This window comes from Fistularia commersonii, chromosome 23, assembly GCF_037954325.1.
Source record: "Fistularia commersonii isolate RoL2024-O1a breed Wild chromosome 23, RoL_Fcom_v1.0, whole genome shotgun sequence".
NCBI lineage: Eukaryota > Metazoa > Chordata > Actinopteri > Syngnathiformes > Fistulariidae > Fistularia > Fistularia commersonii.
The window spans coordinates 5771627-5915805 of record NC_141306.1 but is presented as its reverse complement, the minus strand read 5'-3'; the positions used below and the strand labels follow the sequence as shown (position 1 = coordinate 5915805).

At 43.1% G+C, this 144179-nt stretch overlaps 7 protein-coding genes across 11 annotated transcripts in view; 3 read left to right on the top strand and 4 right to left on the bottom strand.

The window, feature by feature from the left end:
- Window positions 1–52124, bottom strand: part of LOC147220767 (thyroid hormone receptor alpha) — a 64566-nt gene extending 12442 nt beyond the window's left edge. Inside the window, exons 1-4 of one of the 4 annotated variants that reach the window (XM_086170293.1) lie at window positions 51893–52124; window positions 26161–27307; window positions 16003–16230; window positions 205–266 (exon numbers count right to left, since the gene is read on the bottom strand). In XM_086170293.1, coding sequence (XP_086026419.1) covers window positions 205–266; window positions 16003–16058 — 118 coding nt within the window. In that variant the 5' untranslated portion in view covers window positions 16059–16230; window positions 26161–27307; window positions 51893–52124. Of the gene's footprint in view, window positions 1–204; window positions 267–4263; window positions 4623–16002; window positions 16231–26160; window positions 27308–51892 lie in introns of those variants that run through there. The other 3 variants (XM_086170292.1, XM_086170294.1, XM_086170295.1) reach the window with 3 other exon arrangements.
- Window positions 52125–53065: 941 nt separating this feature from the next.
- LOC147220766 (vesicle-fusing ATPase) lies at window positions 53066–76499 on the bottom strand. 2 transcript variants are annotated; one of them, XM_086170175.1, is made up of 21 exons: window positions 76358–76499; window positions 65933–66018; window positions 65300–65399; window positions 64864–64903; window positions 63542–63708; window positions 63311–63421; window positions 63065–63140; window positions 61989–62144; window positions 61357–61556; window positions 61118–61283; window positions 60630–60704; window positions 60298–60485; window positions 59954–60049; window positions 59708–59864; window positions 58723–58856; window positions 58492–58638; window positions 57267–57401; window positions 57005–57118; window positions 56578–56633; window positions 55805–55881; window positions 54398–54535 (listed from the first exon to the last, which is right to left on the bottom strand). In XM_086170175.1, exons 1-20 carry the CDS (start codon window positions 76367–76369, stop codon window positions 55851–55853), a joined length of 2247 nt encoding a protein of 748 aa, XP_086026301.1. In that variant the 5' UTR covers window positions 76370–76499; the 3' UTR covers window positions 54398–54535; window positions 55805–55850. The 2 variants fall into 2 exon arrangements, with proteins under 2 accessions (XP_086026302.1, XP_086026301.1); XM_086170176.1 differs by lacking the exon at window positions 55805–55881 and having other exon boundaries at window positions 53066–54535.
- Window positions 76500–80489: 3990 nt separating this feature from the next.
- LOC147220765 (cyclin-dependent kinase 5 activator 1-like) lies at window positions 80490–87411 on the bottom strand. Its single transcript, XM_086170328.1, has 3 exons — window positions 86753–87411; window positions 84551–85167; window positions 80490–83662 (listed from the first exon to the last, which is right to left on the bottom strand). Exons 2-3 carry the CDS (start codon window positions 85061–85063, stop codon window positions 83171–83173), a joined length of 1005 nt encoding a protein of 334 aa, XP_086026454.1. The 5' UTR covers window positions 85064–85167; window positions 86753–87411; the 3' UTR covers window positions 80490–83170.
- A 3281-nt stretch (window positions 87412–90692) lies between these two features.
- rpain (RPA interacting protein) lies at window positions 90693–94298 on the top strand. The gene is made up of 7 exons (XM_086170532.1): window positions 90693–90885; window positions 91017–91208; window positions 91656–91728; window positions 91823–91934; window positions 92281–92344; window positions 93009–93149; window positions 94156–94298. The coding sequence occupies exons 1-7, from the start codon at window positions 90814–90816 to the stop codon at window positions 94183–94185; spliced, it is 684 nt and encodes a 227-aa protein (XP_086026658.1). The 5' UTR covers window positions 90693–90813; the 3' UTR covers window positions 94186–94298.
- A 370-nt stretch (window positions 94299–94668) lies between these two features.
- LOC147220763 (26S proteasome non-ATPase regulatory subunit 11A) lies at window positions 94669–103726 on the top strand. Its single transcript, XM_086170531.1, has 13 exons — window positions 94669–94819; window positions 95416–95517; window positions 96924–97120; window positions 97606–97663; window positions 97766–97960; window positions 98107–98251; window positions 98818–98878; window positions 99775–99837; window positions 99999–100124; window positions 101687–101722; window positions 101855–101906; window positions 102010–102153; window positions 102600–103726. Exons 1-12 carry the CDS (start codon window positions 94729–94731, stop codon window positions 102150–102152), a joined length of 1269 nt encoding a protein of 422 aa, XP_086026657.1. The 5' UTR covers window positions 94669–94728; the 3' UTR covers window position 102153; window positions 102600–103726.
- A 2451-nt stretch (window positions 103727–106177) lies between these two features.
- LOC147220762 (homeobox protein Dlx3b-like) lies at window positions 106178–111752 on the top strand. Its single transcript, XM_086170523.1, has 3 exons — window positions 106178–106607; window positions 109354–109538; window positions 110561–111752. Exons 1-3 carry the CDS (start codon window positions 106283–106285, stop codon window positions 110993–110995), a joined length of 945 nt encoding a protein of 314 aa, XP_086026649.1. The 5' UTR covers window positions 106178–106282; the 3' UTR covers window positions 110996–111752.
- A 12457-nt stretch (window positions 111753–124209) lies between these two features.
- Window positions 124210–134747, bottom strand: LOC147220761 (homeobox protein Dlx4a-like). Its single transcript, XM_086170522.1, has 3 exons — window positions 134048–134747; window positions 131063–131259; window positions 124210–124968 (listed from the first exon to the last, which is right to left on the bottom strand). The coding sequence occupies exons 1-3, from the start codon at window positions 134364–134366 to the stop codon at window positions 124726–124728; spliced, it is 759 nt and encodes a 252-aa protein (XP_086026648.1). The 5' UTR covers window positions 134367–134747; the 3' UTR covers window positions 124210–124725.
- Between the last annotated feature and the right edge of the window lie 9432 nt (window positions 134748–144179).

Here is a 144179-nt window from a genome sequence, read left to right as displayed (position 1 = left end):
CATCTACTACATATTTAGACACACACTTCTGGCTACGGCCACTAGGAGGTTCCATGAGCCTCTTGAACTAATGCGAACCGTGCCACCGGGACGAACTTTATACAAAGAAGATGTACCAGACATGAAATCACCCAGTGCGTCCCATTTAGAGGCAAAACTTTTGATCTATCTCTTCATTCACAGGCACAAATGATTTATCCTTACCAGACATGCTCTTCAGTGAGGACTGGCTGTTCTTCCTTTTTCTCTTTGGCACGTCTGGCCACCTGTGAGGGGACGAGATGGAGAACGGGAGGAAATGAGCGAGACCGAATATGAAAAAGAAGATTAAGGTTAAAACACGTAAGTGATTTAATGAGAACGGCGACTGAATTTGCAGTAATCCTGGCATATGAGTGGGTGGAATTAGAACAGATTTAGGTTAGTTTTTCAACCAAGCTGAAAGGTCATTATTTAAGCCATTAAATTGGATTCGTAATGAAATATATCAGCTAATCATCAAGAGTCACAACATCAAATCCCAATCTCATCATTGCTTCCCTCATGACAGCAGTGATTTCATGTGGGATAAAACCTGTCTTTTCATAAGCAGTCAATTTTCATCAGCGTCTAGGTAAGATTTGATTATTTCCAGACACGAATGCACGAGGGAACGGATTCAATTACTTCCCCAATTACTTCTGTTTTCATTTTGATCGATTTATTTTGAAGGATAAATAATTGCAGGGCTGCCGATCAATGTCGATATCCGTGAAAAACCAAGGTACACGAGAGTGCGATGTGCCCGAGTTTCCTTGTATGAATGAATGAGTGGATGGATGAATAAATACGTGGATGGATTAAAGAATAATTTTCAAAATAAGACTGTTTTTTTTTTTTGTTTTTGTTTTTTTTCTGTCCTGTTTTCAATTATTGAAGATGTGCGACCACAGTGGGCGTGAGAGCCGACTTGGAAAGATGTGGAGGATGTGGTGGGGGATACAGGGCTTCAAACCCGGCCTTGGACGGGGAGACCGGAGAACCTTCCTCTGGACCATCTGAGTGCCGCTGTCCTGGAGTTTCACACCCTGGATGAGGGGGACTCTGTCTTAAAGCTGAACTTTCTTGCCTCCACGAGGGGCGATTTGTTTCACGGCCAGCAGGGAAACGACGGAGCGACAAAATACAACAACGCTGACAGAAACGCATGACCAGATACTTCCTATACTCATCGCTATAACAACGAGTCCAACGGCCCGTCAGAGTACCGGGACTTGTTAGACTCGCTGCGTCCGGCCTGGAAGTGGCGGGATGTTACTTTGCCTACACGGGCGAAGATGAGGGAAAGCAGGAGGGGCAGTCGGGACTCCAACGCCGATTGCATGTTGACATTGGACGTTATTGGACATCATAAAAACAATGTTCCAACATAAATTCTTAGACATCTTGGTCTTTCTGCCATACTTGGGTGTTCACCAAGACGATTCAAAGAAGGAAAAACGGAACCCCAGCTACACTTTCGACACGTGAGGAGACCTGGTGACCTCAACCGGGGACACTGTTGGCGTGGCCGAGAGGACACTTGGAGGAGCTCCTGATCCCGACCGACATGCTATTAGCGGAGAGCCGGGAGACTCTGGCCGGCCTTTTGTCGATATCTGTGAAAGGAAGTGAAAGGGGGCGGGGGTAGGCTGAGTGTGTGTTTGCGTGTGTGTGTGTGGGGGGGGGGGGGTTGGTTTGGTGAACTGAGAGAAAGATGGGGTGTGAAGTGGCCGGGCAGCGAAGTGGCCGCGGTATCTGCCAGTTGGGGTAAAGAAGGGGCCGAGCCCTGAGGAGCGGCGAGGCTCTCGAACGTCCAATCAGCTACCGCCTCGGCGGGCGAGAAGCTTCGGGCGCCGACTGGAAAACAAGACGACGGACGCAAAAAGTAAATATGATTTCGGAGGATGGCCGTGGAGAGAGACGGACTGCCATCATTTTTTCATCTTCCCTCACAAGACTCTGAGTCCATCAGCGAAAGTATAATCAGTTTTGTATGTTCATTTGAAACTTTCAAGGCATTTAAATAACTTCATACGTTGTGTGATTTTGGGGACTTCGTATAAACATAACTGGTTTGTGTGAATATAGTTTTTAAGGAAAAAAGAAATAATATAGCTATGACAATAATTATAATGAGTGTAGTATAATAGTGTATCATGATGGCGCTTCCTTCCTTCTCCAAATCCTAATTCCTCCTTCTCTTTCCTCCCCGGAGCATCAAATGTGTATCTGTTTCTGCTGGCAGATTTGGATTACCTCCCTCCATCTCTCTCTCTCTCTCCTTCCATCCTTTCAGCACATCCTTGTGTTCTGGTTTTTTTCTTAATACCCCTCCCAATAAATGTTTCCTCTTTCTTCTATAAAATCCCCCTCACTCTTTGTTGGCACCGCCATTTCACTATTTCCCCTCCTGTTTTTTGTTTTTTTTTTCATTTCTCTCCCTCTGTCAAACATTCCCTCTTTTCTCACAGCTATTCCTGTTTCAACCCTGCCTCCTCTCCACCCCTCTCCTCTCCCAAAAGCAGTATTAGGTAATGCCAGACCCCCCCCCCCCCACCCCTTTTTTTTTCTGGCTGTCAGATCCAGGATCCTCTTCCAAAAAAACCAAAACAAACGTCTCTCTCGGTTCTCGCCGCTCTTCACAGTCCAGCGGATCCGTTAATTTTATTGCCGTCAGCGTGGTCAGGTAGCAACACTGAGGGAGGCCATCAGGTCTGGTTACTGATCGCTGGGAGATGTGCTAGAAAACGACGACGTCGCTCAGCGAGATACTTTGGGCGTCCGTTAAAAACAAACGCTTATTGTGCTCCTTTCGGTATTTCATGAAAAAAAAAAAAAAAGGTTACCGCAATACAATACGCTCTCGAAAAAAAGAACGTCGAGCCGCCGGAATTTATTTATTTCTCAAGCATCTGAACTAGTCTCACACACTTTGATCTGTGTATTCAGATGTCGTCTCTGAGGATTTCACAGTAAAAGTCAAACCTCTCAGACCCGTCCGGAGAGACCGACTGGTTTACAGCGATACACCTTTCAACTTAACTGACAAGTGTATCCCGCCGGCAGGCAGGTATGTGCTAAACAGATAAAGATTATTCTTTGAGTCATGACTCAAAGAGCCCGCACACACACACATGCACACACGCGTGCACCCACCCACACACACACACACGCAGAGTCCAATAAATACCACAGTGTATAGTGACAGCATGTACACTTCTCAGTGAAACTACAGTTAGCCCTCCCACCCCGTGGGACTTCGGCCAGCAACCGCCGTCTGGGTGCACAGCAAAGGAACAGAGTGACAAGGCGACGTGTGAAACGCTATCAGCTTCTAAGTCCGTTATGTAATTGATATTGTGCTTTGTATTTTCTCCTCTGGACAGAGGGGAGAAATTGCGTCGCGAATGTAAATGTTTCTACATCCGAGTGAGCGAGTGGATAGAAGTCATCGAAGGTTGAATTTGCAGATCAAAATTAAAAGCGTGAGAACCGACTCAACTTTTGCAACAAGAGTGAAAAACTGGAAATGACAATGGAAGAAATGACTTTCTTATTAATGGAATACAGCTGGGCAATAATATAATGTATACATTTTAATGGACAACCCTCAGCAAATGCCGGTAGGGATGTCTAAATAGTAGTGTTCGTCACATCCCAGTATCATTAACCCTCTCCACCGGCGTCACCAAAATGTGATATTGTGGGGCAAACCACCCTTTACTGAGCTGCAAAGCTCGCCGTGCAATTTAATGTAACAAACAGCGGGAAGCCATAGGACAACAAGTCACTCGTTTCAACTATTTGGAGGCACGGCTGACTGACCCCACCGTGACAAACAGAATTAGGAGGGCGATCATCCGTCAGCTGACAGTCAGCCTTCGGACCCTCGTTCTCCACAAATAAGAGCATTCTGTTTTCCCCAGATTTGTGCAGCGACTTGACTAATTCATTCATCCAAAAAGTCTAAGGAAAGCAGTCTGAGAATCGCCCACGTCCCGTCCCCCCCCCATGCGTGATTTCTTTACCGTTTCTGACATTTTCATTTGATCCAGGGGGATTTAATATGTGAATTATAGGAGAAAGTGGAGACGAATAACAGACGTGCTTTTATCTGCTGTAAACATATTGAGCAATCGCTCAGGGGGGATACACACGCGCATGAAACATCAAAAAACATGTGCAAGAGCGCACACACACACACACACACACCCACCCACACACACACACAAATTCACCAACCTGTTGATGCAGTATGGCTGTAAGATATGCATGTTGCTCCCTTTGCAGTAACTTTGGAAACCCAGCAGATATTTAGTTCAGAGTGTGTGTGTGCGCGTGTGTCCAGTGAAGCCGGGTCTACTGGAACTGCTCATCGGAGAAACCCCGAGTTCCTCAGGAGGATTCTGTGGCCGGCAGCTCGAGTTGATCAGCAAAGCTCTGGGAGGTCCTGAGAGAAACTTCCCAGTGGCATGAGCGCCGGGGTCTCTGGCTCAGACGCACCAAGTCTCAGGCACAACTTTTTGCTCTCTGCTCCGACAGCCCGCACAATGGCTGCTGGCAGGCAGGAAAGGCTACTCTGTTGATTTCCCTCTCTCCCTTCCCTCTTTCACGCACTCTCTACCCCCTTCCAGTGGCTCTAGTCCAGCCTCCCGACACCCCGCCCCCCCCCCGTCTACCTCCCTCCCTCCACGTACGTCTGTGTGTGTGTGTGTGTTTCAGCATGTGTAATCCCTCCCCGTCATCACAATATGCCTCGTCACTCTCCGATCCGCCTCGCACAACCTCTTAAGGTCCAGCCCTCATCTGCATCTCAACCGTGCATCTCTCTTCTCCTCCAGACAGTCAGACTTTCTCCTATAGTATCTTCTCCAGCTCTTCCTCCTCCTCCTCCTCCGCTGGATTCAATACCTGTCATCCCAACTGCTGTCACTTTCTCCATTATGTCTATCACCCTCCCTGACCGGCTTTTTTTTTTTTTTTTAAATTTGGTCCCAAACACACACGCTGAAAATATATATTTTTTTGTACAATTAAAAAATAAATACATACATTAAAAAAAAAAAAACATGTAAAAAAAAAAAACAACATTTTTACTATTATATTATGCATTATATAATATACATGTTACATATCTTTTTTATTTGATTTTTTTATGCATGAACACTCCCTTCAGCTCCAACGCTCACTCCTGTTACGTAATAGCGGGCTGCAGCAGCCTCCCCAGTGAGGTCACAGAGCCGCTTTGCGCCTTGCCGTTTGAATTACATTGATGTCTTTCCCTCCACTCACTGCGTCAGCCCAGTTAGTGGACGGGCCTTCACTGTTCTAAAAAGAGTCTGCGGCAGGTTTGTAAAATATCAGAAGCAAACCCGCTGCACAGCATCCTGAGGGTCTGCTAAATTAAGTCTTCCGGGATTTTCCGGGACATGAAAGGACTAATTTACTAATATTAACTTGTGTTCAAGTAAAAAATATCACCCGGACAAAAGTGTGAGCTGAAACGCAAAGAGTCCCGCTGTAGTCGAACGACGTGAATCGCCGCGTGCGTGTGCCGCACGTGCGCTTGCGTTTCTACCCCGGTGTGCATTGTGCTGCTAGGTGAGAATCCACCGGGTTAAATTAGAGCAGATATTGCTGTTTATGGAGTCTTAAAGTATTTGTGGTGATCCACATTGAATTGTAATGTAATATGTGTGACGGGGGAGGCGGTCTAATTAGGCTCGTGTTGCAAACAGATTGCTATTGCTGTTATTATGGTGGAGGGGGATAAAGCTTTGACATAATGAACCACTACGTAAGAGAGTACTTTTTTCCAGAAGTGTATCTGATTGGTATTGGCTGGATATATTGTTTTTCTGTTATAAAAATACAGATTTATTCGTTCTAGCTTAATAAGATTTTTTTGTTTTTCATTGCGTCGCATTTATCCTCACCGTGTGAAAACACACAGTAAAAGGAAAGGGGCGGCACGGTTCACTGCACTGTCTGCGGAGTGTAAATTGACTCGGAAAAATGAAAGAAACGCTATTTTTTTTTTTTTGCTTCTATCAAGTATTGTGAAGTGTATGCTTTCACTTCAAGGGAAGAGGACTTTCCATCCCCATTAAAAAGAAAATACTGGGCTGCCTGACACGCTCGCGGCGGCGATGTAAAGAGACGCATGCCTACAGCTGACATGCTTTCCGTCTCGGACATCAAGTCAACAGCAGCTGTAACGCTGGCGAGCTTCACCATGACACCTAAGGCATGTGTGACCTTGCCTGCGTCCGTGGGTCTCGGTGGAGGGCGACCAATGAGTTGAAAGAAAAGGCATGACGGCGAGGGTTTGATATAAAGGCATCGTGCTACGGCTCGGGATGGAGGCGACCGCTTGGGCGTATGAGTTTACCGGCATTTTGAGGGGGGAGGGGGGGGGGGGGGGGGGGATGATGTGGCAAGTCAGGTGTTGAATGTGGCACTTGAGCACACGCGACCGGTGGTATAGGTCTCGGATCAAACTACAGTGAGTTAGCTTGGCATAAGGGTTCGGTTTTCCAGAGCGCTCCGAGCGATGGGAATGCGTCCATGACCTTTACTAAACCACAAGAAACAGGCATTCACACTAAAAATAGGGCTCTCTGTGTTTCAGCCAAGGCCCTTTTCCCCCTTCATGTCCACATGGAGCCACTCTGTGTTTGCACACACATTTGCCTTTATCCGTACAGAAATCGATAATAAAGTTGGAGTAGTTCGTGCCTCTGCACGGACACTGCAAAGTTAAAAAAATTAAAACAACTTAACTATTGAGCCATTCATTATCTATACCACTAATCCTTCACTGGTTGGGTAGAGGTGAGGGAGTGGAGTTTCCCAGCTGTCATTGGGTCGAGAGGTCGGGTAAACGCCCGTCGATATAGATATATAGCAAGCCGCGTGTACGGACATACAACCAGCCACTCTCTTATGCTGGCCTGCTTAAAAGATTTGGAAAAGACTCGTTTAAAAATCATCTCATACCAGCTCACATCTAAAGACGAGATGAAGGAAAAAAGTTTTTCGAGTTTTAAGTCTCAGCCTCGTCTCAGATGAGGCTGAGACTGTGGATCTTACATCGAATGACTTTGAAGAGAGTTGGAAAAGACTCGAGGAAAACTCCGATCCGATTTTTTTCATCAATTATTTTCCATCATGCAATGTTTTCGGCGGGTATTTGCAGTCCGTCACTTCTCCTTCTCCACTCGGTCATGATGGATTGGAGAGTTGACATGCTACCAGCTCAGCTGTTTTGCCCAAAGCGCCACCATCCACCCCTCTTTCTGGACGCTCCCTACCGATCGGGACGTCTTTCACAGTGTACATCAATACCGCTGTGGGGGTTGTTTGTCTACCAGGTTTCCCCTTACGCATTTATTGGAGCTCATCAATTGGTTGTTGATTCAGTCTTTAGTGACATAACACAAAGATTTGCAAGTTTGATATGGTAATAAGCCCCAAGATAAGGCAAAGACTGAGCGACAACTGTGCTTGACTACCAACTTATGCTTGACGACCGAGTTGATAGGACTGCACTGCGACTCAAGTAAGACTCAAAAGAAGTTTTAAGTCTGTCACTGCAAAAATCACGGCATTATTTTCGTGTCATGTAACAACATAGGACCATTCACTCTCTCATTTGCTTTTTTGTTCCAATAAATGACACCCCAATGAGCATAGCAACCCTATTAGACCTAGTTTCTGACGATCAACTCTAACATTTACACAACAAGCCACCACAACCTAGACCCGCACAAAACCCTGGCAGTTCTATTCGGAAACTTCGCACAGGTCAATAGAATCGAAGAAGCCCCTCGGAAGAAGGGTGAAACGTCTTCAAGGGGGGAAATTCACGTCCATTGCCAAGACAAGAAAATTTCGATAAGAATCATACATAGAGAAATAGTGACCGATTCACTTCCAATATTAAGAGATTTTCCGTAGGGATTTCTAGTGTTTTTAACCATTTTTCTGCAGTTGTAAAAAGATTCAATAATCACTAGATGCTAGATTTTCCAAGGCCCGGTTGGGGTTTCCAGGAAGCGCTCTCACTTTTCCAGGAAGCCCTCTCATGTCGAGTCTTCGCCCGACACACAAGCAGGAAGCGGCCGACGAAAAGGAAAACACGTCTATGCAAGTAGGACACACTCGTTCCGGCAATGTGACTGGATGAATATTTCATTCCTCTGGCTCCTTCTTTGATTTCATTCAACTGAACTTCAGACGATTCAAGAGGCAAATCAAAGGATCCAGATTTGGTGTGGGATTTTTAACCAATTAAAAGACATCATAATATAATGATGACCTCACTAATTAGATTATTCATGAATGAGGTAATTTTTATTTTTTAAAAACAAAAAAAAACGTATTTTAGGTTGGCGCGACCTGTGACATCCATCATCTCCAAAGGTTATAACAGCATTTCAAATTAATACTAAATCAGTATCAATTATATCTGACCTGAAATGTTCTGTGAAACCCGCTCTCCACAAATCCACTATGTGTCTAGCAATCACCTTTTAAAAACAGCCAACCTTTGTTTAGTATGCTGGCAGCAAAAAGACATACATTTTTCAAGAACACAGCTGGTTGCCATGGAGCTCCATGTACGTCCAGGTACTGAGGAGCTTTCAGGGAAGAATGACAGATTGTGGAAGCCTTTCCAAAGTAGCAAAGAGTAAGATATGAAAAAAAAAAAAAAAAAAAGAAATATTTAAAAAATCTGGGAAAAAAAAATTAAATTTAAGTACCAGATAAGTCACTGGTATTTTTGTGATGTTGTGTGTATTTGTTTGTGTGTGTATTTGTACACAGCTCTGAGTGGAATAAAACAGTTCCTGCGTTTTGCAAAGTCGCAGATCTTCATGACATTAGGGGTAAAAATTGTGTTCAGTCTTTTATACAATGTACAAAAAAAACTATGTGGTGGATATTTGCAGAAATTCAGACACATAGTAAAGAAAATATAATACGGTTATGGCTATGCAGTCATAATTAGTTTTATGAAAGCATTATGTCTAAAAGTATTTGTAATATTTAAAGAATATATGAAGTTAGTTTAAGTTAAAAATGAAAGGTAATTTATAAGCGGTTGTGTTCATTTTCCTTGCATGTTCCCCATGACAAGCCAGTATAGGCTTTTATTTTTATTTTTTATTTTTTTGATAGATTCCCCCCCTGGAATAACAACTGTTATTGTCATGGTACCAGAACTTTATTTATTTTTTCTTTTTAGATCAGAATTTGATTCCTTTATTCGTGTTTTTAATCCTATTAATGTATTTCAAACGGTCACATTACATAACCAAGGCCCTTCTTTACCAGAGGCATATTCTTTTTCAATGTTCCAATGTGGAATGAAAAAAAAATTTAAAAAAATCGAAAAGCCAGACACTGGAACCCATAATCCGTCGAGTCTTTTTTGTTTAATTCAGTGTGAAAATAAACACTGTTGTTTTTTTGCAACTTTTATCTATCTTATTTATTTATTTATTTTGCTCCATCCGACACAAAAAAAATGAAATTCCATTTCAGTTTTTCAGCCTCAGGCAGCTTCTAATGTGTTGTTGTTATTGTTGTGTGAGTGCGTGCATATGTGTGTGTGAGAGAGAGAGAGAGAGAGAGAGAGAGAGAGAGAGAGTGAGAGAGACTCTCCGGCATGCTCTAAGACTCTGAAATCAGACAGGGGAGGAGTCAAGGCATGAGGTAGCTCTCGAATAAACACGTGCAGGATCGCCGACGCTGTGAGAAACACATCCGCTCACGCATGCGCTCACAGCAACAATCCCCTGTTGATGCCACAGACTGAGCTGTCCTGAGCTGTCCTCTGCTTCTGTGGATCCATCTGCCCTCGACCGCTCCTAATCCTCACCGCAAATGAATAGTTAGGTGCAGAAGTGAAAAGCACACGCGCGTGAACACACACACACACACACACTGGACATTACTTAATGGGCTTCCTAATTGAAACTGGTGACGTATAATTCTAAGTTACATGTGGTCTGATCGCTATCGTGTCATAATCATTTTTTAGCACTGTTACAACACTGCTTTTTGTTCTTTTTTTATCCTAAAAAAAAAAAAAAAAAAGCTAAATTAAATGTACAATTTTCTGTGTTAAAAATCTCTTGCATTAGCAGCCGCAAGAGTGGCTGTGCGATCGCACACAGGCTGTGTGACGTCGTAAAGGTCGACCTCAATACCGCAATGAGGGGCTGGCGGATGGAGGTAATGGTGCGAACCCATCTGCTGATGTCGGGAAGGAGACGCATGCTCATTAACAACGGTGAACTTCATCGTGCCTAATTAACTCCCGAGGTACGTTTACATTGAACTGACGACATGACGCGCTGGTTGAACCAGCGTATCCACGGCGACGGGTATAGGTAAGGTCATGGAATCGCATACGCCGATGGTTCTTTAACATTGCATGCTCAGACTGGTCTTAGAGAGATAAATTAGTGAGCGTGTCGGCTACAGAGTTCAATTTTTAGAGAAAAAAAACACAGTTGATTCTCAGCGGCAAAGAAAAGAGAAGGTACGAGGCTCCTCTCTAACTGATTATTTAAACTATTTAAGTAAATTGCTTAAGAGCTAAAAACAGAGCTCGACACAGTTGTCTCACAGTTGGGTTCAACCCAGGCTAACACGTCTATGAACACAATAGGGGAATAGAACAGCCTTTTATTGTCGCTGCATTTCAAAACACAATGAACTGGTGTCCTAAATTGCGTCCTCAGTCTTCCAGACCCTGGTTTATCGTTGTTAAATCTTGTCATTGCAGCTAGACCTGTTTTTTTGTCTCTTGAAGAATCAAGCACAGTTGCCTTGAGAAGATTTGGCCAGAGCGAACTGGAGCCCCTTAAGCACTGTGGGAACTGTTTGCAGTTTCCAGAACCTTTTCAAGAGTTAGCCTGTTTTTCGAACATTCGGACAGCAAGTGGAACAACCGTGGACTCGGCAACTAGATCTCTCCTTCTCCAAGGCAGGGTGTTTTTATGGTTCCATAGAAACCCTGACTTAGGTGCTTTGTGATTGACAGAACTCATAGGCCATGCCCATTATCAGATACTTCTTCCTGCTGCCATTTTTAAAAACTGTCTTGGCACTGGTCAGCTGATAGACAGAACCAGTAGAAAATTGACTGACGAAGAGGTCCGAGCTCCTTTGGCCGGCTACGCCAGAGAGACTTTGAGCGATCGCTGCCGAATAACATTTTGGTCAAAATAGCGATAGCTAACGGCGGGGTTCTTCACACGCCCAACACTTCTGATAGTTGCAATGAAATGTATTTGAATGTGTGGCTGAAGTCCGTTGTTCCCAAAGCCCCCGGTCAGCAGATCATTTGGTACTGGTCTGCAAAGAAAATCTGTCTGGGTACAAATTAAAGTTTTTTTCATTAAACCTTCCGGATCTTGTTTTGAAAAATAACTATTTCTGTCTTTACGCTACTGCTGCGCTTACTATTGAAATTGCCTAGTATAAAGTGTAATTGTTGTACTCAGATTAAATACTTTGAACCAACGAAAGTTCACAATTATTTGAACCCCCTGCTCTTTTAAGTAGTCTGAAGAAACATATTTATGCATAAAACCAGTCCCTGTACAAAAAAAGTTGGGGATCACTGGCTTAAGGTACACGTGCTTGAGTCACAGGGGTTCTTTTCAAAAAGCAGCAGCGATCTATTTCTTCCTAACACTTTATTACCTATTATTATGTGAGTGATACAAAATCAGTTCCGTTTTAATAAAGGCAGCGAAATCTTAGCGTCGAGTGAAGCGAGGGGTAAAGATCAACATAACAAGACCGCCAATCGATTCGCATCCTGTACAAGGATGGCGGTCAGAATAAATGGTGCAGAAAAGAACGGTATAGAAAACACCATCTGGGTATGTCTGTAGAGAATCTCAGTCATTCAGGTCACGGTTAGTGCTTATCAAAATCCTCTTCTCGTGGAAATTGGACTTGATTTTCAAGCCTCTCGGATTGTCCTCAAGGGAAGACCAAGTCCAGTTGCCACAAGAAGAAGATTTTGACAAGAATTCACCATCCGGGTGGTTCCTCGACCAAGTTGGAGTTGGGGTTCGATAAGTCAGATGTGCTCATTGCCATTAAAAAACGCATACAAAAGGATGGACTGTTGTATCGTATGAGCAGTGAGTGAACCTCACATAAGCCGGCTCATCTCGACGTGTATCACCCTTTCAGAAAAAGAGAAAAAGCAACAGGGAATTCACTGTGACAAGCAAATGAATTATTATTCAGCACCCTCAAACAGGAACGCTTTACAAGAACTTCCAAGACTTTCAAAAGTCCCCGATGCAAACACATCAACCTGTCGACTGACAGGTGAAGTAAACAACGAGAATTCGGTTACAATGGACGCCGTAAGCTGGGGGGGGGGGGGGGGGGGGGGGGGGGGGGGGGGGGTGAGGCTGCTGCCAAACATCCTGTCCTCAAAATTAATGAGTTGGGAGCATGAAAAAAAGTCAAAGCGTAAAGAGTTTTGGGGATGACAACCGCTGAAACTGACAGCTCCTGTGGGGTTCTACAGAAAAACACATGGCGATGCTCTTGGAAAAGTATCTCCTCAACGCAGCGGTCTGCAGGCCCTGCTGAGAGCCAACGTGTTACCACGATGTATTCAAGCGATTAGGGGTGAATATAACGCCAATGCTCCAGACCCCATTTCCGCAGGAGATGCAGAGGTGGCGGCTGCAGCAAAAGGTAAGCGCATCCCATCACAACATCTTTCATGTTTCCTCCTCCGTGGATGAAGCACACCTTTTAGTGCTCTTTCAACACCAGCGTGAGAGCCCGAGGTCAAAAATGGCCCGAGTCCCTTTTTTTGAAATTGTTTCTGCTCGACACCCACACCCACACACACGGTCACACGCGCACACACCAACGGGGCCAATTAAAATGGGAAGATATAATGTTTAGATATTATGCAAATTTCAGAACAACTCATTCATCCTTGAGTTCGAGTCCTTTCACAGACAGCTTAGGGTCACCCCGCCCCCATCGCGCTCTCCTCTCCCATTCGCACAAAAGACCACAACAGACAACAACCGGTCCAAGGTTGCTGCAAGGTCCTCTTCATCACCCGGGCTGCTGTAACATTAATGCACAGAGACCCCAGATCCAGGCTTAGTCACTGCAAACGCAAATTTCAACTGCTGGTCAGATATTCGCGGGAGCCTTAAATTTAAAGGTGCGGGTGAAATGCTATCAGAAATTAGCATGCCGTGCTGCTAGCACACTCTACAGCCGCTGATGTGTCAATTTAATTGTGAACGTTTTTTGGGGGTAATTTTGTCCAAAACGTCAAAAAGGATCCCATTTGATAGTGGTTCTCCAGGCACAGCGCACACCGGAATGTTTGATTGGAGCTCTTCCGCCCCTGATCGAGCACATCGCGCGAGCAACAGCCTGACGGGAAGTGTTGTGGCCGTCCCGTCTTAGCCTGAACCCCACTACGTCCAACCAACGTGCGACCTCTTTATGAGGTGTCAGACCATGTTGTCAAATTCCGTGCGGAGGTTTCGCCCTTCCCGCTGAAATAGGTTTGCCTCTTAACTGTTGAGTAAACTCATAGAAACACACGAAATTCTTTGCCAATTTTACGCCATTTTTATTTTTTTTTTGAAATTTCCACAACAACCTGGGAGTCTGCAGGACAAATATTGCGTGACGGCAGAGAAGAGCAACACCAGCCGGAATAATTTCGCGCGGGGCTGAACCGACCCGTCGATGTTTTCACGGGAGTCGGAGAACTGATTCGTCAGCGTGCATTCACCGAGTCGCGTTAAGTACACACAGATGAAACTGCCTGTAATGCTGTTGTGACACTCGCTTTGGCTCACTTGCGTGTCATGTGTTCGCTGTACAAGTGGCTTGCAGCCTAATCTGAGGGCGTCAGTCTGTTCCGGTTTATATATATATCTATATATAGAACTATACATAAGATCTAAGCGTAATTTTAAACTACCGGATACCATGATTGCATTCTGCTGGAGGAGCAGTATGAGCCACACCCTTACTTCCTGCAACACACTCCGTGCCCGACAACAGGTGTCTGCGAAGGAGACTTGCATTTGGACACGGCAGCAAATGCACGCATAATAATCATCAGTGCTTGCTGGCACCGCTGAAGTGACGCAGAGCCAAAACCCGCATTCGGATAATCATGCCGTTAACTTTACACAGTATTCCTAACCCTGCACCCCCTCCCCACTCTTAAGAAACAGATGGGATTGCATGAAAAACTATTATAGATAGGGAGGTTGTGTTTGTCGCAAAAAAATTTCCGCGTCCCGCCACAGATGGCCTGCACGGAGCACCCCGAGAAATCCGATGCACAAACATGAATCAGCTGGTCTACATTTCCCTCTAGATCACGGGCGATGACTAAAGGAAGGCGACGGGAGAGAAAATGTTAATCCTGTTATCACCATAATATCTATAAATAATGTGTTAATGGGTTTCGCCCATCTGTGACACCCTGATTTGGTGTATAAATGATTTTTAGGCTTTGGGGTGTCCAGATTTGTTGCCCTTTTATGGGGACTGAGAAGACATCTATTAATCTAAGCGAAGGAGGCGAGAGAAGAATGCTAATCCACTTATAGCCCTGGTTGTTGAGACTTTTTCACATCAGCGAGGCTTGTTTTGAGTTTGTGGCCGCACACAGGACACGCCACTTTTACCCGAAGAATTAACCCACAGCGTCCCCTCATGGACAGATCTCCGAAAATACTCGCCGTGCGCTGTGGAGGTCTGCCTTTTCACATCTGCGTTTTTACATCAAGACATTTACTTCGCCCCGTTTTTGTTTGAAATCGCGTTTGGCTTAAAATGAAATGTTTGCCTCAACAACGTATATAATGATTGGGCCCTATAAAATGAGTTTCATTATAAAAGATAAGCCTCCTGACTTTATGTGATGCAGTGTTAATAGAGTGAACTATTAAAACAAATGTTTATGTTTGGTCATTTTCAATGCATTTACATGTTTGTTTGCTGGATCGTATAAATGGGCTATTATCGCCCAAAAAAAAAAAAAAATGTAAATATGAAACCCTGTGGGTGGAAAAGAATGCTTGATTTATTTGTACAAATGCTGAGTGCAATTTCCACGTCTTTTTGATGCTATTTTTATTTTATTGTGTGTGCGTGTCTGTTTGGGAAACCCTAGAGGGGGGTACAGCTTCAGAGGGAGATCCCAATACGCCATTTAACTATAAATAGTTCAAAATCAGCCCGTTTCTTGTTTGTTTCTCTTTCTTGCCTGCACGCTTACAGAGATTAGCCTATATGAAGCCCCAAGGAAGACGAGGGTGAGGAGTGACGGCTGGGAGTCGCTTCACACTCCTCGTGCTGCGCCGAGTCGTTTGATCGCGGCTCGGCTGAGGTACGAGCCATAATGACGAGAAGGCACGTGCGCGGTGAAACGACGTCAACCGAAAGGCTTCCCTCCACTCGATATTCCGGATGACAACGTGGGACTCGGCTCGTGTTTACGCTCATGACTGATCGCTTCTGAACTCTGGGAATTTGTCAAATGAAGCGGGAGAGCTGCGCGTATGCGTGCGTGCGTGCGTGCACGAGCAAGAGACTGGATATGCCAGAGGTAGAGAAAGAGCACAGATGGCACCAGGACAGAGTGTCTGCCCATTAGTTTACCAGCCATAAAAGTGAAACACCCCTCTATCCATCCCTTTGTATCCCTGATATCTGAAGGTCAAACTGTATGTTGTGATTAAATGTTCGGGAGATCGGTGAGGTGTAACACAAGCTTGAGAAGATGGAGCTCTGCGGCCAGCGTTTGCTGCCGGCATTGCAGAATCCATAGCTTTCCACCTTTATTTTACTCACACACATACGCACGTGATCGGTCAACCAAGTTTTAGCCGAAGCCCACACACACCCACAACCACACACACACAGACAGACAGTATGTCTCACCCTTTCTCATCCTTTTCTGATGAGTTGATATCCTGCTTGTTGGTTACTGGCTCCATTCAGCCTCACTCCCATCCAGCAGCCAATCACAGGAAACGGAGGCAGACCCCGACTTGCCAGCCTGTTCAGCATTCGTCAGAGGACCTTGGAACAGGGAGCCATCTCTGAACAGGAGCCGCCATTGGCTGGGAGGACTGGGGTGGGCACGGCATCACTGGGCAGGCCGCAAAGCTGGAGGGGCAGGGAGAGGGAGTCAGACATGTTCAACTTTAGAAATTATTTTTGTTAGTTGACATTGTTAAAAGTAGATGAGAAAGGGAAATCTAGCTGCGGCAAACTCGCAGAGGTCTTCACACACACACACACACACACACACACACACACACACACACACACACACACACACACACACACACACACACACACACACACACACACACACACACACACACTTGCATGCACTGGTAGCACCCATTTTACAAACATTTGAAAACAATAAAATCCTTTCCTGCTGGGGTAAAAAATTGCTACTGATTTCTAGTAAATCTTTGTTATTCATTCCTAATTCTTAAAGTTATTTCATAATGTTATGCATATAAGCGCTTATGAATGATTTCTCAGGATAAAATTAAAAAACTACTTTTTTGTAGATGATAATGATAGCTATTATTATAATGATAGCTATTATTATAATAACAATATTAATATTACCAATAATCATAATAATAATAAAAATTGATAATAATTATTATTATTGTTATTATTAATATTGTTGTTATTAATATTGTGATGATTGCTATAAGAGGAATGAGAAAACCATTATGAATATAACAGTAAAAATATTACAATATAGCCTCTCTTGCAAAACGAAATAGAGAAATTCCAGATAAAACAAGGTCCTCGGCATCGAGACAATTTTACCGTCAGCCACAAAATGGGGGATAAACGTAGGAAAAGAAATAAAAAACAGTCAGCTATGGGAATTCATGATCACTAGTTCTCCTAAATTCATTTCAGAGGACGTCTAAGTAGCTTATAGTAAATTAGATTTAGCTGCAGTCTGAGTCCCCTATTAGATCCTGGACCACAGAGGTAAACACAGAAAGTGGGCCATGAACACAGAGAACATATTGTGAAGGCCGGCGAGTTCTTGCCACGATCGTATAAATATAAAGATGGAGCAAAGGGCCTTTAAGCTGCACCGTAAAGTCACAAGTATTTAACCTTGGGAGAACCTGGGTTGTCGATTAAGGGTTTTCTGGCCTCGGAAGAAAGAAGGATGCAAACAGAAGAGGTTTTTGTTCCTTTCGTCATGAGGAAATGTGGAAATAAAATGGAAAAAATACATATGTAAAATCCTACATTTGATTGTGAATTGACAATATCTAATAATGTTATATATTTATGTTTTTATACATATTGATTTTACCGTTACCAATCCTAAATGAGAAAGTTCATAAAATATGATTATCATACATATTATACAATGAAGTCAAGCATGAAAAAAGTTAAACAAATCATACAGCTAATAACTTTCAAAGACTCCAGTAGATTAAATTCATGGATCTGTTGAGAGGATCCAATCAGCTGATGATCAACTGATAACAGCAGCTCCAGAGAACTTTCGACCCTGTCATTTCCTGGGGGTGGAGACGTTCTCCTGTGTAGGTCCGTTGCAATGTTCCTCTGAGGGCGGAGCGTTTATCACCCCAGATAACAGAGTCTCCCCTCCCTCCCCGCAACACTCCACTCTTTCACATCAACAAAGAAACAACCCCATTGTCCATTTCTTATGAAAAATCCGAAATCTTGCATAACCCCCTTCCCCCCTTTTTATGATCATCACGAGGCGTATCATTGACCCAGTGCGATCGGGTCAAGCGCATTGCGTTCGTGGAGCACAAATTTGACACGGAGAGCCATAACTGTGGGTTTCGTCTCCCAGACGATATTAATTCCTGTCTGGTTTGTTTTTCTTTATCGCCCCTCCTCCCCCCGCGTCCCTCTGTAACTTGTTCACCGAGATAACCTGAGCTCTTACAGTACAAACCGTTCCCTCATATTAAAGTTGCCTCATTTGAACGGCTTTCGCCGAACGCTTGCTTCCTCCGTCTCAAATCCCCCCCTACTTTCCTTTTCATTACTGCTGACCCTGTTCTCCACCTGAGGGAGGGTCTCTGCCCCCCTCCCACCCTGACCTTCTGTTTTAATAACACACTTGCCGGTGGAAAACTAGAGGTGTAAGACACACAACAGGCTTTTCAGAAAAAAATAATTCACGCAAAAGTTTGCGGCCTTCAAACCGGCCTTTACGAATTGTTCGCTTCAAAATAAAACTGCGCCGAAAAACAGGTTGAGCATGTTTCAATAGAAAAGAATCAATTCGTGAGCTTTACAAACAACAACATCATTTATTGATTTTCAATCGTCTAATGTTTTTTTTTTCTAAGGGTACTTTTCATCGTGGACAATTCCTTGTAGATTTTTCTTTTCCTTTTGGCTTTTCCCTTCACAGTCGCCACAGAGAATCAAACTTCTCTGTATCCTCGTCTCTCACACCAACACACTTCATATCCTCTCTCGCTGCGTCCATAAATCTTCTCCTGCCTGGCAGCCCCCGACTCCAATTCATTGTGGATTAGCAAGATAATAAGATCATATAAACATTGCTGGAAGCAGAGTGGAAGTTAAACATTTTTTTTAGAAACTTAATAAATGAGGAATAAATAATTAATCAAGCTTCTAAGTCTAAAACATAAATAAAATTCAATTCTCTGACAGTTTAACAAAGTGCAAAATGGGATGTTTTGAAATTGTGTTGGTTGAACAATCCAAACTGATCATTCACGAAAAATACGCGGAAGGATTGAACCAGAATTTAATTTTCCTTAATGTATTTATTACTTGCTTCAGAGAATGATTGTCAAATGAGTTTGTAGTTTTCAAGGCAAAAAGGACAGAGTTAAGAAGGAGACGGGGTTGCACGGATGACGGACAGCCGTAAGACGAGGTGAGGTGTAGCCGTTGGACATTTTAAATAGTTTTGCACATGACAAAAAAAAAGACGTGTTGATAATTATAAACGAGAGAACGCGTCAAAATTCCCTAAATAGAACAGGGCAATTCAAAATATGTCAAATTCCATTTCTGCCCATCTGCCAGTAGATGGCATTAGAGGGCGAAAGATTAGACAAACCTCCCAGCCCGGTGAGCAGTCATTAAGCAGTAATGCCAACCTTTACAGGAGTTGAGCTGAACTCTTCTATCTCTTATTTTTACTTAGAAAAGTAAATTATTGGAATAGTCTTTATGTTTGGTTTGAAACCCAATGGTGTGCGGAAATGCAAATTAACCCAAGAACAAATTGTGTGTTTCTTGACGCCTCGGAATGAGGTCAATAAAAAAATGTAACTTTAAGTACTTGTTTCAGAAAAAAAAAAAAGTATTGTAAGGGTTATTATGTCAAATTCCCTGCAAGTTGATCAACATTTCCTCCCTTCCCTTCCTTCCTTCTGCCCTTGTCTTCTCAGCGAGCGCCGGCAGGTCTGATTGGCTCCTGCTCGGCCGAAACGGACGGGTCTCCCACCGGGTTTCTCGGCGTTGCAGACAGCTAACTGACACAAAAAAAAAACAAAAAAAAAACTGGAAAAATAAAAAGATACCTGGAGAGCTCATTTTCCCCCCTGCTCCTCCTGCTCTGGCCCTTGATATGAAAGTCTGACCCTCGGTTGTTCACTTTGGCTAATCAATAAATAGCCGCCGCGGAGAGGCTGCTGTGTTAAAGTGTACACAGAGCTTTTACTGCGCCACGACAATGATTTGTTGTTGCGAGACGTAGCGCGGTGTTCTGGAGAACATTTAGAAAACACGCACTTCCTGTCAAAATACCATCGAAGTAAATACGAACTGACAAACTCGACTGTAAAACAGATTCTCGTTAAGGACCAGTGGATGTAAAGACAGCTAAGATCTGGCAGTGGGAATATTATTGCAGCTGACATCTGAGGTTGACTGAGTGCGCCGGTGGCCCCGGGACGCCCAGCGAGGGCTGCTGCAAGTGTACGCGTACGATTTATCGAAATCTTCTGGAATAGGATCTCATTAGGGTGATATCTGCAGCGCCGATCTGCCTGATCAAGAGGCGGCGTCACACTGAAAGCAGGTCCTGGTGCCAATTAGGATTTTCCAGGGCGAAGATGGATTTATAGGAGTAAACAAGTTTGCGAAAGTGGGGCTTTAGATAAAGTTTGAGTTCCTTTGCTTTTTTTATATAAACTCTATAAATACCGATTCGATTCTTCAGCTGTTGTCAGATGCAATATTTATGACAGGTTTCCATGACAATGTAGATCAGTGTATGGGTTTTGCAAGAGCATTTGAGGACATGTTGCGTGTTACAGTGAATTAAACATTTAAAGCTCAGTGGCACAGCGGCTAGCGCTTCTGCCTCGCAGCAAGAAGGTCCCTAGTTCAATTCCGAAAGACGGCTTTTCGCTGTGGTCGTTCCCTGGTTCTCCAGTTTCCTCCCACAGTCCAAAAATATGCAGGAGCTCCATTGGAGACACTAAATTTCACATTGAGAGGGGGAATGTTGAATGTTTCCGGATCAACAGGCAACCCATCCATGGTGAACACCACTTCTCGCCCAATCACAGCCGGGATTGGCTCCGGGAGAGTTAATAAATGCATTGCAAGTCTACTGTTTTCGTACTCTTTAGAGCAATTCCTCCTACTGGCACATACTGCATTGACAACCTGTCCAAAACATCTATCACATGATGAACCACCTGGATTCATCTCATCTAGACTTTGCTTCGCAATAGCGAGAATGGTACATACACCCACGGTGAAGGATCTGCAGATGCTCTTGAGAGGGAGAGCCTGAAGTGCTCAGCTCAGTCTGGACACCAAGATCTTCGTCAATAATAAAATAAAGTGCAGCGGGATCGATCACATAGCAGAAAAACATCACGAAAGTGCAAAAAGGCAGAGTGCGTAGTGTGGTGGCCGCATGTCCTTGGATCACAGCGGTGCAACGGCGCCGTCCAAAAGGACGTAAAGCTATCGGCAGAAACATACGATGTCTTAAAGTCCAACTTTCCAGGGACGTTTCAACCCACATCATTTCCTTCAAACGTTACAAAGGTGCAGCTGCGGCCCAGGAGGGAGGGGGTGGTGTTGACCAGCACTGCCAACCAATCCCATCGGGGAGCGTGTAGGACAACCAGGAAGCCCACGCTTTTGCTCATCCTTTCCTGTTGTCTTCAGCCCCTTATTATCTTTCGATCAATGTGAAACGGCAGCTTAACAGTGCAGTTAATCCATGCACGGGTTGCACACCTGGACTGGGCTCCAAGCAGTTTGCCACGTAGGACGGGCCACCGCACGTGAACCCGGTATCAGAAAAACCACTGCATCCTGTCAATCATTCTTCATGCTTCTTGCTGCTTTCGCATCGTCTAGAGAAATATTGTCTAACATTTGGGGGAAAGTCCCTCCTGGAGCCTGACTTATGTAACTTATTACTGTAAAAAAAAGATACCGTTCTCAATTTGACAGCTCCTTTGGCATTTTACCTTTCATTGCGTTTGACATAATTATTTCATTTTCATCCTGGTTCTTGCCGAAGCCTGCCATGTTGAGCCTTCACTGCTCCACTTTCCCCCTTTTATTTACAGCAATCATCTGCTGTGCTTTCATTGTTTCCCCAACTCATTAATTATGTATGGCTGCCAGTTGTCTGCTAGGGACTGTAATTACCACTGATATGTGTGTGTATGTGTGTGTGTGTGAGAGAGAGAGAGAGAGAGAGGGAGAGACTGGGGGTGACTTTATATTTCTCAGCATGAATCTATGTAGTTTTGTATCTGCCCCCACACAGCTGTTTATACAGTAATGAGTTGCGATGTATGTATGTCCCTCCGGTCTGCATCTGCACTTTGAATGCGCGCGCACACACACACACACACACACACACACACGCACACACACACACACACACACACACGCGCACAATCACACAACTAACCACAAGGAGGCCAGGCTATACCTTCACTCCGAGCTTGGAATAATATCAGAGCTGAGATTCATGTAAAGGCTTTATGAAGGAGAAGGTAAAGTGAAGGAGAAGATAGAGCCTTTTTATACACTCAGGCTTTGGGTTCATGTTCTGGAACAAGGTTTAAACCGGGTTGCCAAGGAGTCGTACAACCCACCCCTTCTCACGGGGGGGAGATGCTCATGTTTCTAGTAGTATAACCAGATGCATAACATAGTACTTGCCACCCTTAAAACCCTGTGTTAAATTTATCCTATGAGAATATATGTTATTTATAGCGTGTATGTGAAAGACTGCATGTACACATTCTTCTTCCTCAAACCTATTCATTTATAAACGGTTGAGGGGGGGGGGGGGGGCCCGGTTTGACTTTTTACAGTTAAAGGTTTTCTTTTTTCTGTTCGTTTCCACCGAATGCCGGACTTTGGCTATAATGAGTAAACCCACACACAATGTGATCTGAGGCGGCTACCTAAGGCCTCGAGCGGGGTAACAAGACGTTTCCCAGTATGTCGTCAGCCGCGGAAGACCGACCGGTGCGTTTATCTGGAAGAAAATGTGAAATAAGCTCCTGCGGTCTCCTAACAAGCGATTCGTCGGGTTTGAGCTTCCAGAACCTAATGAGCTTGTGCTTTTCTGGTTCAAGGGCTACAAGTTACTGTTCTTCAAGGGCTGAGGGATGGTACCGCGTTTCGCTTTACATTCCTGTCCCACTAATCAAAAGGCTTCAGTTATATAAACTGAACTAAGGTTAATAGTTAAAAGACTTTTTTCAGAACACAATTTTAATGGAGTATTTTCAGTTAAAAATGATTTTTCTTTCTAATTGCCTAGTTCTTCCTGCTGCTTTTAAAGAGACCGAAACACCTTGTTTTTTCATTAAAATAGACATTTCCTCAGTGAACCTCGCATGACCTCGCCGATATGAGTCAGGTGTTGACATTAACGCAATTTCTCTTACCAATGGTACTGTAGGACTCAACGGCGTGCCGTTCAAACACGTTAATGCCTCCTCAGCTTCTCATCTCATCGGGTTTCATAGCTCTGACCCCGGCAGTCGGAGCCTGTGAAATTCTTTCATTTCCAAATGCACTCCGATTGATCGATCGTCAATCAGCTGTATCTCATGTGCGGGGCGGGGTCACCGGCTGTACACAAGCCCTCGCCCACACCGATGCACTTCACTTTGACAAGAGTGATTCAGTGTCGCTCTCCGCTCCTGCCAAGACGGATCATGTGACTGCAGCCTCACCTCTGTACAAACACACTGTCCATGTCAGGCGTGTGCCCCCCCACACACACACACATACACAGAGGTAGAGGGTTTGCAATCATCTTAGACAGACATCTCCAACAGGGTGTCACATACCTATACATACAATCCATACACATGCACTCACAACAAGAAGAGATTGCTGTCAATTTTAGCCCCATACACTCTGGGCCTAAATACACACACACACACACACACACACACACACACACACACACACACACACACACACACACACACACACTACACTGCATAATCTGGTTGGTCAAGATTTGTTCTGGATATTTTGAACATTGCCAGGACAGCAAGCAGCCCTTCCAACAAACGCTGCACAATACAATCTCATTGGCTGGCACGGTCTCTGCGTTCTATACATCAGAGCGTATCTGAGCCACAGGTGGTGGGGAAGACTGCACGTTGCCTTGGCAACTTGAAGCAGTGGGCGGGAATAAGTTATGGTGCTATGACGTGAGGAGACTATCAATGATGGAGTGTAATGTATGTTTAAGACCGTCTGAATGAGTGTCTGAGGAGAAACTCTGGTAAGATACATCACGGCCATTGTTTCCCCTTGACAGCCTCTGTTTCTGCAAATGTTGTAGTTGCTCTGCCACAATTCTAGGGCCATTTTTAACCGAAAAGTGTGAAGAGCATGTGTGTCATTGCGTGGCCTCCGTGAAAGAACAGAAGTTCGACTCAGCGGCCCTGCGGGCCTTGTTACCCCTGCCCCTGTCTACACCTGCCCTTCACATTTCCATCCGTCTGCGATTGTCTCGCGCCGGCTTCAAATCCTCCGCCTCCATGGCCCCCTCCCTCCAATCCCCCCTGCATATTCAACGGAAAAATCAGGCCATGACGAACCCAGCAGATCGCCAACACCTGGGCCAGATTTGTTACTTTCTCTTCCTTATCTGCAGACTTACTAGGTTAACTGTTTCTCAGGACAAACACAGTCCAAACTAAAAGGTCACTTTCCTCCCAGCGTGAATTGGAAGGTATTCTATCGCTGGAGAGCGGTCCGAATTCAATCCCCCGTGATTAGCATGACCTCCACTGAGATTCAATAATGGGAGAGCGATGAAAAGCCCCCGACGCGACCGTGCGATTGCTCTCCGCACATCCCGCAGCCCCGCTGTCCTGCAGCACACCGTTTCGTACTTCAAACCCGGGAGAGCCGCAGTGACCGAGGTCTATGTGGAGACGGCAGCGACGGGGAGCTGCAAATCCCTTTACAGTGAGAACAGACAATAGGAACACGGTCAACCTGCGCTTTGCCTGCGGATAGTATTTGTCATTGATGCGCTCGGCGAGCTCTGAGATTGTTTTACACAAAGTTTTATATATTTTCTGTCATATTCCACGCCAGGAGGCCCATATCGTAATGTGTAGTAAAGAAATAATTCATGGAAGCAATTAAGTACGGTTGTGATGCTGCAGCAACCATGGCTGTATTTCAGCCCATACAGCAAAGCCATATGTAAATGAAACTACAGTCAGCTGGAAGTGATAAACAGGCTGGAAGGGTTTAAGAGGTTTATATAAAAACAAACAACCAAAAGTGACATTAGAAATGCAATTTAGCAACATTTTCTATAAACGTAAGTCTTAAAAACAGAGGAAAGTAGCAGTGACCGTGACTCTGAAACCCCCCCCCATTTTTCCCCCCACACAGCACATGACAGGTGGACTTTTATTTGTCATGACACACACACAGCTGTGTATATTTACACACACACATATGTGTGTGCATGTAGATGATAGATAGATAGATAGATAGATAGATAGATAGATAGATAGATAGATAGATAGATAGATAGATGGATAGATAGATAGATAGATGGATAGATAGATAGATAGATAGAGAGATAGATAGATAGATAGAGAGATAGATAGATAGGATAGATAGGATAGATAGGATAGATAGATCATTTTTTTTATACAAATATATCAATCATGTCTTTAACCAACATCTCCTCTGTGGACAATCAACTCCAAGCATAGTTTTTGGACTGTGGGAGGAAACTGGAGAACCCGAAGGAAAACAATGCAGAAACACTGAGAACCTGCAAACTCCATATAATGCCCCCCCCCCCCCCCCCCCCCCCCCCCCCCCCGTTAGGAATTGAACCAGGGACCTTTTTACTGTGCTACTAAAGCACCAACAACTATGGCACAAAACAAATTAGAATAAAACAAAACCATAAAAAGGATTTAGATATATGATCAATGGACAGTAACCGCTAGGCAGCAGACAATAAGCTTCTGACAGACAATCAGATGCACCAAGTGGTTGCAAGTTTCTCAAAGTGTGATAGCCGGGTTTGTTTCAAAGGTAAACAGTAGAAGGGAAAGTATTTTCACAAGTAGCATTGAAACTTTTAAATATTTGCATAACATCGAACACCGTGCTGCTGTTGCCTTGATAAATTGCTACAGGGATAAATGCAAAAGTATTATTTTTGCACATCACGCCAAATCTCCACTATATGAGTTTTCATTGACAAGATGTTATTGTATAAGTTCAAGTCAGTTAATGACCTTTTCCGTGAAGCATACCCTCCATCTCCCATTAATCTCCTGTCTCCCAGCACTTTACTATCTAATAAGGCAGAAATGTCAATTAAATGTCATTTAGTGAAATACCAAGACAGCAGATAAGAGATGGGAAATATGAAATCTGGCCAAATAATGTGAAAATAGGCTGGCTTTCTTTTTTTTTTTTCTTTTCAGTCCTTCTGTATTACCAAGCTGGGAGAGACTGTTTCTGAGGCGGGCAGGAATGAGAAGAGACGCCGGTAAACAACTGTGGGGAAAAAACAAAACAACTTACCGGTACATTCCTCTCTGTAGTCCTTTTTTTGTCCTTCTTTTCCTCTTTGTCACACTGTATGTTGCCGGTGTTCCCCTTCAAAAGTTTACAACGCGCATACCCGCATCCGTCTGGAGGAGGTCGCGCATTCTTCAGAAGACGCCCAGAACCTCCCGACCCACAGGTTGCTTTCTGCCGTCTGAAGGCTCCGTTAGATAAAAGGAAACGGCGGATCCTCCGAGTCCCTCATGTGATGTCCAAAGGCTTATTTATACCACTTATTAAACCGGGAGTCTTATGTACGATGGGATTCACTGAGAAGAGACTGATTCTCCGGAGGCCTCCCTGGCTACCGTTGCTACACTGGTGCCTCAGAGGCAAATGGAAGGTGATGGAATCAGTTTTCTGGAGCAGGCCGCTGCGCACGTATCATCTGCCGGGGTGAGCTGAAGCATCGGGAGGGCAAGTGATGAGCAGTCCGCCCCCCCTTCCTCTTCGTTTCCAGCGCCGTGCTGAAGGGTTTGTTTTTTTTTTTCTGCTGAGGTATATAGTTGTCTGCCAGGTTTATTGTATGGAATGGTAAGGCAGTTGTAAATGTTAATTAGCAGGGGCTTCAGGCGACAAACGTAGTACAGTCCAGGCAGTGAGTGTATCTGAGCTGGCAGGTGCTTAGAGTCCTGGGTTCATTGCTGGTGCGGTGCGGTGCGGTTGCAGTGAGGAGAGGCAATCCTAGCTGTCACTGTAAAGGCAGCGAGAGGTCACAGGTATGTTTTTGCTTTACATTCTGGTCACTACGTTGGCTGTTTTTCTGCGGAGGAGGTAGACAGTGGGACAAGAAACCCCTGAGGTGAATGGAGAAATGTTGCACAAGGAAAAGAAAATAGAGAAGAAAACCGATAATGAGGGGTGATGTTTCTTTGCCCTCAATATTTCTTCTGGAGGTAGAGAGAAGTTTCTCAAACTGGATCAGAGGAGGAGAGAACTGTAGATGGATGTTATACCTGTGTTCTTATATCTCTTGAAGAAAGATTGCTGGTGACTCAGACGCACCGACTGTTCACACCTTTAGACGCTTTGAATTGACCGACGATCTCCGATCCCGTCGTCCACTGGGTTCCGGGCGTCCATTTGAAAAGCGCGTGGCTTGACCTCATCCGGTGGGTTCCACCTGCGAAAGATGAGCAGAATTGTTAAGGATCCGTTGCCTCGGCTTTGCCAAGAAGGTCAACATGGTGGATGGACGTGTGCCTGGAGGGTGTCGTGGATGAAAACTCGTCAACGCCCCGCATTGGGTGCGTAACAGCTGTCTCCGTTTGAAATAGGACTGGGCAAAATATCAAACTATATAAATTACAGTCCAACAGAATCCTAAGCAGAAGCTCGACGCTAATATTAGTGCCAAAGCTAGCATTGGAGCTATGAAGCGGCCAAAGTCTCTGCAAGCCATGTCTGGTTACCCCGCCATTCCGGACTATGCATTCGAGTCGTCTGAGACGTTTCGGGAACGAGGGGACATTGTTGCCAATAACACATTTCACAAATCTCAAAGGGACTATATTTATTTCATATTTAAGGACTATACTTAACTTTATACTGCCTTTCTACCTTTTAATATGGAAACAATGAGACTCACTTTTTAACTCAGGGGGTATCGTGTTACTTGGACATGCGCTGACAATGTTTTCACTGGAGTTTCATTTTTCAGATGAATATTTTGATTCAAGTAAAATGACACTTAAATAACAGCGCAGTCTTATCTCTACGCGTTATTGAGGTGTCTGTCAGTATGATGAACTTTACGAAAGGCCGACGGCGACGGGTACGACGAGTACTCCCACCAAAGTCAAATACCAGGACACCGAGGTGTCCAATCAAACCAAAGTTTGATTTTTCACTTTCATTTGAATAAATGTGATTAAAAAGAAGTGAATGGCATAGATAAATCTGTCATTTCTACCCGAGGTCGTTTTTATGAAAAGTAATCCTTATACTTATTCAGCTTCAATTTTCTCGCACTTATCTGGAGCTGGGTTGCTGTGGCGGCAGAAGAGAAGGTCAACCCAAGCATCCCCAGCGTGGTATTCTAGCTGGAACCCAAGGTATTCCCGGGCTGGATGTAAAATCCCCGCAGCCTCATGTAGGTCACTTAGGGCGCATCCTGCAAGGACGTGCCTCCAGAATGCCCCGAATCAGGGCACCAAGGATCTGTCCTTTTCCAGGTGCTAGGACCACCGTGAGTGATTTCTTTCGACAACAGGGAGCAGCGTCTCTGCTCCGAGCGCTGGCCCTGGACGTCTGGCTGCCCACCCTGAACCTGAGCAGAGAAATTCATTTCAACAGCTCGCGTCCAAAACCTCTGTCTTTTGGCCAAATCCGAAGCTCAAGGATGAACCCTCATCTATGGGCCACATTATATGCTACAGAGCATAGAGGGGATCGGAGGACTGTCTTCCCCTCAACCATGTCTAGATATAGAGTCTATCTAAAAAAAAAACAACATAGAGATTGACAGAGGGCAGCCCTGGTCGACCTTTTAACCCAAACTGGAAATGTATTGGACATCGCGTTAAGAATGCAGATAGAACTCGCACAGGGACCGGATGACAGCACGAAACTCTGAGCTGGAAAATGAGGTCTATTTTTGTGGACTTTATTTGGCAGCTACAAATCAAATACATTATAGCTTGGAGAGCTGCAGCGATGTAACGGCACACATTCCATCGAGCCAAAACTTTGCAACCAAAGACTTAGTATTGCGTAGTTGTTTGCCGTCAAGCGGCAACCACTATGCATGTTGTGGCATGGATCCTTCCAGACCTCTGAAGATGAGCTGTGGTATCTGGCACCAAGGTATTAAGAGGCTGATCCCTTAAATCCTGTAAGTTACAAGGTGACGCCTCTGCGGTTTGGAGGCAGGACATGGTTTATCCAACACATCCCACAGATGGTTGATTAGATTGAGATCTGGGGATTTCAGAGGCCGAGTCAACATCTTGAACTCCTCACAGGTGAGCCCGTGCACCTGGCCGTCCATCCCATTTTAGAGATAATGTGGAGCACCGGACCAGGCCACCTTCTTCACTCGTCCATCGGTCCAGCTGTGATGCTTACGGCTTTGCTGGCACATTCCGCGGTCATCCATGGCTTCCAGACTACGACCACATGGCAAACGGCGGTGTTCTATGACTCCTGTCTGTCAGAGCAAAAGTTAGCTTCCCCAGCATCTTTGCTACCACCTACATCACTTTTGCCACACAAAACACCCAGTTACTAGTTCCCTGGTGAACTCTGCACTGCAGAACTATGGCGCTATGACAGTTGCAGTTTAGGAGGATTGTCCGACTGAGTCAGTCAGCCAATCACGGTTTGGCCCTTGTCTCAGTCCATCACATCATTCTCGGTTTATCCAAAAATGTCCACTTGCTCATCTGTCCCACCCACTGATGGACACCGATGTATCAGTAATCAATGTGATTCATTTCACCTATTAGGGGTTTGTATACAAACAAAGATTCTGTGTTCATCTCGTACAGCATTCCCAAACACACACACACACACACACACAAAAAGCACCAGGGGCAAGGAGAAAAATGGAGCACATTTGTTACAACGCTTTATCACTTTATTTACATAATTTCAAAAGTCCCCCCAACCACCTTTACTGCAGGATAAGCACTCTTCAAACCGCGGACGCCACTTGTTCTCCCGCACTCACAAACTCCCGTTCAATCATATGATGATGATGAGTATCTGAACGCCGCGCCCCACAATAAAACATAACGAGAAGACCAACAGACGGATCGCTGGATCTCACAGCAGATGGAAACATCGATGGCCACATGAAGACAAAGCATTTAGACAGTATATATATATATATATACAGTATATGTATACAACACACACAGAAGGCTGGTTGGGCTGCTTGAAGAACATGAGATATTTACATCCATGGGCTTACCATGGTAGAAGGAACAGGATTTCATATTTCCATGTCTTATAAACTTCCTGGTTGTTTTCGCAAGACGACTTTTACCTCAGACGTGTTTGCAGACCCTTCACAGAGTGGTTCTAGTTTACACGGAGCCATAACTGTGCTTGAGCTTTAAGATAAGGTGCAAATGAGAATCTTAAGTGTGTCACAGAAGTTGGAAGTTTATATATTCATTCAATGGTCAAAAGCTATAAATAAAAAATAATAATACATTGTATATTCATTATTTGATATTTGTATGGGAAGTTTAATTAAAATATGAATCCATCAGTGAATAGCATTGAATTAAAAGAGGTATGCATTCATCCGTACAATATTCAAATACCCGTTGATCAATAAAATAAATTGCAATCTCATTATTTAACATGTGTATGGGCAATTTAATTTTAATATGAATTGATACGTTTGTTACTGAATCATTTGGAATTGAAAACAAAGGGATAAAAACAACTATCAAGTAGTTGTCCTCATGGAGTAGCTGGCCTAATGGAATAAATGTACAATTTATACACATATTTGAAAACACACTTGAAAATGAGACATGAATAACTGAATTTAGGGACTGGATTAGGAAGAGAGATTTTAATAAAGCATGTTGAAGGCCACTTACCTTCCCCATTTACATTTACATGCCCCCACCACTTTTGACATTATATCAGCTAATCAATGTGCTTAGTCTCCAATTTCAGCCTTTCTAAAACACCTTGAGCCTTCCACCGGTGAAATTAAGTGAAACATTGCAAAGTGGCTGAGAACGTAAAAGCTTTCTGATGGACGGTGAAGCATGGCTCCGTCTCTAATTGGCAAGCGGGTTGGTTAGGTGCGTCCGTGAGATATGGATCGGTTAGGGTGAGAGTAAGAATGTCAGCATAAGCCAATTTGCATTGTTTTACCTTCATTTTACAAGTGCAAGGCCATAAGTGTCGGTGAAAGGCTAAGCAGATGCATTAGCTAATAGGGTTGTCCAAAGCGGCAAGAAATGTTAACGAGAAAGGTAATCGCCCTTTTTAAATGCCTGATTAAAAAAAGAAAAAAAAAAACAAAAAAAACTGGGAATCCATTTATCTAAAACATCTCACTGTTGTATTCACATTTGTGAATTTGGCAGCTGTGATTCCCACCACATTCTTGTGTTGTGACCGCTGCCATGTAAAAGCGGGCGCTCGTTTCACCTGCTGGAATAAATAATCTCATCTGATGAGGAGGAAAATCTTTACCCACGTGACTATTATTTTCAATTCACCGGATCTCCCTTGCTTGAGTTCTCCCCCACAGCAGTTCTCCGGGATCCAGAGTGGCCAGGTGGGAAATCATTTGTGCACACCCACACCTATAACACTGACCTCCATGCCCCACATCTTAATAATTGACTGCTCATTTTTTTTTTCCCCGGTTAGCTGTATTTAGTTAAAAGTTTACTATATATGAACAGGATTTTGCGCTTCCTTTGCACAGGCTCTGCCAGGTCGTAACACCACTGATATGAACAGGACTGCAGGGCAATTGTGACATTCTATTTATTTTGTATCAGGCAGCCCAAACTGTAATCTCCAGAAGAGTAAAATGAAATGGTCAATAGCCCCGTCCTCCAACCGTTCTAATCCAATTTTTTTTTTTTTTTTTTTTTTTTTTTTTGGGGGGGGGGGACCCTGGCATTTGGTCTTGCCAGCTCACACACACAAGAGAGTCTCCTTGGCAAACAAGTCCGACCTCGGAGGCTAATGAGCTGGCAGCAGGCAGCGCCAAATGAAAATATATATCCAAGATTAACTTGAGGTGTTGGGGGGATGAAGCCTTACTCGACAAGCAGAGGGGGGGGGGGGGGGGGGGGGGGGCACTGCTTCTCTCTTGCTCCAGCTGCCGGAGCTGATACGGACAAGATGCTGCCATTTTGTCACCAGATAACACTATCAAAGAAAAAACATTAAGTAAAAACTGTCTGCTAAAAACTGTTAACATGGAAAAAAATATACATAGAACCAGACAAATTGAAGTTTTTCTCCTGCTGATAGACGGGGAAGCTGGTTTATGTCCATCAAGTAATCCAGCTAAAAATGCTGCGAGGTGCATGGGGAGGCTTGTGCATTCACTAGAATATAGAAATATTTTATGATTATGAGAAATTATCATTTTCAAAGCACATATGTGACACTACAACCTGTGGAACGCTGGAGGTGATTCATAGCTTTGTAACATGATGCACTTTTTCAAATTTTGACTTTATAAATGCCAACTCTTTCCTCAATTCTCATCATGTTAATTTTTAAAGAATAAATGTATACGAATTCCTGTGTCTGCGTCCGATCCACTATCTAGCTGGTGAGCCTGTTTAGCTATGGGGCATCGCCACGGATAACTATCACTGGACATGCCGAAGGCATCAACGAAACGAAAAATCTCCGGCACCAGAAATGCTGATGGTCTTTAACAACATGTTTACATCTGGAATTCTGGTCAACATGAAAAACAAACAAACAAACAAAAAGAAAAAACAATCAGTCTGGTTTCTAACTTAAAGTAAAAGTATTGAATGGACTATATTTTTCAGTCAAAAAAATTGTATTTTCTTTTTGAATCAGCACTTTTTGCAAATTCTAAGGACATTTGTTGTTTTCAGTCTAGTTGCTGAAGGAGTGTGCATCCATATGCGCGTTTCTGGATTGGATAGCAGGCAGTGGATGAGAGGGTTATTTCTGCCTCCCCAGTTTGGGACTTCAAGCCGGAGAGGATCCGTCCACCCGCCTACATCAATTATGCAATCACAACTGTTGGTTCCTCATCGCATGTACGACTGCATGTGAGTGACAGGGAGGGAAACTGACACCGCTCACGCCGATGATCCGTTTTACGACGGCCGTGAGGATAACCGAATAACATTAACTACCTTTTCAGCAGTTTCATCCGTAAACAGCTGGGATGTCAGAGGCGGCGCTGAAAGCAAGAAAAACGGGAGACGGTAACAATGCGAGCGAACTAAACAAGGGGTTTATGCGAGCGGTATTTCTATCGCTCTCCGGGGGTTGTTTCGGGACCGAAAGCGGTCCGAGGGGAGGAAAATGTGAAAAACAGCAACGGGGTCCTGGGTGGCCACGGATGTGTGTGCGCGGTGAAGTGTGAGTGGGCAGCGAAAGCTGGCCAGGATGGAACAGAGGAGCTGCCGCAGCTCATATTTCTTGAAAGGTTCATGCTGTTTTTGATAGAAAAGCAATCAGGGAGCACAGCTCAGCGTGGCCTGTGTCTGGGGAGACGTACCTGTAGATGTCAGGTTGACCGTATGAGCCGCAGTATGCCGCCGACACAACCTAAGACGGCGGGGTGAACAGGACAATAGAGCAAAGGCCCACTCTGATGAATTGCATTTCTCTGACCGTGCGTGAATGGCAGAGTTCACGTTGAGTTCTATCATTTCCGAGGAAGACGTTGCACCAGGGATGGGTAAAGGGCAAGCCAGCGGAGAAGCGGTGACGTTTCAAGCAATGAGCTGCTGGAAACTATTGAGTCCCGTCCGTCATGCGGATGTTGTTTTGACACGTAGCGCCTGCCTCGACGCCGCCGCCAATCAAGTTCCCCTTTTGTGAAAAGCAGCGTCCCTTCACAGCGGTGACCCCTTTCAGAGGCACGATGTGACCCGTCGAGACGCGAAAAATGGTTCAGGAAAGTTTAAAGAACACCGCGCGGAATTCAACCCAATCCATTAGGCTTTGCAATTTTCCCAGAACTCTATCCAATCAGGTATGCAGGATGTGCTGGATAAACAAGTCTGACCTGTGGAGGCCACCCCTTTGCACCTGACAGGACTTAGAGGATCTGCTGCTAATTTCTTGGCAAATGTTACCTCAGCACACCCTTGGGGATCTCGTGGGGCCCGTGCTATGGTAGCTGACCTGGTAATCTAGGTCAAAATGTTACACTTTGGTCAGTATATACAAATACTCACACACACTCATGCTTTTTTTTCTTACTTATTCCCCTGCCCAGCTACTTGGTGAATTAACAGTGTATGAACTATAACAGGCCTGGCCAGCCTGTGGCTCCTGAGCCGCATGGGGCTCTTACGTTCATGTCGACTTTTGTGTTTGTGTGTTTTTTACTTGTGCAATCACGTGCCGCTCCAGTGTTCTCCGCGCACAGCAAAAAAAAAAACCCACACAAATACAAGAATCAACATGAACGTAAGAGCCGCATGTGGCTTGGGAGCCACCGGTTGGCCAGGCCTGAACTATAAGATCTCTTAGTCAGTGCCCGCGGTAGGTCAGTCCTGCGTTCCTGAATCCAAATGAGATGGTTCAAATTATTGGGCCGAGCAGCAGACAGTCCATACACTCACCAATGACACATAAAACGAATAAACTATAAATGTTTCTCTGTGCAGCTCCTTATGTTTCCTCTTCCTCTTCAGCTGCTACCTTCAAGGGTCACCACAGCGGATCATCTGCCTCCATCTGACACTTTTTCTCTGAATCTAACTTCATGTACTCTTTCACTCCATCCATAAATCTAGAAATCTCCTTTCCGCTTTTCCTCCAGGCCACCTGCACGGCCTGTCCAATCTCAGCATCCCTCTACTCATACGTATATTCACTATCCCACCCATGGCTCCTTACATGAGAGTTTGAATTAAAAAAAAATATACATATATATATATATATATATATATATATATATATATACACACACACACACACACACATATATATATTCACACACACACACACATATATATTTACTACTCATCAATCATGGGACTAACTAATATATACCTGTATTTGCAAAATGCTTTGGATCAGCAGTGGTCACCTTTCTCGACCTATTCTGGTGAACGCTCTGATCCCTTTCACAAGGATTTAAACATGAGACCTCGATCCGGCGGCGCTCGTGTGACGTGAAAACATTTCTATTCAGAATAAAAACGGCAACAAATTTTAGTTGGAGTAGTCACATCATGACTGATACAATTGTTTCAAATAGTCTCACTTCAATAGTAGTTTCACGGTTTCAAAGTATTTCATACACACAAACTCATGGCGGCACTAGTGGGAGCAACGGGGTGGGGGGGAATCAAACTGGCAACCATCTGATTGGAGGACGTCAGCTCTTCCAACCAAGCCACAGCCTCCCCAAGAAAATATGATAAATATGTTGGAGAGGCAATTGAAAGAAATGCCGGGGAAATCCGCCAAGAAATATCAGAAAGGACAATATTTCAAATTATCTGTGCCGCAGAGGGATTGTGTAATATATAGTGTAAATATGACTGCTGTTTAAAATACAAGTGAAAATATGCAAGTAAAGTCTGGTTCATCAATTGCTAGGGATATAACAAAGAAAAAAGCAAATTATTTGGAAGTTAAAAGATCACTGTGAGTTTTGTAGATGGGTTTATTTAAACCAAGAATTCCATCTTTAGTCAGACGTCAGCTTAGTAACCTTGGATCTATGCGGCTCTCATCACACAGTGGACGGCCCAATGGTAGATCTTTGTCAATATTCATTGTTTGAGAAACGGCAGACGGACAGACAGACAAACAGATAAGATGCAGGAACCACATGTTACCTCCTATACATGGACTCACCAACCAGGCCACATCAGGACAGGCAGATACACAGTGTGAAACACACACCCGCGCAACAGCAGTCTATAGCACATGCTCCTGCACACGTACACGCACGCGCACGCACACACACACACAAATCAGCCCAGTCATCAACTGAGAGCTCAGTGTGTGTGACCTTGGATGTTGGAAGCCGGGCCAAGACCAGTAAAGAGGGGAGGCGGCAGCACGACGACGGACGTGGGGGGGCAGTAGCATATGTATAGGTATTAGCCAGAGACATCTTCCTGTTGTTGCATAGCAACCGAATGAAAGTCAGGAAAATGAACCTGGTGCACTTGAAGTGTAACACTTTTTTTTTTTTTTTCCAGGCACTCAAAAGCTGAATACCTCCCCCACACAGACTAACGGCCATATGTCAACCTACACAAGGCTTTCTAGTGATTTGGTGGAGGACAGGGGTGGAGACGAGCGATGGTCGGGGAGCACACATGCCGCTAAATCACGTCACTTTTAAGATGAGCTATTTTAATATTCAAAAATATAGTTTGTCATGAACCAGGAGACAAATCTCTTTTAATCTATTTATTAATCCATGAACCCATTTATTTACTTTATGTTTTAACACAAAAAGGATTTCCAGATGAGTTATTATTAATGTCTGACTAATTTTGTAACCTTTTTTGAGATTTTTTTTTTTTTTTTTCTTTTTAATAAGTCCCAGATTTTTTCCCTCATGCAAAGACATCAAAACATTTTCGTCACCCATTTATAACTCATCATTGTATCACAAAAGCACCAATGAACCTCCAAGGCCTTCCATGAGTCTGGTAGGTTTTTGTTGAATAAATAAATAGATAAAGCCACTATAGTAGACCCTCACCACTCGCCATTTAATTTTTCGTCAAACTGATGTGCTGAGAATTCTGGGCATTAATTAAAGCTGCACGAGCCACTTAATCTCCATTCGAATCGCTTAATTTCCCTCAGAGAGCAAACAGGAAAGAGCTCTTTACTGAGTTACTGCACCAGGACGTGTAAACAGAGGGGGCGGTGAGATATGTTTGTGGAATTTTGAATACACTGTCGCAGCATTTTGCATTTTTATTCACTGTTCGGCAGCAAATCACATTCCTGAAGGAAAACAACAGAGGGGAGCAGTGATTTTAAGACCTCTTGTTCCCGCCTTTCGCTACGAGTCCCCTCCCTTTTAATCCAATTTACACGGCAGACTGTCGAGGCACACCTGCTGTACGTCACGTTACACACATCAAGGCTGATTAATCGATACCGCTGGAATTTGAGGACATTTTTAAAAATTAAAAATCCAGAGTAGATGAAGCCTGTTAAAATCTTTAAAGTGACCGTGGCAACGTAGCGACAGCTGGAGGGAGAGTTTATCAATTATGAAAAGTGCCTCGTCGATTCTACTTTTGATTGGCCGGATCGGTTAATTTCGGGAGTCCGACGTCCTTTCGGGAAGTACACAAACCTTGCGTACGGCGGTAAACTTGTACAAGCGCTGTCACGAAAAAGCGAAAATCACACGGACGTCACATCGCCAAGGCAGAGCCACCTTTGACCCCGACCTGATGATGAGTTCAATATGCAGTGGGTCAGAGTCTTGTCGTTCGAACGCCAACAAAGGAGAGCCCCACAACAGATGAAAGGCTGGGCAGACAATGGGGGTGCTAGTGAATTTAGTCCAGGACAAGGGCTCACTTGTTGTGTGGTATTATCTGGGCCTCACGCCAGATTATCCAAGCTGGCTCAGCAGCAATTTATGGTTTTGTAAGTGAGGCCGGGCACACAACAAGAGATGCGCAAACATCGCTGAAAGACGCTCGCCGCGGTCCGCAGCTTCATTAAAGCCTCAAAATCGGATGAGTCGGATGAACCCAAACAAACCCCCCCCCCACCCACCCAAAAAAAAAAAAAAAAACAGAATTCACCCACAACAAAATACTTGCGCACACAAAAGGATGGCGCACATAATGACACCGACACATCCAACGGCATGTGTTTACCAAGCAGCAGGGAAAAGCCGGGGGGAGGAACAATGGATGATCCACATCCTGACCCAAAAAATAAGAGGTGTCGCTGACTTACATTATTCAGTAGTTTATCTGCAATTTCTTAATGATTTTTAGGTGGTATTCCTGCCAACGAAGCACACAAAGAGAAAACAAACAAAAGGGTGGTTTGAATTGGTTTTAATCATCATTAACTAGAATGTTCCGGTCACACCTTCTGGTTCTTATCCCTCCGTTTATCGGCTTTGGTTTCAGTTTAGCATCCTTGCTTCCGTAGAGGTGACCGAGCGCACACTTCACGCGAGGGTCACAGGATACGCGACCGACCAACTTGTGCGATTGTCTCGGTCGTTCTGTTGTCGTTGGGTGCTGGTAGCCGTGACACACACACACACACACCCGCCCAGCGTGCCGCCTGTAAACCCTATCGGCATACGTCACCGAGTACGGAGAGACCTGCGGTACGCGGAGGCGAGTTCTACGCCTCCTGAAATAACACCTCGATCAGACATTGTTGACAGTGCGCATACCACTGACGTCTAAGAAACTAAGCCAATGCGTTTGAGCGAACTGGATCGCGGCGCTCATCGCTTTGCAGGAGAGATATTATCAACATTAATATTGTTCCATCTGATTTTGCACATCGCATAACTGTCAACATTAAATTTGGCAGCTAAATATCACGATTTGCATTTTTTCCCCATCATATTGCGAATAACCGCCAACTTTCGACTCTTAATCAGCTTTTTAAATCAAACTTATGGCGCTTCATGGAGACATTCATTCAAAGGTGATTTAAGATGTAATGCAATACAGCTGAGATGTGCTGCTAGGAATTTATCCCAATATTCTTTGTTAAACAAAACCAAAAAAGAAAAACAAACTTGCTGGACATTTTTCATTTGGACCTTTGTTTTTCAACTCTTCATCATAGCCCAGATGTATTTGGGGCGAAACATTAGTAAAGCTCTTATGCCCTTAAAGGGCCTGGCGGAGCTGCGAAGCAGGTCTCTTAGGCCAATCACATCACGGCTCCGCCGGGTTGAAAAACAGCATTGCAGAGAAGAATAGCTGGGATGCTTGTTTTATTTCTGAAGACAGAAAGCGCCGCAGATAGGGAGTGGGAGGAACGCACCGCTCAGCAGATGGGAGTTTTGGGTTGGCTGAGAACAGGGCGCGCCAAGCTGCGTGTATTCTGCCGGTGTTGGATTATCTTTGCGAAGAATTGCTAAGCTCTAAACTGGCGAAGGAGAAAGGATGCTTGATTCCAGTGTTTTATCCTTTATGCTGAAAGTACAAAGATATCTCGGAGGCAGAGGGTGGAAAAGAAAGAGGCTCCATTAAAGAGCAATGCGGTGGTTAAATTGCGTGTGGTTTTGAAGCGCGGTGCATTACGACTAGGAACATGTCTTTTTCTTCATTATCATACTTCCTTTGCTCCGAGCTGCCCTCCTGCCCGCTGCCGAGGAGGCAGACGAAAATGCCGATCAAGACCTTTTTTTTCTTTTTTTACGATCTGCCGGTTGACCTGCTGCTGACTAACGGAAAGCATCAGCGATTCGACTCTGGACGGACGCACCGTCCATCTCCCCGGTGGAGAGAATATTCATTAACCGTAGCGTCCTGATCTTATCTACTTTGTGTCACCTCCATGGAAGGCGCTCCATAAGTATAATTAATAATAAATAATACATTATCTATGATTATCATTATAAAAATAACTGATAATTATAATTGAGGTGTATTATTTATGCATTCATTGACTTGGTTTTTTTTTCGTTTATCTACGCCTTCATTGATTCGTTCATCGATCGATATTTCCATTGATTAATTATTGAATTCCTTCATTTATTTCATTTATTTATTAGTGCATCATTCAGGGCCCGAGTGCGACAGTGTCTTTGAAAAACCTCCTCATTTCCGCTACCAAAAGAAAAGGGCAGTCTGAGGTAATTGGCTTATCAGCTGTTACTTGGATAATTGAATTTAATTTCTTTTGGGGTCTTTCATTGAGTGAAAGTGATTATTTATGCCCCATTTATGGCGCTCTGTAAAAGGGGAAGCTGGCACTGTACACGGGTAGAGTTCAGAGTGCGTTCAGTACAGGCTTGAAAGTAGGCCAGTATGATCCAGTACTTCATACTACTAAAATATTCAGTTCACTGCAAACAGGAGACGAGAAAAGGCAGCTGCCTGCAGAGCCTGATTATGATCTGCCTGTAACCCATTAAAGTCACGTGTCTGCCGAGAAAACATACATTATTTCAATTTAGGCTCTATTCAATTTTCTTATCATTGCTTTGAGTATAATTGATCCTGTGTGCCTTGTATTATCCCCAAAAACAGACCACGGGGTGAAACTATTGCGTGATGGACGACAAAAAGATGGAACTCGAGGTGTAAAAACCCAACGCGCGCGCTCACGTCCCCGTCGTACACAGAGAATTTTTGGAGGATGTGAACACAGCAGCCTCATGCGTGGCGATTCATGGAAATCCCCTCGAAAGTTGGTGAACACCAAGCTTTCATTGGAAAAATCCGACCTACAACTAGGGCTACGGGAACTTAAAGAAGATTTAATGTCTCCGACTAGATTAACAGATTTCCGGAAAGCTGTTCTTGCACCATAACGCAGCGCAGCTGTCCGTGAGGAGCCGGATCCAAAGGTTGAACCTAGATTCTCCCCTTCAAGGGTCAGAGGTAAGGATTACCTGGCTGTCTGGGCGAGTGCAACGCTCCAGACTGGAACGCAGAACACCGCATTTGCTGCCCAGCTGAGCAAGTGAAGGGGGCGAGAAAAAAAAAAGAAAAAAAAAAGAACTCTAACATCCCAACCGGTGCCTTGTGAAACATGACGACCAGAAACACGTCAGCGGAAAACATGGCGTTGCCTCACCTAATGCACGACTCGGACTTAAATTTGTACTTCAGACATAATTTGCCTTTCCTTATCTACGGGTTCATACAGGAGTGTTGCATAAAGCCCCTTCGCAGAGTGTTATATTTGTGAAACAGGGGACAGTAGGTCCCGGCAAGTACAGACATTTATCAATAATTTGCTACAGCGCGGCCCCTTTCACTATTTTTTCACAATTTATCGCTCGGGATCAGCGTGGACGTCTTACGCATTGGCCGACTTTGTATCCTCCGTGAGAAGAAATCATACGTGGACCTTTGCACGACCCGCATCGGAGGGCAATTTGTGATAATACAAAAATGGGACATGCACACTTGCACGCACACGATCCGTCCCGGTCACAACTCCACCCTCTCACCTAAGTGATTGGACGAGTTTTTCATTTCAGGCGCCATTCTTAATGTGAACATAGTCTGATGATGGAACTTCTATCTTCAAAAATCAGACATCCACATGAGTTCGAACGTTTAATCTGGAGACGAGAAGGGTTTATAGGGTCAACAATCTGCGTTTCAGCGGTTCTCCGAATCGAAGAGATCTATGAACAAAGAGCCGTAGTTACACCGTAAAAATCCGGCGGAAACATAAACTCAGACCGTATATCTCAGGACTCGTGAAGAAATTTGTTGGCAGTCGATAAAAAACATGAAGGTTGGTGCGGCAGGGCAGATCAGGTACACCGTCGGGTAGAAAAAAAAAGACCTTAAGGCTTAAAGAAGAGTTTCCAAATCTATGCCACATTCAGCGGGGCGGCCAAACACGTCCGATCCAGTTTATACTCCGGAGAGTTTTCGGTGACCCCCCCCGAGTGGCTTTTTATTTACTTTCATACTTCTCTACAAGCAAAACCTCTGCACCCGACTCAACGGGAAGAACTCCCGGGTTACGGTTTCCTTGCTCCTCTGCTGTCCACGCAGCTGCGCACACTTTTATTTAAACAGAACCGGCGTGGATTCGGTTAAGCTGGGACCCTTCTCTAGGGATGGCTGATCGGCCGCTAGATGGGTGAATAATTATATTGTTGATAAAGCTCCGAGACCCCCGGCCGTTCAGTCACAATGCGACTGTAAAGGCTGTGTGTTTGCCCGCTGTGGAGCAGATCCCCCGCATAAAGATCTGCCCTGTTCCCTTCTCGGTCACAAGGCTGACGCAATGATTGCATGCCCCCGGTCGGCGCGAGGAAAAGACACACAGGGCTTATCTTTACAAGACAGTTTAGCATCTCCCTGACCATGGGGAAAAAAGAAGTCGGCGGTAATAAAATTTAATCCGATTTGATCACTTCAAGTAATGTACCAGCGCGTCTCCCAATGAAAACCCGATTATATTTTATCCTAATCATGTGACGCGTTCAAGTCCACATATCTACATGGGTAGTAATGAGTGATCGATCTATATTCAGTCAATACTTGCAACTGGAATAGACTGTGAATTCCACCAGTATTTATTTAATATAATGCAAATTGTCAGTAGAGAGAGAAAGAACCTTCAATTTAGTGGATAAGAATAGCTGCATGGGGCCGGAGCCTATCTGGGCTGTCATTGGACGAGAGGAGGGGTCCAACCCGTACCCGTGGCCGGTCGATCGCAAGGCCACGTATAGAGACTTACGACCATTAACCCTCTCATTAGCACATCCGGGCAATTCCGTGTCTCCTAGCGCATGGTTTCGGACCGTGGGAGGAAACCTAGAAACACAGGGAGACGGCGCAAACTCCACACCGAAAGGCCTCGTGTCTCAACGGAACCAGGGACCTTCTCGCTGTGAGACGCCCTCAACACGATCTGTTAAGACAGAGCCACTATGAGTGTGTTGTTATGCATGCTGCTTTAACCGGCCCAGTAGAAAACAAAAAAGAAATCCGCGGCCCCCGAGTGACTCAGGCTGCAAAAATAATCTTTTTGATTATTTACTGCGTGGAGGCAAAAACAAAGCTGATCTAAAGAGAACCAACATCTACGAGTGCAAGCTGCCGTGGCTGACAGGCGAGGTGTGAGCCAACGGCGTGCAATAACCACGCTTGGATCTGACAAATGATGTGTGCTCATTTCAGGAAAAAAAAAAAAAAACACAGATATGCTTGATGCTTTCTTTGCCATCTAAAGACAGGGTTCATTATTTCATGGAGAAGGGGCTGGAATATTTATGATGAAAAAAAAAAAAAAAATGCACTATGAAACTCTGAGCCCCCGAATGACTGAGAAATCACTTAAAAGATCAAGATAGCACGTCTTTTGGTGTTTCTTGAAGAACTCCGACTTCTTCGAAGCGCCGAGTGATTTCGCAAGAAGCGGCTAACACGGTATGCAATGCCCGCTTTGTTTGTGTTTTTCCTCTCTCTTCGGGAAGCCGTCGAGTATAACTTGTTAAACACACACACCACCTGCAGCCCTGCTGGCTTGGCAACGCACGGATGTAATGAGTCGGTTTTGTACTCAAAAGAACGCTAATCATAGGCCGGGGCAGATTGAAAGGTGTTTTTCTTCTTCTAAGGAATTAAGAGGGTCGGTATGACACGAGCTGGAGGAGATCCTGAAGGCATCGGATGGGTTACAAGTCTTCGTTTGGACGTGCGAGCAGAGGAGAGGACGATTAAATAAAAACATCTAATAAACGGGCGCAAGGTAACGAGATGAAGACCGCGCCAAGGCCGGGCTTTTACGGAGCACTTCAAAAGTATGACTCGAAGGCGCCCTCGGTCTGCAGATGAACTGACAGGGAGGCGGGGAAAAACAGCATATTGCAAATGCAAAGATGAACTAAATTTAGGCTCCAGCGATCCTCACAACACTTATGTTGGTTTCCTTCCAAGTCCCTGAGAGGACAAGTCTCTCTTTTTCTCTGTCTTTCTCTCATATATATTTATTTATAAGAAGCACATGTCCAAATTCGATGTGCTTTGTGAACCGTGTGCTTTTTGAGGTCAGAGACATCGTCAGTTGAACCTCGCCGGGGCACCGGCTCTTTAGCCTTCGGGCTTTTTATTAGTCATGTGAAGCTTGAGAATATATAGAATAGCCCTTGTTATGCTTGTTAAGCTGATTTTCATCAGATTAGAGGTGGAAGAAAATAGACCGACAATTTGAGAGTTCAGATGTGTGTCGATTCCCTTAATTCGAATCACATGGCTCTGATATAAGGTGCAATTCCCCAGAAAAAAATTTAACTTTTAGGTCTCTCTTTGTCATCATTCCCTCTTAAAAAAAACATTTTCCACTGAAAAAGCGATGACACGCTTAAGCTATTAGTGAGAGAAAATCTGGGGGTCTGATGGGAAAACAAAAAAAGTACAAAAACAAACATAAGACAACCTTCACCGTCGCATTATGAATTGTTTCCACTGCTTATATCTCCTGCGACCGCCCCGGCTTTCTCCAACTCTCGTCTCCGTGTCATCACCTCTTCCTCGCACGTGGATTTATCGCAGACTGTGAGGCCCTTCTGAGCTTTTAAAAAAAAAAATATATAAGAGCCTTTTTACCGCGAGGCCCGCGCTGATATGAGACGGACGGATGACATGGGGCAAACCAACATAAAGCCTTGCGCAAAAGCGTTTTTTTTTTTTTTTAAGCCAATCACTGATAACAATAAAAAGATCATAACACTTGGCAATGACTGCCAATTTTTAATTTTTCATTTTATTGAAAAACTTTATTAATCCCTCGCGGGAAATTCCTCTCTGCGTTTAACCCATCATGGATGAACCATGAGCAGTTGGCTGCGGTTTTGGACTTTCCTGAGTTTAAGGTTTACGGCTTTGCATCCCACATTTCATAAAGCTGCCTAGAAAAAGAAGAATCATTACTCAGTAAACACATGCACGTGTCATTCTCTACTACTGACATATTACCCAATTCATCCATTCATTATCAAGAGCATTAATTCTGCAGCGGGGGCTGAGACATACAACTGCTCACCCTCCCATTCATACATCTGAGGGCTTCCAACGAACCTACGGCGTGTTTTTGAAACCGGAGAACTCGGAGGAAGCCAACGCAGACAAGGGGAGAACACGGAGGCCGCGTTAAAAGCGGCGATCGTTCAACGGTAGCTAGGATGGCGGTTCGGTTCCCAGCTCCGGTTGCCAAAGTGTCTTCGAGCAAGACGATGAGCCCAAAGGGGCTCCAGATGGCCTTGTTAGCACTTTTGCATGGTATTAGCGCGGGAAATAGTGAACGCTATCCACTGCAAAGCGTTGGAAACCGCAAGGTGCAAAAGCGCTCCATAAATGGAGGCCGTTTACCCTTTCACCGGATTTCATTCTAAAGCCATTTCACACTCGGTATGTAAAGTTTGCGCATTCCCTGCGTATTATTGCTCTTTCAAAAACGAAAAACAAAAAGTCAGACCCTGACCTTTCGGCGTGCCGTCAGACAGACAGTCTCGGCCGCCTACTTTGGGATTCAGGCTCTCACACAGACAATTAAGGAGAATGTCATGTTCAGCGGCAATCTGATGAGAAACAGAAAAGAGTAGCGGCAGCGCTAATGTGCAGCAGATGAGGTCCAAGTGATCTCGCTTGGTTTAATTCCTCCAACAGCTACAGGAGTCAGGCCATAATGTGGATCCATGTCTGGAACATGACCTTTTACTGCAGTGTACCTTCTTTAATGCCTGTCGCAATTCCCGGCAGTCTCTCTCTTTCTCTCCGAACGTCCCGTCAAATGTTAAGACGAGCATCAGAAAAATATTCTTTCCAAAAAAAAAAAAAAAAAAAACACCGTGGGAAGTCCACCGGACAAGACGATTGAAGCGCCCTCATCGGGAAGGGCGAGGAACTCGACCTCTGGGTTCAATCCACAGACACGGCGCCAGTCCTTTTAATGTAACTGCTTTATACAGCGCCAGCGACATCTCACAAGGACACACACACAGTATGTGTGTTCCACCCTCAGATAAATAATGTTTCGGAAACGCTCAGTCAAAAGACTCTAGTTCACCAAGGCCGGTCGCCAATGACGGAATCGGATTAGTTATTTTAACAATTTCAAATATTTTACCTGGAACCGTAAATAATCTTCTGTGCCTGTAAGGCATTTAGGCTTTGCAATGAATATATAAACGTGTGTCCACGACAATGTGGCGATACTTTCATCGAGAGCCCCTGCGTCCTCGCCACCGCTCCCCAGCCTGCGACGGATTTTGTCCATTTATCTATAATTGAAGCCAAAATGCCAGCCACAAAAGAGCCATTTAAAAGGAGATTCCGCAGCATTTTCCATGAATATTTGAGGCATCTCCGGGAAACAGCCTTCGTCTTAAAGGATGTTTTTATTGTTCAGGGATACAATTATTCTTCTGAGGATTGCACTCTGGTTCCTGTTAGTGCCTTAGCTTTGACTTCACACCTTCCCGGCCAGAGTATTTTGCACATTGGAGAGCCTGAACCGTCTTTTAAAGACCCCGTCGTCCCATGAAAGCAGGTATCAGTGTGCGACTCTCGATTCGAGCTGTTGAAATGCAGCCAAAGCGGAGTCGGGCTTAAGTGAAACGACAGCTGTCACTCCTCTCTCTTTCTCTCTCTCTCTCTCTCTCTCTCCCCACTTTCAAACGGCCACGGTCATTTGAGAGAATAGCGGGCCGAAAAGGAAATGGCATTTTTGCCTTATGATTCTATTACAGAATGTGTGACCAATGGTGAAACGGTAAATTTAGCGACAGGCCGATGAAAAGCGTGACTTCAATGAGGTAATTTAATCAAAAATGCGTGCATTATTAGATGTGACACGTCGAAGCACAAGGTTTTTTTTTTTTTTATTGTTGTCATCCATCTATGAAAACAGGGATTAAACCAAGAAAAGTAGGTTTGTATTTTATTTTGAAAACCTTTTTCTTTATAAGGTGCATACATTTAATTCAAATGTTTTATTTTGTTGATAAAGCAAGCACTTTAACGCAAGGCGCTTTATAAATATATTGATAATCATGATTCTTTTTTGTTTTTTAATCAAAGAATCATTATTGAGAATGCCGTCCTTGAACACTCCCAGGTCCGTGTGAACGCATATAGATGACCGACATTCATGCAACGCTGCTGTTTGCTTTTCTGCACCTGACAGAGCGGAACCGATAACTCCATGTACCTTAGGACAGTGTGTACATTAGCACACCGAGACCCGTCACCAGAACGTAACAGCCACCCGGGCACAGAGAACCTTCAACCTGCGGGGCGTTCCGAGCAGCCGCGGAAAACCCAATGACAGCTGGTACAGATCTGATCTGCCGAGCTGTTGAAAGTCTCTTACGGCATGAAGAACCTAAGGATTTTTTCACAGTTTCCACCCATATCCGCAGTCACAAAAGCAACACACACACACACACACACACACACACACACACACACACACACACACACACACACATGGTGTAGAGAACAGACACGGAACTGCTTTCACCTGCAGACAAGGAGCAAATAGCTTGATAAGCTAAGGAAATATATTTAAAAAGGGGTTTAAGAAAGTTAAGAGTAAAACATGGCTCCTAACCTACACTGTCATGGACTTACCAAAAAGTTCATTATATATATAATATAGAATATAAAATATTAATATGATAGAAATAAATAAAATAAAAAATACAAATAATTTTATATATATATATATATATATATATATATATATATATATATATATATATTCTATTTTCTTGTGAAGGTCAGTAAAAGTATTTTCGATATTTCTCTTCAAATGACATTTTCATGTGGGATGTTTTCCATAGCACACAGTAGTTTGAGGTGTTTTAGTTGGAGGAAAAAAAAAAAAGCTGAACTAATTCAAAGAAAAATGTAAAGATTTTTCAACTGAAAAAGTCATAAAAGAGAGAGCCCTAAAGCCTTGTCAGGAAATAAGCTGATGCCATATATGGTTTCCATTAAATGGGGAAAAACTAAAACAAGGACATGCTTTCCAGAATGTTTCATACATCATGGCGGATGAATGCAAACCAAGTGGTATCATTTCACTCATGCAGTAAAACATGAGAGGATTCAGCCTTGGGCTCTTTCTCACCTGTCATATATATGTTATTAGCAAAAAAAAAAGGACAAAAAAAAAAACAACTTTTTAACCACTTCAATCCCCCCACCCCCGCCAGCAACAAAAAAGGGTTTGGAGTCGGCACCTGACGGGAGATCAGACCTGCGGAGGGTTACGTCTGCAACACGGGGTGTCAAACAAAATTAGCGTACAAACTCTGCATGTTTCAAAGCCAGTGAGCTGGGTAAAAATAAGATAATCCTTTATTAGTCCAACAGTGGGGGAATTTGCAATGGGTCACACTAATCCTCGCCCGCACCGTGTCTCCGTGTCTGACCGGAGCAGGCTGGGGGGGCCTCCCAGCCTCGGCCGGCAGCTGCCTCCACAGCGCGGTTATGTAACTACTTTCTCTGTGACGGAGGAGGGAGAGAACCGGTTTTCTTTCCTCCTTCACTCCATACAATAGGCTTCATAAACCCAGAACAATGACCTATGGGAAGGGTGTGTGTGTGTGCGTATATAGGGGGGTTATAAAAATATATGCATCGAAGACAGAAAAGTCACCGGTCCACAGACTCCTGAACTAAATGTTCACTCCCACTCTACTACACATAAAATCACTTTTTTCGACACTGTTTGACGAATGGATACAATATTCTTCTTTTTAAACTGAGCCTGAAGCCACAATGTGTGACCTGTCGCTACATTCGAAGAGACCGACGTGCAGTGCGGGTCCGGGCGGAAACGCAGGGCCTGGATCCGAACTCTCCGGATCACATTGAAAAGTCCATTTAAACAATTTAAAAATGACACGGAGGCTTCCATCAGGATTAGTCCTCTATGTGTGTGTGAGTTTTATGTGCGGGTGCGGATTGAACGCGGTAAAAGTTGTGGGAGCGCATCAAAACACACGCCCATGTGTTGCGAAAACCCCGGATTGCATGTAGCGTTGAGGCGAAGCCGCACTCGAGGCCATGGGAAAATGAAAAACGGGAGAAAATAGATCCCGACAATGGCTGGGGGAAGCTGCTTCCGACGGGGAGCGCTGAGGGAAGACAGCGCCTGAGCTTTGTGTCAAAAAAGATGTGATACGAATTAAAGTGATGGGAGACGGGAGATCTGGCTTTGCTGCGGCGGTGGGTTCAAGAGGCAGAGTGGAGGACGGTTAACTCCCGGAGGGAATAGACATTTTGCAGACGGACAGGAAACATGGTTGTGAGCTCTGATACGCCGTCTGGAAACATCAGCAGAAAAGGAGAGAACAACCCCAGATTTGCTGGAGCGCTAAGGGGCTGGAGGAAGGAGAAAGAACTTGTGCCATGAACGGACATTCATTCATTCATCATCTATAGCGCTTGTCCTGCTGTCACCGGGCAAGAGGCAGGGTTCACCCTGGGTTCAACTTCGTATCGCTTATTTTCCTCTATTTGGTAACAGACGTCTCCGTCCGTGTAAAAGCGAATCCGAAATCGGACTTTACAAAAGCAAAGTTTAGAAATCCTCAGTCAGCGGCCGCCCGAGCCCAGAGTCACATGACGGCCGTGACGGTCTGCCGCGGTGCGGCTAATCTCTCACAAGGAGCGTCTTCATAAAAACATTACGCGAGAGAAAGTTGACCGAGCCGCTGCCATCTTGATTCTGGCGGGGAAACACGCGAGCGTTTTCAAAGCGTTTGTCCTTCTGCAACCCCCAACTTGTTTTGTTATGCACAACAAAGAGCTCCGCATTGCATTTTAATCAAATTTTAATCACGGTAATCTATATTAATACCAACTCGCAGAGACACTGTGGGTTTTTGCCTGCTCACATCCAAAGCATAATAATTGTTCTCTCATTATACTGGATTCTTTGTACTAACATGTTCAAAATTCATTATGATGTTTGCATGAAAAGAGGGAAATACTAGCACTGCGTGAAAACTGAAAATTCTCAAGATGTAAATCTCGAACCTCTAGGAGGAGAAGGAGATGCCGGTGACGGATCAGAGCGGCTCGGAAAGTTTAATAAAGGCCGGACCAGCGGCCCCGGCAGGATAACGGGGGATTTTTTTCCGCTGGAGCTTCAAGGTGTCTGAGCGGGCGAGTCTTTGGAAGAAAAAAAAAAAAAGTGGCTCAAAACTCCTGGACTGACCTCGCTTACGACAGCGGGGAAATCTGGGAGCGCTGACCGCTGTGATTGGGGCGGATCAAAAGGTGTTTGGAGGGGGGGGACAAAATTCCCGCTGGGCTTATTGTGCGGGCTTTCCTGACAACCTCCGTCTCGCAACGACCGGGGTGGAGCAGGATGGTGCCGTGTTTACCTTCGGGACCGAGGAGAGTCGGTCCGACCGCCGTCTCCGCATATGCTGACAGCGAAGACAGACCGAATCTGTCGGGCCTCCCTGTCGGGTTCACGGATGTGAGGCACCGTCTTCGTAAACTGCATCGTGAACCCCGTCTTGCTTTTCCATTGGAGCCTTCGCAAGTATTGCATGCATTAAAAGTTATTTCAATACATTTGACTCAAGTGAATATGAGTACACGCACACGGCGCTGGCCTATCATCTGGTGTGTGTCGTTTTTTTTTTTTTTTCACCAAGGAGAGACTCACTGAAGAACCCACCTTTAAAAGATTGACGCAAATGAGTTAGAACTCGGGGCCCCGTCTTCTCAGTGACTCGGCATGGAACGCTTGAGATTCAGCGCACAGAGTGGGCGCTGATTTGCGGTACTACATCACACAGCTCCGGCCCCAGCGCCGCTACAACCACAGCCTTGGGCCCAAACTGACTTACACTCCATATTTCATGCTCTGTAACACCTGAATTATTCATACAGAGTCGAGAATCCGAGAAGAATTTGGCAAAGTTTTCACAACCGAGGACCTTGGAACATCTCTATCTATCTGTACGTATAAATTGGGGGGATGATATCAGCCTCAGTATAAGAATCACATCACATCTAATTTCAGTGAGAATCCAGCTTCATCAGGAGCAGTTTAAATCAACACATCAACTGTTTTCACCAGCTTTGAATGATCGAACGACAGACAGAAGCATAGATAGACGGAGCGATAGATGAGACCGGATGAGACGCCTTGCTGGACAAACGCCGCTTTGCGCCGCGGCAACACAAGAATGTGAGAACTTTGAATAACAAATCTCGAAAACCCCTCCTGTTATGTAAGGAGGTGTATGATTTCCTTTATGTTACAGAAAACAAACCCGCGAGGCCCGGCGAGGGTTCCACTGTTAATACCGGGATATGATCGATTGCTTTCACCGTAACAAAAACTATCTGGAAAACTTGTCATCCGAAACTGAGGGGCACAATGTCCTGACCCCACCCCATCCCCAGGTCACCTCCATCACTGTGCTCAGCCAAATGAGTAATCTGTATGTATGACGCACAGATTGCAATCTGATTAGTATGAGAGTCATTTACAGTTTTTTTGTTGTTGTTTTTTTTTTTTTTTACACACAGTTTGCTTCAATTAAATGCTTATTTGTCTCATATCCGCGATACAATAATTATATTTTCCTCTTGTCTGCTGTTCATTCCCAGCTGATTTAAAAAAAAAAAGTACATTTCAATCAGGTTTTGCTGCTTTTCAGTAAGGAAAATAATAATTTAAATAGGCAACAATTAAGAAAATAAAAGAAAGTTGAATAAGCAAACTACTAATTTATCATACAGCAGCACAAATAAATGGATATGACAAAATGTATAAAACTGTGGTTTGAATTTAATCAGGAAATATCAAATGACATTTCCCCTGAGTTCTGTCTGCACGCCAGCACTGTCCGCGTCCACGCGTGCCGTGGAGCGCCACCCTTCCAGCCACCCGGGTCTGCGCGGATCCACGCAGATCCAACCGTCCATTCCACAACCGCGCGCAAAAAAAAAACAGTTTCTGACACGAGAACCACAAAAAAAAAAAAAAAAAAAAAATGCTAAGTGTGTGTGTGTGTGTGTGTGTGTATATGTGTGTGTGTGGGGGGGGGGCTTGCGGGAGCACACGCACGCAGCGAGCGGCGTGCGGAGGCGCGGCGGGTCAGCTCCAGGTGCGCCGGGGTTGACGTGAGGACAGCGCGCACCTGGCGCTCCGCTCCCAGCGCGTCGGGCTCCGACGAGGAGTCCCGCGGGGACGCGCAAAAGCGCGACCCCGACCTCCGCAGCGCATAATGTCCGCACGCACACTAGCACTCCACGCACGGCCGGTCGGTACGGAGGTGCCGGTGTGTGTGTGTTGAGGGGGGGAGAGGAAAGGAGGACAAATAAAATTAAAAAAAAGCAAATAACCGTACCGTGTCAGCCGGTGCGTGGTTTGGGGAGGGGGGGGCGCTTCCGCTTCTCCCGGTGGTTCCGGTCCGCCGTCGGAGAGACGCGGTGGCTCCGTTTGCTGCAAAGCTGCGGCCGTGCGGCGTGCGGGGAACAACTCCACGGCGTTCGGCAAGTTTGTGTGCCGCGTCCTCCCCCCCTGCCTGACTCCGCCGTGCGGGAGAATACGGGTCAGGAGGACCACAGCTGCCGCCGCCGGGGATGATTCATCAGGACGCTCGGTGCTGCCCTCTATCGGCGGCGGGAGGAGGCGCGCCGCTCACTCTTGCATAATCCCGGGAGCGCGGAGGCTTAAAGGGACATTTCCGGCCCGGAGCTTGTTTAGATCACGCTCCGGCCAAAGAGTGGGTTTTAATGGTGATCGATTTATTTATTTCATCCTATGAAAGCGTCAAAACATAAACATTTGAACAGAGACAGAAAGAGGCCTGCTTAGAGTTATCGCTCAAGGTCATAAAAGTATAAATAGAATAAGAACACGTCACTAATTGTTTTTATGGAATAAAAAAAACGTGTTTGGTTACTCTCAGGACCTTTCTAAACAGTTTTGTTATTCAATTCCCTTGATAACTTTTTTGGTATTTTTCTGATAAATGTGTGCTCACTTTCTTTCTGAAAACTCCCTTTTGGATGACGGGAGTTTCGCAACGCTCGTGATATTTTCAATTGCCTTTTTTATTGGAGCCAGACCTTTTTTAAAGAACATATACAACACAACAAGATGTGTATCTTTGTTTTGCATTTGTACCCTCTTACTTCATCTTTACTGGCTCGGAGCTGAAACATCATCTGGACACCATCTGGAAGCATATTAATATGTACTGAATATATCTGAGCAGTTCTATAGTTCTCAAGACTGATGAATTTTATTAAGTTAATGTAGAATTTGTTTGTTGTTTCATGATATTGGGCCCCACTTATCATCGCTTTCCTCTCTTGTAATAATGGAACTGTTTTTTAATTGCTTCATATATACGTCTAGTGCATATGTATCGACAGCCGATCCCAGCAAATACCCTAAATTTCAATTTGGGATTAAACAAACAATTATTGGTTATCTGGATATCCAAGAGATATCAAGATAGGTAAGCCAAAAAAGAAAATTAATAAATACAATAAAATAAAATTACAGAAGCAGCTGTGCATATGTGCTTTTTATTGCAATAATACATTTGGATTTTAATATGTATTTACACACATTCACTCACACATACACACACACACACACACACACACACACACACACACACACACACACATACACATTTTGTTAATGTTCTGAACGAAACAAGAACCTTGGACAATAAATACTCAACACGTGGCATCAGAGAGGAAAAGAAAGCAACTTAACCATTAATAGTCTAAATCTGAAATGACACACATGTTCATGCTCAAAAAGCAAGGCCACACACACATGCAAACAAGCAGAGACTTCTGCCAAGAACAGCTGAGATTTTTTTGTGTGTTTTTTCTTTCCATGGTAAAGGTGCAGGATTTTATTTTCCATTTTTTTAATCGTATTTTCAATGACTGGTTTTAACACTGACGTTACCGCACTACTTTAGCTGGAGCACAACAAACTGCACGCCGCACAAACCAACATTTACTTTCAAAATAACATCAACCTAGTAAAGAGCTCCATGACATTCAGGAGGAAGAGTTATACTGATATAGTGCCAAATAACGATGGGAGTGTTTGGTCCACTGATGGTTAAAACACAGAATTCCATAAGAGGAAATAACTCAGAGCCCACGAGAATCAAGTCTCCGGAAAAAACAAGCAGGATGTCCTTTTAAGATTATTAAGTCTTACATTTGCAATTTGACAGTAATTTCATTTTTATCCACCTGACCCAACTACCCCACAGTACCGAACACACTTGCAATGGATTTTCTTCTGGTGGAGTGGGGTGGGGGGTATTGATACATATTGATAGATTATTTGTATATACTATGTACAGAACATGAACAAGTTACATATATATTTAAAGGGGTTACCTTTACACATAAACAGTCTCTTTTCTTTACAGCCACTACATATTCATAGTATAGATTCATACTGGAAATACTCTACAGGGTTCGTTACTGTTTTGAGTGGATTTACTGTCTTTTGTGTGTGTGCGTGTGTGTGTGTGTGTGTGTGTGTATGTGTGTGTGTGTGTGGAGGGGGATGGGGGGTGCACCGACAATAACTACCTGTAGGGGGACAAGTGCAACAAATACAACAAGTACTATACATCAAGCTAAAAGCACACCTGGCTCCTTTTTCATGAACACACAATGCACAAAACAGCAATTCTCATGATCATCTATTGCAATAATCTTTACAGATAACAATTTTGTAACAGTACGAATCCCAGTAGCTTTAGATATGTCGACAGGTGTGGCAGGGGTGGTGTTGGAGAGAGGGGGGTGACAGTGTTGGTTATGGTTTTGTCATCCGGAGCATGCTGAAATTGACCCTTTGACCTTGTGTGTGTTTAAATAGGTGGCAAGAGGAATCAGTGGATGCTGATGAAGATGTCGTCTTCCTCAGTGTGTCCAAGGTACGGGTTATCGATGGTGAGATTCTTCTCCGTCGCCCCTTTTATTCGTAGAAGCTGCGATCGCTAAATAGTTGGGAGAAAACGAAACATTAAAACGCAGGAATAAGTGATGATTTTTCAGGCCCTGAGTAGGAGGCGAATCGCAAAACATCAATGACAACACACACACAAACATGACATTTTACAAAGCATCTATAGCAGTCTGATTTCCCTAATCATGAATCACAACAAATTAGCAAAAAAAAAAAAGACATTAACAAATCACATCTATTAACTTTTAGCAGAAAAGGTATTGCCTATGTACAAAGATGACCGCCCTTCTTTGTAACAGGAAGGAAACAGGCCATCCCAACAGAGGAAGGAAAGCAGCTGCTTGGACAAATCATCAAAACAATGTATGATTATGTATTTGGATCGCCGTGGTGGACGGCGGTAGCCAGTGGCTTTTCTGGGTGAAGGGGAGGAAGTGTAAAGGTCATCATGTTTTTCATATATCATGTTGAGATTTTCTTTTCTTAATTTTCATTGAGACACCCTCATGCAGGGCCACTGTGTAGAAAAAGTACGTCCGGTTTAAAAGTAGTAATTTCTGTAGGAAATAAATCAGTTTGATTCATGATTTGAATAGGACGAAATAGCTTTATTTCATTTATATACACAGAGAGTATGTGACAATAACATAAAGCTCTTCAGGGAAGTAGAAAGTGGAGGGAGAAACGTAAATACAACGTAAAGACTTTAGTGGTGAAAAGGTGTGAGTGAGTGATTGAAGGTGAAAGGGTGAGAGGGTGAAGGGGAGAGTTTTATATATTAAAGCAAGACTATAAATCTTGATGGACATTTTCCCTCATCTCTCTCTTTCAATTGGATGCTAACATTAGCTTTGTTGCTATTTGAGCTAACCTTGATATTCCAATTGATTAAAATTTCCCCATTGTGGGACAATTAAAGGAAAATTCATCTTCAGTTGTGAAATTTTAGCTTTTATCAGTGACACGCAATCGAATATTACAAGAACTGAATTTTGTTTGTTTATTTTTTCATAATTCCTTTTTTTACTTTTTACCGTCACAGAGATAGCTAGCTAGCAATAGCTTTTTAGCTATTAGCTTATTCGAAGAAGTCACATAGTCTTGCTTTAGTGTTTGGACAGAGAACACGGCGAGCTTGAACCCTAAGTTCGGATGTCTGATACCTTGAGTTTGCTTCACACATCAGCTGTTTCAAAATTCCATTATAATCAAATTACTAAAGTGAAAATCTGACTAAATACCTAAATGCACAAGCGCTAAACTACCTGATATCTGCGCATCTCTAAATCATTAGTCTCACCGTCTGTAGTTTACCTGACCCGTGCGCAGTGAAAGCAGCCGGCAGCTTAAATTCGGATTTGATCTCCATCGTTCCACCTGGTGATGGTAAATTAAAGTCGTAACGGTCAGTGGGCGCCGGAGAAAAGACAGCAGCAGTCCTGTTTCAGGGACCCTCTCTGTATATACGAGTGACAGCACTGACCGGGGTTCCAGTGACGGTTATGTAAACATAAAATGTGCAGGCAACATGCAGCCTTTCTTTCCCTTTAGTGTGCAATCCAACAGAATACCTCTTCCTCACAAAGCAAGAATGCAGCTTTTTAAAAGATCCTCTGCTTTATCCACTTCCTGTTTCCAATTATCCAAACTGTTTTGTTGGTGAATTCAAATATTATAAACTTTGGTCTCAGAGTATTTCAGTCTCAGGTGTTGATTCACCAGCATGAAAAGGGGTGTTGGTTTTTATGGCATCCCTTTCACTTCAGGCAAATCTTCTGGTTTCAAATCAGTCTATGTGTATGTTTGAAAAAAAATAGCCTTTTCAAGTTAAAATAAAAAAGGTAACAAACACAAAAGTGCATTTCTAAACAGCACATTGAAATTCCAATGTTTTTTATGGGTGTTCCTCTCATTTTTTTTACTCAAAATTGCAAATATATTCTGTTTAACAGCACAATAAAGATTCACTTAAATGAGACGATTAAGGGATTAAAAAAAAAAAAACTCAAGCAAAGTATAAATAAATTCAGTGATGAAGATGTAAAATGATAGCCGTGGGAGATTTTTACTCACGCCCCCTCATCTCTGAGCAGCGACAGGAATTTGGTCACTCTGTAATCTTGGGCCATCTGAGGGCAGAAAGAAGAGAGTATGTCCAAACAGCCTGGTCATAATTATAAGAGTAAAACAAAACAAACAAACAAATAAAATGAGGAAGAACGAGCTGGTGTCTTTTGCTTCTTCTTCTACCTCCAGCTGTTTCCATCAAGGGGTCGCCACCACCTATCACCTGCCTCCATCTAATTCTCTCCTCAACAAATTCTTCATCATCTTTCTAGATTTTCCTCCATCTGCTCCCTGCTCTCACTAGTCACCAAGTCACTAAGCACCAGGGAGGTTACACTTCATACCAGTATGAGTCATAGCCGAATATCCCATTTTCAAGAATATTGATAGACATTTATATTGTCAACATTTATAATTTGGCAGAGTGTCGTACCTGCAGCGACATCTCAATCAACACGAGGAGCTTTTTGATGCCGATCCAGACTCGCTTGCCTTTCAGCTGGTGCGCGATGCTGGCTCGTTCTTTATCAGTGAAGCTCCCCAGAAGCTGGAGACGCAACAAAGAAACAGCGAGAAGTAAGTCAGGAGTGCGTCCGCGGATGCCATTATCGTAATTGGCACATGAATGCGAACATCCGTCACATGCATTCGCTCGCTCACTCCATAAGTGATTTTGATTGCGTGTATGTTTATACCTCCAGAGCGTCCACGAGCTGCTCTCCTGTAGAGATATTGGGGATGTGGATGGTGGTGCTGAAAGCATCCAACATCTCCATCTCCTGCAGGACATCCTTCCTGCTGGTGGTCCCGATAATGAGCAGCTTTCGACCCTGCAGGACGAAGTAATTGCTCGCGTTTGAAATCACACCGCTTCCTTTGTGTCTCTTTGAGTAGATGCTAGCGTGTGGCCAGTTACGGGAGTGGAAGAAGATTTATTATTTATACACAAAGCAAGGTCACCTGTTCAATCATTTAATACGCCAAAGAAGAAGAAGAAGGCAGGAACCAGGGGCACGGTGTGTTTTCATACATTTTTGGGTCATGTAAGACAAAATCAAATCGATTACTTTTGCTTTCATGAGACATAAAACATAGTTTTGTAGTTACTGCTAACAGTTAAGACAATACATATTTCACTGTATTTCTTATTCTTCCTCCTTTCTACTATCATCTATTACTGTTATGTTTTTTACTTGAAACTCTGGCACGACAATTTCCTTCGGGATTAATAAAGTTGTTCTCATCTCACCTCTCATCTCATAAGAATATGCAAAATTCATGCAATTTTCAATTATTGAATTCTTCATTGTCATCAGCAATGAAAAAAACGAGCACTTGAGAATAAATATATCACAGAAAACAGTGATGGTCATTATAACGTGTGTTTCCTCTGCTTGACTCCAGAGAGATCACCCTGTTTTTGAAACCACTCGTGTTCAATAAGCTGAAACCCAATCAGCCTTTTATATCTTCTCCCGGCCTTAATGGATGTTCAGTGCCCTGATGTTTCATTAATTGCAGGAAGTTGAATTATAGATCGAGGGCGATCCCCCATCCATTATTGTGTGTTTGCCTGGCAATTCCGTGAAAGTCTTGTTATCCTGTCAGAGATTGCATTACGTAAAGTCTTGCATCTCAAGACTCATTGCTGTTATCCGAAGTTATCAGAAGTTATCAGAAGTTACCAGAATACGAGATTTCATTCTCTGCCACAAGGAGAATAACTTCCTACACAATGTTCTCATCCCTCCTTCACCCCCGAAACAGACATGTTATGTCATACAATAGCGTCAATTGACTGCAATTGGACTTCCATACTGCAATACACTGTACTACCCCATCAATTGGTTGATTAGCTAACAAAATAGTTCCCAGGAAACAATTTGTCACTTGATCTTTTTCTAATCATTGGGCTCTAACCTTGGGAGGAGCTTTCTTCAGCAACACCAGCAGGGCTTGGAGTACTAGGTTGGAGAAACGGGGGCCAATGGGGACGTAGTCCAGCAGGCGCTCGATGTCGTCCACCACCACGCAACTGAGCTGGGACTTGTAGGAGTCGTCGAATATCTGAAACGCAGAGCCGGTGGACAAAGGTAATCTCAATAACCAAAGGTCATCTCATCTCGATGGCGAAACATTGCAAACTCTCACCTTTTTGATCGCCTGGCACTTCGAGATCTCAGAGCTTCCGATCATCTTGTCCGGAGAGCAGATCTTGATGAAGGGGAACTGGGAGTCCTCTGCAATCTTAGCCGCCAAGGCCGTCTTCCCACTGTGTGGCGGACCTGGAATTGGGAGTGCATCAGGAGGGGGAACATTTACAGCAATTCACCGAGGTAACGTTTGGGGCATCTCACATGATACCTTTCCACCCCCAGGCAGGTGTAGTATGGACGTAAGCATGAAAGCATCGATACATGGTCGATACACGGTCAGGGTCAGGACTCTCATGATATATTTAAGCACAAAAACATAAAAACAACATAAGACGTTTATGCTCTTGAATGCTGTAACAGTTTGGAAGCTATTTCTGTGCTTTAGGCAGTTTCTCCCTCCATATTTCATAAGCTCAGTGCCACTGGAAGTATCGCAGCACTGCACTGGATCTGCAGGCTGTTCTTTGAAACCCAGACCAGGAAATCTGCACATCGGCAATTGGTTATCGTATTTTGCTGTAATTGGCTTGTTTTTTTTTTTTTTTTTCTTATAATTGGGTCATTTCCCACACATATCTTGGTGATTTCCTGCAACCGTCTCATTTTAATCCATTTTTTTAAGGCAGTTCGTGTGAAATTCAGTATACCGGTTTTTCCATTTCAATCCACCGGAGAAGCCTTGGTTCATGAATATCTTATCTTTTCCCTTTTTTTCCCCTTTAGTCTTCAACAATTCCCTATAGAATCTCTCGCAAATTCTGTCAAGGGGAGTTCATGTAAAATTCATTCGTTCTGATCTTTTTTTGGAAAGTTTTCTTTTCATTTTTTAACTTTTGTGGAGGTTTTTTTTTCTTATTCACCTTATTCTTTTTTCTACATCAAATTAAAAAAAAAACTTTTGCATCTTGTACTTGGAACTAGTTACACCCCTATTGTATAAGACATTTAATAGTTGTTCGAGGTATGCTCAGATTCATTACCTTCCAGTAACACGGCCACAAGCGGCGTGCGATCGCTGTTCTTGGTCTGCTGCACCAGAAGCTCTCCGTCATCCAGAATAAGCGAGACGGGGTCTCCCCACTTGATGATGCCATTCATGATGTAGCTGGAGTAATCCTCCTGGTTCGTACCGAATGCCTGAGAGGTGCAAGAGAAAGTTTGAGGCGCCGGGACTGAGCGGCTGTCAGGGAACGTGAACTCTCAATAAATCCCCTCCAGATACGTACGGGTTTAATGTCGTTGTTGAGGGAGCCCAAGAAGTCGGCCCTGGTGACCTGCAGCTTCTCCGCCCGCTCCATGTCTACCTCAACTGTGGATGTTGCCTGAAAAAGTCAAGACACATTAAGAAAAATGAATAACATTTTCAAAAACCTCTTGGATGATACTGATCGATACGCCACGGTCTGCCCGCGTGTGGAAAATCACACATCAGAAGTGCGAAACAAACCCAAAAGAATTGATTTTCCATTGATTCCAGTTTAGGGATTGCATTTAAAGCGGTATCATCGCCAACGAATATTCACGCTTCATGTTTGCAGCACGGCGGTAACCATGACGACTGCCAAGTGACCTTGATGTGTCGGTTCATGGCGGTGGACTGCGCCGCCCGGACCAGCCCCTCCAGCTCCGCTCCGCTGTAGTTCTTGGTTTCGGATGCCAGCTCCGGGATGTCGACGTCGATAGCCAGCAGGTTGAAGCTTCGCATCTTGTTGGTGTGAATGGTCAGGATCTGAACACGGCCCTTCTCATCGGGAAGACCTGCGGATGAAATGACACGGGAAGAGTGCATTTTTTAAATATGCTCCAATGAATTTCACGTGTATTGGCTTTTGGTTTGTCGCAAAACAAATACTACAACTTCATATTTCAAGGATTAATCTTGAGCAATTGAGTCGTGATTACCAATTTCCATCTTGACCTCAAACCTGCCGGGCCTCATGAGGGCGTCGTCGATCAGGTCGGGCCTGTTGGTCATTCCTGTCGAGAACCGACAGCGCAAGGGATGATCGGTTGGTAGGGAATTTATACAGATAAGTAAAGGAACAAATAGTAATTATTATAATAATAATAATAATAATAATGAAAACATCTTGCAAGTAAACTGAAAGGGGGTAACACCGCAGGTTACATTTTCAAGACCTTACCGGTTTTACAGTGAAACTAAAAACATTGTGGTAACTAAATGTGCATGGAAAGGGAAAACAAATCAAAAATCAAACCACCAAAGACTTAGTTACAAGATATTTCCTGGAAACTGGTGAACTTTTAATTACCATAACATATTGAAATCAGGGCCACTTGTAATAACATGACAAAGTGCAGTTGTGGGAACAAAAAGCATAAAGTTGTTTCAATGGGGAGATCGATCAGTTGACCGTCGCCCTGCTTACCAATGACCAGGATGTTGTTCAGTTGTTCCACACCGTCGATCTTGGACAGCAGCTGGTTGACCACGGTGTCGTGCACGCCAGTGCTGCTTGCACCCGTGCCTCTTTGCTTGCAAATGGCATCCAGCTCATCAAAAATGATGATGTGGAGGCCGCTGTTAGCTCCAAGCTAGCCACAGATTGAGATGAATTATCAATATTTGTTTGTTTTTAACAGATAAATACAGAAGAGCAACCCTTACCCTCTTCTGCTCCTCCTCTGCCTCAGCAAACAGTTTACGGATGTTTGCCTCCGACTCTCCCACGTATTTGTTGAGGATCTCAGGCCCGTTGACAATCTTTGGCTCACGTGCGTTGAGCATCTTGCCGATCTGCCGGGCCATGAGGGTTTTACCGCAGCCCGGAGGTCCGAAGAGCAAGATGCCTTTCACGTGCTTGCAACCTGGACGAGTTGAAAAAGAGGGAAAAAGAAAAGCTGCGATCACATGTGTCACTACCCAATTGCCTAAGAAACCCAACATTGTTAGACGGAACAACATTCAAAGTGAATTCATTGGTGTCAGCAGGAAGACAGCAGGAAGACAGCAGATTGCCATTGGTTTTTCTTGGCTGACCAATTACTGAACCCGGGTTTCGCAGATCTGCTTAACCCCATTTAAGCCATCGAGCTAAATCCCAAGCAGGCCGTGGTACTGCGACCTGGCTCTCCTACCTGTGCCTGTTTTTGCGTTAAACTTTAGTAATATGGTAAGTTATGAATTCATTTATACAAAATCAGTGATCAGCACATTTTATCTAAAAGGAGAAGATTGACTCATAGACATTCAAAAGCCGCTGCGGAGATATGGGGGGGAAGAAAAAGGACTCAACATACCCATCTGCTCCACAATGTCGGGGGGGAAGACTCGGGAAGCGAAGGCTCGGCGGAAAATGTCAGAAAACTCCTTGTCCAGACCTCCGATCCCCATCTTCTCAAAGTTCCAGTCCGGGTTGATAATCGTCTGTCGTGCTTCCTTGGTCTTGGCCTTCCCTGGAAACAACAGAAGAAGATACATCTCAGAAATGTACTTTCTGTTAAGTTTGTATGTGCAGATTAATACTTGTTAAATCTTAAACGTTAAAACACCTAAGGGAATGCTTGTGTAATTGAGTATTGAAAAATACTCATAATGGTAAATTCAGTTCCCATTGACAAGACAAGAATGGATCGGTACTGTCCTGTTTTGTGGATAAAATATAGATAAAAACATAGTTGGTTTTTTTTTTATGTGAGGCGCCTACAGGCTGTGCACCATGTTATTAAGAGTGAGCCTGAACACTATTTACCATATATTCTGTAGAAATCTGTGTAAGCTCAGGAGATAAATTATACAGCCGTACGGCTTATCCCACACTCAGGGTCACGGCCCTCCTGCTAACATTCACCAACATGCTGCCCTGGGAGTAAAATACCAGCAAAACAGTTCCCTAGATTGAAATGAAGCGTAAAAAAGTATTTTTTCTGGTATATGAGGGTCAGTCAAATTGTACTTTATCATTTTTTTTTTTAACAAAAAGCAAATATTTCCAATGCTAGGGCAAGAGGAGATTCAGGCCTGTGAATGCAGCCGTCTGTGTTCGTCTTGTGGAAGACGTGCAGATACTGTCACCCAGTGGTGGAATGGGGAAATAACGAAGACTCATCAATACAAGTTTTACAGTTTGACCTTACAGAAGTCACAGTGGAAAAGACCGACTTCTTCACTTCTTTTACACCTTAAGGTAACACATGCCAACATAAAAAAAATGGTAACGCAACCCAAGGCGAGATTTAGGGGATCTCTGTTAAACAGATTTTCAAAAAATAAAACAAAATTAAAAATACATAAATAAAATAAAATAAAATAAAATAAAATAAAATAAAATAAAATAAAATAAAATAAAATAAAATAAAATAAAAAGGAAACGTACCAACAAGTGTGAGGGATGAGCTCTCTGCCTTCTCAAAAATCACCTGGCTGTTACCAATCATCAGGCCAATATCGATCTGCCCAAAAAAAGATGTATTGAATTAAAACCACTTTAGACAAGATCTTGGATGTGATGTTTTTTTCTGAAATATGTTTATCAGTGTTATGTAAGGACTTCATATTTGTTCTTCTGCCTGATTCTGATAGCACAGAAAACTTCATTTAACCATTAAGATCCAGATGGTACCTTCTGCTGTTTTTTCCCAGAGGCCGGCTCTCCTTTGAGGATGCTGGCATCCATCGCCTCGATGTCCTTCACCACCAAGCCAAAAAGCTTGTCGCAGAAACTGAATACCAACTGAGAGATGCACAGACAGAAAGGCAAGCAGCTGCAATAAATCCGTCAGAACAAAATCAAACGGTGACAGTGACTGAGCACAGGTGTGTGTGTGTGCATGTGTGCGTGTGAGGGAAAAACCTGTTGTGTGACAGAGAAGGCCTGGTTATTGAACTGCTGGATGAACTCGGCCGCCATCTTGTCTGAGTCGTAGGGAGAGGAGTCGGTGCTTTTCTTCTGCAGGAAGTCGATCTCGATGGTCATGGCGCCGATGCACTGCTTGGACTTGTCAAAGTTGTAGTTGGACACTACAAGAATTCAGGGAAAGAATTCATTTTTCTTTTTTTACAACAACGTTTTTTTTTTCTTATATTAAAAAAGGTTATCAGACTGCATCTTAGTAACATTATAATTATATATGAATATTTATGAATATTGTATAATATTTATGAAATTCTCTTGATTGACAGACGGTAATGTCACAACTTCTATTTGTACAAAACATGATGAAAAATAGCTGAAGGGAGACTCATTTCATTTTACAATTCAATGGATGTGGTATTATTTCTGTCATGACTATTGCTTAAGGGTTACTGTAATTTTCCGAAAAGCCACTCCTTTTTCACAATATTTGAACACTGTAGCTTTAACAATGATGCGCCTAATTTATGGATTTTTTGGGGCTAATGAGCTTCATGCCACCAAAACATTTAGCCCGTCACATCGGACCAATGAAATTATCATGAAATTCTGAGGATGTTCAATTCCGGCACTGAAGAAGACGACTTTATTAGATTTAGTACGCAGGAACAAGACGAGGATAGCTATCAGTTTGAGTAGGACAAAGCGGGGATTGAAAATGGATGGACAGATAGATTTTTCCTTGTGTTATTTATTATTAATCATTTTCATTGGCCGTGTTACAGGCACTGATAGGAAAAAAGCATTTCCAGTACATATTTGTGGTATGTATTAAATTAAAAGTAAAAAAAATGTTTCTGTGTCAATATATGTTACAACGTTGATTCCTGCGGCTTATGGATGTACACATATAGTTATTTATAGCCGGTGCGGCTTATATTCCGGTGCGCAATACACTCAATAGTCTGGAAATTACGGTATATTGAAAATTTTTCGGAGTCTCTACTTCCAAGCCACCTTTCCATCCATCCATCCATCTTCTGCCACTTATCCTGCACTCAGGGTCGCAAGGGATCCCAGCTATCATCGGGCCAGCTATCACCAGCTATCACCAGCTGTCATCGGGCGAGAAGTGGGGTAATCGCAGGGCCAGATACAACAACAACCCTTCACTCACACATTCAGGGCAATTTTCCCAATTTTTTCAAATTAACTAGAGGAAACCAGAGAACCCGGAGGCCGAAGCGCTAACCACTGCACCAATTTTTTAGCCAATTTCAGCTGTATAGATGGTCCTCTTGTAGAGTGAGATGAGTCCTTACCTTCCACCTCCTGGCCAATGGACAGACCCGCCCATTTTCGCTGAGAGATAAACAAAGGAGTGACAGGAATGAGAAATAAGAGGGCCAAGTCAGCAGCTATAAAATAAAAAATTCAGTCCGTCGGTGGCAGGGTGACATAAAAAAAATTACTTTCAGGAGATTTTTTTCAAACCGATATTTATTACATCTTATGGAAAATGATGTAGCAAACCGATGGCGGCAGAGCTGCCATGCCAGGAAATAACCAGGCCATTAGGTGTGACTTTGGAGGCCATGCCCAAGGGCACTTCGGCATGTAGCCATGGGGGGGTGGGATTCGAACAACTGGGGGGACACCCAGTCTATCACCAGAGTCATAGCCACTGTGTGTGCGTGTGTGTGTGTGTGTGTGTGTGTGTGTGTGTGTGTGTTTGTGTGTGTGTGTGTGTGTGCGTACCTGCGGCAGGCTGAAGGCAATTGTTCCAGGCAAAACTGCGTGGTAGGTTTTGACTGTAAACACAAACTTGTGGTTGGGGGACGTCTTCACAGTCACGTGTCTAAAAAAAAAACAAAAAAAAATTACAATTACAGTGTAATAACACAATCAGGAGCATTACATCAGTATAACATCACTTTAAAAGAGTTCCTTCTTTGTCAGCTTGTAAAGCTGCTTCACTGTTATTCAAACTTTACAACCATAAATTATCCAGCCAGGAAGCAAACCGCTGCAAAGACTTACAACATCAACATAACAGTTCCCAATCTCAGAGCATTTATCAAATTTTTTGTTTTGTTTTGTTTTTTTTTTAATTTCAACCCAACGTATTGTTTATGTAATATTATTATATATTGTATAAAAAACATATCTCTGCTTCAACATGAAAAGTTATGAAAGCAACAGTTTGTAAACTTGTATTACATAAGCGATCCACTCCAAATGAGCGTGTTTTTACATAAAGCAGATAATCTGGATAATCACACATGGAAATCTTGTAGCGTTATATCAGATTATGGAATCTGACCCTCTGGAAAAAAGTCACACGTAAACATCTGCAAAAAACCATCAGCGGGACTCAACAGCAATACTCACTGCCCCGACTGGAGGTCTTTCTCGCTCACCACTGCACAATTTGTCACCGACAGCTCGTCTGTCGGGCATCGAGCCGCTTGCATGGTCTGTGAGGAGACAGACAAGGAGACAAAAACATTCAAAATCTTATCTTTGTTTTTGTTTTTTCTTACGTCCCTCAACAAACACCCTCTCTTCTACATGGCTTCGCATTTGGAGCAGAGACTCCTGACCCAATCACGCATGTAGAGCGCTTTTCCCCTCCTGAAGTGTTTTGTGTCAAGGATTTCCATTCGCCGCCGAGCCCAGGTGGGAATAAACAGGGAAGTGGCACTGAAGAGGACCACATCATGAAAAGCCCTCGACACGGCGAGTATCGTTCCCCTCCATCCTGCGCTTGAATTCAGCTTGAGGGAATTCAATTGCGTACACGGCATCTCCGATCGGCACCAGGCGGCCAAACGCTCCTCGTGAGCTTTTTTTTTTTTGGTTGTTTGTGAAAAAAAAAAAAATTACATGATATCACACTTGGATCTTATTAAGGAATAAAACACATGCATTTTTTTTTTCTCGATAAAGCAGATTACTCTACGACTTTAACTCGATATATTCATGAAAAGATACAGATTTCATCAAAATAACTCCCGTGGATTTTATTTATTGCCATTTTCGTCTGGTCTGATTGCACAGGTGAAGATGTAATACGTCGGAACTCCATGGCCAATCTCATCAGGCCTTCTGAGACCACTAGATTAAATAAAAAGCAGATATAAGGCGAAATGTAAGGAACATTGAAAATGCTTCAAAAGTCTAATATGCGTTTGAGGAATCGAAGGTCATACTTTATTCATATCGTCTTGTCCCCCTCCGATGACCTACTTTTTTCATATCTATTCAAGAAAACTTATATTGTCGGCGGTAGGAACTGAGAGTGCGGCAAACACGCATCCATTTGTGGAAAAAGATGGTTAGAGGGTTCCGAGGAAACAGAACCAGCGATTCGCAAAATCAAGTGATTTGTCAGCGATGGGAGGAGGTGATTCAGCAGTGATAACTAATATCTTTGCGAGCGACGTCTCTGGCGGATGGTCTTGAACTATCTGGCAGCCATATTTGGAACATTATTAACCGGCTGGATATGATTAAGACAAGATATTGTAAAACAGCTTTCAGTATTTTTCTGTTTGATTAAATATCTAAGCAAGCTTTGATGGATTCATTTCAGATGTTTAATGATTTTCCTAGTTAGTTATCGGTTCGCCTGACAAAGAGATTCCACTGCTCATCCCTGCGGAGTCTGCAGTGAACCGGTATCCACGGAAACAATCCGCGAACCCCGCTGCTGTGGATTAATCACAGGCCCGAGAGGCGCTGTCCCTCAGCAGGGAGTGAAGGTCACACTGTTAGAAAGTGTTATAAAACATTAGTGCCAGATCGTCTGTCCCACCATTGGGCGCTCGTAGGTCAACGTCTCTGCTTCTGATTCCTATTCAGCTGTGTCAAACAATTACACGCAGGCGGTGCAGGTAGGCCACGCACCGCTCAGGATTTTTATGGAGTCATTCTGGCTCTGAGTCAGGCCCGGATATCATTAGGTGTGATAAACCCCCCCCCCCCTCGATTGGGAAGAGACAATGCCAGAAGGACGGCTTGGAGAGCAGAGGGGGGTGTAAACAAATTAGCATTGCTAATTCGTAGCATGACAGGCCAATCTTAGTTCAAGAACAAAAAGTGAAAGTCACTGGCTGTTGGTGGATAAGACCAAACCCCAGCGTGTCAACATGGGGTGTCACTCTTTTTTCGCCATTAATGGAATACTTGGCAGAGAAAAAAGGAAAATAAATCAATCATATCTTTTCAATTTCCTTGGTGAGAACAATGAATTATCACCTCACTCACTCTCTGACTATGACATCTCTTTCCATTGGTGTGTTATTTTTAAAGACTTGTCTGACTGCCTGTCACCTCCGATAAAAGGTGTCGCTTTTTTTAAATGTATTTTTCTAAACCCGGATCATTTAAAATGGCTCATTAACAAAAAAAAGAAAAAAAAAAAAGAGAGAAAAAAAGAAAAGTGATTGAATAAAATAGGAAAAGTTTAGACGTCCCCTTCACAAAAAATATACAAACCATTACATATCGGCTTTGTTTTAAATTCTGCTTGTGCCATGCAGGTTCTGATTCCAAGATGAGTCCCGACTCTCGTTCTACGCATGCAGGTCTTGAGTCAGGGCGCCGCTGGGGCAAGCTTTCAGGCAGAAACAGTGCATTTCTCCAACGTGAAGGGGAGGGTGGAGGCTCATTCCGATATTTGAAGGGGTGAGTATACGTACACTCATACATACCTTGAAAAATATTACCACCTTGTGGGCACCAGCGAAGGCAAGCAGAGAGGAGGGACAGAACACAGGACTTGAGAGGGTGTGTGCGTGTGTGTGTGTGAGTGTGTTCATAGGCGGAGTGGGAGGAAGGCAGCAGGAGGAGTTTAGGGGCTGGAAAGCAATGGTAGTGGAAGACGGGTGCACTAATGTTGCATTCTCTGCTATAACACGACACAAACACACACAAACACAGCCAGAGATAGGGCTTTTCAATATTCAATATTTCAATATTTTCAATATTCAATTCAACCAAACCAAACAGATGCAGAATTATTTTTATATTTGCAATGTAAACCCTAAATCTTGTTTTGCATGTCGTGACGGGACGGGTTGTATATACTGCCATGCCATGTTGTCTATAAAATATGTCTGTATTTTATTCCCCTTATTGATATCATGTCTTACCGTGAAGAGATGAACGAGTGTCAGTTGTTAACAGGTGAGAATGTAAACATTCCCGAGGTTACATCGAGGGGAATGCTGTGAACATTCCCTCTGGTCTTTTTAACATTTTTAACCAGTCAAGCCAACCGTGCGCATACTTGAATATCTTTTGATTGTGATATCACACACACACGTGTTAACAGGAATGCTCGGATTGTCGGGATCAGACATGCTCGAGCAGACAACGTAAAACAACGTCGCAGGAAATCACATAAACACACTGTAATAACAAGGTTTGGTTGAAGTGAGTGGAGCATCTGGCCGCCCCGAGACACACCGCAACATTCGTGGGAGTTTTCATTTTGCATAACAATCTGCCCGGAGCTCAGCGACCAACAAAATTATGACAGTTCATAGCTGCACAATACACTTGACAGGAAGTGTATTGCTCAGACTCAAACAGCCGGCCTCTTGTTTATCACTTTGGGTATCAATGAACTGCATCAAGGCGCCCGATAGATTGTAACACACACGTCCTGTTGCTCTGCAGGCATCAAGCGGCGGTGACATCACTTGTATTGTGTTCAGCTTGAGAGCACATCCGCATTGGTCCTATTAAAATAAATATGCCACATAAACTTCGGCAGCAAAAGCAGCAATTTTTGCTAAGAAGTCATAAACTCTGCTGAGATATCAATCTTTTAGACATACAATAACATTTTGGGGGGGGGGATTATTTACAGACCCGAAGCAAGCCAGTTCCTTTATTAGATTTACAATCGAGTGCATTTAATGTAAAGGCTTCGAAGTAAAAGCGACTCTAAACACACTGACAAGACGTGACGTCGTGGCCTTGTGTCCGTTGCATTTACGCTTCAACAGTGACGATACACACAGCCGGATGACGTCTCCTCTTCTGTCCACCGGAGGGAAAAATGGAGCCAAAATCCTGCCTGAGTGTTTTTGATATTGTGACCCAGAGTATTTGCTGTATAACTGATTCCACAGCCTAATTCCAAGTGATTATAATAATGTAGTAAAACCTGTTCAGATTTCCAAATGGGGAGGAAACCATTTATACGCACCCGTCAAGGCCATACATATATTCCCACGTCATCGCCTGCGTCTATCCTGATCGGAACAACTAGATCATTATTTACTACTTTAAAAAGAAAATCATAATCCAAACTAAATCTTTACCTAACAAATACATATTGCAAATGTTGGTCTCTTATTTTTTGAGGTTTTCAAAAAAAGCATTGAAAAATCCAGTCATTTCTATTTTTTATTTTATAATAGAACAGGATGTTTTGCATGCCTTGCAAAAATATTCCTTCATTTATTAACAGTGCTTATAATCAATAATGGCCTTGACAAGGGAAAACTGACGTACATATTGACTTAATAACAGAGCATGTAGTGACTGTGACACAGCACTTTGATTTGATTCTTAGATTTCTGAAAAGCTCTGAGGATGAATAAGCAGGAAACCATAAAATAGAGAGAAAAAGTGACTGAAAGAGAGAGGGGGAGTGAGAGAGAGAGAGATTACTGCCAATAGTTCACTTGAATTAAAAACGGATGGTGGCGGCTTGCAAATTCGATCCAGGCACACAATCGTCAATCAAACGGCTGCGGAGGCTTGACAAGAGGTCGGAGGCGAGATGCAGAGGAAGAAGGAGGCTCTCGGAGAAAACTGCATGCAGAGCTGGTGAATTTATCACAGAAGCAAAAATATCAACACGAAGATAAGTAGTTCTGATGCTTTATGCTGGTCGTCCAATTCGGCTAATACTAATGGCGTGATTGCAGGAAGCTGGTGAGGGGAAAAACAAACAGGCACTAACCACTCCTCTCCGGCTGCCTGAGATTTAGGAGGGAGCTCTGTCGAATTTTTTTAAAACAGCATTTAGCTGATGAGTGAAACGAGGTAGTGGATTGATCTACGGCGCCATTTACTCACGTTAATCTGAAAGATGATGACCACGTTTTAATGAAAATGCCGTGTCAGACAGAAAGCGCTACATAGCCCGTGATGCTAAATCGAGAAAAGCAGCAAACTGCACCCAGAGGGCTTTAACGGGAACAGAATCAAGGAAATCTGATTTTTTGAAAAGGAAAAATATAATGAAATTAGCAGACAATGCAAGAAAACAAAACGAAGATTAATAGGAGATTTGCATCCAACAAGGATTCATATCTGATTTTAGACAGTAAACGTGTCTACAGTTGTCAAGATGGACATGATATCGCGGCTACACAGGAATTATCAATGAAACTCTCCAGTTGCAGTGTAGATATTGTGTTTTATAAGATGCGTAGTGTAGAGCTGGTCTGCACGCCGACCCCCGGAAACCACGGCATTCGATGCAACCCGTGGGTGACCGTCACCGACACCTAGAAGCTTTTAGTCACTGAAAGCTTCCCTAATTATCAAAGTCATGAAATATTCATGGCCACATTTCAAAGCTGAAAGGCTGTCATCTACTCTTGAGTCACCAAACTGCTACTAACACCATTTGACAAATAGCCAAGGTATATATAGAGACATTGATTTTTTTTCCTGAACTGCTGGAGATTCTGTGAAGTTCGGGAGGGAATCTCATGGGCATCTCCAGTTCCGTGGCGAGGCGCACAAATGCAAATCAATGAGCGCCATCCCTGCACTGTAGTTTGATTTACTAGACAGTAACATCAATGTGATGAAAACCTTTTGATTTCTTCAGGGACATGATTAAGCAAATGTAGCGGATAATATCCGATCGTTTAATTTAATGGCACAAAGTGTACATTTCAGTGTGTATGCGTGTGTCTTAAAATATATAAGAGTCAAATCGCAACACAGTTGTCTGATGACACTTTCCATGAAGAGCAAGTCTGGAGGGCAACTTAAAGAGGACTTACAGAAACCCAACACTCGCTCATGAGCAAGCACTTGGTCATAGCGGTGAGGAAAAAGTGCCTGTTACCGGGCAGACTTGTTCAGAATTGTAGAGCTCAATGTCGGCAGCCTTCTGTCTCGACCGGTGGGACAGTGATAGAAAGCTAGCATGTGATAGAGACATGGTGAGGTTGGGTACGACAGAGATAAATGATCTCATGATAACTGTAGCACTCATAGTTATATGATTCTGGTCCAAGATTATCATGGAACACGTAAGATGTGGCGACAAGGATTCACGCACCAACCAGAGAGTTAAATCGGTATTTACATTCAAACAACTGCTGATAAGTCTCTCTTGATTCAAAATTAATTGACTTGTGACACCCCATCCACGTGATGCACGCCTCCTTGCGTGTCCTGACCTTTATTATGGGGTACAACTTTTTCCATACAGCAATATAATAAACAACCTCCTGCGTCTTTATTCCACTGCCGCCAGATACTGCCCAACCACAAAGGCAAGCCGAGTATTTACACCCGATTGGTAACCACTAATCCATTGGCAATCAGAAAGAAAAAAAAGGAAATAAAACCTCCCTGTATTATTCCTGTTGTTCTGACTGACTATGTGATGCTTGGTAACACCACACAGACATGTGAAGGGGGAGGAGAAGGGGGGGGGTTATATCGGCAACTGTGAGTCAGCAGTGGCCGGGGGGGGGGGGGGGCGCATAGAATTTTTGACTCACGCTTGATGACTGAGACGAGGACGGAGTTGTCACGTCTCAGATTTCACAACAGACCAGAACATGTGCTCGCATATGATGGTTCATGCAAAATTCATTCTGGAACAATTCTCTTTCAGCCAAACCACACGGCTCATTCATTTACTACCTGTCGCAAATCAAGGCAATGATATCTTAAAGCAGGCTTATGATATTCTTCATGCAGCTGTGGAGGTGTCACCGTGACAGACTCACTATTTGCTTTAACAGCTGACCAACTATAGGATTATGAGGCGAATAAATATATATTTGGGTACAAGGACACCTGCGCATGTTTTCTATCAGACAGTAGGTGAGTATTTGGTCCTAAGCGTTGATGAAACAGGATAGTGGGTAAACATCGGATGCGATTGAGGGCAGAATTTTGAGGGCGAAACAACTGGGTCGGTGCATCTCTAAAAATAAAGATCTTTGGGGGTGTTCTCAGCGGTCTGCATCTGCCAGGAGAGGAAAACCGGGGATCCTTCGACGCGGGTTGCAGGTGGCTACAGCTCATTTATGTGCACATTGCATTGAGCTGTGTTTGGGTCTGCACAGCGGCAACCCACAAAAGCAAGCCAGGCGGGGGGTGAGGAGGGATGCTTTAATTAAACAATGATCTGCCGGGAAATCGTGGGTCCTCCCATTCATGTGGGTGTTATCGCCGATGCATTCCTCCCACCTAAACACTCAGTCAGACCGATTTAACCCCTTCAGCAAGACAGTGGCCTCTTTCAACAGGATAATGACCTGTCACACCAGGAAAGAGGGTTTGATTAGGATAATCGCTGTAAAAGTGACGAGTGTACCTTTGAAGCGGTGCCGTTGACGTTGCCCCAGGTGACAAACCTCGCTCACAAGACAGCGAGCAGTCACATTGTTAGCACTAACGCCATAAAAAAAATGCTGCAGTGGAAGCCTCCCTGCACCTCCCAGATCCACATCGTGTTTGTTTTTTTCGAAGGCGCTAATTAGCAATTCTGCGCAAGAAAAATCTATTCAAACCGAGGAGAGGGAGTTTCAATAAAAAGGTTCAGATGAAGTTTCATTTCAATTTGATTCAGGGCCGCTTAATGAATCTGCACCTCAGTGCCCTTAGCCAAAAAATGCATTCCAATGCAACAATTGTAATGAAATGATTCATTTGTTCATTCGCTAACTGTATGGTGGGGCTGGAGCCAATCCATAAATGTCATTGCGGGAGCAAACTTGTCAGTCAGAGGACCTCATAGAGTCTTCAGTTGACCATCTGCATGTTTCTGGACCTTAGGAGGAAGACAGGAAACCCAGAAAGAGCCCACATGCCGTGGGAAGGGGGGGGGGGGCAAACAAACTCCACACATGCAAAAAAAGCCTCTATTTTATGGGGTGAGGGTGCTAACCTCTACATCACCATGACAACCAACAATATACTGTATTCAGTAAGAGAGAAAGAAGCATTTGCAATTATTGCAATTATTTAAAAATGATCAAGGCATCAGCATTTAAGAAGAACAAGTGTTGCAGTTGTAGCAATCAATGGGAAAGAGGATTGATATTTTATTATATAATCTTGTTATCTCAAGAGAATTCCTCCCCAAATAGTGCCTGTGAGGTTAGGTTGTCACATCAGGGTAAATCTTGTAATATAAATAACTGTTAGACAGGACCAAATGCGCAAAGCCACTCGGTGTCTGACGCCCTGGTTGACATATAACCTTGTTAACATCAGCACACAGAAACACAAGCATTTTTTTTAAAATAAGCCTAAAGACGAGAACTGAATGGGACAACCTTGCTGGAAGGGTCAGCGTGCTGGTGCATCAGAAGGCATCACACAGACTGCCTGCAGTCAACACCCACTTTCTTGTTCCAGCCATGACACAAAGCTCCTCCAGCTCAGCATGTATTCAACCAAGAAATGAAGACAGTCGCTCAGATTACAGTTATTCAGAATAGATCTCATATTTGTTTGTTCAGTTTAATTTTCCATGCAGACCAGTAATCAGTCCGAGGAAAGGTTAGATGATATATCTAAAGCCATCTAAAGCCATAGGTCATTTCTCTCTGGGGACCGTTTTCATACCATTTTAAAGTGATTTGTCAGTGAGCCTCCTGCTGGGAGGGACATCTTTGTGTGTTTGGGCAGGAAGTCATTCTTGTGTAAAAAATTGTTTCGCCTTCGCATTTGCAATCTGTTAACATCAGGGGCATTTATTGTTATCATCAATCTTTATGTTGTCATACATTCATTATTTATAACACAAACCCTGCTTTCAGGGTATCCCACCTTTCACAGCTGTCATTGGATCCGAGGCAGGGTTCACCATGGACTGATTGCAGTCGATCACAGGACCACATATAGAAACCCAAAAACCAATCCTTGTCTCATTTGCACGTCATAAAGAGACAAACAACCATTCATCCTCTGATTCCTACATCTGGGCGATTCGGAGTCTCCAATGAACCTACTGCACCTTTCTGGACTGTGGCAGGAAACCAGACGAATGCAGACACAGGGAGAACATGCAAACTCCACACAGAAAGGGAAACAAACCAGGGACCTTCTTGCTGCAGGGTGAGAGTGCTAACCCCTGCACCACTGTGCCACCAAATAATTTCAGTTTTTTTAAATAATAACAATAAATGAATAATTATAATTAATAATAAGTATTTTTATAACTTTATTATGATTATGGGTATTATTATTATTATTATTATTATTATTATTATTATTATTATAATCATTACATGCAGGGGAAAGTCACAGACCTGTTACGGCCTTCAGATGACCTGCTTTTGAGGGCTTCTTGGACCATCACACCTATTTTTTTTTTTTAAATAGGTGTGACACAAACTTACTGAAATACTCAGTGAGTATTGAAACTGAAATTTCAATACTCAATGAAATTGTTTTTCTTCTCGCTTTATCACATATTTCACATCTTGTCGTCCTCGTGGTAAATGTTTGTTGTCTGCACCTTCACATTACTTATCACATAATAACACTCTGCAGCACGATGGCTTGTACATGACCAATCAGACATCAAAAGCCCACTTAGAATTTCTATTTTTGAAACATCAACCATGAAAAAAATGCAAATCGGTCAATTGTGAGTGCTGCAAATCTGGCAGATTCAGGTTTTATCAGCGCTGCAGTGGCACAGACTGCCAGGCTGCCCAGCCCCTTCTGCCGGGGATTCTCCAGCCACCCCAGAGGATGCAGGGACGAGTTCTTTGGGCCAAATGTCCTTCCAGTGTGGGGGAGGTAAACAGGGTTGTGGGGGGACAACATGTTTGTTCTGCTCCAACCAGCTGCTTGATGGGGGCTGGCATGTTACAGGGCTTCCTGACATTACCTGACATGATCCACCTGTGATAATAACAATGATAATAATAAAATAAAGTAATTGTAATCACATCCTCTGCAAGCCTGAGTGCAGGATAAGTGGTAGATGATGGATGGATGGATGGATGGATGGATGGATGGATGGATGGATGGATGGATGGATGGATGGATGGATGGATGGATGGATAATGAAAATGATAATGATGGGTGGGAGGGCGTTGCAGAATGAGGATGAAAAGTAGCAGAGGTGTGTGTCTATGTGTGTGTGTGTGTGTAATGTGCTGGGGGGGAATCATGCTGACACCAGTGAGAAAGGCAGCTCTGACACGATGTTCACGCTTTTCCGCACAGAAAACCCTTGAAAAGGACCGTCACGTCAGATGCAGGGCTCACGGAGGCTTAACCGTTGTCGGCTCAAGGACACGCAACGCCCGGGATTAGCAGGCGCTGACAGGGGCGACAATAGCGGGAGGGGCGCGGATGGCGGACCGGGGCGATGGTGCAGTGTTTATGGGATGGATCCCCGGTGACGGGTTACATGTTCGAAGCGGCGTCCCGTGAAAGCCGCCGCCGAATCCCGCTGTCGCCGCGGCGCCGAGCCTCCTCGACACACGTCGGACATTTTTACCGTTTTCTAACCGCATTCGACGGTCCGCACGAGTGTGTGTGTGTTTCTCTTAACGTTAATAATGATAAGCGTCTTACCCGGGCCGACATCTTCGCGGTGGTGGTGGATCAGAACCGCAGCTCCGGTTCCGGGGATCACAGAACGGCGGGGACCGACAGCGAGCACACGCCACCCGAGCTCAGCCTGCGGGGTTTATAAACTGCGGCGAACGGCGCGCTCATTGGCCGACGGAAAGCGGAAGCTCGGCGAGGTTAGCATCAGTGCTAACAGCGGCTTTGGACGGGACGCCGACACGAACACGAGGATGGACGTGGATTGGTTCTGTTTCCCGGCGGAAATGCAAACGGCCATATATTGTACTAACCCCTATAATTATACAAATGATCAGTACAAAATTTTAAACAAATGTCAGATTAAGAAAGTAACAATGAACGGGTGAGGAGGCAATGGATAAAAAAATAAACAAGTAATTCAATAAATAAATATTTCATGCTTTTAAATAATCATCATCAAACTAGGAACTCAAAGTAACTAGCAAATTTTGTTTGTTCACGAAATAATTTTGTTTTTACTATTATTGTTGAAATGTTCCACAAAGACGAAATTTAAATAGCAAAATATTGGATTAAAAAATGTAAACGAAGTGATTGAAAAATAATTTACTTTATTCCTGGTACTAATGTTATCAGTTTAAGGACAACAAAAAAAACAGTCTTTTGATCAAATGTTAACACGTCATCGTGTAGTACAGGTTTTCGTTTCCTTTTTTGTGGCGTCTTCCGGTGTGGTCATCCAGGGATTCAGTGTCCATTCAGAATCTGTCAATCATCTGCCTGTTGAAGTCCCAAGGATATACATGGTAAATCTACAAACTCCTCCCACTGGCAGGATTTTTTGCTTGGATTGGTGACTGGCTGTGACCAAAACAAGACATCCGAATGTATTTATTTATTTATTTATTTATTTATTTATTTATTTATTTATTTATTTATCTGCAATACATCCACTTACACTGCAGATGAAACAAAAGAATTATTTTCAAAAGGCAATGTCACTCCAAGGATCTTGAGTTTCAGCACCAAAGACAGCGACAGACTGGAACCTGAGCCATTCTGGTCAAATAATCCTCTTTCAAATCCATCTCTGAGAATCCTCCACGGGGGAAGGCTTCAGACTGGTAAGAGCCCTCCATTCCCTATGGGATTAACCAATGACATTAAACTGCTGTGGTGCTGGGAGGGGGCTCCAACTGGTGTTTGGATTCTTCGAGTAGGACAACCAATATTTTTTTCCAGCAGCATGACTGTTTGACCTTCTGCCATCAAAGCAAATTCCATAAAAGCATTAGAATGATCCCACTCCATGGAAAGCAGGATTAATAAATCTATTGACTTTGAAGCATTGGACACAATAAAACAATCCATTTGACAGATCATGAACTGTTTTATCCTAGGAAGCGGCATGAGAGGGCTGTAGATTCAGCACCCTGGAGAGCACCAGGGGGCCCGGTCTCTGGGCCCTGCTGGACAGTGACTTGCAATTTTTCCCAAATTACACAATTATTTTGCAGTGCTTCCAGGATGATAATTTCAACTAACGCTGGGCTTACATATTACGAATCTCAAGAGTCTTACTGGAGTCACAGTGTGCTCCCGTCATCTTGGGCCGTTAAATGTAAGGTTGTAGTCTTACAGTCTCAGAGCAGTCCGAGCTCAGTCTTTTTCACATCTTGGGCTTATGACAATATCAAACATGTTTGATATTATCACAAGTCTTTCGGTCTTTACTGTGACGTAACACAATCAACAACCAATAGATGAGCACCAATAATTTACGGAGTGTCCAGAAAGAGTAGGGGATGGCGGAGCTGTGGGCAGAACAGGCCAGCTTGTACGACATCCGCTCTCCAATATATCACGACTGAATGAACTGACATAGCAGAGGCTCTGCAAATACCTGCTGGAAACATTGCATGGTGGGAAAAAAATGCTGAAAAAAAATTGTTGTTTTCCACACGTCTTTTCCAAGTCTTTTCAAAGTCTTTTAATGTATAGGTGGCATCAGTATTATCGAATTAATTTTGTTTTTTTTGTTTTTTTTATTTGTAACATTTCGGCTCTTATTATATTGTTTGAAGAGGCCGTCGCATCCCGGACGGTTTGGTGATTCTTTGAACTGCTGATAAGACCTTTGTTTCTCAATCAAAATAAAGGCTGATAAAGGGGATTTCTTAGTGTTGTTGTTTTTCTTAATTAAATTTCTCCTTTTTTCTCTTTCTACTTACTTTTACCTGATCTTTGTCTGATTATAGGATCATTCATTTTAAACTGTTGATGAAGCATCCTGATAATTGCAGTTTTATTGATTGCACTTTCATGATAATGCCTGCACTTTCCTTGTCATTGTCTTAAAAAGGCAGGAAGGTACATCGGGATTTTATCTCTGACAACACTTTCTACCGATAATATTTAATATTTCAACGTCATCTTAATGATCTCATGACTCCTCCATGTGTGTCCACACTGGTCCCTGTGGATTTGCAACCACCCATAACCCCAAGCTAATTAACTTCTCTCTGTCTCTGACTGCACAAATTCCATGAAAAAATAAACCAAAACAATGTTCTTGTAAAGATTTTTATATAAAGTACCTGTAATTGTTGATCAAATTATCTTTCTTACATACATATTCATACATCCACATAATAACAGACTGCAGCATCAGCACTCTAGTAACACTAGTAGCCTCGACTCTTGTTTGCACAATATGATTTACAAATGAAAAAGACAGAAAACCATAATAACTTCATCAGTATTAACATAGGCTTCATCTTTACACGATCATTTTTTTTCTTTTTTTTCTTGCTTTTTTTTTTTTTTCAGTCTTGCGTGTGTGTCAAGGTAAAATATGGCACATACTCATGTGTGGATCAATGATGAGACCGTATTTGGAAGAAGCAGAAGGGACGTCAGTCCACACTTGTGTCCCAGATTCTACACACGGCTGCTCTCTCAGGCATCCTGTCAGCACCAACTCTTCGTGTTTCCTCCTTGCTTTTCCAGAGAAATTTGAAGGAGACGCCTTCAACAGAGAAATACGCTGTCACACGTTTCGCTTTTCAAAAAACGAGCCTCTGAAAATCACATTCACAGGAAATGCATGAGTGCCGGGGGGCGGGGGGGGGGGGGGGGGGGGGTTCTCTACCAAGTGTATCAGATTTTGATTGAAAATAAAGCAAACTTGTCCGTTCAAGTTTCCAAAACTCAAAACACAATAACTTAATTATAAACTATCGATTTAACAGTGGATAAATATGCAAAGGGTGAGCGGATCAAAGCACATCTTGCTCAGCAGCCTTCTATTGGAAATCAATTCTAGCTCAAGGTCGATGAGCTCATTCATTACTTTTGGAGCTGGAGGCAGTGGAAAACTGCAACCTGACAATTCTGTCCTGATACTTATTTTTTCAGCCCAATTTCCAGGCATATTATTTTTGATAGGCGTTGTATTTCATTTGCAGCAAACAGGAGGTGTCTTTGTTTGTCATGAAAAAATATTTTCTTTATTGTAATGGTTTTAAGGTAATTTTGTCTTGATATTGTGCAGATTTGTCATCAGTATATAGGATTTTTTCAATTTTCTTTTTCTTTTTGGTCTTATATTTGTGGATGAGCCAATTCATAAATTTGTGGTTAACCAAATTATGTCCCTGTGACAAATCAGGTGGTCAAAATCTACATGAGATAAATTGAGAGTATTGTTTTACTCAACTTCAATGTGTGTTTCTCATCTACGTTTGTGTCCCACTGCAATGTAGAAAAGTACAAGTTTCCATCAAAATGACTGCCTACTGTTTGAATCATGAAGTAAAACATTTAAGAAAACCAAAAAAACTTTTCAACAGTCATAGAGAGAAAGCTGTTCGGAGAAGTGCTACGTGTCCTCTAAGGTCAGCCACTCGAAACAGCAAGGAGGAAGGACGTGTAAACAGACCTGTTTTTCTTCCTGTGCATATACGCATCTTGTGAGGTCAGCTTCCAGATCGAGGCTACATTTCTACAGCGTGGTACCTACTGCAGCCTAGTTGGTGATGTACTTGACCACAATACACAACCAGAGCATAAAACATTGCCTGCGTTCTACAAACAGGCACTGTGTTGTTTTTAAATCCTTTTTTTTTTTTCTCTTTTTTTTTCCTGTTTTTTTAATGTGAAAATGGAGCCGTGTCAGTACTCACAGAATGCTGAATGCTCCATTTCTGATCGACTCCATGAAAAGTTTGGGTTACATTTTGCAGAGCGATGCAAAAGAAACCCCAAAAACTATTAAAACTGCAAGCTTTCCATTTTCACTCCATTTCCATTTTTTCTATTTTGACTCAATGTCCGCCTCGATCGACAGTGTTTCTCTTCTCTAAGACATGATGGAGTGACACTGCAAAAGTCTTTCTTCTTAATTATTATCTTTACATGGGCTCATGTTTCTTTATGTATGAATTGATGAGTCTTTATCATAATATGGCACAAAACATCCACCCTGTTTGAGGAGGCAGATAGTTAATACAGTTGATCGACCACAGTTAGACTGCTGTGACACGGCTGAAGCCAAGTAACTCCGCAGGAGGGAACAAGTGGAGCGACTTTGTGCTGGGAACATCATCGTGACCCATGGAAATCACATTTCCGTCGTAGGTGCAGCACATCCGGGTGCATCTGCCTTTCACGCGTTTCCTCCGTTAGCGAGGCCTGGATCACGTTCACAGTCAAGCTTTTCAGCTGTTCAGCGGGACAGTCACTCGGTCTCTCTGTGACATGGGGGTGCACCATGCCTGATACAAAGCAGCATGCTAAGTAACATAAAGAAGCATACATGCATATCAAATAAGTAAGCCATCCAGCTAGCGGACCATAAAGTCTTGAAACATGAAGTGAGTAATGTGGACTGGACCCCAGAACACGACAGGACCGGTTCGGACTGGACTGAAGCAAGTGGGGAAAGAGAGGTTTTTTTTGTTTGTTCTGATATCCGTGGAGGAGCGGAGACTGTATAAAAGAGTGACTGTAACTTCTGTGTCTGAAACTATTGCTGAAGTGCATAAACCATTCAAACAGCCAGCGGCGTTGAGTGTGTGTCGAGTACGAATTAAGGTCTAGGAGAAAATGAGATCGTCTCAGAAAACATTTTCCAAACACATTCACGGTCTCAGATGCTGGTTCGTATTCTTTTTTTTTTCCCCTAAAACTCCTTCGGTGCAGCACGGCGCAAATTTTGCGATCATGGCGACGCCATCTTGGGACCATTAAGCCAGTTCTACTTGCAACATCGGCCGCTCAACCCTGTCTGACTCTGCCCTCTCGACCAAATAAAAGTCATCTCTGTATCAGCACGGCAGATGTTTGCGGCCAGTATGCCGATTTTCAGGCATGGAAGCGAGCGGTCAGTGAGCCAGTGAGTGCCTTCACAGTGGTTACAACCAGTCCTTTAAACGGTCCAAACAAGACATACGACAGAGAAGTGGTTCCAGGTCCCTTGAGCTGAGCGGCGTCCGCTACGCTGAAGGTCTTAACTTTTTCTGTCTGTTTTCTTTAGTTTAGTTTTTTCCTGTGGTCATTCAGAGCAGCAGCAGGATTGGGGGGGGGGAAAGTGCAGAAGAGCTTGAAATGGGTGGTTCATTTTCCCTTATTTCTTTCCTGATTGCTTTACGTAATTTCTCGCGCTACTTTTAGAGGATTTTATGCAATTTTTGAGATTTTTCAATCACTTTTTAAAAATCTTTTACGATTACAATTTTTGAAAAAAATATATTTTTAATTAAATGTTTTTTGATTTCGTGACCCCACCCCCACCCCAACATAAACCTTCCCTTTAAGGTTGTCGGCCTCCAGTTCGGGGGGGTGGGTGCTATTTGGTGGTCATGTGCAATGAACTTTGAGGACGACTCATGCAATGTGGCACCTTTATATTATAATAATCATTATTTTAAAAAAGAATGTCGTTTGCCGTTTTTAAATCTTCATAATCACCTGAAATGAACCTTCGTTCAAACAGATCTCATCCGTTAACACGCATGGCCGGCAGATGAGTCGCACGAGACAAAGCATAATGTTTTGTCTGTTTGCCGCCGATAATTATCATAATTGCATTTTGATCGACATTCGGCCTTTCGGTCTCAAATGTCAGAGAGAAGGGGAAATGGTGAAATATAATCACAGTTACAGATGAAATTCAAAGGTTTCATCACAAGAAGATATCAATTATTTTGAATAATCTCATCTCTCCTGATATCACCAAATCGTTCATGATGTTAGATTTGTTATTCATCGGCATCTAACGATAGAGCGAGAACATTAATGTGCATTTAACTGCATTGGCCACACTCATATATAATTCCATATGTAAACACTGGAAATGCATCTAAGTGGAATTTTCTAATCAAATTAGAAAATAAAAACACCCCTTTTGGTTTACTGTCATCCAAAGAGCGACCCGGACAACGGGGGTTTCAAAATAAGAGCAGGCATGACGATAGATATTGACGATTCACATTGGCATCAGATAACCTATACATCCGATCAGATCCAAGTATCATTACACTCCTCACGAAGGTATTATAAATCATTTCTATGAACGACTGTTTCGATACATTTAGAAGCTTATCGATGTTTTGGCTTTCGCTTCCCTGCTCGGAATGTCTTAAATACTACCTCTCGCCTGTTTTGCCCCGGTCGGCAAACAGAGAGCATGCAGCGGGTAAAAACCGGCAGAGACGCGAGACAACAGCGCTGCTCCCAGGTAGCACCACGCAGCCTCTCGTCGGTCCTCCTTTCCTAAACATCCCAAATGCATCGACGCATGCATCTCTCCCTCCTTCCCCCCTTCAGGTGACCTTCTTATCGGTCGAGACCTATGAAGAGTTTGGTCTTCTCCTCGTCTTTCTTGCACTCATTTTTCAGGTCGGCGAAGACCTGGGTGAAGAAGTGCGGGTCGGTGTTGATCTGCAACATCTTGCCGCTCATGCGGTTGATGATCTCCAGGCAGCGGTCCCAGAAGGCCTCCTTCTCGGCCTCCACCAGGAACGGCTTCAGCGGGTAGGAGATCTCGTTGCCCATGTAGGAGTAGGACAGGTAGAGGCATGTGAGCAGCGAGGCCTGCAACTCGCGCTCCGAGGCCACCTCGGCGGAGATCACATCGCGGCACAGCATGTAGAGGAAGACCACGTTGGCCGGGGTGATGAAGCCCTGGTCTTGCCAGCCTTGCAGCAGGAGAGAGCGATCCACGCTGCGCAGCCACAGCACCGGGTCGGTCGGGGAGAGACGCTTCAGACGGTAACAGCGGCGGCACAGGAACTCGCCCAGACTGCGCATCAGCTCGCTGGTGGAGGCCTGGCCGGAGGGGATGGGGCGAGGGAGTTAAGACGCTTTTTCAAGGAAACGTCAACAATGAATAAATATCGAAGGGTTCCAGCCGCTGCTCACATCTTAAGCCTGCAGACCCACTGTACTGTCTTAGAAGATTAAACAGTCACAACTCTGATTTCCCTTTTCAGACATTTCAAAAAAAAAAAAAAAAAAACTACAGGTTGATTCAATGCGGGACAACTTCACTTTGACAACAGTCACAACATCTTCACAGCAAAGAGGCACGCCGTTTAATATTAATAGAAATCTGACATCAGCCTTATCAGAATCTGGCCTTTTATTATTCAACTTATGCCTTTATATTAAGTAAGATCACTGTGATTGAAAATGTATATCTTCAGATCCTTTACCGGGGTGCTGAAAATACACACAAAAATACATAAAACATTCAACGGGGGGGTTGAAAATACCTTTTGCCTGTATTGGAATTCTGAATTAAACACTGAATTTTTTTTAATTATTTGCAAAATCGTACATGCAATATACTAATTGTGGCAGTTTTCTGTGATTGGAGTTGGTGTGATTTTATTGTGAGATTGTTAAACACAGTCTCCTCACTAAATGCTCTCTTTATCACTTCTCTGTCCATCTTGGTGAATTTATAATTATTATTTCTTCCACTTCCACATTAAGGTAAATTTTATGTAAAGTTCCCACATAGTTTATCGCTATTTAACAACAGCTATATAAACTCCACACCCACGTTCTAAGAAGTGTTATCTACCCAGAGATATATTTCAAAATATTAAAACCTTATCAATGACAAATTCTGAGCATATGTCCAAATCTTCATTTGAGTTATTCTCCCATAGTTTTGTGTGATTACAGCATAGAGTAGGTGAGGAGCTTTACCTGGACAATGACACGCTTCGGTGTACCGGCTGCTGTGGACGGCTGGATCCCGCAGCCTGTGAGGGAATTCTTCTTGGCAGCAATGGTAGCTACATTAACCAGGGTCTTGGAGGTGGGCAGGTGGGAGGAGGTGGTGGTGCTGGCTGAGGGATCTTGGCCGGATGAGAACGATGAGAGATTTGCGCAAGATTGGGACTTCTTCAGCTTCAGGCTGTTCGAGGCCGAATTGGAGGTGGCGACGGCGTGGCCGTCCGGGGAACTCCCTTTCCCGCCATCTCCGCCGTCTGACTGCAACTTCTTTGAGCCCTTCCTCTTGGCCGACACAGCTGCAATACGTTTCCATGGCAATACACTGATTATAGAGGGGCGTTTGAAGGATTTTGCAGCGGCCGCGGCGGCATCCTTGGTGTTCTTGCTGTTCTGGACCGCCGTGTACTGGCCCACCGTCGCCGGGCCGTCCTCGAACAGCGCCGCTTTGCGGTAGCTGGGCGACAGCGACAGCACCGTACCCATGATGCTAGGCTAGGGCGAGGGACACGAGCAGCGGAGGTCTGAGGTCGGTCGAAATCAAAGCGTTGGAGACAACCCGGGCGTCTCACCGTTCAAGAACGTCACACCTATAAGGAAAGAATGTAAAGATAATTTCTTCGGGATAACGAGAGATGTCAATGAAAGTCTGTTTAATTATATCCCTGCTATTTCCATTATGTTGACAGCATCAGCCTATTACCATGACGACGGATTATAACCTCCATCCTACACAGTGAAGCAAATCCAGACATTATAGAGGAGTTAAATGTATATTTTGTTAGTCCTATTTTTCGTTCCTTCATCACATATACAGAATGCAGGTTTGCAGGAGAGCTCTGGCCAATCCCAGCTGACGGTGAGTGTGTGGTGGGATTAAACCTGAACCAGCTGTCAATGAATCACGGAGACACATTAAGAAAAAAGTACAACCATCACACGCAACAATTTAGAATCTTCCATTAACCTGCTGCATTTCAAATTGTTCTGAAGTCAATTCCAGGCCCCAGATTGCCTCCTGATTTGAACCGGCAACCTCATTTGCTGTCGGCTGAGAGTGCTAACACTGCACCACCATGCCGCCCTATTTTTATTTTACCCCCCCCCATCAAGGTCACTTTATTTTTAGTTTCGAAGTCCATGTCAGTCTTCCCCAGCAGATGGCGTTTTTGCATAGTTGCCATAGAGACCGCTGCCAATAGTTGCTTCCATTATCCGGTCCTCCCTGCTGCCATGACTACAAAGAAACCTCTATCCACTGATGGGGACGATGAAAAGACGATGGAAGTTTGAAGGGAAAAAAAAAATTTGAAAGTGAAACTTTCTCAGAGGATGACGATTGTGGGTTTTTTTTTTCTCTTTTTTTGTCCAATCTGGGCGGGAAGGGAACCTCTTCTGATTTCAAAATGAGCACACTAATAAATACAATCGATACAGGTCAGGTGGAAATGTCGATGGAGACACAGCTGTGTAGGATGCTTAATTACAGCATAATAGCACATTCCAGGACTGATGGCATTCCCATCACAGTGGTAAAAAGCTACCACTTCATTGGATCTCCTGGTTGATGAGGGAAATGAGCAACCCTGTTAATAAACACTCCCCTGCGGCCAAGAATTACATTTGGATTCGGTTTTAAGCCTCCAATATCTATGTCATTCAGAAGAATCCCTCACACAGGGAGGTGGGGGGAGTGGCGGGGGGGAGTCAGGACGCACCGTCTGTCCTCAGCGCGGCCTCCGCTCTTCATCGCTGTTATATAAGAACCCGGATAAAGCCGGAGAGAAAGAAATGTGCGCAAGCATCCATCTTAGCTTCAAAATGGAAGCCTTGAAACACCCCCCACCCACCCTTCCCCAGCGCTCCCCTCCACACTAACACAAGGCATCTTCAGAAACATCAGCGGCGGGGGGTGGGATGGAGGGATGGAGGGATGGAGGGAGTGAGGGAGGGAATAAGGGAAGGAGGGAGGGAGGGAGGGGGGTGATGTTGCAGCCAAAACACAATTAATGTCGTCATGGCGTCCTTAAAGTATTTTTAGAGACAGGATGGATTTCCATCACAAGGGACAACAACAGAGCATCCGCTCTTACATTGGGCAACAGGAATAAAAAGGGAGAGGGGTGATGGAGGGGGGGTCTTTATAATGATAATAATATAATAATGTCATCCTACCTTCTAATCAATCAGCTCTTCATGTCACATCTGTGGAGGCCTGTGACACCTCCGCCCCCCACCCCCATCCCAAGCTGCTGGAAAATGTGGAGTCCTGCCGTTCTGCTGTGCACCACCAGCCAACCCCCCCACACCCCAACCCCGTGGGGGCTCAGGGCGACAAAAATAACAAAAAAAAATAGAAATAATGATAATGTCACTGCCTTAAATTATAATCTAAATCCCAGCAGCGTCACAATCCGACAGTGCCGCCCTCCCACCCCCCAAACACACACACCCGGTGGTCTCCGGCGCCTCTCAGACCTCCATTTGAGGGGGAAAAAAACGTCCGCGGCGAAATGCGGGCTTCGGACGCGGATGCGGGATGCGCTTCACGCCCGGATGCAGTAGGTTCGCTCCCGAGAGCCGCGCATCCCTCCACGGTCACGGGCTATTCGTGTCCCTCCGCGGCGCCGCGCAGCGTGGACAGTCCTGCCCGACGCATAGATTAAACAGGAAAAAAAAATGAAATAAAAACAAAATGAAATAAAAACAAAATAAAATAAATAATAATAATAAAATAAAATCAACAGAAACGTGCGATTTCTTGAGAAATAGAGAGGGGGGAAAAATGGCCTCTCTGATTTCCAGAAATAGACAGAGGCTTATACCCTTGGTATGGCAAACCTGAAAGGGGGTGGGAAGCGTGGGGATGGGTGGGTGGGAAGGAGGGGGGCTGCAATTATTCGGGTTGGATGTAGGAGAGAGGATCCGGCTTCCGATTGGCTGCCGCCCGGATGCTGCTGCCGCTGCGGCCGCCCGGTGGAGGCATCGACCGCCGTCCTGCAGCAGCCTATGGGGGGGGTGGAAAGTGGGGGGGTGGTCCGCTGTCCAAGGTGCTGAACCAGCCGGCCAGATGCGCCAGAGCCTGGCGTGGGTGGTGCTCTCACACCCCCTCCCCCTCCTCGCAACAGACACAAATAACACACACACAAAAAAAATCGCAAAATAAAGAAAATAAGATTTGCAGCGTTTAATATTTTCACGTTTTCTAAAAATGCGGGTCTACTTCGGCTGTCTCATTTCAGCTTCGGGGCTCCACAGCGCCGCCGCTCGGAGCAGTGAGGGCGCTGGAAACCGTTAGAAGTGACAATTCCACATTCAATGTGTTTATTGTCACGTTTGCAGTCTGGAGACGGGTTTCCCTGTACAATGAAAATCGAATTTTGTTGTTCACAGTGAAGCAAGTTAGGTAGAAGAAGAAAAAAACAACAACAACAAAAAAAAAAAACCACCCAATTTGTAAGCATTGTAAAAAGTGTAAAACAGCGCAGAGAACGGTAAACAATATCAATCGGATGTGCAAATTGAAAGGAAAAGAGCAAATTGAAATGGATATAGTTAAGGTTAAGGTATAAAGTTAAGAGCGTCTTGAGTGTGCAAACTCACAAAGTGCAGGTTGCATGCAGAGTTGAATAAACAGACTCCTGCGGTTCTGTCCTTGGGACCTCGACAACTATGGATACAACAAGAAGGTCAAATTTGCTTTTACAGGAGAATAGTTTGTGAGGATATATGAGACTTACAAGCAGGTGTATAAACACCTGACCAGGGAATTTGGCGCCTGAATAAAGTTGACCGTCGGGCGTATTTGATCCAGAGGGCATGATTGTTGTAAAGACAAGCAGCACTTCCTGTTTCCACTTGATGAAATTCAAAGTCAGTCCTGCATAATGTTCTCATTTTTTGCTTTGTTTTTGAGCAGATCAAACTCAAAGGACAGGATGTTCTGTTTATTTCAGCATCTCTCTAATACAAGCTTTATGCACATGTGACAGGGGCGTGTACTCCAAACATGAGTGGACTACAGGGAACGCAGTGATGTAAGATTTATGAATGGAGATGGTGATAAAGTGGGAGACAAGTATCTGTTATTCTAGCAGCCTCTGGTGGCTAGTATGTGTCAGTCTGGGTGTTTTAAGTCCATGGGTGCCTCGGTAGTCCCCTTGCTATTACAATCCCATGTTGCTGTCATAGATACAAAACACTTCTTCTAAAAACGTCACCTAGAGGGCGACTGGCACCAAAGCATACCCTTGAGGCAGGGGAAACTACCATACGACCGAAGAGTCGCTGCCAGGTACTCTTGACAAATTATCAATTTCTTGTGTTGATGGGAATAACTGATGGTAATCTAGAATTAGGATGAAATACTAGAATTTGCATATATCAAAATTTTTTCATGAAAAAAAACAAAACAAAATGTAATTACTCGAGTTCAAGAGGACGCCGCTTGAACTAAGTAAATATATATGTCTGTAAAAGGTCAAATGTTGTTTTTAAGGCAAACTTTTTTTTTTATGCCTTTAGTACACCATCAAGGGGGTCCACTGACACCAAATAATGGAAAATGCCTTGGGTGAGTATTTCTAAATAGCCTTCTCATGTTCACTGTGAGAATAATGATAATCACCAAAACATTAAACAATTTCTAATTTACTTGCTTGACATTGGAAACTGTTTTTCTATAGCATATGCATTTTTATTTGTTTATTATGAATTATTTTTAAAGTTTTGATCCATATTGCTACGTGCATAGAATCAAATATTTGTGTTACTTCAAAAATGTAGATTTTGCTAAGTTCACAAGTTTAAAAAAACTTACAGGGATAAATGGGTGCGATCTGTACCCTTGATGAATATTTTGGAATGTCGAATATACGGCAAAACTGTAAATGTCAAGGTTTGTGCATGTTGAATGAATCACCAGGAGAAGATTAGAAATATATTTCAAATAAAAATAATACAGCTAGGTCTTGGCCTATAGCCACAGTTACTTTCCAGTTTGATTACCTAGGGAAATTGGCTTTGAATGTGTCTCCAAAGTGCATTTACATCAAATACAAATCCTCAGCCAGTGGACCTTAGTCATTTATTTTGTGCAGGATACAAATGGGTCTGTAGCAGTGCTGCATGGGGTGTTGCACATGTTACATTGCACATGAAAATATTTTGTGTCTGTTATTTTATATTTGCAAATTCCAAACTATTCAAAAGCTATCTACAGGTATTCCAACTCCACCAAAATTATGAACAACACAAAATTAAATTTATGAAAATGATTTTCATGTACTAAACAAATGCAGTTATTGCTGGACATTTTTCAATAGCTTGCGCTCAAAGAAATCTTCGTGATGACCAATTATATGAATGAGTAAAATTAAGGGTTTATTAAGGTAAACTCATCTGAGGAACTGTGTTTTCAAACTTGCTGCTGTCATGATATAGCAGATTTTATATATTGGAAACCACAACTTATTTTTAAGACTTGATTTCGTGGGGTCCATGCCACTGAAATGAGTAACAATATGTTCCATTACCTGGCCACATGATGTCGTTTGACACAAAATCGTATGTGCAAACCCCACATATTTATCATTGCTTTTTGCAAGATATCACATTCACATTGAACTAGAGAGTTGCTGTCTACTATGCTGGGAGTTATATAAAATCGTTGTCCAGTCATTCTGTTTACTCTGTTTTACTCAATAAAATTGAGCCCGGTGTACGCATCAACATTTCAAAATTAAACGTTTTTAACAGCCAGTATACTTAAAGTAGTTCTTTACCATGACTTGGAACTTATCCTAAATGGTGATTCTGATCTGTTCGATACCAGGTCTGTGGAATGCATAGTTATCACGCAAAGGTATTATAAAAAATAAAAGATAGATTATGTATGTATTGATGTATGCAATTAATTATTTATTTTAATTTTATGTAGTAAAAGTTAGAGTCTAAAAAAGTGCACCCCAGTTTTCTGTTTTAAAGCTTCCCCTACTTTTCATTTCTTAATTCTACAAAACACTAACACTTGGCAATGTCTCTGGCAGCCGTGCGTTTGTGACTCTCCGAACTACATAGCCCATAATGCATATGGAGCCAATAAGCATCAACATCCGGGGTACCTGGATAAAAGCCGATTTGTTTGTGTTTTTCCCTCACTCTCCTCCAACTGTATGGAGTTTATCTAAGTCAGAGCATATGTGAATCTGTCATAATATTAGGTAAAAGTGCAAGACATGGACGCTGTGCAGAGACATCGTTCACTCTATAAATCGACGACTCCGCCATGGAAAGAAACGTTCCGAAAGGTACCTCCGAAGACCCGAACAGTTAGCCTGTTAGCTAGCTGGCTAGCTAGCTAGCAAGCTATCATCGCGGGACGTGGCCACTATAAACTTTGGTCCCTTATTCTGTCATGTTTCCCCTCTCCCTTCACCAGCGCTGCGTCGACAGGCTCAAGAGCAGCCGGTCGAGGCTGCTGGAGAGGTATCGTCTGACGGGCGAGAGCCCCCAGCGCGGTGACTCCGGGACCTCCACCATCGTCCAGGAGGTGATGGAGGAAGAGTGGGCTACCCTGCAGTCAACGCACCAGAGACTGCCGTCGCTGAGGGTGACGACGGACATTGAAGAGGTCGACTTCTGCTTTCCCATCTCCCAGCTTTGCTCGTCTGTCCTGCCTTTTCCCAAGTCTCTCCTCCCCCTGGCTCTGTTTACATCTGTGCATCCCTCCTGGCTGATCCGATCACAGTTCTTAGGTTAAGAGCCCCTGTCACAGAGCGGGGATGAGGGGTTAGGAAGTTCACCTGAGACAAAGGGGCTTCACTTTCATGTCACAGTTGTAGATTATTTTGTTCACAACCTTCTCTGAAACCATTTAAGATCTACATATTGCAATGAAATGTCCACTAGTGACTGGATCACTCAGAACGGATCCCAGAGACACGTCTCAACAGGGCCCCCGTTTATCCAGATGTTCTCCTTGGAAGTTTTATCCTAAGCTTGTGGTAAAAACAATTTCAGGAAGCATATGGAATAACAGAATGAATACATTCTTTGTTTTTCAAATTTCTTTAATCAGATGTTCAGTGACATGCAAGAATATGATGAACTTGCAGTATTTGAGGAAATCCAACATGAGCTGATGTCTCAAGGTAAAGTGATGGATGTGACAGTTATGGGGAGAGGGCACTTGTGATGGAGCAGATGTGAGCGTTTTTCTAATGTCCCTGGTTCTTTATTCCTCAGAAATATCTATTATTGAAGAATACGAGCGAAATCTTCAGTTGGAACAAGAGTTCTTATCATCTGTCGTGGAGGAGATGGATGAGAGCCATGTCATTTGTCCTATGTGCCACATGTGAGTTACAATATGACATACATCAGTATTAGGACAGAGGCATCATTTTATGGAGTCTTTCTTGATTTAAAATCTGACAGAGACAGGTAAAAAAATGATATATTGTGATGTTGTTTAGTGCAAGCTTGCATTTTGATTTCTATGGTCATGAAAGATCCTTAAAGTCAATAAGATTATTCAACATGGTCCTGGCGACACGCGGTTAAATTGTTTCTGTTCTCTAAGAGTATTATCTGAACTTTAATATTTTAATTAATTATGGATCTCAAAACAGTGCTTTTGAATATCCTCACATTTATTTGATTTTCCAAACTTAAAAAGGCAATGTGTGTTTCATGTTTGGTAGCAACAACTTGAACATCAACAATCATTTCCTCTCCTGCCACTGCGGATTCTTCTTCAACACACAGGTTTGTTAAGTGCTAACTTCTATAAAATTTGAGCTCAGAGAGTAGCCATAGATTTATTACATTTATTTAACATGCTCGGTGCCACACAGAATTTTTTTTTTTTTGATTCCATCAACTGTGCAAATGTAATTCAATTTCAGAGGAAAGACACTTGTATCCTCTAATGTAGGAGACATATACAAAAATGTCACATTGTTTGCAGAATATAACAGGATATTGTTAAGTGTCAAATATTGTCAGTGTGATATTGTGTTGTGGATTTCAAAAATGTGCTAACTTTTACAGCTCAAATCTGGTCTCAGATCATTTTTTTGGCAAAGTTACTTTTTTTTAATTTGACAATTCTCTTATGATGTAATTTACTGATCAAATCTTCTCTACCCTATTGCTCAAGTACATTTGTGTATATATATCCTTGTTAAATTAAATATTCAAACATTCCGGTGAGTTATGCAGTGTCAGATGATGAGTGTTAAAATGCTTGTGGGAAACTTGTGAATTCAACTTCAGTTTGAGAAATGCAGTTTTCACATATGATGTGGACACAGCCATATGTTTGACACATGGTTTGCTGGATCCAAACCTGTATGTTGAACAGAATTCCAGATCTTATGGTTTTTCCCCCAAACGTCCTTTTAGTCATGAATGCAAATACTCTCTTCAGAAACAGAACTTCACACCTGATGACATACGGCATCTTTTGGAGTCCCGAGTGTCAGAACACATGGAGGAGTGTCTCCAAAATCCCGTTTTCTCTGTTGCATCCACCTCAGACATCTCTCACAACCTGTTGCTCAGCTGCAAGGTACAGTCACTTCACTATCGGTTTTACCAAACAATGGGGGGAAAAAAATCTTTTGACACTGCATTTGAATCATTTGACAGTATATTCTATACTCAGTAAAGGTAGGAATCGTTCACAAAATTAGTAGTAAATATGGATGTGTACTCAAAAGACCAAAAAATCACCTGAAAAGTCAGGTATATCATTTATCTTTCGTGTTAAGGTTGACATTGTGCTGGAAACATTGTGACATTGTGACATTGTGTTAATTATGGAAAATTAATTTTAGAAAAGTAGTTTCTTCATATGATGATTTTCTATTTTTTTTTCTCCACACCTTTGCACTGTCCAATCACATTTAATGATTATTCCAATCAGTGAGATGACCTGAGATGCCTGCATATTAATAGTGCTAAGATCGTGTGATTGCCCCAAGGGTAAAAATTAAGTTTTTTGAGCTTGAATAAATATATTTGAGTGTGGAGGAAAATTTTGAAGCTCCCCTCATCAGGTGTAGCTGCAGGTGCTGTCTGAAAGTGACCCTGTGTTTTGCTTGGATGTGTGTTAGGTGATTACACACATCCACACATTAGTATAAAGTAACAAAGAATTGTACCTGTGAATTGAGAAATCACCTGTTGTGACCTTAAAAAAGTATTATTTGCATTGAAAATGGGAGATAAAATATTTAATTAAATATTTTGCATTAGAATTAGATTTTTTTTTAAGTTGTTCTAAGCAAAATATCAGACCAACCAAATGACTCTGATTTAGTGTTTTGATCTTATCAAAATGTATCCATATACCAAGAATGGCATACTAAATGGCATATACTAAAACATGAACCTTTTTACCCAACAAATTAATTTAACTAATTGTGTTGCATCTAAACAACGTAACATCCTTTTTGATGCACAATGTCTATATGTAATGTTTATACATAGGTTTATTTTTAATGCATTTATTTATTTTATTATTGATTAAAAACTCTGGCATCACATCTCAGCTTATTTACTCTCCTCCTCAGGTGTGTGACTACATCGCTATCGTCCTGTAATGTGGATGTCAGGAGTGGCCTGTGAGATTACATTTTCAGTATGATGTCTACCCTGTATATTTGGACAAATAAAGACTATAATTTTTTAATAATATTCATTTCATAGATGTTTTACTCTTTGCGGCACCTGCTCAAAGTAACCTCACACTGACAGACATGCACACTGGTATCAATGGGGGCATAAAACAATCACTTGTTAGCAGGCACAATGACTTTTAAGCAGAGGAGTCTCATTACTTTTTGGCCTTGCGTGACATATTTGAAACAATAATTACAGTGTATACAAATGTATTGGGAAAAATGTACTGAATAACCTGTAGGAATGTAAACATATGATGAAATTACAAGCTATTGGCTGTAAATGCGCTGCTGTTATAAACGAGTCTTAAAATTACAAAAGTAATCTCCAGAAATGAAAGCAAAAGTGTAGGACTGGGGATTGCATCTGGCCGGTAGGGGGCGCCATTGTCCCGCCCATGTGAGCGACCCGACCGAAAAGCAGGCACCGGAGCAGCGGACCGCTGAGAGGCAGGCGCAGGAAAGATGGCAGCCGCGGCAGTGGCTGAGTTTCAGAGAGCACAGTCCCTTCTCGGAACAGACCGGAATGCCTCCATCGATATCTTACATTCAATAGGTAAATATTATTGGCACCGCTTGACACGCACACGGGAATTTACAATGTGACAAGACGCCGCAGCGACACATCCTCCCATCAAAATCAGAGTGGCTATTGATGAACATGGCTTTGTTGTTAGCCTGTTAGCGGGTACGCTAAGTTAGCATGCCGTCTCTTTTCCCTCTATGCTTACACGGTGAGTCAGCAGCAGCGGGCTAGCCGGTTAGCAGCATACCGGCAGCCGCATATGACGAGCTAACCTCAGCTACTCGAGCTCATTCATTTGAACGGCACCTGTATGACAGCTGGCTAGTTAGCAGGCAGCCGGCGTAGTTAGCAGGTTCTCGTCTCGTCAAATGGCAGATATTAAAATAATATGTCACAGTTTGCTCTCTTAACACCCTTTACTTATTCTTCTGGTTGACTGAACCTATCATCTCCAACTGTCCGAATTGACAATCTTTCGCTGCTTCGGTAGCCGCTCAGAAATATTCAATATTAGACATAGAGTGTCCATTGTTTTTTCGTGACTGGTTAGTGGTATTGAAGGACAATTATTTTTTCATCAAGAAATATCCAGTTTAATGAATATAACATATCTGTGTGTGTTTTAGTGAAACGGGACATTCAGGACAGTGATGAGGAGGCGGTGCGTGTTAAAGAGCAGAGCATCCTGGAGCTTGGTGGGCTACTGGCCAAGACCGGACAGGCTGCAGGTACCCGAGAACGGTTCCTAACTGAGGGGGCTCGATCGGCACGAATGTGGGTCATCTTGTCACATACTTGAATTCGGGGTCTCTGAAAGTCTGTCACAGATGATGCTGAAGAAGCCCAAGCCTCCACTGACTTCCACAAAGCTCATTGAAATATAAATGACCAAACGGATCTTATGAATCAAGTAACCCTGTTTGGTTTTCCTCACAAAATAAATACTTCACTCCGGACAAGAGCTGCACCTTTTTGATATGTGTTTTATTATGTAATCTACTGCCAGAGTCTATTTAATTTGCATGTAAATCAGTGAAGTGTAGATACATTTTCTAAATCTAGTCACAGAAGGAAGTAAATAATTAGATTTACATTTTAATCCAATGCAAATTCAGGAGCGACGAAAATATTTTGCATGCCTTTAATTTAGCAGTTTAACATAAAATCCCCATAAAATTAATCAATTTGAAGCCTCTGTTTACCACTTCATCAGGAATGCTAAAAAATACTGTTTTTAAACACTGTTGGTAACAGTCTCTTTCTTATTGCCGTTATTTTACAGCCTTTCAGAATACCAAGTCGCAGTTTTCTGTCTCAAAACATGCTGTTACTTCAAACTCAAAATGTGAACACACAGAAGAACACAAAGACAACTTAGAAACACTCAGAAAATAATAGTGTAGTTCAAGACACTTAAAGAAATGTTCATTTTGCTATCATCCCAAATGTCTGGGGTATAGAACAGGTACCAAAATTATGGGATTTTCTGGGTGTTATGTGGTTAGGGTACTGTCGTTCACCCTTTGTTCCCCCATCAAACAGTGTTTCCATCCTGCTAGACCCATGTTTATGGTTGGATCAATAACCAAATAAATTTTGGTGCGTACTCGAGTTACCCTTTGGTCTCTGAGCAAGGATTCTGTGCTTCAGCTGCCTCCCTGGTGGTGGGGCATCCTTGATTGTAAAGCGTAATATGCTAATACTGATAAATTGTCTTATTTCTATCATCGATTATGGAAGAAAGCAGGCATTATTTTATCCTCATGGAATTGAGAATTTTAAGTTATGCATTCTTTTGTTTGCTTACTTGTGTTGAATGGACAGACTGAAATCCTAATCCTTGCATTCACATTTTAAGTGACAGATCTGAAATCAATCTATTCCATTATTAGACCAAAGGGAAACATTTGAAGGCCATATTTACAATTTCTTTGATTTTCTTCCAGTGGATTGCAAGATGAAATGTATGTGAAGTACCCTGCTGCCACTCAACATAAACTTCAAATGACATATTTTGACTGGTTAAATTATTTTGCATTCAGCAGCCACGCTAGCATCCAGTTTCATGAGCTGCTTACCAGCAGTTTTCTTTATGCGCTTGTAATCATCTTTCATCTTTTTCTTCTACCGTCAGAGCTCGGAGGTCTGTTGAAATATGTTCGCCCCTTCCTCAACTCCATTTCCAAGGCAAAAGCTGCTCGCTTGGTCCGCTCTCTGATGGACCTGTTCCTGGATATGGAGGCCACCACAGGCCAGGAGGTAGAGCTCTGCCTGGAGTGCATAGAGTGGGCAAAGGCTGAGAAGAGGACCTTTCTCAGACAGGCCCTTGAGGTGAGACAAGAGGGAGCTGGTTGATGTAAAGCACCTGTATGCTGAATGTTAAGTACAGTTGTGTGTGTGTGTGTGTGTGTGTGTGTGTGTGTGTGTGTGTGTGTGTGTGTGTGCGTGCGCGCGCGCGCGCTCGGACGTGCGTGAGTGCGTGCACATATTAGGGTGATCTAATTATGGCAGTGTGCTTTTTAATTGAAAGGTAAATTATAATATTTTTCTAATGAGGCAATAGTTGTGTGCGGCCACAGGGATTCAAGCAATTTTGTGAGGATAAATGCTTAACTTAAAAACCATATTTAAGTACGGGTTAGATGCTATTCAAATGTGAAACTAATTCACCTGGTGCTCGACTCAGATGTATGTTCAGACTTTCTCAGGCAAATAATAGCGAAAGCATATTTTGGTACGCTCACTGAATATGGGCAGATTAAAATGATTTGGTTAGTGGTTGTGCAGATGAAAGGGTTGCTCTTCTATCTCCTCAGGCTCGTCTCATCTCACTTTATTTTGACACAAAAAGCTACCAGGAGGCATTACAACTTGGTGAGTGCTCCTTCAGCTGGTCTTTTTGAGAATGGCCACCTATTCAGGCATAGAATTGAAGGACGTGGATTGCATTTAATGACCACTACGCCTCATCTTTAGGCTCGCAATTGCTTTTGGAGCTGAAGAAGATGGATGATAAGGCCCTACTGGTAGAAGTTCAGCTGCTGGAAAGTAAGACATATCATGCACTCAGCAACCTGCCCAAAGCCCGGGCCGCCCTGACATCGGCCAGGACAACTGCCAATGCCATATACTGCCCCCCAAAACTACAAGCAGCTTTAGATATGCAGTCAGGTATTGAGCAGAACAAACTCTATAATCAGGCATCTGCCTCGCTACAGTGTGTTTGTGTGTATTTACTTACCATAAACAAAATGCAATGAAAAAACAAACTTTGCAGTTAATCTGCGGTTTAAAAATTTGTTTGTGCATGTTTCCAGGGATCATTCATGCAGCTGAGGAGAAAGACTGGAAGACAGCCTACTCCTACTTCTATGAGGCCTTTGAGGGCTACGACTCAGTTGACAGCCCTCGAGCTATCACGGCCCTCAAGTACATGCTGCTGTGCAAAATCATGCTCAATGCGTAAGTGGTACTCGTGTCATTGTACCATGTGGCAAGACATGGCTGCCCCAGTCATATTAATGTGGCATTATAAATGATGATGGTTTAAAACATTTGATACAATGTTTGATTCCCCAAATTACAGTGAAATGACACTACGAAGTAAATGAACAAATGAGATACAAATTTAATTGAGATGCAAAATAAAAAAATAAAATTCAGCCCACAGTTATACAACACAAACATTTTTAATGCTTAAATCAACCCATTTCTTTTATGTAAAGATTATGTATTTTGACCAAAAACTAGCATTAAGCCATTTTCTGTGAGGCTTCAGAGCTCTTTTAATAAGACTATTCAAAATATCTTTCTCGTTTTGCGATATCACAGTAATTCCTTGTATGACAATTAAAACGTTCTCTACATTTGTCTATGTCTTTTAGCAGCATTTGTATGCATTTTAATACTTATTTTGGCAGATGTCTATTATTTGGATTGATTGTCAGCACTTCTCTTACCGTTGCCATTAAAGCTAAAGAACTGCAATGACGTTTTCCTTCTTTTATGTGAGGATTTCTATTTTCCAGGCCAGAGGATGTCCAGGCTCTCATCAGTGGCAAGCTAGCTCTGCGATACTCTGGCAGACAGGTATCACTCTTCTTTCCGAAGAAAATATGTTTAAATGTATTTTATAGTCAAACTTTTCTTTTAAAATGGACAAAACTGTCCCTCAAAAAGTAAGTGTACAAACCTGACAGACTGTATACATTTGGACCTTGTCAAATATGAACGCATACTACAGCAATTTCCTTCGGGATTAATAAAGTTGTTCTTATTCTTATACTGTGACACTAAGTGGCGAAAGAGTTTGATTGCAGGCTACCTGATAACAATTATTAAAATTATTTGAGTAGTGTTGAGAACGATTTTTAACCAATCACTTTGGAAAATAGCTTTGTTTTTTCTTCATTGGAGTTTTTCTGAAACCAAAGTTGACCAACAGATAGGATGGTAAGATCTCCCTTGTTAACAAGAAGGCTTACAGATCTAGAGCGTCATCACGAAATAGTTGTGTTGCAAAATTGCTATTAAGAACAAAATATCAGGACTATCGATGACAGTTCAATTGTGATGTTTGAATCTACATCAAATTAGATTGGTTGGAAAACATGCAGCTTTAGAAAAGCCTATTGCGATGGGACTTGTCAAAATGTAAAGGCTATCAACAACAGGTCTGCCCACCCATTGAAAATTAAGATGCTGGCTGCCTTTATACATCATGGCACTCGGTGTGACTGTGTGGAACGACCCTCCGTCTGTCAGCAAGTCAAGATTACTAGCTTTTGTCAACTGCAGTGAAATGTCATCATGTCCAGCAGAAAAACGACCTCTAAGTCAACCCGGTTAACACCAGACTGACATAAAAAAGTTGAACTATATGGCGATAAACATACTTTGTTCTCATCCAGGTTTCTGTTCTCTTACTAAAAGCAACTAAACCCATGCAAACTTGTATCAAGTTTTTCTTTCTTTGTTTTTCACAGACAGACTCCCTTAAATGTGTGGCTCAGGCCAGCAAGAATCGGTCGCTCGCAGACTTGGAAAAGGTTAGAATCTGTGTTTGATTAATGCATTTAAGCTCTGCCAAGAATGCGGATCAACTATTACATCACAATTCTGAGTGAAACTGCTGTGTCTGTAGTATTTTGGCTTGTCAGATGGCTTGACCTACATTGCACTAAGCAAAATATCCTTTTCTCTTCCAAAGGCACTAACTGAGTACAAAGTGGAGCTAAGGGATGACCCCATCATCAGCACCCATCTGACCAAACTGTATGACAACTTGCTGGAGCAAAATCTCATCAGAGTTGTCGAACCTTTCTCCAGGGTCCAGGTGATCCCCTCACTCCCTTACCTCTATTTGCCGCTAGAACTAGCACGTTACTACAACATGCCAGTAAAATCAAAGGGAAACCAGATCAGCATGTAGGTGTGAATGGAATTCAGTGCCACCAACACACACCCACACACACACACAAGTACACAACCACATAAATCACAGTTGGCGTGCGGCAGCAGTGATGCAAGTAGGACCCACAGGCAAACTGGCTTGATGTAAGACAGCTTGAGATCAGATCAGAGACGGGAGAGCCGCTTTTGGTTTGAAGTCTAGAAGCTTTGCAAAACAGAAAAAACACCCAAAGGATGTTTTGTTTTTGATTCATTCAACAATATCCTTTGATTCAAGTCATTGTTGATAAAGCAATGAAACAGGCAAAATGAGCAGAAAAGGAGGATTTGGGATACTACATTATATGGAATTTGCAATTTATTAAGTTGTAAATCAACCTGTATCAAGAACTGGCGAGTGTGTGAAGCAGTGAGCACTCTAAAAAAGGAGTTCACCCTCACGAGGATAAAAGGTCGGGTGAGGTGTTTTTTTTTAACTCAGTCTTTAAAACGCAGAATAGCGATCCAAACACAACCATATAAAGATCATCAGCATCCTAGAGGGTGAGGAGAAAGTAAAAAGGCTGATTTTTCACAACCTCCCCCTTCCCAAAAAGCTTGAACAACTTGGGAACCTTTGTTGGTACAGGCTTTCATTGAACAGTGTTTGTAGGTGCCCCGACTCACCTATTTCATGCTGTCATACTTTGTTTCTTTCACATAACTATTATATCCTGTCTTGCAATTCCAGCCTCAGCATCCTTTGACTTATATATGCACTATCCCTCCTCTGCACATGACCTCTCTGACCTTATCTCCAATACATCTAGCATGTGCTGTCCTGATCGACTCATTCCTGAACACCGATTATCATGTCTTTCTCTATAAATTATGGAAATGGCTCGGTAGCCTGTGTGTATTTAAACTCGTTCTGTTATTTTGCAACATTAAAATGTTCAATGGAAAATTTAAATTGATTACATATGACAAGCAGCATGGATGGATTTAACGCTCTTTTCCTAAATCCCTTACCCTAACATACAACGTAGTATTGTCTGCTGTAACTGCCACAATTAGTTTGGAGACCAGGGGCTCTCGTTGAGTACAAGCAACAGAAATAATTTGACTCCGATAATTGCTGAACATGTCGGTTGAACTAGAACCACAGGAGACAGGTGTGGAATTATCTGATCAAATGCTGACAGTTCCTTGGGCTCGTATTTTACTTTTGTTTTGTGTTTTTTTTTTTTTTGAGCTCGCGTCATTTCATAATTATAAGTGATGTTTCCTCTTCTTTCGGGTCCAAATGGAGAGGGTGATGTAAGCTGATGTCAAATCTGATCTGGTCAAAATTATATTTCAACCATGTGTCCACTTAGTGTATACTTGTGATTAGTGTTAGAAGCAAAACTTGAAATTCAATATATTTGCCATTTATTCCAATATTCCTCAATTAACCTTTTTACATGTTTGTGTTTCTAATCATGGCTGTTCTTTGTTTGACAGATAGCACACATTTCCTCCCTCATCAAACTCTCTAAGGTACAGTTTGTTACTTGGTCAGTGTTTGAATCCTTGTTTTGCATGTCCTCTTCAGATGAGACAGCTACTTGTAACAATTGCCTTGGGTGTCTGCAGTGAAGTAGCTCCAGTCTGACTGTTTATGCCTTGCAGGGTGATGTGGAGAGGAAATTATCCCAGATGATTCTGGACAAGAAGTTTCATGGTATCTATATTTGAAATCGATTGATTTGACAGAAGAAAATCTTCTGTTATCTTTCGAATAGCGTCACATTGTGCTGATCATTCCCCGTCCTTGTGCCCGGCAGGTATTTTGGACCAGGGTGAAGGTGTGCTGATCGTGTTCGACGAACCCGTGGTGGACAAAACATACGAGGCGGCCCTGGAGACCATTCAGAACATGAGCAAAGTGGTTGATTCGCTCTACAACAAAGCCAAGAAGCTAACATAAGGTCAGGCCCCACGAGAATGACATGCTGTGATTTATCATTAAGCACAAACCCACCTTTAAAACTAAAATAATACTTTATTTACACTAAAACATGAAAAGACCAAGCTTAAAACAAGATGCAATGTCTTGGAATGAACCTCCCCCCCATATTCTGGCTTGTCCAAAAATTAAAACAAATTAATTTAAAAATTTGTTTTTTCTTTGATTTCAGGTAATTGATGTGTGCTGTTTTTTTTTAATAATCTTGAATCTAGTCAAGTAAAGTTGCTCGGAGATGAAAAATATTAGAATAATGATTCAAAAATATTTTTTGAACGTCACATTGAAATCCCCTGAATTTCTATATAAAGAATACCTAACCTCCTGTTTTTTTCATAATTTGTTTTGAAAAAAGCCAAACATATCTGGACTTCGATATTCACGTTCTGATGTCTCCTATCCCTTTAGGGAGAGCGTGAACCACCATTTCTCCTGTCCGGAGTGACGTGGGCCCGTAAGACCCAACGTCCATCTCTCACTTCGACCTCGGAGGGAAGGGAGCGGGGGGGGGGAGGCAGCGGCCATAATGAAACCTTAACAACCAAGCAAGCAAAAGAAGCAGCTGACCAACAGAAGACAGAACAATGCAAGTGAAGGGATGGACACGCAACTCCTCCCGGTCCCTCTCGGCCTTCTGCTCTCCCTTTTCCCATCACGCTCTCTTCCCTCCAGTCTGACTGGGTTGATGTGACACGGGGTGCTCCCCCCTGTGGACACATCGGGGCACTGCGCCCCTCTCCTCTCACCAACTCTTTCTACTGTATGTAAAGTTGGACGAGCCTCCCTTTACTCACTTTTTCATTCCCTTGCTGTTTCTCTCTGCGCTGGACATCAGGGAATCTTGTAAAATAATAATAAAGGATACATATAGAGTACTTACACGTACATGTATAATACAAACACACGATGGGTCTGGTGTCAAGTGTGACCGGGGGGGGGGTGAAGCTGGGCTGCTTGGATTCTGCTCGTTTTGCTGAACCGATCCCGATGAATGATTTTGAAAACCCCCTTGTCTCCCACCTTGACTTTTCGCCCACCCCACCAGTTTCACTCTGTGCGGTGTCATGCACACACAAGGCATTCTGGGATTTATGGATCATACAGGGAATATCCTTTTTTTTTTTTTTTCCCAATCTGGGACCACACGAAGAAGAGATTCATATACATGATGCCGTTGACCTGACCCCCTGCCTCCTTTTTGTAAATAACCTTGACAAGCGCCTCTTCATCCAAGGCCCTATGTATTTACACTGACCCCGTTTGTTTATAATGTTTGAGGAAAAAGAAAACGAATCAACCTCGCTGCTAAGAGCTCGGTTTGTCACTCATTGTAAATTCGATTCCTGTCTCACGTCCCAGACGCTGTGGTCTGCGATGTGATCGTGATTGTACAGAAAAAGAAAAAAAAAAAAAAAGGGCGGGCTTACCGGAGAAAATCAAGTTGTACATTTCTGAAAAGTTAATTTTGCAAGGAGTCGGAGGGTTTATTCTATGACAAAGAGAAAAACAAGTGCTAATAATAAAAAAAAGGAAAACCCCTACAGGTTGTGTGATTGAATCCAGACAGCAGGCATTTAATTTGTCTTCTATAGTATTTTTTTTCATTTAAGGTTGAACCTGGCCGAGTACTTTTGGGTCAAATCAGTTCCACAGCAAGAAATGAAAGCGTCTGGCTCAATGACGGGCTTTCGTTTTATTATTGTTTCCTCTTATTTTCTTGCTTTATTTTCTAATTCTGAAATGCAATCTTTGAAAAGTAAAAAAAGGACAAGGTTAATTTAGGTGATTTCAAAACAAGATTATCATGACTTTATACCATACCACATGAGCCAGAACGGTTGCATATACTGATATTACAGTCTAAATTCAAAGTTATATTGGCTTGCTCCTTGAAACACTCGTGAGTATTTCAAGGTGTGTCAAAGTCTTTTATCTGCCATTTTTGTCAAACGCTTCCTTGTTTTGACATGGATGACCCTGTTCAAGTCCGGTGTTGCTTATTTAGTTCAAACCATGACAAAACACCTGGAAATGAGGAGATAATTTCTTGAGGGAAACGACCGGGAGAAGGACAGTGAAGAGAAACAAATCGAGAAAGACACGTTGAGTGAGAGATGTCTCAGGAGACAGGTTTTGCGATGGTTCTGGAAAAAGGGCTTCAAGCCAGGTGGCCTCGGGTCATCTGGGAGATATTCTTACAAGAATCCTCGACGTCTCTGGCACAGAGAGGAAAGCAGTGAGAAACAATAACAGCCCCCTGATCAATGGGGAGAAAACAAGCCTGGGACCACCTGCTTCAAAATTCAGGTAAATATTCATCATTCATCCTGTGCTCTATTAGGATGAAGTACAACTGACAGAGAAAGGTAGTAAACATACATGTGTGGTGAACCGGTCTTGATACCAACAGAACATTTTGACGGACTCGCCTCTACGCCTGCTTACCTCCAGCATCAGCGGGCTCCAACCCAAACGTGCCAATCCGAGCTAACGCTTTGGAGGAGCCGCACACCGTTTGCTCCTGCAAGGTCTTCCTCTCATCAGTCTCGCTACAGGTGACTTTGTTTGAAATACTTGTTTGAGTTTGTTTCCTGCAGCGTCGTGGTCTGGAATAACACTGTCTGACCTGAAATTTGGTATTCTTGATGAAATCTTCTTGTGGCAACTGGACTTGAATTTCTGGAGCTTTAATTTTGGAAGTTATTATGATAATGGATTATGATGATAGATTATGATAAAGTAGTAATGCTCACTATATTGATTTTCTGTACGGTTTCCCATATGTGAGCATCCTCAATACAAATCTGAACTGAGATACAAATCTGAGCTGAACTAAGGCTGTACACAGTTTTATTTTCAGTGTTTTTATTGTGTCACATCTCAAGCTTATTTCTACCAGGATATTTCATACACCTACAAACATGTTGAAAGCCTGCGGTAGCCTACATGAGTGGTTTGAGTTCCCCCGAGGCCTGAAGTCCAGGCGCTTGAGACAGCGCCTACACAGAGGGGAAGCCTTAAAAAACTCTCCTAAGCCTCAAATATCTGTAAATAACTTCCATTGTTTGTCTGCAGCGGCACTTTACTCTCTGCATCTGCACATGAGCAGGAAGCAACAGTGCAGAGCTGATGTAAAAACACAGTTGATGAGGCTGCTGCTCGGCCCGTCTGCTGGCTAAACCATTATCTTCCCCACAAACAATCCTGCATCCTGGCCAGTCTTCATGTTATGCGCTCTTGGATAGGAGCAAAAGTTGAGGGCTCACCGAATCCCAGAGAGCCTGTGGTAGAATTTATCTTAGGATGAAGTTAAAAAGTACCTTAAATTTACCTTCAAAACAATGTATTAGGGAAAACAACAACAGTGACTTAATTGAAGAAGTCAAAATAATTTATATTATATAAATTTAATTTTAAAACTTTTTTTTCAATCTCCAGAAGATAAGTATGGGAATTACCCTAAAAACTTGAATGTCACTAGCTTAAAAAATAAAAATGAAAGCAAATAAGAATAATAAGGTCAAGAAGCAATGATAACATTTTAAACTTTATATTAAATGTATCCTTTTCGCCATGTTCATGTTTTGTTCACGTCGATTTGACTGAAAGCAAACCTCACCACATTTTTTTTTTTTATTTTTCCGGGCAGAAAGCTGAAAGCGGTTTCACCCCCCCCCCCCCTGTGTTTTTTCTCCGGCGGTTCCCTCGTGAACCTGAACCACAAAGTTCAAAGTGCGGTTACGCCCCCCCCAACCCCCGAGTCTCCCGGTCCTCTGGTGCCGGCCCGCGAGGAGAGGTTCACTGGAGGTTTCTGTGGGAGAAAAAGGGAGTCAGACAGGCGACAGTCAATGCTGTCTTGGCCTCAGGGCAGAGGTAGGGAGTGAGCTGGCGAGCCAATGAAAAGGAGACACCCACTCCCTCTGTCCTGCCGGCTTGGCTGAGCTCGGCGCGCCCTGTAATTAGGAACTCTAGTTGGGTTGGACGCCGCCACGGTGGACAGCCTGGCTGCTGCGTCGAGGGAGTTTGGGAACGCCATTCTCAGGCTGATCCCTTACACTCTGCGTGGGACTGTGCAGAGGAAAACGCGAAACATGAACGGACAGCAGTCGTCCGCACTCGAAAAGAAACCCTCCCTCCGCGGGGCCGGGAGCTCCATCTCCTCCAGCAAGGATTCCCCGAACCTCGCCGAGCCGCCGCCGACGGCGGACAGGAGCTTCTACGGCGGGCAGGACTTCTACCCGGCGCAGCAGCCGTACTCCGCTCAGCACATGAACCCCTACACGTACCACCACTACAACCTGAACGGAATGGTCCCGGGCGGCTCCTATCCCGTGGGTAAGGCTGAGTACCCCTACGGAGCACACCGAGAGCACGGGGCGTTCAGCCGGGAGATGCAGTCGATGCTGCAGGACGCCGGTGAGTTTTTAACTTCAGAGGTTGTTTTTCTTTTTTTTCCCCCACGTGGAAAAACACAGCTCACCTGAATGTGATTTATGGCCCCTGTTCATGTCTCGCCGCAAAAAAGCCCCGTAATTGTGCAGGAATGTGGCAAACAGCGAAGGCGACGGGATTCGGGAGAGATTTCTTGACTCGGCTCAGAGGAGCCGCGTGGAGGCTTCGCCCCCTTTTCCTCCGTATCCTACCGACGCCCCGCTCTCCGAAGGATCATCAGCAGCTCATAGTCATTTCCAAATGACATAACTCAGATACTCAAAGTTGCCAGCAGCAGCAAAAGTCAGTCACTATTTCCAATGGACAGGACAGGAGTGGTTCACTCTCTCAATCCACAGACGTGTAAAAAGGATTGAGTTCTATTTAAAGCAAAAAAAAAAAAAAAAAAGATAAAAATAATTCAAAATAAATAAATACAAATGTTTTCTCTTCTGAGCTTCCAGTTGAAACAAGATGTTTCAGGGTGTTCGCCCGTCCTCACCGTGTCCCACATTTTTCCGCTAGCATTCTTAAATTAGAAAGAAATTAGAACACTTTCATTCAGCTGTGCCTAAAAGTCACCACACGTCAAAAATGCTTAGGATTAACGATGGCTTTTCTTCATCTACATCCTGGTGTAGCTTTCCTGTAACCAGGTTCTGATATAAAACACGGTCATAGATGATAATAACAAGTATTGTTATAGAGGGGCCTGAGAAGTGAAAAGAGTCAAGAGTTAAAACCAAATGGACAAAATCACTCGTTCAGTTACTCCAACTGCATTATTCTGTGTTTGGAGCCAATCGGGGAAAAGCCTTGAAATGAAAATTCATTTCATGGGAGAAAAAAAGGGGGAAATCAATCTGAATTTTATCTAAATGTTTGAACGAATCATGTCGGAAAGGTCTGAAATGAATGTCAGTTCATCCTGTGTTCCATCCAATGCGGTTGATCGTGGGAATCACCTGATCAATATCTTTTCAAACACGATCAACAAAGTGCCTCGGACTTACTTCTAAATGTTTAAAATTCTAAAAACCACAAGGTCTCATGGGAATAACAATATGAGAGCGATGCCCTCAACTCGTGTGAATATTTCCAGGAGTCAACCTGATTGAGTATCTTTATATTTCCATTTAATCATTCCAAAAGTGAGTTTGGGTATCTGACGCCGGGGGCGTGTCCGCGCGACAGAAAAAGAAAAAAAACACTCGGCAGACTGGTGTTCTTTTTTTCAACATTCCAGCCGTGAGTTGATGGCGTTAAAAGGCTCCAGGGGACTTTGGCCCGTAGCCACGCACATGAGGTGTCACGACATGTCAGTCAGCCTTGGCCTTTGAATCATCCGTCAAGCCGAGGCTCCTTAGCACGCAAGGCCTCCAGCTCCGCCCACACAAACAAGCACATACATCAGCTGTTTACTTGATTGACGCATGTGTGGCAGAACAATATGAGCGACTATATAACTAAAGCGCGCCCATAAACACAGCCCGAAATGTTTGAAAAGTCCATATAAAATAAGTGGCTATGTAATATTGAGAAAATATGGAATAATATAAAAGATAAGTGTAAAATTATGATTAAATATTTCCTCATATGCATTCCTTGTATGCATTTTCTATATATGAACAATGTAAGATATAGAAATAAGCACAGATATGTAAGTAGACACTCTTTTGCAATACAATTGTATTACACATATATTATAATACACACACGTAATGTAACTTCACCGAAAAAAGACGTGAGTCGAGGAGTCGATACGAACCGACAGCTTCTGCATAACCTTGACTAAATAAATCCGGAACGCAGGAACAATAATAATCCTGAGTCAACGGGGAGCGTGTAGACACGCGGGCCTCAAGGCTCCATGAGAAGCACCTATAAATCTTTCTCTCCCTCCCCGGCTCTGGGAGACACTCAGACCAAAATTATAAGTTTGGGAGTGCTGGCGGAATTTCTTTGAAATTTCAGGGTTGTAGAAGCTATTTTCGTGTCGCGTCTCCAGTGTAGGTTTAGTTTGTTGTTTGAAGCGATGCTCGTGTGAAAAAGATACTTTTTATTCAAAAAAAGGTCAAAAAATAAAAAGTAAGGTTAGGAGACGCCGGACCCGCCCGTGGCTGCAGACGGAGAATCGTGATCCCAGAAAGTCCCATTCAAATATGTAACGTGGAAGCAGCGCTGGCTCCTTTACCTGGTTACCATGATGATCCTCTTCTCCCTATTATTCAAATATTTTTGGGGTTTTCTTTACCCTTTAATAATTGGAATAAGCCGCCGAGTCTGTGAGCTACATTCAATTAATTATTACTGGGAGTATTTGTGTTGTTCTGTATTTTAGTAATCTGATTACATTTTGGTATGGAAAAGGTTATTAACCCTTCGAGACGCTTCAAGTTCACAAGTTCAATGTAGGAACAAATGTCATCAATATATGTTTTTCTATGGGATTGTATTCCAGCGATCCTCAAGTAATTTTTGCAAGTAAAATTTGTAATCATTTAAATGTTGCATTTCACACAGTAATAAAATGGTTATTACTAATGAGTACACAGTAAGTAATACTGTACTTCGCTACAGGTTTCAGCCTCTTGAATCAAAGTACTTTGGACTGTTTAGACTTTATGTCTCGTGATAAAATCCAGATCCGCTGTTCGGTTGGGAAGTGAAGCGCTGTGATTTGCTGGTTCTGGTCGTGAACTCCAGCTGACTGTCTCTGACCTTCTCGCAGTGAAAGAGGAACCAGACATGGAGGTTCGGATGGTCAACGGGAAGCCAAAGAAAGTGCGCAAGCCCCGGACAATTTACTCCAGTTACCAGCTGGCAGTCCTGCAGAGAAGGTTTCAGTCAGCCCAGTATCTGGCGCTGCCGGAGCGTGCCGAGCTGGCCGCTCAGCTGGGCCTCACGCAGACTCAGGTACGGTTTCATGGGGAATGCAGAGGCCGAGAGGAGCCGTGGACGGTTTCTCCGCAAAGAAACACCGGGCTCGAACACTTCCTGTATAAAAAAAACAAAACAAAAAAAACACACAAAACTGTGAAATAGATAGAAGAAATACTAGCCTTTGTAACGTTGGCACCGGCGGCTTCACAATCATTTCATGCCATTTTAGCAGCAAGTAATTGCATGTATACTGATGAGTAGCACATAAGATAAGAAATGTAGGCCATTTCTAGTGTAAAACTTGTCAAGCAGAAGCAGCGTGCACACCCCGTGTCAGAGAACGAGCCAGATTTCTGTTCGTTTGATCGAGTCGGTCTATCCGTTTTGATTTATAGCATCTTACGGTATCTTTGAACTCAGAACTTGTCGTACTAGTTATGCATGTCATTGTATAGTGATATGCTTTTTATGCTCAGCTCACCACCTACAGAGAAAACAAAGTATTGGGCTCTGCCTCGCGGCAACAGATCACAGGGATTCGTCTTCTAATTTGATCGTTTCCTGTTGTTTAGAGGTTAACAACTGAGTCGTACCGTGATTCAATGATAAGACGTGGCGGCGCCGGTTTCTAAGGGTCACCCGCTTTGATGGAGACAACCTGCAAAGATCGGCCGAGACTCAGCAAAGACATTCGGCGAAATGAGGAAAACATTAGAAATGCTCGGCGTTGGTCGAGTCTGTGTCTGCACCTCACTGAGTGAACGCACGGTCAGCCATCAATAACAAAAAAATCTTCATGAAATTGCTGAAATGGGAAGGGAAAATGGAATATAAAAAATACACTGGCAAGACATTATAAAACCAAGCTTAAAAAAAAATTAATTTAAAATCAGGAAGGTGAATGAGAAACGGCAACATTTTACAAAATCGGAAAAGCTGGAAAAAACAAAATCAATAATAACTGATGACAGCTTTTCTAACTGGATCTTTGTGTGTCCGGGTTCAAATGTCACAATTATATATGCTGCTTTTAATGTGACTGTTTTGACCTCCAGGTCAAAATATGGTTTCAGAACCGGCGATCCAAGTTCAAGAAGCTGTACAAGAACGGTGAGTTTCCGCTTGGGGAAATTCCTTTGGATCACAGTCCGGACGCCAGCGATTCCATGGCGTGCAACTCGCCCCCGTCCCCGGCCGTGTGGGACAATAGCAACTGCGGCAGCGTCAACGCCGCCTCCAGCGGCAGCAACAACAACAATAACAACAACAACAACGTCAAGGATTCAGCGACGCTGGACCCTGCCGGCAGGGAGCAGGGACCTTATCATCAGCCCGCCGTGGATTCCTTGCCCACTTACATGGGGGAGTACACACACCAGAACTGGTACCTGCAGCAGGGGGCACATTTAGGCCTCCCACCGTCAGGCCCGTCGCAACACACGCCATCGGCACAGCCGCCGACCACGCCGAGCTTGGGAGCAGTTTACTGACTCGAAGCTGTGGACACGGAGCGTGTGTGTGTGTGTGTGTGTGGATTAGCTGGAACACTGCTGTGACCAGAAACACCTGACAGTGATCATCGGACTTATTCCCCGACTATAAAACAAATGCGGACTCCTAACTGGAGGAGTTTTAATGACGAGGAGAGCGATAGACTTTTTTCAAGGGCTTTTTCTAGTGTCTTTTATCTCCCATTACTGAAAACTTCTATTTCATATTTCAAACATGATGCAGCATTTTCGGGTTTTGCTTGGAAAAATGCTGAGTCATGGCGCCGCATCTACATCCAGGATTACGACGATCTGCCCCGCCATGTATTTTCAGTATCTGAGCATTTAAATTCCGATTTGGGGGGTCGGGAGCTACCTAGAGCTGGAGTCTATAATGAAGGGAAACACACTGAAAGTAATTAACTGCATTACCTGAATATAAAAAAAAAATTAAAAAAAATGTAATTTCAAATTTTAGATACTCAGACAGTAGAAAGACAATTATTTAAACATCAACCAGGAAGAAATGGTTGGATAATTTAAGCCAACTAACCAGTTTTACTGATGCCAATGTTTACTATTGCATTAAAAAGGGTCAAATATAGATTAAAAAAAAAAGTTTATTGCTTTTTTTTTTGTACTTGAATTATTTTTACAGAGTTTGATAAAAAGGATATATAACCTCAAACTGTAACATGTTTTAAGAGAAATAAATGACAGGACTAAAAGCGGAGTTTATTTTCATTCTTTCTCTACTAAACATCCAGAAGGCTTTGCGTCTTCACACCTCATAAAGACCGCAGGCTCGGCCCTCGAGACGGACTCCTTCCGAATAATGGCGCCAACGGAGTGAAATCCATCGGCACTTACCGAACCCCTGATGGCGGCCATGTTTGTTTTGGTCAGCTGGTTTCCGTCGCTGCCTTCACGTCAGGTGAGTCGTCTGTTTGGGGTTTTTCTTCCCACAGAGCCGAAATGTGGCCTCTGATCGCTGATGTTTTGCAGCCCCTCTGTGCTTCGGCCCGTAACTGTGTGCAGCCGAACATTCACCTCCTTAACTGTGAAATAAAGGTGCCGGAAAGTTTTTAACACCCTCCGTCCGAGTGGTTGAATCCTCTCCCCACGCGTCTGAATCTACTTTTTCCACAGCTACCGCAGTAATCCCATTCTTAATGTCAATTTAAAATGATCTCTTAAAGCTGAATGTAAATCATTTATCTACATTTATTTATTTTACATTTATTAGATCGCTCATGTAATTACCAGAAGTTTATACCACTTCTAGCAAATTAAGATAATTAAGGAAGTAAATTGAGATCCTCTCAATTTAATATTCAGAATGCACATTTTTTTCATTTTTTCCATTTTATTTGACTTTTTTATTAATCTGTCTTGAGAGTTGATAGAAATCACAGGTTTAAAAAAATATATATTGCAAAAACTGTAATGGAAAAAAAAAAAACTATTCAAGCCTATTTGGTTTAGATATTCAAATGTGTTTATTTCATTTATCTATTCTAAGTTTATTTCAAATTCCCAATGTTATTGACCAGGTTGTCTGTCCATGCCTTTAAGTTCCCTCCCGCAGGCAGTCGACTCACCAGTGATAATTGTACATCTGAATATTGATCATCCATTCCTGTCAGTTCTGAAAACACTGCACACACACACACACACACACACACACACACACACACACACATGTTCTCGTAGTTACATACAAATGCACAATGAATTGCAACTCCGCGCCTCCCTAGCGGGTGGTGCAGGGGGAAGCAAATACAGGAGGAAAAAAAAAGCGAGCCCCAGGATCTCTGTGGCTAAAAGGGGCTTCAGGCAGACGAGTCCAGAACTGCGATCTGATCGGCTCTTGATTTGTTCAAGAGTCCCTTGACTCTCATGGGCGATATAACATCACAAAGTCATCTCAGGAACTACTTGCCATCAGCAGATCGGATCACAAGGGCCAGTTTTTCTTGGTTTTCTCCCCTGATTTTTAGACATTCAGTGTGCATTAGCAGCCATAGCCCCTAAAAACTGCCACAGTCTCACAGGCAACAACCTAAAGTTGTTCAGAGTAAAGGAGCAGAGAAGAGACAGAATCCAAAATAGATTCTGAAACTGCAAAATGCACATGGATAACATGGTACTAAAAAGTGACAAACATTTTTTCCATAGAAAAAAAGGTTGAAGAGAGTTGATTTTGTTTTTATCGCTTTAGAAATAAGATTTAATCATTCTGTGTACTTAAGTGGTTGCAGTTGCTAAATGAAAAGATGCTGCCAGTATTTATTTTTATTTTATTTTTTTCATATTTTACAGCTCCCGCTTGCAGCAGGGGTTACCAGTAGCAACCGTCTGTCCACATGTACTTCGTCGTTACACAAGGCTCGATAATGCAGCTCGGTTGAGAATCGTCTCGGCGGTTCGAGCGTCATACATCATGTGTGTCAAGCTATGCATGTAACAGCAAATTTATTTCTCGTAAGTTGAGCAACAATTCGCAAAATATAGCCCCTGATGTCTGTTTTCTCTCCGAGACGCCAAGCCACTCTGTCAGCGATATTGGCCTCTGGATGGTGAATGATGGGCCTTTGTCCCGTAGCTGGCCTTTCGGCTCAACATCAGATACTTGAACGTACTTATTCTAAGAAGAGACTTCTTGAACGTCACTTTGTCTCTGTTTTAATTTCGAGAGCAGCGTGAATGCGGTTGATTTTCATAACAAAACATAAACTAACGATGTCGTTCGGAGCGTTTCCACAACTGGGAAAATTGACCGAGATAATCAGAACAGGGTAAAACAACAGATGCAGGTTTCATACGTCTACGTATTTTAGACACGAACACACACACACATACATACACACGCGCACGTGCACACGCTCACACCGGGTGTGGAAAGGAGGTTGTGGGAGGTGACAGAGGCGCAGACACTCTGGAGTCTCTGGATACTAATAACACACCACTGACACTGAGTGCAGCTTTCATGTGGCAAAAAGTCGGAGAGGGGAGGAGAGTAGTGTGTGTGTGTGTGTGTATGTGTGTTCGTGCGTGCATGTGTGTGTGCATGTGTATGTGTGTCTGGCTCGCAACCAACCAAACCCACAGGTTAGCCAACAAAAAGAGCCCATGACGATTAAGAAAGCATAGACAGGGATACTTTCAAACAGGCAAATGTAAAAAGTCAATAACTTTTGTTCAGCCTTAAGAAAAACAACAAGATTAACTGACAAGTATAAAACAGGATCTTGCTTTCCAAAGCGAATAACAGTATATTCCATGATTTAACCCTCCGGGGAAAAATGTCTGATCCTTCTGATATTTCAACAACATGTTTTCGCTGGTTCTGTTTGAATCTTATCGATTACAATTAGATTATAATTCAATTTGAGATCATCAGCTCCTCCCTTATGTGAGGGGCAACCCTGGGAACGCGCTGTCGACGTTCTTCGGTGAAAATGTGGAACTATTTTTGGGGAAAGCGCTGCGGCGCGGCGGTTAGTGCTTTCCGCCTCACGGCGAGACGGTCCCCGGATCGGCTGTGGAGAAAGAGGTGCGGAGCCGGAGGCGACGAGAACAGCAACAACCAAGACAAAGGAGAGAGTTCCTCGACATCCACGCTTGGACAGATCCCGCCACTTCGCCGGTCATTAGAGCGCCGCGGTGGCCGAACCCACCCGCAGCCCCGCTGTCTTTTTAGATAAAAATGCTTTAAGACTTCACAGGAGCAGTTTTAAAAGGTTATAAGGCTCTCACGGTAGATAGCGCTCACCCTAATAACACACACACTCACACACCCATGGCGGCAGATCTGCCGTGCAAAGTGCTAACCAGTTCATCGGGAGTAAGATGGGTTTTGGTGTCTTGCCCGTGGACACTTCGGCATGCAGACGGGGAATTGAGTCAGCGAGTCAAGTCATATTTTATTTATATGATGCCAAATCACAACCCAGTTGTTTGATGACACTTTCCATGTAGAACCACGCACTGAACCACGCTCTTTAAAGCGATCTGAAGAAACTCTACGTTCTCCTACGGGTGAGCGTTTGGCGACGGCAACGGGGAAACTCTGCAGAAAGCGTGGACAGATCCCGGCTCGATGCGGGCGGCCTTCTGCCAAGAACGGTTGGGGTTGAAAGACAGAGCGAGAAAGAGAGACGAGAGGATAGTCAGATAGAAAGCATTGAGACGGGCTGGAGAGGGATAACAGTTACACTTTACTCTCTGAAATGATATAATAACAAGTTTGATATTCTCAAAAGAAATAATGGTGAGAGCCTGGCAGGACGGCGACAGGAGATCAGCCTTGGAACCTGCAAAGGAGAGAACAACTCAGAAACATCCATTCATTCCCTCACTTCAAATCACACCTAAAAAAACACCATCAATTTTTTTATGGATATATATGCATATATATTGATATATGCATGCGTGTGTGTGTGTATGTGTATATGTGTATGTATAAATATATATTTTTCTTTGTTACCACTTTTATTCATTTTCAGTGTTTGCTTTTAATCTGTATATTTTGTATATGTCTGTATGGTGGCCTCGAGTGTCGAGTGGGTTATTATTATTATTATTATTATTATTATTATTATCATTATTAAGATATGAGTTACCATACTGCACTGATGAAGATACAGAAGTGCAGACAGGATTGGAGGAGTTGGAGGGATGAAAGAAGTGCATTATGGGATATTCCCCAGTAGAGTGCGCCTGTGGCAGCAGAACTAGTTAGCCCAGGGCTAACTAGAAGCTTTAAGCTTTTAGGTTTTAAGCCTATTGTCAAACAAAAGGGTGAATGGGAACTGGAAGGTGGTTCCACATCCGCCTGAAGCCTCCGGGGTCACACCGTGACCTTTGGCATGACATGTTTGTCACTTCACTGAGGCCACCAAATGGGCGTCAACATATTCTTTCATGTTTTATACCGTGTATATTTCTCATCTCGGATGCTTGAACTACTCTACACACTCCCTGCATTGTGTCAGAGGTTGTCACATCACTACAATCTCACTCTGCAAACACCGTGACTTCAAAACTGTTCCGGGAACCAAAAGGTTTTTTAAAAAAAACAAATTCCTGTTTGGGCTCTCGTCGACCTCCGGCCCGTCGGAGAAGAATGCGCCGGAACACCAGAGAGAGAAGACCTAAAGGACTTGTATCAACCTGTGACCGACGCCAAGGTAAGAAACACACAGCTCCGGGTCGGTTGTTGGTTTGACCGAGGAGCAAAATGTCCGACTGTGTGGGCGAAAACGCCGCGGTCAGACTTTGACGCCTCATCTTCGTGCAAATGGAAAATATAAAAAGCGAGGCGAGGTGAGTCCAGGTTGCTGTTTTCCAATCTTCGGCGGTGACGGGCAGGAAGAGGGCGTGGAGACACGGGCGAGGTGATGACATCAGCTCCCTGGAGCCGAGCGGAGGGGAAAACTCAGCAGTGGAAGAAACCTTTATTACCGTTTCGTGAAAGACGTTACTTTCCTTTCCCCGCCCGAGGCCGTTGTCTCCACGGTGTGGAACTATAACCTGCTTTCAGAGCCGATAAGCGTAGCAGACACCTGCAATCTTTTACAAAATGCTGACGGCAAACGAACCTGCTGCCGGATTCTGGACGAGCTTCTTTGAATTTTGGAGAAGCTGTTTTGAAGCGAGTTCTGCTGACGTGGCGTGACGCGTCGTCTTACCTCAAATAAAGGACATATCGATAACGCTACATTTCTGAACCTGTGATTCCACACCCAACTGGCACATTAAAAACAGACGGTGATAAATCAGCATCTGACTGTCAGCTAAAAGAAATGTATCAACACAACACACTCTTCTGTTTGGCTGCAAACAAAGGAGCGCTGATGGATCCAAGATGGAGGGGGGGGGTTTGACAGACTGTTTTTTTTTTTTTTTTTACCTTGAATTAGCTCAATAGCAGCTAGGCTTGGTGCAGTGGTTTGTGCTTCTGCCTCACGGTTGAATTTGCATGGATTTTCCGTTGCAATCCAGAGAAAAAGAAGTCAACTGAAGATGCTAAATTGCCCCCCATGTGAAAGGTTGGCTGTTCCACAGTGAACCCCGCTTCTCGCACAATGACAATAAGCTCCGCCCCTCCTGTGCAGGAAAAAGATTATGAATGAATAAAGTGGCATTGTTATTAACAACATCACACAAATATGCAATGACTAATTAAAAGTTAGCAGTAATTCACTAACTCCTGCATGAAAAAAATCCAAATGCAACAGAAATGCCACTGATCAGAACATGCAAATCAGGTGCGCGGGCCGATAGCAGGGAGATCATTGGAGGACGACAGGACGGCGGAGGCCTGAGCGATTGACTGCACCTGCGTGGAAAGTGCAGACGCACCGAGGAGGAGAAGGAGCGGCGAGGAAGAGACGACCGGGAACGTAAGGAAGAAAGCAAATGACACAAACACAATATAAACCAGATTTGGGCATTTTATGGCCCGCGGGCCACGTCCAGCCCACTAAACTATTTTCTTTGAATATTTCAATAAGTATTTTCAATCAATATTGAATTTAGAAATTCATTTTTTCCCCCCTTTTGTTTAATTTTGTATGGATGATTATATACAAGATAATGTCAGTACATTTATATGATCATTAATGATTTTGAAGTTGGAATAAAATGCCAAAAAAATTGAAATATTTAAATTGCAATTTTCATTTTGTTCAGTTTACATAATAGCTTGTTGGCCCCAAATGAAAATTAAATAAGAAATGTGGCCCACCAGCCAAAATAATTGCCCACCCCTGACATAAACCCCCAAAATGAAGAGACCAGCCTGCCAACGGTCCCGGCAAACCAAAAACTGTTGTTTTAATTTGATATTTGAAGTGGTTTCCTATCAAAGTCTTGGTGTTACACTGGGGAGTAAACATGCTTGCAACCTAAGGTGATGTACATTATTGTTTATTTTAATTTTGTGGCCATCACATGGGTTTGTTTACTTCCTGCTGACAAATGTGCACCTGCGATTGTGGTATTTCTGCTCCCAGGGTGAAGTGAGTGCATAGAACTCTGTCGCTTGTGGGCCCATACTTTTCCTTTTAAAAGCATGGATTTTATTTTTATGAAAGTACTGAGAGATCATGATCATTTCAGTGTGCGTGTGGATTTCTAGCTTGGCGTGCGTTTTCTTGGTTTTGACTGTTTTATACAAGCGGACTTTTGTTCCCTATCAGTATAGATAATGCTTTAATTAATTGTAGTGAAAAAAATGTCATTGAATTTTGAGTAACTCCATTGTTCACTACGAAATCCAATGATTTTTTTTCCTCTGCTTGCACTGTAATTAACCCTTAGCTTCCTCTTTCTGTGCTCATTTTTCATATATCTGATTTTTCTGCGCGTTTCACCCTCGTCGTCGTTTCACAGGATTTAATAGCAAGTTTGCTTCCCCCCCAGGGCTCACACACACACACACACACACACACACACACACACACACACACACGTTCGTTACTGCTGGTAATCAACAACATAACCAGAGTAACTCGTGGAAATAGAGATTTTTTTTTGCATGCTGAGTTTGAATTGTTGATTTGAATTAGTTTTGTGACTTCTGACCACTGCTGTGATTGTTTGCTGTTGATAAAAAGGTGGAGAACACAGAAACCTGCAGCGCCCTCTTGTGTTCTGGGGCCACAGCTGAGCGATTCATTGCGTCCGTTCTGTGCAGTGATAAAACCTTGTATTCCCCGAAATCCCTTAGAAAATTATGAGAGCGCTGATGCTAATTACCCAGCGAATCATCCGTCTGCGTTCGTCAGACGCTCCGCTTCTTGTCAGTGTCCTTGGCCGCCTCCTTTTTATCTGCTCTCTGCCTTGCAATTGACCATGAAACTTTGGTTGTGATGAACAATTATGAAAATAAATGGCGGACAAGAAAATAAATGCAGAATCAAAAAACAACCAAACATGGTTTGAAGAGCTACATTACATTTTTTTTGGGGTGGTGTGGCGCTCCCGCTTCACCATGAGAAGGTTTGATTCCCACAGGGGGCCTTTCTGTGTGGGGGTTTGCATGTTCTCACTGTGTCTGAATGGGGTTCATCCACGCGCTCCGGTTTCCTCCCACTGTCCAAAAACAAGCAGGAAGTTAATGGGAGATCCTAAAAATTGCCCAGACGAGCGAATTCGTTTGCATGTGATTGACTCGGTGAATCCCATCTCTGGCCCAGGGAAAGCTGGGATCGACTCCAGCACCTGTGTGACCCTGAATGCAGGATGAGCGGAATCAATTATGAGTGAACTCTAAACATTAAAAATGAGCTCTGCCAGGGTTTTTGATTTTCATTCAGCTTGTAGATTAATGAATAATCAGGCAAGGAGAGGTGAGCGTTGTTTTAAAGAATTTTGTGTGTGTGTGTGTGTGTGTGTGTGTGTGTGTGTGTGTGTGTGTGTGTGTGTGTGTGTGTGTGTGTGAGAGAGAGCAAGCGCCCACCAATGGATCATTGACTTATTCCAGATATAGCCGACCTTCACGACTGACGCACTTTGTTTTATATGTAATTTAGATTTAAATATGACTTGAGTTTCTTAAAATTTAGTTTCATGATTCTGTTTTGGAAATTTAGAACAAAGAATAGAATAGTCACACATGCACACATTTGTCTTACTTGAACTTTCATTGATTTTTGAAAATTTAATTTAAAAAAATGTATTCAATTCTTTTTTAAAATAGATCTTTTCAATTAATTAGTTCTTTCACCCTGAAAACCCCTTGCAAAGGCTTTTCTCTTGATTCCACTGAACAGTAGAAATACAAGCCTTTTTGTTTAAAATGATCAGACTTGGACACAAACCTATTGATATTGACTCGGTTCTTTTTTCTTTTTTTTTTCTCTCAGTATTTCTGTTCGATGTAATCCACTACTTTCTGGTCCTGGAGGTCTTGAGGCAGGAGGCCGTTCCCTGGGCTGACAATTAGGAATAATTACAGCGGTGGAGTGAAAGCTTTATTTAACAACCTGCGTCCCAAATTGCCGATAATTGACTCGGCCGTTTTATAAAATCATTGATTCTTTTCCAGATGTTGGGGAGGCAAACAATGACTTCAGAGAAAATGCCTCGGGGTCACTGAAGCACAAAGAGAATAACAGAGATTGAATATTTGGTTTTATTTTTCCCCAAAACAAACTAATTCATTCGTTATTCTTTTTTTTTGGAAATACTTGACCGGTTAATTTGTCTGTGTGTCATCCTCCACCTGGACCATAAATGTCTGTGGATGTCAAATATTGTCCAGTTAGTTTCTTTCAGTTTTCTCAGCATAAATAGAACATCCATCCATTTTCTATCGCTGGGCCTACACTTAAGGTTGCAGGGGATGCCGTCTCGGCTGTCACGGGGTGAGATGCGGGTTGAACCCTGGACTGGTTGCCAGTCAATTACAAGGCCATGTACAAGGACAGATAACATTTATGGCAATTTTCCCCATTTTTTTTTTTCCAATTAACCTGCTGCATGGTTTTTGGACCGGAGGACCCGCTGTGGGAGGAAACCAGAGGACCCAGAGAAAACCCAGGGGGAGAACATGCAAACTCCATAAAGGTCCCGTCGTGCTGTGATGCCAAAGCGTTGACCGCTCTGCCACCAGGCCGCCCATAAATAGAACAATTAAAGAAAAAATCCCGAACAAATTTGCCTTGACCGAAAAGGCTTTTTTCTACCCGACGTGCATGAACCCATTTTGAAAAGTAAGAAAATAATAAAAATAGGTATCTGCAAAATAGAGAGTTTGCAAGTACGCTGGTTTTCATAATTCAGTTTTAGATTTGTCAGTAATATTCCTAAATAGGCTTTTGAATCTTTTAGGTGTCATGCGTTTTCACTTACTAAATTATTCCATGGATTGACTTTTAATTGATAAATATCTTCAATCTAGATTTATCCCTTCTAAATTCATCTTTATTGGCTCAGCTTGGAAACATCGTCTGCAAGCTGATTATTTATCTGTACTTTGTTGTGCATTTTCAAAATCGCTGAATTTTAGGCTCTGTGAGTTTAAGAATAATTAATAGTAATAGTTAAGAATTTGCTCCATAACAATCACACTGTGAGATGTAGCTCAGTCTCCACAGACACACAAACGGTTTTCATGTCATTCAAAGACAGGATTACAAAAACAAGATTACGTGAAGATATAGTTCTACTTTGCAATTAAACATCTAATCCATATATATATATATTTGTGCTGAGATAGGAAATTACCAAAATCTCTAAGATCTGAAATGTGAAAAAATTGTTGACTATAATGCAAAGGCATTCTATTCTTATTTGGTACTTTCGTCCCTCCTTTACTTTCTCAGCCTCAGTTTCCAGACGCCAACTTTTTTTATGGGAAATTTCAATTTTGGCGTCAGAAAGTCCGTCTAAATGCCAATTCATTAAAGAAATGGATAAAAAATGCATCCCCAACAATTCTAATGGAGATAAAGGTCTTATTGTGGCGGCTCTGATTTGATTTATGAGATGAACGACCTCATGAAAAGAACATTCTGGGTTTTCAAAAATCAAATATTTGCAAAACAAGCCAAGCTGAGATATTATTGTGAGCTGTGGCGGCTTGACTGTGAAATAAGAACATGAAGCCATGCGTTGAGCCATTAGAATACAAAATATAATAAAATGTATTTTTATCCCAATCTAAGCCCAGCTTTATTGAACGCAGTTTGTGAGTCATTTGTGTTGGAATGATATTTATGCTAATAAATTGCGGCTGTTTAGAAACAGAACCGAGTGAACTATATTCTGGCACAATTTCACATTTCGAACAAAAAAAACAGAACGACAGTTGTATGAAGGCATCACTTTTGACTTTGTCACAAAGTACGCGATCATTGACGACATTAACTGCAACTATTGTAATGAGCATTATGAATGCTTGTAAATGAGAGACACACTGCTATCAGGCTCTGTGTGACCAAATGTGAGCATCAATGTGAAATTTACTTTTTGAAGTTATTCCATAATCTATTATTTCAGGCCCCATATCCTGCAGTCGGGGTCAGGGTGGGAGGCTTGTGATTGGCTGAGAGGAAGGAACACGCCGCCAGTCGATCACAGGACGTACAACAGTTCACTCATTTGCACGTCCGGGAAACTTAGGGTCTCCAAGTGCACGTTTTTGGACTGTGGGAGGAAAACAGAGAATCCGTAAGAAACCTGAAACATGCAAACGCCACACAGTCGGACCCTGTGCCGGCCGCTTGCCTGTTCAAATGGACAAAAATAAACAAGACCGGATAATAATCCAGTCCTCTTGAATCAAAAGTCTGTATATCTCTTTCCCATTTGCTTAAAGTTGCAGAATTAAAACCCAATCATGTTACAATCCATAGAACCATCGATGGGATTGCGTTTCTTCGCTTTCTGGTTTCAATCCTTGCGTTTCCTCAGATGAACTGAGGTGTGCTGTAAAAAAAAAAAAAAAAAAGAACCGCGGGTCTAAACATATTAAGGATTCCTCCTCGCATGCAGAAAAGACACACCTGGAAAACAATCGAAAACACATGTCCTGTTTGTTTGTTTTGTTTATTTTTATTTTATTGTAAAACAAAAGGGTAAAAAAGGTTTGCATTGGTTCAGAGGGGATTGTGTCTGTGCTTGAATGATGGGGTTTGTGTGTTCAGCCTTACTGATGTCTAATCACCCTTTGAGACGCACACACACACACACACACTGGCAGCCACAGCTGAGTTTCCAGACTATTTTTTTGGGGAGCGATGTAGAAAAATCGAAACGATCGGTTGTCATGCAAGTGATTGAAAAGCTCATTAAAGTCTTCACGGCGGCTCTGCTGTCAGAAAGGAAACAGAGATGGAAGCCCTTTCTGTAATAATATAACCAATACTATATTCAACAAAATAAAGAAAACAAAAGAATATTGTGAAAGCATGTGATGGGGCATTATGTAATAACCTGGTCAAAGTTCGTGATAAAACCAGTATTATTTAACAGAATTTCGAATTTCCCCACTGGGGATCACTAAAGAATTATGTAGTCTAATTGATTACCAATAGTAGAAGAGCACACTACATTATCTTAATCTTAATCATCGTTTAATCGTGAGAAGATTTCAGGCTAATTTCATATTTGAAAAATTCAATTTTTGGGTTAATTCTCACACAGCAACACAGATGATGACATTCATTTAGTTCTATTTGAAATACCATTTTCATGTCATTTCAACGTCACAAAAAAATGCGACTTCAGCATTTTCTAATTACCGTAGCCAAATGTAAATTGAACAATGAGAAAATGGCTAATTGGAAAATGGAAAATGGCTAAATGGCTGTTTTATGGCTAATTGTGGTGGATTATAACAAAACAGGCGAGTTATTGTGACCGTTATTCCATGATGCATTGTTACACGGTAATAACTGCAGAAGAGCGAAACATCCAATGTGCTTTAGCTTCATATAACAGGACTCTGACTTAACTGCTGCCAATCATTAGTGTTTAAAATAGCATTTTTATTTTTTGCCATAAATCCCTACTTGTATGTGAGGGTGCGTGGTACCTGCATTCTGTCCAGTGTCCAGCAGAGGGCAACTCACGTCAACACCTTTTATTTATCACTTTGGCTCAAATTAAGCCCCTCCTTCCTTGATTTATGACCTCGGAAAATATTTTCTCCACCAGTTTATGATTTCAATCACTACTTTCACATCTTCTCCAATGCATAAAAGATATTAATCTGGTAAATGGCGTCATGTCGGGCAACACGGTGGCCAGCGCTCTCCTCGCAGTACACACATCTAGATGTGTGTGTGTGTGTGTCGGTGCAGGTTCTCTCCAGGATCTCTGGCTGTCACACTCCAAACCGTAGAGGTCAAGGAGGTCAATCAAAACTCTTAAATTGTGGGCAGGGCTGGATCTGACAATGCATGCTTGTACGTCTCTGAATGCGTCCCAGTCCTTAGCAGACTCCATCCACGGGATAGATGGTGCCGATAAAAAATGAATGAGCGAGTGAATGAATGAACGAACGCTGCCATTTAGAGCAAATAAGTTAAAGAGACGAATGTTTTCAGAGCCTCACCCTCTCTCAGGAACAAGCGGTGGCCACAAATCCGAAGCTTCAGGTGTAAGTCCCCTCCTTATTCCTTAATGTCTTTATTTTATTTTCAGAAATTCAAATACAAAATTGTGAAAACCTGACGTGCGAAAAGAAAAACAGCGAAAAATGTAGCGAAAAACCAACTTTATTGACCCTCCCTTGGATTTCTGACCCGTTGGTCAAACACTTGAGCAACCTGCTTTTCAGTAAGAAATAAAAGAACAATCTGCACGGCCGCGAGACCAGAAGGAGATTTACTCTTCAAAAAAAACTGTAATAATACAATTAAAAAAAAAAAAAAATTAAAAATACTTGAGGAAAAAAAAAAAAAAATCTTTGAATTGGGATGGGGCTATTTGAGTGAATGTGTGTTTAGCCCCAGCAGAAGCTTCTGCTGCTTCCATTATAACCTGACCTGTCGTGTAAATGCTTAAAGTAACATTGTCAGTCGAATGTTGCAGACATTTGGCGACTAAGCGTGTTCGTCACCGAGTTGGCTTATTTCCTCACCGCTGCCAAAATGCTCCATAACGTCTTGCACCCTAAACCTTGTCTCCGTCGCGAGCGGCTCCGGTCGGCTCGCTCGTCCCACTCCGGATTTCGTCCCCTGGCGGTTTGCGTCTACGCAGTTTTTTTTTCCCCGTCACATCATCTGAGTCCTGGGCACGGAATCCTGTTGGTGTCCCGGGTACCAGTGGCCGAAATTGTTCATATATCCGCCAGAGGGCACGGGCACGCTCTTCGCCGCCATGCTGATGTCCCACAGAGAACACGGAGACGAAGCGGAGGGCAGCGGAGGGGCGAGGTGGTCTCCCTCCGGTCCGCCCGGCCCGTTCTTCATGATCTTCTTATACTTCGACCGTTTGTTCTGGAACCAGATTTTCACCTAAAAGTGCAGGACGGAAGAAAAAGAAATATTAGATATCAAGCATCAAACGCCTGTTTACGCATATTCTTTAAACATGGGTTACCAACTGGTGATGCTAGAGATAAACAGATGTGTCCTGGAATGAGGTGTCGTCATGACGGCAGCATGTGATTCGTATCTTTCAGCATTGATGGTTCTTCGCAGAAGTGCACGTCGCAGGGCGCTCATAGCCGCCCCCCCCCGCTATTAAAGATGCTGGCATTTGACCTTTGCCCCGCTAAACGTTTGGGTGGTCCCTTTCTTCTTTTGGCCAGAGGACGAAACGTGGGCTCAGACCGGAGCACAGTTTTAGATTTTTCCGTTTTTTGTTTTTTTTTTCCATCCCAGACTCAAGCTCCGGGAGAGGAAAGCTCTCCTCCTGGCTGCTTCACCAGAATCCTGCTTGAGGGGTCAAAGTTTGAATTGCGATCTCGTTGGCGGCGGATCGGCTAGCGAGCGAGAAGATCTCTGGCTCGATTCTGCGCCGAGTCGCCGTGTTCTCCCCCCCATCGGTTTCCGCGGTTTCCTCCCACGATCCGAAAACATGCGGGAGGTTCATCGGAGACCCTGAATTACCCGGACGCTTGAATGAGAGAACGAGTGGTTGTATGTCTCTATATGTGGGCCCGCGATTGGTCCGGGGTGAACTTCACATCTTTCCCAATGACAGCTTGGACCCTGAGAGCAGGACAAGCCGTTTAGGGAATGAATGACGAAATAAACGAAAGCCAACATTGGTCTTCGCCGCTAAAAATCCCTCCATCCTTGTGAGTGACGACAGGCATCAGCCATGATTCTATCACCTGTCAGCCTCTGAGCCTCATAAGCTCTTTCATTTTGAAGTAGTTCACTTTTGATTTTTCTTTCTTTTTCGGGGGGGCGGCAGGATTTTGTTTTTCTAAGATTTTTTTTTCCATTTCTCTTTTTTTTTGGGGGGGGGGGGCATCCAGGTCGCATCGATGAAACTCACACACCTGGCAAAATGTGGTCTGTGTAGCGAGAAAGCTTCAACTCCACCGCGCGTCACCGCACCAAAAGCAAAAGGAAAGGCTAGACGTTGTGTTACACTTCTAAAACTTCTTTAAAAGAACATATAGGAATAAGTCGGACGGCATAGAAACTTAAATCATTTCATGTGGCGACAGCGTGTCGTTCTAATTGCCGCGTTGTATGTTTCCAGTGCGCTAGCAAATTGAGCTTCAAATTACACTAATGTGCCTCTCAGGCAACCTGTCAGTTTGGGAGGAATGAATGAATCATAAATAATTACACCGAGTCAGTGAGGGATGCGTGTGTGCGAAACACATTTTAACGGCACTGTTAAAGGAAAATGAACACCCAAAGGGCTGATGCTGCTCGGAGTAAAAGAAGCAGAGCGGGAGATAAAAGACAGAGGGGGAGAAGAAAAAACACTCCTGGCATGGAAATTGTTTCCCCTCCACTTTGACATTCCTGGGAATTATTACTCTGGGATTTAAATGGGTATTTATGGATGGAGCAAGGTGGTTGAAGTGGTTTATGGAGGACAGTCTATTCCATAAAACAGCTAATTTCACCCTGTTTTAATGGACTCTAAGTATGTGGAAATAATTATCCCTTTGTTTGATAATCAACAAAGCACTCCGCTTTCACTCCCGGCTTATTACTTAAAGTCATGCAAAATAATATTTCACGTTAAATTTGATCTGGATTTTTCTACTACTTGCGGCGATTTCACGCCTCGACTTTTGCCCCAGTATGAAAAAAAGAACAAAAAAAAACTATTTTAAGATTATTTCTCGTCACCCGGCGTCAGCGCCCTTTGGTCGGAATTGAATGACGGAGAGTATTTGGTGGAAAACAGTGGTTCCGCCATGATAACATTTAGGGCGATTATAAATTGAAACAGTGAGGCTAAAGGGTACTATTTCTAGCCTTTCAATTTTTGTAAATGATCTCATAGCACCCACCTCCGGGGGGTCCTGAGCCCCCCACGCCCAGGAAACTCAAGATGGGGAGGAATACATTAAATCAAACCGTCAGTCCGTAAGCACATCCATCATTTTTGTGCCAAAGTAGAAAAACAGGAATCGCGCGTGTTACTATACTAAAGGTCTCCAATGTAAATATGGAGTCCAAATATTTGAAAACTGTAGAGCTCGCTTGTTATTCTTGTTGTGACAGTGAGCCCTTCTTTATAATAATCTTTTCACTCGCAATAAAAATGGCAGCTGCTGAGCCGTTGAGCTGCAGTGCCTGCGCGGTGCGCCGCACTGGAGGCCTGTAGATGAAGTAAAAAAAAAAGAATCGGGGCGAGTTTTGGGAGCGCCGTGTGGCTCAGGAGCCCATCCGTCAGTCAGCAGCACTTTAAGTTACGCCGCTTTACTGAGAGGATTTCTGCTGTAATTATTGGTTTCATATTCCAACAGCAACACGGACCTGACAGCTCCCCTGTAAGAGGGGCTAATGACACCGAGATTAGGGGAGGAGTGGGCTTGAGAGGCAGGCCAGGTGCCACAGTGTGTGTGTGTTTGTGTGTGTGTGTGTGTTATTTCATGTTTGCCTGCGTGAATGCGTCTGCACATGTTTTATTCCAGGGCTTGTCATAAGCGGTCGAGTTCACGGGGACAATTTGCCGGTCCTGATATGGAAAGTGGAATTATGGGTAAAGTGTGAACGGCTGTGAGAGCCCAACGTGCCGCCGCTTAAGAAAACACCGTCATCGAGGTTTCACAGCCCATTTGCAAATATTGTGACACGGCAGCTTCTAGAATATGTTCTCACTAAACACGGCGTGTGTGTGTGTGTGTGTGTGTAACGTATATAATGTGTGAGTGTGTGTATATGTTTTTCAGATGGTGCTTGTTTTCAGTGTTTTAGGGTGGGATTTTTTTAGCTTCCAGCATTTGAAGTCACAATAAAGTGAAACGTGCTAACAAGGATAGCCGCGCGAATGTGCCTGTATTTGTGTGTGTATGTGAGATGGACAAAGATAAAGAAGGGTAGAATTTATAGGAAAAAAAAACATGAAGCGCTACGTGCCGTTTCTCAGCTGCTTCTGGGAATAGTGGAGGTTTTACAGGGAAAGCGCTCGACGGTTGGCCGCCGGCCTAATAGCACCAAGCAGGATACAGACGATGTGTATGATCTCTATCTTCGGCGACACATGTTTTCGACTCCCCCGTCTGTATCTTGCGCACGGAGAATCGCACCCACCTATGAGTGGGGCTGATTATCACGGGGAACACGAGCGTTCATGGATTGATCCGTCCCGCCCCCTGGAAAGCACAACTTACTGAAACCCGTACAACTTTCTACGTTTGTCTCAAACAAAGGTGCTCGTCTCGATAGCAGACATACATAATTATGCAATTATGCACATGGAAGATGCAATCATCTATACCCTATGCAATTAAAGCACACCGTATATGTTTCGAAAAAAGGTCAACTTTATTTTATAAATTTCATCATTGTGTGAGTGGGTGAGTGCGTTTGAGTGTAAATATACCTTCTTTTTTAAGATAGATCTCATTAAACCTCTCAAATGTGATTAGAAGTCATCATGACCTCAAGGGTCGTTTTTTAAACAGTTAAAAAAAACACGTTTTCAACACTTTGCGGTTACTCTTACCTAATTAACACATTATTTTCCCATTTTATATATAATCTGTACATGGAATCATAACACAGGTGATTACAAAATCATTTGATCACTACATTTGGTGAGGACTAAAGAAGATCCATGTCTAGATCTGGATAGTTTAAACTGTTTATTATGAATAACAACAAGTATGACATAACCACACTTTGGCGTATAAAGATGTCTTCCCATGTCCTGGTAAATGATTCACAAGCCTTTACTTCATGACTCGTCTGTGAATTTTATTTCCATTTGTATTTAAATCCGTTTGCATTAATAATAAAAAAAATCCATCAGGGTAAAGTCCTCATTTAGAAATAAAACTGCACGCACCTAAAAAAAAACAATATTAATACGAAGCCCACAAAAATGCGTCTGCATTCCTCCGGCTACTGTAATAGCTTTTGGTGTCGTTACAAAAATCAGTCAAAGGCCTCTTTTCTCCTCCAAACACCTTAAAGAAAACACAGAAACTTCTTTTTCTTTTTTTTAAATGGAAAAAGACTCAGACGTGTTTGACCGGCGGCAGATTGGCATGCAGACGGTCGCTCCCACTGGAGTAGATGGCGGTAAACAAAGTGACCATCTCCTACTGTCAGTGTAAACACAAGAGCAGCGGTTCATTTCTAGGGGATTCGCTCTAACATGGCGACATCAAACGGTCGTAATACCGTGCACGCATCATTACCAGCGACTGCATCCCAAATAACCCGCTTTGTAGTGCACTTCTTCTAAACACGCAAGCAAACTCAACGCCGGAGCCTCATTTTTAAGGGCTACATAATAATAACCTATGATATTAACTACATGCAAAATTACATTACATCGGCCGAACTCAAAAAGTCCGTACCGATGCAGTTTTAGCGCAGGATCAATTAAATCGAAAGGCGACTACGGAAATGGAAATCCAGAAATTCCTCTCGTGGAAGCGATAACTTTAGTTGCACAGTGAAAAGGCTTCACCGTATGGCTTTTAAAAACATGATGATGGAAAAAGCTGTAATGTGACTTTATCCCTTTATGTCACAACAACCATCTGTTATCTGGAGTAGGTAACAACATATGTGGAATATGAAACAGTCTCCCTCTGCGTTAACAATAAATCAAGTAGGAAAGATTAATTACAATACACAGTGGTTGCTCTTTGGATAATAATAATCCATAAACTTAAAGACAGGTCAACTGTGATGTTAATCCCATTTAGAATTTCAGAAGGTGTAATGCAGCGTAACAATTGTTTCATAACGCACTACATTATAAATGTATCTATAATCTTAAATAGTAACGCTAGTAATTACGGTAAAAAGAAATTGTTTCTGAAAGATGTGACAATTGATTATATAACATGGTCAAGCAGTTAACGACATGATTTGGATTATATTGATGATAAGTTAGAGAATGCATGCTATTTTAATGTGCCTCTTTAATTAAGCACGTGTGTGTGTGTGTGTGTGTGTGTGTGTGTGTGTGTGTGTGTGTGTGTGTGTGTGTGTCTTGACACGCAAATGCTTAAACGGTCAACGCGAGCAGCCCTTTTAAAAGAGGGAAACCCATTTCTCTTCAAGCACGACTCATCTCTTTAGAAAAACGACACCGTTTCGACGTCGCAAAAGCACATTGTCGTTTCCCCTCCGTTCTCGACGGAATCTCGCAAGGACGCGTCTGAAAACACGTCAGGCATTTTCATTACAGATTTGGAAATATTTCCAGACACATTTGATGGTTTGAATTGTGGATTTAAAAAAAAGCGGGGCATCGGCCTTGGCAGAGAGCGTTACTCTCCGAATGTCCTTCTGGTTTGTATCTCGGCTCCGGATCCCTTTCATGTCCCATGTATTTTAAAATCAATTTCAAAACAAACATTCTGTAAACTTCACATGACATTTAAGTATATGGCGGTAAATGGCAGTATCTAATTACATGGAGGAGTGCGTAATGACAAGAGTTAACAAGAATGTACCGGTGCCTCTTTGAGCTTTTAGTAAGGCTTTATTACTCTGTCACTACAGCCTATAATGCAAATGCAGGAAGGCTTTGGTTACAAATGCATTGAAGCTATCAGTGCATGATGATATCATCTTAAAATAAAATGTTTAGAGTGGATCATGTTGCAATGCCTCAAAGGAATACACACACATATTTATGCATGCTCACTTTCTCTGTAACACACACCGTTTATTAAAGGTCATATTAGGATTTGCACAAAAAAAAACAAAACGCTGTTTCAGGCTTACGGCTGGCTTACAACTGGTCTTTCCAGAATCGGCGCTCGAGTGTTCGGAATTAAAATTGATTCACGAACAACGGCTCGCTCACGCCTCTGATACAAAGGGGTGCAGACGTGAGATGTTACATTTCAGACTCTTCTTAAGTCCTCAGTTTAGGATATGGACTTACAGGGAGTATTATGGGCTTTTAATATTGTGTGTGTGTGTGTGTGTGTGTGCCAGTTACCTGTGTCTGTGTCAGGCCCAGTTTAGCTGCCAGGTCGGCCCTCTCGGGCAGGGCAAGGTACTGGGTCTGCTGGAAGCGCTGGTTGAGGGCCTGCAGCTGCAGGCTGGAATAAATGGTCCGGGGCTTCCTGATTTTCTTCCCCTTTCCGTTGAGCCGCACCTCACCATTCTCTATCACCGCTGTGGGCTTCTCCTGTTCTGAACGAGGACCGGGGTCGAGTGTTAGCGAGACGCTCAACTTAAATATTTCCATATTCTCCCCCGTCCTTGGGCTCTTCGCCGCCGCCTCACGTCACCAACCGAATCGCTTGATTTTCCCATAACACGTATTGACTTATGTACATACACACAAGTAGAATTGCGGAGATGTTTTTGCAAAAGGCGTTTTTTTTTCAATGCAGTTTTTTTTTTTTTTTTGGATTTTAAAGAACAAGAGACAATATGAGGGATAAAAAAAAAATCACTTTTTTTATTTTGGAACTCTCCTGGTTGAAGAGCCTCTTCCTTCCGTCGCCATTTAATTATCTTTCCGATTGTTGGAGCTCATTTTATCTATTTTCTTTTCAAATTCTTACATTTTAGTTTTAATGTATTTATTTATTTAATTTCTGATTTATTTATTGATTTCGTTTTGGCCGCTCTCCTCCTCTTTGTCGAAGTTTGGAGAGAAAAGGGGGAAAAACAGGAGTCGGACTCCTCGCAGGAACTCTTTGCCAACAAAATTGATTCAACACTCATTTTGTGACAATTTCTATTGTCAATTTTCCCTGACAAGCCACAGGGGAAGCTCCTCGTCGCTGTCTAATAGTCGCCACGTGAGTTTATTTTCAAGAGAATAATGTGGAATAAATTGCTTTTGATGAGCGTTCCAGCTCCATTGAGAAATACTAAACTAAAACAAAATGTTAGTATGAAAAGGATTAGAAAGTAAAAGTGAAAACAGAAATTCAAGAAGCTGGTCTGCTTTTTTTTTTTCTTCCCCTCCTTTCCATCCCAACATACACATGGCCTCTATTAGGTTGCGTTAGATGTCGGTCAGAGAAAACAGAAATATACTTAGTCGGCATGTGTGCGGTGCAATATATGACAATGCCTGGTCGCGTGTGTGTGAGTGTATGTGTGTGTGTGTGTGTGTCCAGGATGTATCTTAATTTAATTTTAACTGGTGAGGCAAATCTATTATCATATCAGAAGCATTATTAAATGATAATATTTGAATAATTATGGCAGTGTTGCTGCATACCCTTAAAAAAGTACTACATCGAAAATTAGAATGAAGAAAAAAAGTTCCTCGCCGACTGATTCGTTAATAAGCGGCCCCTAATTTTAGGGAATTTCCAGGTGATTTTGTAATGAGGGGTTTAACTGATGTTGAATTACACCTGGGAATTTTACTCGCTTACTCCATAATAGCACAAATGACAATTTTATTTGTTCAATTTGTAAAGAGTTCCTAAAAGCAGCCGACAAATCCCCGTGATGTGATTCGGGGAAAAAAAAAAAAGCATGAATATGCACAGAGCTCAGGGCCCAAAAGTCAGGATTGTCTGCTGGGATGTCAGGGAGGGAACAGCTGCAGGGGGGTTGGGAGGCCCTCACGCCGCCGCCGGCCCTGGAAAGCAGGCAAACGCCACGGACGCTTCGGGGAGGAAGGCATCCACGCCTCGGCCGACAAATGAGCCGCGGCAGCTTTGGAGGAAGAATCCTCCTGATGAGACGGGGTTTGGTGGGGGGGGATCGGGTTTGAGCCTCCATTTGTTGGGCTTTTTGTGTCAGAGAATCAACACCAAACTGAATACTTTCAGTTACAAATTATTGGCAATTTTTGACTGATTTTATCTGTTCATTTTTATTTTTGAGTTCACGCTGATTTTGTTTTTCTTTGCATTTTCTCATGCACTAGAAATCCCTCCAGTGAGTACATTTAATCGTTTGCGAACGTAAAACCATATATTACACACTAGGTTTTTATGTCTTGAATTTTTTTTTTCAGTTTCCTATTGAACTATATTTCTATTCTTATATTAAAATTTTGAACTTTGAATTGGAATCAGAATGAGGAGATTTAAGGGAAGGGGAGGCTGTGAGGCCACAATCTGAACCTCCAGGCTTAGACTTCTCACACACACACACACACACACACACACACACACACACACACACACACACATAAATATTTTAAAAGGCAAAAGTATTGTCAGTAATGGTGGGGGAGGTGTGTGTGTGTATATGTGTGTCAGTCTTGGAAACCTAGAAATCTTAAAAAAAAAAGTTTGGTCATCAGTTCGGTTACGCTTTCCACTCCCGAACCCCTTGCCTCTTCTTCGTCCACGCCCGGGAAGCGAAGAATAAGCACAAAACGAAAACGCACTGGCTAAAGTAAAGTCCTGTCTCCGCTCCTCCTTTCGAGGATTTGAAACTTTTGGCTTCTTTGGTCGACTTAAACCATCACAGATCTTCACATGAAGGAACCCGTCTCTACCTTTAACAAAAGCTGAAGCCAACAGGAGCTCAGGGAGGAGAAGGAGCCCGATCTGATTCAAGGAGGGATGACAAGATGTCAAAAAGTCACCTTTTTCTCCTCTTTACTTATTTTTTTTCCTCCTCGGGCCTCGACATCCAACTCCGGAGCGTAAACACGTCCTTGTGGGCAACCAGTGTGTGGATTCAATTACTGAACCCGCTGTGGTTTATTTTCATGTTTTACAGTAAAGAAAAAAAACATCACCATACACTTGAGGCATCTGAATGATACTAAATAAGACATCTGTCAACTTTATAAGATGGTACGTTTAAATGCTCTTTTGCGTTATGGGTTTTGTTTTTTTTCCAGCCGCTCCGTGGTGCGTTCAAAGCTTTGACTCGTTCGCGTCCGAGCGTCTTATCATTTTCCAATTAAATACAGGGTTTTTTGATGGTTAAATCACGGGATTTGGAAGGAAATAAAAGTGTAAATAAAAGGAGGAATGGAGATTTGTAAACATACCGGCTTCCTCCAGCCTGGTGAGCCCCAGCGCGCCGCCGGGGCCCCCGTGCTGGTAGGGCAGGTAGGGCCCCGGGTGATGCGCGCTGACCGGGCTGTGGTACGGCGGGTATCCCAGCGGGCGGCCGTACGTGGACGCGGCGGTGGAGGAGAACGGCCCGTCGGGCTGCGTGGGTCCCGCGGCGTGCAGACCGTGGACCGCGTAGTGGTTGTGGGTGGGCTGCTGGGGTCCGGGGTATCCGTGGCCGCCGAACTCTAGGAAGGCCGACTTGGACGGGTCGGGCGGGAGCAGGGAGTCTGACATGGAGCTCATAGTCATCATTGGAGAGAGGAAAACACGCGGAGTGGGCTACGACCCCCGGCGTGGGGTCATGGCACGGCGGCTAGTGAGATTCAACTTTCGGAAAGGCGCTCCGGCGTCCACGGCGGCATCCGGTGATGTCGATGCGAGAGGCGTTCAGGTGTCTCCTCTGCATCCCAGCCGAGGGGGTCCATGAGGGGGCTCAGAGCCGCGGGGTCCGCACGGCTCCCGCAAAGACGCGCGGGACGCAGATCCACGCAGAGACGCCCGAATAAATATCTGTTAAAAAAAAAATAAATAGAAAAAAAAAAAAAAGTTGGAAAAAAACCAAAACAAAAATCCCCCAAACCTTGGGTTCTATCCTCCACGCGTCTTCCTTATTCTCGTCCCCTCCGTGCGGGAGGCGGCTCTCGGCGGACTGCGCGTCTGCGCGGGGACGCGCGGGCTCTGCACGCTCCCCGGGCCCCGCGGAGCGCGCTCATTGGTTGCGCCGCCCCGCCGTGTCACGCAAATCACGAGCAACCGGCGGGGAAGTGGCCCTTAGAGAGCGGGCCCGAAGAGGACCGCGATCGTGTGCGTGTATGTGCGTGTGTGAATTAAAAAAAAAAAAAAAAAAAAAAAAGGCATTTGCAAAAATATGATTTTTAACCGTTAAATCCCCCATGAGACGTTCAGGTGCCGCATTCAAAATCCTCCAGATAAAACAAGCACGGATAATTATTGGCAAATGAATTTTGGAGAAACAAACGGGTAACTTTTGAAATCTCTTTTTGCTGTCAGATCAAATGTTTTGCCGAATTAAAAAGTCTATCAGCCAAATAATTTCAACGCATAAAGCAGAACCGATATAATCTCTGAAGGCCTTCTTCTTCCCCTCAAACACAAACCAATTCAGGGAACTCCAACTTCTCTGAAATGATATTCTTCTTGATTTTATTCATTTCTTTTTTTATTAACGCAACTGAAATTTTAAGCCATTTTTTAGGAGACAAAACATAATTTTGAGTCAGAGAAGCGGAGGCGCTCAAACCCGCAGTCAGACAGGCAGGGCTTTCCTCCACCGCCTGTGGTCCCGCCGTTTCAGGCCACAAAACAACATGGTCTTTTTAAAAAAAAAAAAAACAACCCACTTGTGATTTTCAGACTCTGCGATTCCGTCCAGCTCCTTTTTTTTCCCCCCATCATATTTATCTAACCTCTCATTGTTTCTCTCCAAGCGAGATCCAAACGATAAACCTCCACTGATCTCGGTAAATCAAATAGAACGTGACTGCATATCGACTATGACTTCGTTCTCTTCAAATATTGTGAATGAAAGTGATCGCAGGTGTCTTTTTATCGGCCGCCCCACCCTTGCAGTCTATTGGTGTAGATCCAAGAAAATGGCAACGTCAAATAGTCTGGAACATATTGGGAGTGTGGCCTCCTTGCCGTAAGCCCAATACTTCCGTCCCATTTTACCTCCTGGAGATTTACACCCACATCATATCTGACGTCGCACGACTTCCTGCTGAATGCTGAAAATTTGTGTGATCGTGAGTAACAAGAAAGACGTTTTTTGTCACATTCAGTTACACACGAAGCACAACATCAGCAAAATCCGAGCATCGCGTTTGACCCGGCATGGAGGAAGCAGCTACCGAGCAGAAACCGGGATTCAAGGTTTTGTTTGACAACTTTGAAAGACTTGAAGGAGCCGAGAATCGGACAAGGAGCGTTCAATACAAGAGACGACTGCTCTGACCTCGTGCTGGTGAATTTGACTTGACGTACATGATGTTGAGGGTTCTTCTTTCGAAAGTGAAGATGTCGAGTGTCATCGGGCGCGGCAGGGGTCCGGCGATTTTTTTTTTTTTTTATAAGTAAAATAACATTTACTAAGATGGCAGTGGCACGATGGCGCAGTGGTGTGCGCTCAAGGCTCACGGCAAGAGAGTCCCTGGTTTTCTTCCACCAGGGGTTTCTCCCTGGGTAGCGTCTCCATGTTCTGCCCTGTGTCTGCGTGGATTTCTTCCAGTTTACTCCCAGAGTCCAAGAATGTGCAGGAGATTGATTGGAGACACAAAACTGCCTATAGTATGAATGAGAAAGTGAATGGAGAGTTGTCTATGTGATGTTGGACTGGATGTATGTCTCTATGTGACATGAGAATGAGTTAATGGTTGTGACCTGTGAGACGGGGAGGGAATGGTTGCATGTCTGTATGTGTGAATTATTTCATGGGTCTATAGGGAGTGTGTGTGTGTGTGTGTGTGTGTGTGTTTGTGTATGGCCCTGGGATCAACAGGCAAGGGTGAACCACACCTCTCGCCCAGTGACAGGTCGGATTGGCTACGGCCCCCCTCTTCTGAGTGCATGAATAAGATATGGCCTTTTTTTTGCCATAATCATTACCTACAATTTAAAAGCGACTCACGTGCAATCACTCAGAAATGACCCCCAAATCACCCGAAACAAGCAAGAAATTATATAAAAATTGCAAGATATATTAATAACTATAGTCCACTTAAATGACTGGATATGTTTTTACTCTGTAAATACACAGCAGCCAGCAATAGCATCCCGGTTTTGGTTGCAGTGAGCGTCTTCCTGCGTCTTACACGTTCTCCCTCTCGTGCCTTCAGGGCCTTTTTCTGGATTCGAGGTATCTCTCCCGCGGTCCAAACACACACGGTAGCTTCTGAAGTCTCCCTGGGTGTGAATGTGACCATGAACCATTGCTTACTTCAATACGTGGCAGGTCCAGGGTGCAGTCAGCTTCTCACTTTGCACTTCTCTGAACAATGATTAAATAACCGGTGAATGTTCATTTTTGACAGCGTGTCCGGCGGAAAGGGGAAGATATTTTGAACATAGAAAGAGGGGATGAACGAAAAGAGAAGCGTCAGGCACGCCGGCCTGAGAGATGTTTTTGCATGTTCCGCTCCTACCTCTAGATTTTTATGCCACCAGGGTGATGTGTGAGGTGTTGTTACACATCCCAGCCGGCAGCCTTGCTTTTATTCCTGGCCAACATTCCCACCCGTTTCTGACTGCACCTCTCCGAACGCCGGGCGCGCCCTCCTCTCCGTGTCAGCGCCATTGTCTGGTAGCGCACATTTTGCAAAGTTGTTAGATTTTCCTCCTTTTTCAACGCATGTGATGCCGGGCAGTTGGCAGAGCGGAAGAAAACTGCAACAGTTAAGACATTCCTTTTAAAATGGGACGTTTTCAATTAAATTCTAAAAAGTTTTTTTTTTTAATTTGGACTCGTCATCGAACATACATCAAAATTAAATCACATTTAACTGCAAACTGCAAACAACACAGACAGATAAAGACTTTCTTGCACATTTGTCTCCACAAATAAATCCTTTGAAAACCTTTTTTTTCTCAAGAATGAATAAGTTCATAGTTTATGAACCAGCAGTTATTATAACCAACAACAATCCGTTAACATCGATTATTATTCAACGTCTACACTCAAATAGGACATTTAAATGTCACAGCGTTTTTTTTCTATGACTTTCTATAGTTGTTCAAGTGTGATAGTACAAAGTTACGTCCATGAGGCCCTTAGACTGAGTGCAGATACACCGTGGGTGGCCTGACCTTTGCGACGCTGCGGTTGTGAATGTGACAATTACTATGACTGACTTGTTGTTTGTCTTTTTGTAGAGATGTCATGATATGGAGAAAATTAAGAGAACAATGCAACTGGTGGTTACAGGATCTTTGCAACATAAGTGACACTTTTCTTTTCAAAAGTTCCGTCTTTCTCGTACCGACAGAATCGGTTTATTGGTCTACTATCATTTACTGTACCTTTTCTCTCATGCAATGAAATCCCTTAATATTTAGTCACATTCATTCAAACATCAATAAATGCGCCAGACGTTATTTCATGACTCACTGTTGAGGTATTCCTTGTTTTCTGCCCTTAACAGATCAGCAGGTGTGTGATGAGAAGGCACGCCGAAACCCTCCGTCCGCTTCCATGCGGCTCTTTGTTCACGAGGCTGACATCGTCATTGTTTGGGGGATCCTTCACGTGGAGGTGCAATGTGACTTGTCTCGGGCCTCCACCCGTCCCTCGGGATGTCAGTGTCATCCAGGGATGGATCTAACTTGGAGAGCTCACCACGTTCGGCTTTGGTAATGCCTTTTCCTTGGTCTCAAAGTCTTGATCTCAACTCAGGATTTCTTCCTTTTGATAGCGAGCTCTGCTTCTTCCCTTTCTTTCATGCTTGTTTGTTCATTTTTAGTTTCTTTCCTGCTTTGTATTGACCTGTTGTTTCAGTCTGGCAGCGACTCCCATTACTCCAGAGAATTAACAATTCTCCCTTCCCAACTATGACTTGCGCCGTTGCTTCAGCTTTACAAACAAAAGCTTTACAGAGATCGTGATCAACTTCTTTCAGTTATCTAGCTTCGCGCTCCTCTTGGGAGGGTCCATTGTGCCAAGGGAACTCTCGTTCTTTGACCGAATTCAGGGGTCCCGAGGTGCTCAGCAACCTTAATCTCGGTTGGCACGACATGCTAGACAATCTCAAAAAGTATTACAAGCCCGTAGTTAAGGATTTGATTGACTGTTTGCGATCACGAACCACTGTTGTTTCCGCCTAAAAGAACTCGTGCATGTCAAGGATTGAGATTTAATCCCAGAGTTTGCTATTTTAAATCACAACAGCTTGGATGTAGTTCAAGTGCGGGTATGTTTGTGACATTTGCTGGTTAAACTTGAATTTCCTGTCACTAAACCGCAGGAGGTGCAAAGTTGCCAAACAGCAGGTGTGTATGCGCAAAGACCTGCTTCAGCAACACAGTGAGGCCATTGGTTTTTCTGCACTGTCATTATTTCTCTATATGATAAGGACCATCTTGTCATTTGGGGAGGTTTTATAAAAAGGCGTATCAATAAGCAGTAAACAGTTTTGCATCATTTCTCTGAGTTGGTTCATATAATGGATGGTTACATTGTTTGGAACTCAATTCTTTGGGGCAGAAATAAGCTCAGCTGCTTAAATTGGCGTGACAAAATTCATCTTAATGGAGCGACACCCACCGAGTTATGGAGAAAAGACCTGTGTGGATTGATCGGCTGTTGAAAACCAGTCGGAAATGATCGCGGTACACTCCGGATTCAGGATTTGAAAACCCCACGGTGCTCCTTCTGTGTATTGATGCCCCGTGTCTTTCCTCGCTTCTCTCTTGACTTGTACTTTGTTTCCGTCAGCTTTGCTTGAAGTTAGTTAGTAGGAGTTATTATTCCTTGTTTTTTTTCTACCGCTGAAACAAAGGATGCATAGCTTTTCTGCTCGAATAGATTTGACCCAACCAAAACTGCTTCTTTCCACAAACGCTCTACATTCATGCATCCCTCTCTCTCCCTCGCTCTCTCTTTTTTACAGAAAATGCATGTAATGACTGTTTTTATTGGAACTTGTGACCGGTGTGTGTGATGTGAAAACGTTGAGGTCTTTGGCATTGGATTTTTCTGCCCCTGCTTTTTTTTTTTTTTCCTTCAAGGATTGCGCTGATGTGATTGAGTTGCAGACAATTTTTAGTTTTCCAAGTAAGAAACCTGACAAATTGGCCGAAGGAGGGGAAACGGTTGATGCCCTCTTGTATTTTCTTAATGTATGCCAATACGGACATTTTGACTGGAGTTTCCTGTTTAAATTTCAGTCATTTCCAATGCCTTAATGTGCACCATTTTAATCTGGCATATGAAGAAAATCAGCAAGCTCACTGTGCCCAATGCTGGTCCTTACATCCCATCATGGTTAACGCTTGGAGTTTCTGTATGTTTTTAATTTGGTCAATGGGTTTCCATAGCTCTCCTCCAAAGGCTGTCATGCAGACACATCAGTTCATCTTCTGTCTGTCATTGGGTCAATCAAACAAAACTTCCAATCATTATGTTTTCTGATGCCAACTTACGTTGTCATCTGGGTTTCCACTCTTCTTCTATGATCTTCATCTCATTGCACATCTACGAATTCATCAATTACGCCAATTTTCCTCCGGTGTTGTTTGCAGAGGTGTGTACTCTCCCAATATTACCAATTTTGTTGGTTGCTTTTATCGTTTTACGTTGGATTTCAGCCTTCCAAGTACTTCTGTTTCTGAATCTTTCCAAAGCGCCTGCGTTTGGCTTTGGTTATGACAGAATTAGACATCTGAGCACGATGCAAATGTTTGTATGGAGTTCACATTGTAATAGTCATCATAAATAAGCTGAACTTTCACAGAAAGGGCCTTTGACATCATCGATTATATCGACATAAAGGAATTTAGAACATTTTGAATTTAGAAAATGTGATTATGGCTGCCTCTTCTTCACAAAAAGCTTCACCGCACAAGGGAGCACTTTGTGCTATTTCCTGTTCACTGTGAAGGATCAGTTTGTCCAAAAAGATTCGTTCAAACGATTCGTTCAACAAATTCTTCAGTTATTCCCTCCTGACCCATGTTCTGTGGGGGCCTCAGTCTCCAGTTTGATTTATAGCCAAAATATCCAGTTAGCAAGAAATTCATTTGATGTGGTAATTGGAATACAGCATATTCATAAAAATATGCTTTATAGACAAGTCTCTACATAGGAACTTCTACCCATAATTACAACTCAATCTGGATACAGTTCACCTCTAATTGTATTTCAATTTGTATGTAAGGTGAAGTTATCTGATATAAAATAAGATAAGGTAGTCCTTTATCAGTCGCACATTGAGGGAATTCTCAATTTAGTAAAAGAAAATGATACCGTAGACTAGATTATGTATTGGACTGGACCATTTTGCTATTTAATGCAAATTGTCTGAGACCCTCTCTGCTTATTTTATAAGCCCTGCTAATGTTTTGCCAGGAGGCTGGAGGGGGTTGCCAGGACAACTCTCTGCTCTGAACTACTGATTTCCCCATTCACCTTTTGAGTGACAGGGAACGGTCTCGCCCAGCCAGATTTCGGAGAAACTGATATCAGAACAAAAACAGACAGTCGTAAAAGTTTGAAATCTGTGACGTTTTTATTTTTGTTGAGACGGGTGAATTAAAGGATGAGTGAATTTTGCAATGGATTAACAGTTCAGACTGTCAACTGTCTGCACTCTTTCACTTTCTGTTATTCAGAACACACAAATGAAAATCCACTTGAAGGTTGAGATGGAAACAAACACATTTAAAACAGTAAGAAACTGTTCGGAAAATAAAAAGATGAATTACATTTGAATACAAAAAGAAACAAAGCAATGTTAAACTTTCTGGAATTACAGTTCAAAAGTTTCAAGAAAATGACCAGGTTAAAAAATATATATAATGTAACATGCTTTTCAATTAAGGTCAAATTAGTATGAATTGAAAAATGTGATAATACAAGCGAGATTTAGCTGCTATGTTATAATCGTTCACCTTTATCTATTATTTTCCTTTTTGCCTTACCCACTGCCTTAAAATTGAAAATTACGATTTCAATGTGATTTAAGTGATCAGGGTCAGTAACTTGTCTCACTAGCGGTGCCACACGTCGTGGATTTTCATGTAAACGCTGTTGGATTAACCTCCTCACCCTCCCCGTGTGAGCCTGTACATACTGTACCTCCGGCGCAGCGGAGGCAAAGACTTGGTTTGCGAGGACTGTAATTATGGAGCGCTATTATGACGAGCAGAACAAAGTCGAGCCCTGCAGCAGCCAGGTAGGAGGGGATGCACTCCTGCCTCTATTCACACTCCAGTTAATAATAATGCTCCTGAATGCATGCAGACAGCGAGGCGTCAACCCTCCCACATGTGTCTCCTCGCATGTGTGTGAGAGGGTGTGTGCGAGACAAAGAAACAAAAAGACCGACTACTTCGGATTTGCATGTTACTACAAACATATTTTGTCTGAAGGCAAGACAGTTTGGAGGATTTGAGATTTCTATTTGTGTTCAACTGTTGGATGTTTTGTAAAGTTCATCAAGGTCAGGGGAATTGTAACTAAAGCTGCTTAAGTTGTTCCCTATTGCTGTTTTCTTTTTTTTTTTTTTTAAAAAACACACTCCGTCACTGTAGTTATTTGGCAAACTCCCACAAAATAGGTAATATTGTCAGCCTGTGGTAGTCCCTATTACTTGGTATCAGGGCGGGTCTTTGCATTTTGGAGAAAAAATTGAAAAAAAAAAAAAAAAGGCATAAAATTCGTGATATCATTGGCTGTGCATAGGAAAAACAAGACGATTTCTGATTTTCAATTCATGTGTTTACGTGGCATTGAAACAACAAAAATCCAGTGCTAATGAAGTTTTTTGCTCAGTGTTCCTCAGTGAGAACAATTCAAAACAGATGGTTTGAAAATGACATCCTTTAAATAATTCAGCATTATAAAATTCCTTCTTTTTTTTGTTCAATTCCAACTTTATTCATTGTGTATTTAGCTTTTTTGTTCCCAAAATCTTACATTCTGTTATGTTGACTCAAACACTGCAGCGATCGGCCGCCGAAAAGAAAGACCAAAAACACCTTACAGACAAATAGCTGATAAAAATTAGACAAAAAAGCCATATAGCAATTTTCAAGTTGAAGGCTCATGTCCTATGTACTCACTATACTACTACTACTTCATTACTTCTATCAATGGCCAACTTTACAAGCAGTCTTACTTTCTCCTGAGACTCACACTACGAGGCAAACTCATTCAATTAATTAATTACGTTTAATAGATTTAATTAACGGAAAGTCTTTGCCATCAGCATGGACATACTCAAAAGCTGTTGTTTAGCATCATTTGGTCGCTGCTGACGGACCCCTCGAGGAAAAACCCAAATGAAAAAGTCGAATCATTCACGGGAACACAGGATTATTTTACAAAGTCATCAGAACACAGGGGAGATGGAGGCAGATTCTCTGCAGCCAGATGCATTTACGTCATGGTGTTTCCTCCTCCTGTGCTCTGCTCGTGTGTTTCATAGAGGAGGTGCGAGCCGGACGTGGTTCTTTTTCTCTTTTTTTTTTTTTCCTGGCAGCTCCCGATGTGGATGAGGGTAACTCGGCATTATTTGGGGGCTTGTTTTTCTACATGTATTTCTTTTTCTGCCAGTGACTTGCGAGGCCTACGGCGTGTTTCGATCGATATCACCTTAATAGACCCGATTGTGGAAACATTCTCAATCCAAAATACCATTACGCTCAAGGTAATCCACTTTGGAAAGTCTCCATGTTTTTTTTTTTTTTTTGTCTCACTCTGGTTTTTGACGACCGGGTGCAACATTCCAGGGAAAAATTAAACAGAATCCGTCAAAGCATTCACCATCAGCGACTTTTGTAAAGCTTTCCGCGGTGCACCTGCGCCCCCTCTGTGAGAGGGAACTTCTTTTTCTTTTCAATAGAAAAACACATGGGATGTATAGATTGAATTATTCCGAAACACAATCGCATCTCATCCGCCCGTCGAAGTCTCCCGAACGGTACAAATGTCATCTGGCATCCTTCTGGGGTTACCGGATCATTGTTTTGTCTTCTGTCCCGCATTTTATAATATCTGGAAAGCTGTTTGGGCTTTCCAGAGCCCGTTTCCAAGAACCTGTAGTCCAACCACGACCTGCCGATCTTTGGATGTTTTACAGAGCCTCTTAAATGTCTCCCTGTGTTTAAGTGCATGTAGGAATGGTTGTTTAAAAAAAAAAGCAAAAACAAAAATATTGATTTGGCAGAAACATTTCAATGTGCTTTTACTCGGTCGCTCGAAGGGATTTTTATCCATTTACTCACAGTGACAGGCGATGTTTGCACAAAAGGAGAACGAGAGATTTGGGAGAATTTGCAATCCTTTCTTCGCAGTGGTTTATTACCCAGAATTCTTTGGGGTTTTGACTTGCC

Excerpts from the sequence above, each read along its gene's own strand:
- LOC147220763 (XM_086170531.1), top strand. The coding sequence starts at position 94,729 with ATGGCAGCCGCGGCAGTGGCTGAGTTTCAGAGAGCACAGTCCCTTCTC. Across the intron at positions 94,820-95,415 it reads CGATATCTTACATTCAATAG|TGAAACGGGACATTCAGGAC; the intron begins GTAAATATTATT and ends TGTGTGTTTTAG. Across the intron at positions 95,518-96,923 it reads CAAGACCGGACAGGCTGCAG|AGCTCGGAGGTCTGTTGAAA; the intron begins GTACCCGAGAAC and ends TTCTACCGTCAG.
- rpain (XM_086170532.1), top strand. The coding sequence starts at position 90,814 with ATGGACGCTGTGCAGAGACATCGTTCACTCTATAAATCGACGACTCCG. Across the intron at positions 92,345-93,008 it reads GATTCTTCTTCAACACACAG|AAACAGAACTTCACACCTGA; the intron begins GTTTGTTAAGTG and ends TACTCTCTTCAG. Across the intron at positions 93,150-94,155 it reads ACCTGTTGCTCAGCTGCAAG|GTGTGTGACTACATCGCTAT; the intron begins GTACAGTCACTT and ends TCTCCTCCTCAG.
- LOC147220765 (XM_086170328.1), bottom strand. The coding sequence starts at position 85,063 with ATGGGTACGGTGCTGTCGCTGTCGCCCAGCTACCGCAAAGCGGCGCTG. Across the intron at positions 83,663-84,550 it reads CGAAGCGTGTCATTGTCCAG|GCCTCCACCAGCGAGCTGAT; the intron begins GTAAAGCTCCTC and ends CCCTCCGGCCAG.
- LOC147220761 (XM_086170522.1), bottom strand. The coding sequence starts at position 134,366 with ATGATGACTATGAGCTCCATGTCAGACTCCCTGCTCCCGCCCGACCCG. Across the intron at positions 131,260-134,047 it reads CACCAGGCTGGAGGAAGCCG|AACAGGAGAAGCCCACAGCG; the intron begins GTATGTTTACAA and ends GTCCTCGTTCAG. Across the intron at positions 124,969-131,062 it reads TGGGCCTGACACAGACACAG|GTGAAAATCTGGTTCCAGAA; the intron begins GTAACTGGCACA and ends CTGCACTTTTAG.
- LOC147220762 (XM_086170523.1), top strand. The coding sequence starts at position 106,283 with ATGAACGGACAGCAGTCGTCCGCACTCGAAAAGAAACCCTCCCTCCGC. Across the intron at positions 106,608-109,353 it reads GTCGATGCTGCAGGACGCCG|TGAAAGAGGAACCAGACATG; the intron begins GTGAGTTTTTAA and ends ACCTTCTCGCAG. Across the intron at positions 109,539-110,560 it reads TGGGCCTCACGCAGACTCAG|GTCAAAATATGGTTTCAGAA; the intron begins GTACGGTTTCAT and ends TTTGACCTCCAG.
- LOC147220766 (XM_086170175.1), bottom strand. Across the intron at positions 63,422-63,541 it reads CCTTCTCTGTCACACAACAG|TTGGTATTCAGTTTCTGCGA; the intron begins GTTTTTCCCTCA and ends TGCATCTCTCAG. Across the intron at positions 61,557-61,988 it reads CGACATTGTGGAGCAGATGG|GTTGCAAGCACGTGAAAGGC; the intron begins GTATGTTGAGTC and ends CAACTCGTCCAG.